Below are 144,179 nucleotides of genomic sequence, written 5' to 3' on the forward strand. Positions count from 1 at the left end.
TTTCATTTTACAGAATAACTATTTCTTGTAATAGAAATACAACCAAACCGTAAGGTTCATATGTTTTAGAATTGTCAAACCGTACCAAATTTATGTGTCTTTTATTGAGTTTTGATGTGTTTTGAAGTGGTAATTGAAGATCAAGCTAAAGACACAAAGTCTGCTCAAGAACAACTTAAGAAAAGTACATTTCAACATGTCTTGACACCAAGCTTGATAAAAGCTCGATAGCAATTGATCGATTCAGCCTAGAAAAGCCTAGTTTTTGTACCCTTGTTAACAAGCTCAATAGAAGCTCGATCAATCAAGACACGCAAAACAACAAAAATTAGCAATACTAAGAAGCCCATTACTTGTCCATTTCAAGCTTGATTTAAGACCTATTTGTTGCACTATTTAAAGGACATTAGAAGTCATCCCTAAAGAGGCTTTTAAGAGATAGAAAAATCTATTTGTGCGGTTAAGATTTGTTCAACCAAGTTCTATCTATTTCACTATACCATAGAGTTTCAAATAGATCTAATTATCAGTTGGTGAACAAGCTTAATCCATAGCACCACCACCAACTTAACTTTTTTGAAGAAAACCTTCAAGAGATTCTTGAAGCCGATCGGAGGTTCCAGTTGTGATTGTAGGTGCATCATCCATGAAGGCATTCATAATTTCATATAGTAAAGAATTCAGAGATTCCGAAGTGGTAGAAGGTTTTTTATGTAAGTCACCTATGAGTTGTAGAGCATAGATAAATGTTTTACCTGTATTGTAAACTTCTCTTAATATAGTAGATTGTTTTTTGGGAAGGTTTCTACCCAGTGGTTTTACTTTGAGACAAATTGTTCCATTGGTTTTTCATAGGTTATCATATTCATAATTTGACTAATTAATCAACTAGGTAATTGGTTAATTCATTGGCATCAATTCTAAACCCAACATAAACAATTCAAAGTTTTTGAAAGGTTATTTTTAAGAAATAGTTATTTCATTACCAGATCCATTAGAGTACAACAAACAAGACTTAAGTTTTTAGCCATCCATATTTCTATCCTTCGTACTAAACACATAAGATGGAAAATTAGTATCTTCTCCATAGTCCATCCTGCCATTTTTCCATTTTGTGAATGACTGCCAATATCATTACAAGTTTTAAACAAGGCTTATTTCATGAATCATTAGCGATGATTTCATTCCAATCTTCATTCCATTCTGCGAGTAATGGCTTCAACTTTTCCTGACATCCTATTCAAGATATTCTCAGTTTCCTTATAATTTCTTTGTCTGCCGCTTCCAAATTAAAATCAAGAAGACCAAAAGTGAGACGTACTCGTACCAAAGTAAAATCAAGAATTTCTCCAAAAAAAGAAAGAAGTAAAATCAAGAAGACTGACTAATTCGCATGCCAAGTGGAGGAGAAATTATATAATTTTTTGGTGGACTATGTTATTTGTCTATTATTTTATTAAAAAAAATTTACTTATTTAAAATTATTGAGCTAGTAACCAGTTTTTATTTAAAAAAATTTCCCTCTCAACAATTTTAAATAAATAAAAATCTTTTAATAATATAGCAAACCACGTTACTTGTTACTTGTCTATAATGACTAACTTATAATTTCTCTAAGTGGAGACACTTTTATGCCCAAAACACACGCTGCACGCAGATTGCAGATTCCTGGAAGAGACGTCAGCCCATGCGTAGTTACTTTTCCTCGAAAACGTTTCGTTCACGAAAAAGAAAATTCTAATCAATGGCCAAAACGAACAAAAATGATTGCAAGAGACAAGAAAGAGTAGTTGGCTAATTGACTTACTCAACTAGTCAAGTGAAAAGTCTCCTAAAACACTAATATAGAATAGAGCCACCGTTAATTTTTTACGTCAGGGAAGCCAAACACAAACATATATAATGGCAACTATTTTCCTTTTTCTTCTTCTCTCAGCGATTTTCACAGCCAAAGCTCGGCCAGGACAATCCAATATTGAGCCAGGCTCTTTTATAACAGCGACTGTAAGAATTTGAGAGAAGAGTATTTTCATTAATTGAATTAGGAAATTCCACTATGATTGTTTATATACAAAACAGAGACTATCTTCCCAACTAACTATCCACATTATACGGATCTAGAAAGCAATAACCAATCCACAAGCTACACGTGTCTATAATTAACTAACTAAGTATAGCTTCCTAAACTACAAGTAGTACAGAATATACAAGCTGCTTAAGCTACTGTCGTTTACGCAGAAGCTATCAACAATGGTGTTTCTTCCAATCCCCCTGTTTCTTGCACCTTCATTCTTGCTGTTTTAGTCTGCTCCATTGCAATCTGTTGGAGCATTTTAATATTATATAATTAAAAATTGATTTATATTACAACATAAATGTAAATATGTAGGAGTTAATATGGAAGATGAGAAGTTAATGAAAATGTTTAATTTCACATTGAAAAGGGAAGAGACTATTTTATTCTTTTTAATTGTAGTGATTAATGGGCTAATATAAATTGACTCAAATATTGGGCTAAATATGTGCGCAAGGAGACTCTAACATAAATGGCCCGAATTAATAAGCATTGCTACTTGGCCTTATAATAGTTAGATAGAGCAACCTCCCAATTAATCTCCTATATGTGCTAGGATTGCTCAGCTCTTTTCCTTCATATTTGCTTAGTTTTAAATTCTGATCCATGGGAGTTTTTGCTGGTCTACATCCTAACATACCTGCATCATCTAAAAGCTCCAAAGCATATTTTCTCTAACACAAATTAATCCCTTCCTTTGACCTTGCAACTTCTAGGCCTAAGAAAAACTTTAAGGGCACGATTGGTAGACTGTAATAGACACTGTAATGTTATAGATATTCCTATGGCATAACTATTCAGTTGTTTGGTTATGTTTTTATTACAATGAATAATTATTCCTTATAAATAGCTATTCTTCAAAATACGAAATAACTATTCTTTATCAAAAGTACTGAATATCTATTCATCCACCTTATGTAACAACTTTTTTAAAAAGTTTCCTAAAAAGCCATTAGTTGCCACATCTTCAAAAGGAAAGAAAATAAAATTTTCTTGTTGTTAATTATTAGCTCTATTTTGAACACCCTAAAATAAGTGTATTTTAGGAAATTTGACTTAAAAATAATTTAATTACACCTTTTTTATATACTCTACTGAATTGTGGATGCATATTCAGAATTCTATTCCTAAATGGTCACCAAACTAATGAATAGTAATATTTATTACATTTCAACTTAATGTATTCCTTATAATACTTATTCATATTCCCATGTAGTAATCATTACAGTGTACCAAACGTGCCCTAAGTCACCAAGATCCTTGAGCTTGAATTGCTTGTCCAACAAAACTTTGAGATCAACTATAGCTTGCATATTATCATTAGCTATAAGCACATCATCCACATACACAAGAAAGGCAATAAAAGTTGTAGAATTATTCCTTGTAAAGATTGAATAATCTGACTTGGACTAATGAAAACCCAACTAAATTAAGGCTTGAGAAAACTTTGAAAACCACTATCGAGAAGCTTGTTTCAAACCATATAAATAATTATTAAGCTTACAAACAACCTCCCCCTTGCTGTGAAAACCAGGTGGCAAAACCATGTAAACTTCTTCCTCAAGATATCCATGAAAGAAAGCATTATTCACATCAAGTTGAGAAAGATGCCAACATTTCACAACAGCCACTACAAGCAAGGTTTTGACAGAAACCATGTTGGCAACTACGGAAAATGTCTCTGTCTAGTCCAAGCCCTTTCTTTGGGGAAAACCCTTGCAACTAGTCTAGCCTCAACCCTTTCAATGGAACCATTAGCCATGTGCTTGACCTTATAAACCCCATTTGCATCCTATGGGCTTCTTATGATCAGATAAAGAGGTAAGGGTTCAGGTATTATTGGTCTCCAAGACAGTAACCTCAACTACCATAACATCTCTACACCTAGGGTCCTAAACAGCTTTGGCATAAGAAGTAGGTTCCATAATAGATGAAATGGAACTACAAAAATGCTTATGAGTGGGAGAAAGGTGAGAATAAGAAAGAAATTTCTGGATGGGATGAGCAATACCTGTCTTGGTAGGAAGTGGATCAGTTAATGCAAATGGACCAATGACTTGATTACAATGATAAGATTGCAAATAGGACGGTTTGTGAGGCACCCTAACAGACCTTCTAAGAACTGGTGGGATAGGTTGAACAGGCTATGCAGCAAGCAGTGCATCAGGCTGTGCAGCAAGTTGTACATCAGACTGTGCAGCAGGCTGTGCAACAAGAAGTGCATCAGGCTGGGTAGCAGATGGTGCAACAGACTGTGCATCAAGACTGGCAAGAAAAGGTAAAGCTAAATCATGTCTAGAAGAAGCAATTTGATCAATATAGGCAACATCCTGAACTGAAACTGACTGAGATCATCATCAGAATCAGAATCAATGTCAGGAGCAAAGTGCTAATCATGGAAGAATGAATCATGATAAACAGGTAAATGAGAATAAGGAAGAGTAAGTGTGGTAGTGAGATCAGGAGTAGGATGAGGAAATACAATGGGAGGAGATGATAAAGGCCCAGGATTATGAGAAATGAAAGGGAAAATGTATTCATGGAAAACAACATCCCTGGAAATGAAGACTTTCTTAGAACTAAGATTGAGAAGTTTATACCCTTTGGTTGCAGGAGGATAGCCTAACAAACACAAGCTTGAGCTCTTGTGCTGAAACTCATCCCATGAAAAAAAAAATGGTGGAAGCATAACACAAGCATCCAAAAACCCTCAAATGATTATAGGAAGACTTGAACTTGAAAAGGAGCTCAAAAGGTGTTTTATTGTGCAAGATTGGACAAGGCAACCTATTGATAATGTGAGCTACAATAAGGACACAATCCCCCCAATAATAAAAAGGAACACTTGATTGAAGTTGCAATGCTCTAGCAATAGACAAAAGATATTGGTGTTTCCTCTCCATTACAGAATTCTATTGGGGAGTGTAAACATAACTCTTTTAATGAATTATACCAAGAGCATTGTAAAAATAAACCATAGCAAATTCTTGTCCATTATCTAATCTAATAGACTTGATATTAGTCTTAAACTGTAATTGAATCATTTATGAAAGGCAACAATAAGATTCCTAACATCTGATTTTGATTTCAACAAATAAACCCAAGTGCTTCTAGTAGCATCATCAACAATAGACAAGAAATATTTAAAACCTTCATGTGTTGGAACAGAATATGGTCCCTAGATATCAACATGCACAAGATCAAAAGTAGAAGAAAAAAAATTATTATTAGATGGAAAATATAATTGTTTCTATTTTGCCAGGACAGATATGACAAACATCAATACAAGACTTGAAATCAACAGAAAGTATATCTTGCAAAGATAACATCTTATTCATCGAGGGATAGCCTAATCGAAAATGCCAAACTTTGGACATAATATGGATTGAATTGACAACAGAAAAGGAATTAACAGACTTATGTTTATTGAGATGATCTATCGAGGAATTAGGACTAATGCATTCTGATCTTTGCAGCAAGTAGAGCCCATTGTGCACATCACCTAATCCAATCGTCCTCCAAGACAAAAGGTCTTGTATGAAACAAAATTGAGAGAGAAATACAAGGCAATATGGCAATTTTTGGGTAAGTTTGCTAATGTACAAAAGATTGAATGAAAAGGAAGGTACACAAAGAACATTATCATGAACTAGAGTAGTGGAAAGCCTAACTGTGCCAATGTGAGTTACTTGAGTACTTTCCCTATTAGGGAGTTCAACAACACATTGAGTTAAGCTACTTATGGTGGTAAGCAAGCTAACTGAGCATATAATATGATTTGTGGCACTAGTGTCTAGGACCTAAGTATTACAACTATAAGCTGTTCTATTTATTACCTTAGCAGCAAAAATTGAGTGCTTTAGGTTGAGAACAAAACCTGATAGTGGAATAGTGGAAGAACACTATTTGCCAATGCAACAGCAGATGGCTCTAAAGCTGTGATATTCCCTCCATGACTTGAATTCCCAATCAAAGCCAAAATTTTATGATACTGTTCAGTAGTAAAAGGAAAAGCTTGCTATGAAGGAAAGGATTGTTGTTGAGCCACTATACCTGAGTCCATGAAACCAAAATCAAGACCTCCAACCTAATTGGCCATTGAATTCTTTCCTTTGTCCTTATAGCCAGGAGGGTAACCATGAAGTTTATAGCATTTCTCAACAACATGGCCTATGATTCCACAATGACTACAAACAGGCCTTTCTTTCCCTTTGTTTTTGTTGCCCTTTTCAGTATGACCAAAACTTGCTCCATGAAAATTCCCACCATTACCAACACTACCAGAGGTTTTTGTTGCTAAAGTAGTGGACTCAACATATGCCCTTGTGGAATGACCAATTGATCTTTAACTTTCACCTTGAATAAACCATGTTGATTGAAGGAAAAGGATCAATTAGCAAGATTTTCCCTTGGATCTGACTATATGATTCATTGAGTCCCATGAGAAACTGCATTACTAAGTATTGTAGTTGATACTGTGTTAGCTTCTCATTGATCGAGCAAGTACAAGAACCACTAGTGCAACAAGGAAAAGCTCTATAATTCTCAATTTCATCCAATAGAACATTCAATTGAGTGGAATGATTTGTAACAAAGAGATCTCCTTAAGAAATCATTGCAAGCTTCTTCTGAAGTTGAAAGGGTCTTGGTCCATTCTTCTAAGAAAAACGATTCTTGAGATTAGTCTAGACTTCCAAGGCCGTGTTCTTGTAAACAACACTTGCAAGAATTTTTGGAGAAACACAGTTCAGAATCCAAGACAACCATATTATTGCACTTGGTCCAAGCTTGAACAAGCACTGGAATTTTTCACCATTGTTGGAGTCAAAGTTAGGCTTCCATTGATAAAACCTAGTTTACTCTTTACTCCCAATGCTCTTTGCATTGACTTTTCCCAAGAATGGTAATTATCATTTACAAGTTGTTAAGCAACAAGAATTGCTCCTGGATTCTCCACATAATGCAGAAAGAAAGGATGAGACTCATTGATAGCTGATTTAGTACTGGTAGCCATTGAAGAAGCTTCAAAAGAAGAAGCTTTTCAAAGTAAAGAAGAAAAGAATCTCAAACTGGAAGAAACTTCTAGAGAGAATCAAAGTACTCTGATACCATGTAAGAATTTGAGAGAAGAGCATTTTCATTAATTTAATTAGGAAATTACACTATGATTGTTTATATACAAAACAGACACTAACCACCCAACTAACTATCCACATTATACAGATCTAGAAAGCAATAATCAATCCACAAGCTACATGTGTCTATAATTAACTAACTAAATATAGCTTCCTAAACTACAAGTAGTATAGAATATACAAGTTGCTTAAGCTACTGTTGTTTATGCAGAAGCTGTGAACAGTGCTATTTCTTCCAATGGCAAGACTTAGGTACAGTACTTAGGTGTTGTTCCTTAGGTTCTCCTTTTAAGATTCTACCATGTGGATTTTTCCTCATGGAATAGAAGTGTATTTTTTTTTGTTAAATAGCCACATGGCTCAATCTTAAGTGGGGAACCTAAGGAACAATGTCTAAAGTATTGTACCTAAGTTTTTTGCTTCTTCCAAGCCCCTATTTCTTGCACCTTCATTCTTGCTACTTCAATCTACTCCACTACAATCTATTCCACTGCTAGACTTGACCTTCTAATAACAACACACACTACCACCACCAACTCTTTATAGCTATCATCTTCTGGTTTATATGGCTTTGGATTCTACAAGCAAGGCAATGGCTATGCTATTGGACTTTTTATTGAAGGGATTCCTCAAAAGATAGTAGTCTAAACAGCCAATAGAGACGATCCCCCAGTTCCCACAAAGGCCATACTAAATTTCACAAGTAATGGACAACTGGTTCTGCAATCTGCACAAGGCGCACAAATGAGCATTGCCAACTCTCCTGGAGGTGAAACTTCAGCATCCATGCTTGATTCTAGCAAATTTGTTTTGTATAATTCTAATAACAATAAAATATGGCAGAATTTTGATCACCCAACTGATACCCTTTTGCCAATCCAGCATCTTTTAGTTGAAAAAGTGTTAAATTCCAGTCTTTTTGACTCAAACCATTCAACTGGTAATTTTTGCTCTTAATGCAACTAGATGGATATCTTGCAATGTACCCAGTTGGAACCCCCTACACAATTGATTATGGTTATTGGAACTACAAAAAACCTGGGCAAGGTAATAATGTGAGACTAAATCTGGATGATAATGGTCATCTCCACTTAGACAATGGTAATGGCACGGCTGGTATAGTGGATCTAAATCTAGGAGATAATCCTACAAAAGGTTTACTCTACCTTTTGAGAGTAGATGCCGATGGAATCCTGAGGCTATACTCACACAATATGGATCAGAATGGTACCTGGTCAATCACATGGTCCTAGCCGGATGTAGGGCCAACCCAAAATGCTAGAGATATTAGAAAATTTACAACATGAGAATCACAAAGATATATCCGCATCACAAAAATTCATTCAAAAATGCATTCAATAGTTTGTTGAAGTCCACCTATATTCATTGTCACATCAAATTATAAAAGTTACATAGTAAAATTTATAGTATTTTTAACATTTTTCTATTTGAATTACTTGTAATTAGTAACACATCTATTTGTAGGACCAGTTGATTTAAATTTGACTTATCTCTATCTCTAACATTACTTAGGGTATGTTTGGGAACAACTTATTTAGCTAAAATTGAAATTTTTTTGTTAAAAGTGTAGAAAAGAAGTTAAAAACTAGCTGAATAGTACAATGAGACTCATAAATAGTACCAAAACATGCAAATGAACCTATAAATAGTACCAAAAAGTGCAATAGAACTCATAAATAGTATCCAAAAGAAGCTAAAATTATAAAATAAGCTGAAAGCATTAATAAGCTCTCAAACGGACACTTAATTCTTTGGGCCTTCTCAATAGTGAAAAAAAAAATGTAAACTAAATTTTTTTTTAATATCTTCCAAAACTTTAAAAAAAAAAAAAAACAAACAAACAAACAAACAAACAAACAAACAAACAAAACAAAACAAAACAAAACAAAACAAAACTTAAAAACAAACCAAAAACAAAAACAAAAACCAAAAACCCAAAAAAAAAAAAAAAAATTGCCTCCCAAATTTGAGGCCTTTCTCTAGTATGGGGCCCTAGACAATGGCCTAATTGGCTTAGGCCGGCCCTGGCCAGATGACAAGTGTGCTCCAAAGGGTTTCTGTGGCCTTAATGCATATTGTATCCGTTTGGATACAACTGAATCTGAAGTCTACGTTTTAAGTCTGCGTTTTACCCTTTTTTTTTTTCCTTCAACTGCACTTGTTGACCAAGTCAACAGTGAACAATGTACCCATGCACTATTTACAGATCCCACAAACTTCACTTTTCAGCAAATTTTTCATTAAAAATAGGTTCCACGGCACTATTCATACATTTAAAAATTATTTTGCTACAGTATTTTCAGTTTTCAATTTTCAGTTTTAGCAAAATAAGTTCTATCCAAACGGACCCATTATGTCAAAACTAATCAAAGTTTTGGTTACAACTGCCTTCCTAGATTTACACTTATTAATTAGAGTGAAATGAGTTCAGGCTACAAAAAGCACTTCACTGCAAAAAGCTGCAAAGCAAGCATGACTTATACCATGGAGGCAGTGAATAATACCATATGGGAAGACAAAAATATTTCCATTCTTTCATTATGCAAAAAGTCTTCCTTTGAGATTTGGGAGATTACTTGAAAATGACCCAAATGTAGCCCTCATCAAGGTAAGCATATTACAGCTAGAAATGTGCCAAAAAAAAAGAAAAAAAGAGGTCCTAATTATCAGTATTTCATTAGTTGCTTTGGCATTCATTGTGTTGGTGATTTTTGGAATTGTAAGAGCAATTGCATCAGATCGTGCATAATCTTGCAAAATATAAAAAGTAGTCCATTTTACACACCAAAAAAATAAAAATAAAAATAAAAAATAAAAATAAAAATAAAAGCCCCACATCAGTGGATGTAAAATTGTGCATAAATGCACAAGTGCTACAGTAACCCTGCATATATGCAGGGTTACTGTAGCTGTTACATTTAATATTTTAGTATTTTTTGATAATGTTGGGTTTGTGAGAGAGAGAGGGGTAATGAGTGAGGAAATAATAAAAAATTTAAAAAAACGAATATTTTATTGAATAAATGTGTAAAATAAATAAACTAATGTGGGTGTTTTGTAAAAATGAATGTGTAAAATAAAAAAAGTAGTTTTTAGACAGAAAGTTTGCATGAGCTGATGCAGTTGCTCTAAGGTATGGATATCGTGTCTAGGCATGTAAAAAGGACTCTAATCATGGAAATATTGTCTTGAGTGAGGATGTTCTCTACGATCATTTACTTAGGCAGAACTTGAGAAAGTAACTGATAATTTTGAGGAAGAGCTTGGCAGAGGAACATTTGGAATAGTTTATAAAGGGGCAATTGAAAATGACAAGAAGCTTGTAGCTATGAAAATACTGGAGAATGTGTTAGCCGAATGGGAAAGAGAGTTTCAAACTAAGATGAAAGTGATTAGGAGAACACATCACAAAAATCTAGTCCATCTACTTGGGTATTGCCATGAGGGACCGAATAGAATGTTGGTATACAAGTACATGAGCAATGGATCATTTGTAGATATACTCTTCACACCAGAAAAACAACCATATTGGGATGAAAGAATGGAAATCCCTCGAAACATAGCAAGGGAAATTATTTATCTCCATGAAGATTATATGCCACAGATAATACATTGTGACATAAAGCCTCATAACATACTTATGGATGAAAGCATGTGTGCAAAAATCTCTGAATTTGGATTGTCAAAATTATTGAAGCCAGACCAAATCAAAACATTTATTGACATTAGAGGCGCAAGGGGATATGTAGCACCAGAGTGGCATGCCCCATCAGCAACACACGCACCCATCATCAGCACCACACGCATACAGCACCACACGCATGCCCCATCAGCAACACACGCACCCCTCATCAGCACCAACACACACACACACTTGTACCACAGGTACACACACAATTGTTTATTTGATCAAGCTCTAAAGGTATATTGCTTAAGAAGGCAAAAAACTCAAAAGGTGTATAATAGAGCTTCTAAGTGTAATAACATGATGTGCAAGTCATTCTCCAAAATATGTCTGAACCTCTTTTTCAAGCCTGTGCTTATACACAACACTTGCAAACGAGCTGTATTAAGAGTCTCAACAACTGATATACAAAACTCTATCAACATCTAACTTGAACAACATCTCAGTTCAAGAATGGATTAGGTCATTGTTACTCAGACATAAACGGATGACTCCTGATGCTATGATTTTTCTACAGATTCTGTTCACTGCCTTATGGTCCATTTGGTACCATAGGAACTTGGTGGTCCATGATGGTTTACAGCCTATCCCCTTGGATGTAGTTCTAATGACTCAAAATCTATATTGCAGGTACCAGAATGCCTTTATTAAAGAAGAATCTCAGCATTTTCAGAGCCACAATTGTTCCATTACTCAAAGCTCAGCTGGAGGGACTTGGCCGATTATCATTAAAATTGCAAGTGCAAGGAGGAGGAAAAAGTTTGGTACAATGGTACTGCTTATGCCTTTGAAGCTAAGAACAGAGGTGGTGAGATAGTGTTCAGGGGCATCAGGAGCTGTGCTGCAATCTCAGTGGCTGATGCACTTCAAGAAGCCTTAGTGGAAGCTTCCATCAAAGCTAGTAGCCTAGGATATCAGCAAATTTTGTTGCTAAGTTGTTGCAAAAAACTGGTCCAAGTCTGCAGTAGGTGGAGAACTCCGGATTGGAAGGAAAGTATTATGATGGCAGACCTTTCACATCTTCAGCAGATGGGATTAGTTTATAAGCTGACTTTTGTACCTAAGCTTGTCCTTTCTAATGTTTGGCAGTTAGCCGTGATGGCTACAAATATGCCAATTCAGCACTGTTGGCCTAGTATGGCTCATATTGTTAGCTAATGTGAGGTTGTTCTTTATGTGGTATCAAAAAATCTTTATCTTTACAGAAATTAGATTCTCCAATACTTTTAGTATACATATACTATTTAGTATTAGATTGAAAGGAGTTTGCCTTGAGTCTTTTGACTAAATATTGCAAAAAATGAAGCTTATTGTTGTTACCTGTTCAAAGTTATTTAGCAAAATGAGGAGAGAGACTAAATGTTGCCGAAATTGTAAGAAAAAGTACAAGAGAGAAGAAAGTTGAGTGATGTGATTGGGAGGGAGAAAAAATGAATTTTGGTAATGATATTACCGAAATTCATTGCACAACCCAAGCTTTGCCCGTGAAGTGCCCCAGTGGGAGTGCCCGAATGATTTACCAATTGTGAACCAAGTTGCCGAAATTATAGGGAATTGAGGAGAGAGAAAATATGAATTGTGGCAACCAAGTTGCCGAAAATGGGAGGAAAAAAAAAAAGTGGTTGCCGAAATTTGGGGAGGAATTAAAAAAAAAAGGTGTTATGTCCACAATATTTTTACAACATTTTCACAACAAATCACGGGTGATTAGTTGTTATTAGTTCAAATTTGAATTTAATGCTGAGATAACTTTTTTAATCCAACAATAACAACCAGTAACAATCTGCCATTTAGAATTTGTTGTAAAAATGTTATAAAAATGGTGTGCACATATCATTTCTCAAAATATATAAAATAAAATAAAAATTAAAAAAAGTGGCAATGGATTTGTGGCAATGGCATTGTCGAAATAGAGAAAAAAAAAATTGTGGGAATGAATTTGTGGCAATGGCATTGCCGAAATAGGAGGAAAAAAAATTGTTGCAACTGGTTTGTGGCAATGCCATTGCCGAAATAGAATGAAAAAGAAAAAAAAATTGTTTGATTTTTGGCAATGGCATTGCCGAAATTTGAAATATCCGATTGCCATTGCCAATCTCTTTTCTGATGGTGTTGTATGTGTGCCTTTATTATTTGCTCTCTAGCATGTTTAATTTTTATTTCTTTTAAAGAAACGAAATTATGGGTCTGAATGATACAGTTTTACTTTGTGTTATTGAAAGGAATTTGTGTATTGCAGCACAATTTCACTGATTGGATGGCTCTAGGAAGTGTTTTCCTTCTTTGTGGATCTGTTGGCGGTTGGTCTAGAACTCTGTTCTTGCTGGCACACGAGCTTCCTCAAGAGGTTTGAACTCTGATTGCCATTTCAGCAATGCCATTGCGAAAAATCAAACAATTTTTTTTCTTTTTCCTTCTATTTCAGTAATGGCATTGCCACAAACCAATTGCAACAATTTTTTTTCCCTCCTATTTCGGCAATGCCATTGCCACAAATTCATTTCCACATTTTTCCCCCTTTATTTCGACAATGCCATTTCCACAAATCAATTGCCACTTTTTATTTTTTATTTTTTTATTTTGAGAAATGATATGTGTTCACCATTTTTACAACAAATTCTAAATGGTAGGTTGTTACTAGTTGTTATTGTTAGATTAAAAAAGTAATTTCACGGTTAAATTCAAATTTGAACTAATAACAACTAATCACCCGTGATTTGTTGTGAAAATGTTGTAAAAATATTGTGGACGTAACACCTTTTTTTTAATTCCTTCCCAGATTTCGGCAACCACTTTTTTTTTTTTTGTCCCATTTTCAACAACTTGGTTGCCACAATTCATATTTCCTCTCTCCTCAATTCCCTATAATTTCGGCAACTTGGTTGCCACAATTGGTAAATCATTCGGACACTCCCACTGGGGCACTTCACAGGCAAAGCTTGGGCAGTGCAATAAATTTTGATAATATCATTACCGAAATTAATTTTTTTCTCCCTCCATGGGCGGCGCCATGTATAGTTCAGGGGGTTCAAATGAACCCCCTGAGCTAGAAAAATTTTTTTTAATGTATATAATATATTTTTTTTATTTGACCTCTAAATAAAAATTTGAACACTCTGACTCTAAATTTTTTTTAAACCCATTTGAAATAAGTAATTATGATCATCTTAACAATATTTTGATCTTTTTAAATACACAAAAAAAAAAAAAAAAAAAAAAAAAATAACAATATTTTGATCTTTTTAAAAAAAAAAAAAAAAAAAAAAAAAAAAAAAGGCCTAACAACAATCCAAATTTATCTAAAATTTGGGAGAAATAGTAAACCCAACAACAAAGTAAATTTTTTTTTCATCTATAATTGTTTTAAAAAGCCCATTTAGATCTTAATAAATTTGAAATAAACTAATGGAAAAGTCATAGTTTACAATGTACAATCATTGTAATATTTACATTGTTTCTAAACAAATGTGTACAATATTGTATAGTTTTTGTAAATATGTGTAGTATAATTATCTATAATATAAATCTTACACTGATAGTACAATGTAAACATATAATCATCATAAACTAATAAATAAAAATATTTTAAGCAGTAATAATTAAAATTCACTTAACAACAACAATTAACATTTTCATTATATTAAGAAAAAATATGTCAAATGAACCTATAATTTATTTTTTTTTTATTACTATTACGTAATATAGAAAAATTTGTAATAAAAAATCCATTTAAACAGTAGGATTCATATTTTACCTAAGATGTATCTTCTTACTGACCCCCCTAGAAAAAAATCCTAGAGTCACCACTGTCTCCCTCCCAATCATATTACTCAACTTTCTTCTCTCTCGTCCTTTTTTTTACAATTTCGGCAACAATGTTGCCGAAATTCAGTCATTCTCCTCATTTTGTTAAATAACTTTGAATAGTGCCTATAATAACAATAAACTCCATTTTTTGCAATATATAACCAAAAGACTCAGAAAGATGAGTATAATTTATTTCTTGTTTTTGTTTCTATGTAGTCCCTAAATATACAAACATACTTAGCCTTCATTTAAAATTTTATTTTAAATCTCGTAATTGAAATTAGTAATATAACTAATAAAATAAGAAAAACAGAAAAGAACTTATATATTTTCCGATTTCAAATTTTAAGCATTTTGTAGTCAAGAAAACATAATTAATAATAAAATTATTTTATATTTTGGAAATTAATTCGAAAGACAGAAAATGGAGGGAGGGGAACCCTGAGGTGCTGTTGACACCTGAAGGAGTTAAAAACACTTCTCTTATAATTGCTTCCACCAAAGGGTATAGGCAAGGTAATCAGACCCAAAAGATGGTTACCCTTCCAAACTCTATCAAAATCTGGCATATGCATCCAATGCCCAGCTCTTAAACAACATGAAATAAACTCCATTCCAAAGGAAAACAAAACTTATCTTTTTTGATAAATCAGTAAGATTTCATTAAAATAAAAATAAAATAAAAAAACAGATCCGCCACAGTTGAAGACAAGGCTCAACAGACAATTCCGACACAATCAACTCAACTAACAAATATGCCAAAGAAGAAAACAATATCCAACTCACGACTCATTTTTCTGCTCTAAGAGCAGAGACTACACTTTTTTTTTTCACAGTATCAACGAACTTCACCAACTACCATGGGGTTATTAGTTATAGATTGCTTTTGGATTGAAGAGGGGGAGAAAGGGTAATCCCCAGATGGAGCAGAGGACTCTTTGTCGTTGTGATCAGAGCTTCTCTGCGTGTTTCGTGGGTGATGATGATGGGTGTAGTAATACCAAACGCACCGCTCAGCCTCTTCTCAAGTACCAACGCGTTTCTCCAACAGAATTGAGTGCGCTCAGGAAAAAAAAAAGCTACTCTTTTTTTCTTCAGTCTTGGCGTTTAATGCGTTGCTACTGTAATCGTGGGTCCCACCATTTGGAAACGCCAAACGCAAACTCGTAGGGGAAACGCGCTGTATCCATTAGTCAAAGTGAAAAGTCTACTAAACACATATATTAATATAATAGAGCAATTGTTAATTTTTTATATCAAGCAAGCCAAACATAAATATATAATGGCAACTATCTTCCTTTTTCTTCTTCTCTCAGCAATTTTCACAGCCGAAGCCCAACCAGGGCAATCCAGTATTAAACCAGGCTCTTTTCTAACAGTAAAACCCACTGCCACCACCAACTCTTCATGGCTATCACCTTCTGGTCTATATGCCTTTGGATTCCACAGGCAAGGCAATGGCTATGCTGTTGGAATTTTTGTTGAAGGGATTCCTCAAAAGACAGTAGTCTGGACAGCCAATAGAGACGATCCCCCAGTTCCCGCTGACGCCACACTAAATTTCACAAGTGATGGACAACTGGTTCTGCAGTCTGCACAACAAGGCACGAAGAGACGCATTACCAACTCTACTGGAGTTGCTGCAACTTCAGCATCCATGCTTGATTCTGGCAACTTTGTTTTGAATAGTTCTGTTAACAATACAATATGGCAGAGTTTTGAGCAGCCTACTGATACCCTTTTGCCAAGCCAGCACCTTTCAGTTAATGAAGTGTTAATTTCCAGTGTTTCAGATTCAAACCATTCAACTGGTAGATTTCTGCTCTTAATGCAACAAGATGGATATCTTGCGATGTACCCAGTTGGAACCCCCTACACACTTGAATATGGTTATTGGAACTATGTTACACCTGGGCCAGAAAATAATGCGAAACTAAATCTCGATGATAATGGTCATCTCTACATAGACAGTATTACTGGCACAGCTGGTATAGTGGATCTAAATCTAGGAGAAAATTCTACAAAAGGTTTACTCTATCTTTTGAGAATTGATGCTGATGGAATCCTGAGGCTATACTCACACAGTATGGATCAAAATGGTACCTGGTCAGTCACATGGTCCCAGCCAGATGACAAGTGTCTCCCGAAGGGTTTATGTGGCCTTAATGCATATTGTGTCAATACTAATCAAAGTTTGGGTTGCAATTGTCTTCCTGGATTTGCGCCTACAAACCAGAGTGAGAAGAGTTCTGGCTGCGAAAGGAATTTCACTGCAGACAGTTGCAAAGGCATGTCATATACCATGGAGTTAGTGAATAATACCAAATGGGAATATAAAAATATTTCTGTTCTGTCATTAACCCAAGAGGCTTGCAAAGCAGCATGTTTGGAGGACTGTAAATGTGACGCTGCGCTTTTCAAAGATGGGGAGTGCAAAATGCAAGCTCTTCCTTTCAGATTTGTGACATTACACCAAGATGACTCATTTCTAGCCCTCTTCAAGGTAGGCATTTCTACACCCACTACAGATAGAAATGTGTCCAAAAAAAGTAAGAAAGAGGTTATAATTATCAGCGTTTCATTAGTTGCTTTTGCAATTGTGTTGGTGATTTCTGGAGTCGTAATGTATAGATATCGCGTCTGGGCATGTAAAAAGGAATCTAATCATGGAAATATTGTGTTGAGTGAGGAGGATTCTCTGCGATCATTTACTTACGCAGAACTTGAGAAAGTGACTGATAATTTCAAGGAAGAGCTTGGTAGAGGATCATTTGGAATAGTTTATAAAGGGGCAGTTGGGGATGGCAAGAAGCTCATAGCTGTGAAAAAACTAGATAAATTGTTAGCCGAACGGGAAAGAGAGTTTCAGACCGAGATGAAAGTGATTGGGAGAACACATCATAAAAATCTAGTCCAACTACTTGGGTATTGCCATGATGGACCAAATAGGCTGCTGGTATACGAGTACATGAGCAATGGGTCGCTTGCAGATATACTCTTCACACCAGAAAAACAACCTTGTTCGGATGATCGAATGGAAATTGCTCGAAACATAGCAAGAGGAATTCTTTATCTTCATGAAGAGTGTATGCCACAGATCATTCATTGTGACATAAAGCCTCAGAACATACTCATGGATGAAAATATGTGTGCAAAAATCTCTGACTTCGGATTGTCAAAGTTGTTGAAGCCAAATGAAAGCAAAACATTTACTGACATAAGAGGCACAAGGGGATATGTTGCACCAGAGTGGCATCGCAAAATGTCCGTGACAGTAAAAGTAGATGTCTATAGCTTTGGAATCATATTGTTAGAGATTATATGTCGTCGAAAGAGTGTTGACTCTAACGTTGCTGAGGAAGAAGCTATTCTTGAAGAATGGGCATACCATTGCTTTGAGTGTGGTGAGCTAGGTAAGCTACTTAATGAAGAAGAGGTTGACAAGAAACAGTTTGAGAGAATAACTAAAGTAGCATTGTGGTGCATTCAATATGAACCATCACTTCGCCCCTCAATGAAGCAGGTTCTACAAATGCTAGAGGGGACAGTGGATATCCCAGACCCTCCAAGTCGCTCAATACCATCTAGTGTCTGGGGTAAGGAGTGATAGTTTGAAAATTGGTTATGTCAAATTAGTCCACTTTTCCATGTGATCTGCTTTCATGGTATACGTATATGTGTCTTCAATAATGCATCTTATATTTTTTTTCTTTATCTTTTGTTGTTTTATCAATAACTCTGTTTTGGGGATAGTCCAATAGAGCAATAAGTTGTTTCCTTTATCATTTAGGTGTTGGTTAATTTTACATTCACTTGTATGGCTTTATAAGGCCTATTTATCATAATAAGAGAGATCAGAATTGTAAAAAAAAAAAAACAAAAAAACAAAAAAAAAAAAAACAAAAAAGCTTTTGCTTGTTGGAATGGTAATTTTTCATTTTACAGAATAACTATTTCTTATAATAGAAATACAACCAAACAGTAAGGTTCATATCTTTTAGAATTGTTAAACTGTGCCAAAATTATGTGTTTTTTTATTGAGTTTTGATGTGTCTTGAAGTGGTAATTGAAGATCAAGTTAAAGACACAAAGTCTACTCAAGAACAGCTTAAGAAAAGTGCATTTCAACATGTCTTGACACCAAGCCTGATAAAAGCTCAATAGTAGTTGATCGATTCAGCCTAGAAAAGCCTAGTTTTTGTACCCTTGTTAACAAGCTCAATAGAAGCTCGAACAATCAAGACACGCAAAACAACAAAAATCAACAATACTAAAAAGTCCATTACTTGTCCATTTCAAGCTTGATTTAAGATCGGTTTGTTGCGCTATTTAAAGGACGTTAGAAGTCATCCCCAAAGAGGCTTTTTAGAGACAGAAAAATCTATTTGTGCGGTTAAGATTTGTTCAACCAAGTTCTATCTATTTCACTATACCATAGAGTTTCAAATAGATCTAATTATCAATTGGTGAACAAGCTTAATCCATAGCACCACCACCAACTTAACTTTTTTGAAGAAAACCTTCAAGAGATTCTTGAAGCCGATCGGAGGTTCCGGTTGTGATTGTAGGTGCATCATCCATGAAGGCATTCATATATTAAAGAATTCAAAAATTCCAAAGTGGTAGAAGGTTTTTTATGTAAGTCATCTATGAGTTGTAGAGTATAGGTAAATGTTTCACATGTATTGTAAACTTCTCTTAATATAGTAGATTGTTTTTTGGGAAGGTTTCTATCCAATGATTTTACTTTGGGACAAGTTGTTCCATTGGTTTTCCCTAAGTTATAATATTCATAATTTGACTAATTAATCAACTTAGGTAATTAGTTAATTTATTGGGATCAATTCTAAACCCAACACAAACAATTCAATGTTTTTGAAAGGTTATTTTTAAAAAATAGCTATTTCATTATCGGATCCATTAGAGTACAACAAACAAGACGGTTTTAGCTTTCCACTTTTCTATCATTCATACTAAACACATAAGATGGAAAATTAGTATTGTCCATAGTCCATCCGGCCATTTTTCCATTTTGTGAATGACTGCCAATATCATTACAAGTTTTAAACAAGGCTTATTTCATGAATCATTAGCGATGATTTCATTCCAATCTTCATTCCATTCTGCGAGCAATGGCTTCAAATTTTCCTGACATCCTATTCAAGATTTTCTCAGTTTCCTTATAATTTTCGTGAACATGGAGGCTCACAAGTCAGTCTCAAGTATGTCTTGTACGCAGGTTCAGGGACGAATTTCTCATAATTTACACTTTTGAATTGGTCATTCTGACATGCACCAAAGTCCAATTTAATTTCTTTGTCTGCCACTACCAAAGTAAAAGTCAAGAAGACCAAAAGTGAGTGGTACTGGTACCCAAGTAAAATCAAGAAGACTGACTAATTCGCAAGCCAAGGGGAGGAGGAATTATACCTTACTCTAATGGGCTATATTATTTATCTATTATACCACTAAAAAAAATTTATTTGTTTAAAATTATTGAGTCAGTAATTAATTTCTACTAACCGCGAATCCGAGCATTGTATGTGATAATTATTTTTATGATAGTTTTTTTTTTTTTAATTTACAATTTAAACTAATCTAATAATAAGTAATGTATTTCTTAATTATATTTTTATTTACTATAGGAACAATCATAAATGTAATATATGAACAATCCAAAACACCAAAAAAACGTAAACTAAAAAAATTAATAAAACTTAACAATGATTAATTGAACCAATATTAGGATAAAATTTTGTTTTTGATAATCTATTATGGTTATTTTCTTTGTAGAAATTATAATTTTAGCCACCCAAAACATATTATCAAATAAAAAATTATTAGCAAAATCTAAGAATTAAATTTCTATACATGCATTGTTATAAAATATTAATAATTAAAATAAAATTGCAAAAGTTAAAATTTGTCACCTATCTGATTATTTTCATTTGGCTAACCTTTTCTTTTCTTTAAATGAATGGCATTATAGAGTACTTTCTAATATAACTATTAAGAGTACTTTGTCCACCACAAAGAATTAGAAAATAAATAAAAATTAGTAAAGTCTCATAGTTTAACATCTAAATTGTGCACTATAAAAAATAATGATATGTAACAAAATAAATACCAAATTATCCAAATCATGCTATGTAATAGAATAATATTATATTTTTATATGTTATATTTAATTCTTTAGAACGCAATAGGATAACATTTAACAATCAAAGAGAATAAAAAATAAAAATAAAAACAACAACAACAATTTAAAAAACAAAACTAAATCACATTAACCCAAAATAGAGTTTTAAAGAATATAAAAAATTATCAACCTAAAGTAGAAATGCAAGGAAAATAAAAAATAAAAAAATCCACCAAAAAATTTAGAGAAAGAGAGGGGGGCGGGAGAACCATTTTTTTGTGAGGGAAAACTATGCATAGTATAGAAGAGATAGTAACAAATTTATAGTAAGATGGTATAAATAAGAAGAGACAAAAATAAAGGAAGATGAAGGGAAAGAGGAAGAATGATATTAATGTAGAGGGTAGTGGGGAGATGAAAAGGTAAGGGAGGGAGAAAGATTGAAAAAGTAATAGGGAGATGAAATGGTAAGAGAGAGAGAAAGGTTGAAGAAGTGTAAATATTAAAAAAATGAATGTTAAAAATAATTATAGCAAAAAAAAAAAAAAAAAAAAAACCCTAAAGCTTGAAAGGCTTCAACGTTTTTTTTTTTTTTTTTTCCATTAAGCTAAAAAGGCTCACACAAAATCCTAAAACTGAACTGAAAAGACTTTGGGTTAGGGTTGATAGTGGAACTAAATAAATAAGAGGTGGGCTGGATTAATTATACAGATTTATTATAAGGTGATAGTAGAAGTAAATAAATAAGTAGTAAGCTAGATTTATTATAAAGTGATAGTGGAAGAAAATAAATAAGTAGTGAGCAACATTTATAGGGCAAAAAATTGTAAAACCCATTTTAAAATTGTAAGAAAAATTATATATTTTTTTAAAAATGATGTGGCAGTTGATGTGGTGCAATGTAAGAACAACAATATTAAACGCTACACTTCAACTTTTAATAATATATAGATATAAATTTTAAAAAAAAATTATCTCACCAATTTTAAATAGGTAAGAATTTTATAATTTTTTTTGTCCAATTTAATTTCTTTGTCTGCTACTATCAAAGTAAAGTCAAGAAGACCAAAAGTGAGTGGTACTGGTACCCAAGTAAAATCACGAAGACTGACTAATTCGCAAGCAAGTGGAGGAGAAATTATACCGCCTTCTAGTAGACTATATCATTTATCCTTTATACCACTAAAAAATTTTTACCTGTTTAAAATTATTGAGTCAGTAATCAGTTTTTATTTAAAAAAATTTCTATCTCAACAATTTTAAATAGGTAAAAAATTTTTAGTAGAATGATAGAACACGTCGCTTATCCACAATAAGTACTATATAATTTCTCCGAGTGCAGACACTTTTATGCCCAAAACACACGCTGCACGCAGATTGCAGATTCCTGGAAGAGACATCAGTCCATGCGTAGTTACTTTTCCTCGAAAACGTTTCGTTCACGAAAAAGAAAATTCTAATCAATGGCCAAAACGAACAAAAATGATTGCGAGAGACAAGAAAGTCTCCTAAAACACTAATATAGAATAGAGCCACTGTTAATTTTTTACGTCAAGCAAGCCAAACACAAACATATATAATGGCAACTATTTTCCTTTTTCTTCTTCTCTCAGCAATTTTCACAGCCAAAGCTCGGCCAGGACAATCCAATATTGAGCCAGGCTCTTTTATAACGGCAACTGTAAGAATTTGAGAGGAGAGTATTTTCATTAATTGAATGAGGAAATTCCACTATGATTGTTTATACACAAAACAGAGACTACCCACCCAACTAACTATCCACATTATATGGATCTAGAAAGCAATAGCCAATCCACAAGCTACACGTGTCTATAATTAACTAAGTATAGCTTCCTAACCTACAAGTAGTACAGAATATACAAGTTGCTTAAGCTACTGTCGTTTATGCAGAAGCTATGAACAATGTTATTTCTTCCAATCCCCTGTTTCTTGCACCTCCACTGCAATCTGTTGGAGCATTTTAATATTATATAATAAAAAACTAATTTATATTACAACATAAATGTAAATATGTGGGAGTTAATATAGAAGATGAGGAGTTAGTGAAAATGTTTAATCTCACATTGAAATAAGAGAGACTATTTTATTCTTTTTAATTGTGGTAATTAATGGACTAATATAAATTGACTCAGATATTGGGCTAGATACGTGCGCAAGGGGACTCTAACGTAAATGGCCTAAATTAGCATTCCATTTTTATTATGGAAAATGAAGAGTCATTAACCAACTTAATGGACCAGCCGTTTGGGCCTTTTCATTCTTCAAAACTCCTTATCTCATCCATTAATTGTGTAACTTCAACCCATCAAATTAATATCCAAGAATTAATCTTGTAACACCCACTACATCAGAATAATGGACCTAATCAATCAGATTATTTGGATAGTAATTTTGTGAAGCCCATTGGGCCTAAAAATAGACTCATTCAAATCCAATACAAGTTACAACATTTTTACACCAAAAAAATCCAGCAAATTGAAGAGAGCGAGTGTCATGCCTCAGTATTCAGTTTTAGAGAGGTAGGGCTTGGATCTTCTTAAAGAGAGCAAGAGCCACACCTTAGTATTTAGTTTCTCTTTGTGTTATTTCCATTATTATTATGTTTGCACCAACAGGATCTATTCCACTACAAGACTTGACCTTAGAGAAAGAGGGGAATGTATGTTCACCATATTCATCTTGCCTAACAAAAACTGGAAATGTTGTGACCCCAATGCTTTTGTTAATAAATCTCCAACTTGGGTTTTGGTCCGAATATGCAACAATCTCACTACCTTTGCTTGAACCTTATCTCTAACAATATGATAGTCTATTTCTATGTGTTTAGTCCTCTTGTGAAACACAAGATTAGCAACAATATGCATTGCTGCTTGACTATCACTGAAAAGCAAAGCTGATTTAGGATAAGGCACTTGTATATCCCAAAGGAAACTCAAAATCCAAACAATGTCACACACTGCTACTGCCATTCCTCTATATTCTGACTCTACTAAAGATCTGAAAACAATTTGTTGTTTCTTAGATTTCTAGGAAATCAAGGATTCTCCAAGAAAAACACAATACCCTGTGGTTGATCTTTAAGTATCAGGGCATGTTGCCCAATCAACATCCGCAAAGGCCTTAATATGTGACTCTAATCAAAACATCAATCCTTGACCAAGAGCTCCTTTGATATACTGTAAAACTCTTGGTAGCTTGAAGATGTGATCATCTAGGCTTAGCCATAAATTGACTCAACCTATGGACAACAAAAGTGATATCTGGCCTTATAATGGTTAGATAGAGCAGCCTCCTAATTAATCTCCTATATGTGCCAAGATTGCTTAGCTCTTTTCCTTCATATTTGCTTAGTTTTAAATTCTAATCCATGGGAGTTTTTGCTGGTCTACATCCTAACATGCCTGCATCATCTAAAAGCTCCAAAGCATATTTTCTCTAACACAAATTAATCCCTTCCTTTGACCTTGCAACTTCTAGGCCTAAGAAAAACTTCAAGTCACCAAGATCCTTGAGCTTGAATTGCTTGTCCAACAAAACTTTGAGATCAGCTATAGCTTGCACATTATCACTAGCTATAAGCACATCATCCACATACACAAGCAAGGCAATAAAAGCTATAGAATTATTCCTTCTGAAGAGTGAATAATTTGACTTAGGCCAACTAAATTAAGGCCTGAGAAAACTTTGAAAACCACTATCGAGAAGCTTGTTTTAGACCATATAAATACTTATTAAGCTTACAAACAACCTCCCCCTTGCTATGAAAACCAGGTGGCAAAACCATGTTTCTTCCTCAAGATCTCTATGAAGGAAAGCATTATTCACATCAAGTTAAGAAAGATGCCAGCCTTTCACAACAGCCACCACAAGCAAGGTTTTGATAGAAACCATCTTGGGAACTAGGGAAAATGTCTCTGTATAGTCCAAAGCCTCTCTTTGGGTGAAACCCTTGGCAACTAGTCTGGCCTTAAATCTTTCAATGGAACCATTAGCCATGTGCTTGACCTTATAAACCCATTTGCATACTATGGGCTTCTTGTGATCAGGTAAAGAGGTAAAGGTCCAAGTATTATTGGCCTCCAAGGCAGCTACCTCACTATCATAGCATCTCTCCACCTAGGGTCCTAAACAGCTTAGGCATAGGAAGTAGGTTCCACAATATATGAAATGGAACTACAAAAATGCTTATGAGTGGGAGAAAGATGAGAATAAGAAAGAAATTTCTGGATGGGATGAGCAATATCTATCTTGGTAAGAAGTGGATCAGCTAATGCAAATGGACCAATGACATGATTACAATGATAAGATTGCAAATAGGAAGGTTTGCGAGGCACCCTAACAGACCCTTTAAGAACTGGTGGGATAGGTTGAACAGGCTGTGCAGCAAGTAGTGCATCAAGCTGTACAGCAAGTTGTGCATCAAACTGTGCAGCAGGAAGTGCATCAAGCTACGTAGCAGATGGTGCAACAGACTATGCATCAAGACTGGCAAGAAAGGTAAAGCTAAATCATGTATGGAAGGAGCAATTTGATCAATATGGGCAACATCCCGAAATGAAACAAACTGAGATCATCATTAGAATCAGAATCAATGTTAGGAGCAAAATGCTGATCATGGAAGAATGAATCATGATAAACAGGTGAATGAGAACAAGGAAGAGTAAGTGTGGTAGTGAGATCAGGAGTACGATGAGGAAATACAATCGGAGGAGATGATAAAGGCCCGAGATTATGAGAAATGAAAGGGAAAATGCGTTCATGGAAAACAACATCCCTGGAAATGAAGACTTTCTTAGAACTAAAATTGAGAAGTTTATACCCTTTGGTTCTAGGAGGATAGCCTAACAACACACAAGCTTGAGCTCTTGGCTGAAACTCATCCTTATGAACAAAAATGGTGGAAGCATAACACAAGCATCCAAAAACCCTCAAATGATTATGGGAAGGCTTGAACTTGAAAAGGAGCTCAAAAGGAGTTTTATTGTGCAAGACTGGGGAAGGCAACCTATTGATAATGTGAGCTACAGTAAGGACATAGTCCCCCCAATAACATAAAGGAACATTTGATTGAAGTTGCAATGCTCTAGCAATAGACAAAAGATGTTGGTGTTTCCTCTCCACTACAGAATTCTATTGGGGAGTGTAAACACAACTATTTTGATGAATTATACCATGAGCATTGTAAAAATCAACCATAGCAAATTCTTGTCCATTATCTAATCTAATAGACTTGATATTGGTCTTAAACTGTAATTGAATCATTTATGAAAGGAAACAATAAGATTCCTAACATCTGATTTTGATTTTAGCAAATAAACCCAAGTGCTACTAGTAGCATCATCAACAATGGACAAGAAATATTTAAAACCTTTATGTGTTGGAACAGAATATGGTCCCCATATATCAATATGCACAAGATCAAAAGGAGAAGAACAGTAATTATTATTAGATGGAAGAGGTAATCGTTTCTATTTTGCCATGACAGATATGACAAACATCAATACAAGACTTGAAATCAACAGAAAGTATATCTTGCAAAGATAACATCTTATTTATTGAGGGATGAACTAACCTAAAATGCCAAACTTTGGACATATTATGGACTGAATTGACAACAGAAAAGGAATTAATAGACTTGTGTTTATTGAGATGATCTATCAAGGAATTGGGACTAATGCAATCTGATCTTTGCAGCAAGTAGAGTCCATTGTGCACTTCACCTAATCCAATCATCCTCCAAGACAAAAGGTCCTGTATGAAACAAAATTAAGAGAGAAATACAAGGCAATATGGCAATTTTTGGGTAAGTTTGCTAATGCATAAAAGATTGAATGAAAAGGAAGGTACACAAAGAACATTATCAAGAACTAGAGTAGTGGAAACCTAACTATGCCAATGTGAGTTACTTGAGCATTTTCCCCATTAGGGAGTTCAACAACACATTGAGTTAAGCTACTTGTGGTGGTAAGCAAGCTAACTGAGCATATAATATGATATGTGGTACCAGTGTCTAGGACCTAAGTATTTCAACTATAAGCTGTTCTATTTACTACCTTAGCAGCAAAAATAGAGTGCTTTAGGTTGAGAACAGAACCTGATAAATGGAGTAATGGAAGAAACACTATTTGCCAATGTAACAACAGATGTCTCTTAAGCTGTGATATTCTCTCCATGACTTGAATTCCTAATCAAAGCCAAAATTTTCTGATACTATTCAGTAGTAAAAGAAAAGGCTTGCTGTGAAGGAAAGGATTGTTGTTGAGCGACTATCCCTAAGTCCATGAAACCAATATCAAGACCTCCAATCTGATTGGCCATTGAATTCCTTCCTTTGCCCTTATAACCAAGAGGGTAACCATGAAGTTTATAGCATTTCTCAACATGGCCTGTGATTCCACAATGACTACAAACATGCCTTTCTTTCCTTTTGTTTTTGTTGCCCTTTTCAATATGACTAGAACCTGCTCCATGAAAATTCCCACCATTACCAACACTACCAAAGGTTTTTGTTGCTAAAGCAGTGGACTCAACATATGCTCCTGTGGAATGACCAATTAATCTCTGTCTTTCATCTTGAATAAGCAGTGAATAAACCATGTTGATTGAAGGAAAAGGATCAATTAGCAAGATTTGTCATCGGATTTGACTATATGATTCATTAAGTCCCATGAGAAATTGCATTACTAAGTCTTGCAATTGATACTGTGTTAGCTTCTCATTGATCAAGCAAGTACAAGAACCACAAGTGCAACAGGGAAGAGCTTTGTAATTCTCAATTTCATCCTATTGAACATTCAATTGAGTGAAATGATTTGTAACAGAGAGATTTCCTTGAGAAATCATTGCAATTCTCAATTTCATCCTATTGAACATTCAATTGAGTGAAATGATTTGTAACAGAGATATTTCCTTGAGAAATCATTGCAAGCTTCTTCTGAAGTTGAAAGAATCTTGGTCCATTCTTCTGAGAAAAATGATTCTTGAGATTAGTCCAGACTTCCAAGGCCGTGTTCTTGTAAAAAACACTTGCAAGAATCTTTGGAGAAACACAGTTCAGAATCCAAGACAACCATATTATTGCACTTGGTCCAAGCTTGAACATGCACTGGAATTTTTTGCCATTGTTGGAGTCAAAGTTAGGCTTCCATCCATAAAACCTAGTTTACTCTTTACTCCTAATGCTCTCTACATCGACTTTGCCGAAGAAGGGTAATTATCATTGACCAGTTGTTGAGCAACAAGAATTGCCCCTGGATTCTCTGCATAATGCAGAAAGAAAGGATGAGAGTCATTGATAGCTGATTTAGTACTAGCAACCATTGAAGAAGCTTCAAAAGAAGAAGCTTTTCGAAGTAAAGAAGAAAAGAATCTTGAAGTGAAAGAAACTTCTAGAAGAATCAGAGTGCTCTGATACAATGTAAGAATTTGAGAGAAGAGCATTTTCATTAATTGAATTAGGAAATTACACTATGATTGTTTATATACAAAACAGAGAATAACCACCCAACTAACTATCCACATTATACGAATCTAGAAAGCAATAATCAATCCACAAGCTACACATGTCTATAATTAACTAAGTATAGCTTCCTAAACTACAAGTAGTTCAAAATATACAAGTTGCTTAAGCTATTGTTGTTTATGCAGAAGCTGTGAACAGTGCTATTTCTTCCAAGGGCAAGTCTTAGGTGCCATTCCTTAGGTTCTCCTTTTAAGATTCTACCATGTGGATTTTTCCTCATGGAATGGAAGTGTATTTTCTTGTTATGTAGCCACATGGCTCAAGCTTAAGTGGGGAATCTAAGGAACAGCACATAAAGTATTGTACCTAATTTTGTCCTTCTTCCAATCCCTTGTTTCTTGCACCTTCATTCTTACTACTTTAGTCTGCTCCATTGCAATCTATTCCACTGCTAGACTTGACTTTCTGATAGCAACACCCACTACCACCACCAACTCTTCATAGCCATCACCTTCTAGTTTATATGGCTTTGGATTCTACAAGCAAGGCAATGGCTATGCTATTGGAATTTGTATTGAAGGGATTCCTCAAAAGACAGTAGTTTGGACAACTAATAGAGACAATCCCCCAGTTCCCAAAGAGGCCATACTAAATTTCACAAGTAATGGACAACTGGTTCTGCAATCTGCACAAGGCACACAAACAAGCATTGCCAACTCTCCTGGAGGTGCAACTTCAGCATCCATGCTTGATTCTAGCAACTTTGTTTTGTATAATTCTAATAACAATAATATGGCAAAGTTTTGATCACCCAACTGATACCCATTTGCCAAACCAGCATCTTTCAATTGAAAAAGTGTTAAATTCCAGTGTTTCAGACTCAAACCATTCAATTAGTAATTTTTGCTCTTAATGCAACTAGATGGATATCTTGCGATGTACCAGTTGGAACCCCCTACACAATTGATTATGGTTATTGGAACTACAAAACACCTGGGCAAGCTAATAATGTGAGACTAAATCTGGATGATCATGGTCATCTCTACTTAGACAGTGGTAATGGCATGACTGGTATAATGGATCTAAATCTAGGAGATAATCCTACAAAAGTTTTACTCTACCTTTTGAGAATAGATGTTGATGGAATCCTAAGGCTATACTCACACAATATGGATCAGAATGGTACTTGGTCAATCACATGGTCCCAGCTGAATGTAGGGCCTGCCCAAACGTTTTCGGAGGCCAAGGCAAAATCTTCAAATGAGGCCTTTATTTTATCACTTAAATAAAATTTAACTAGCATTTTATATAATAATTATTTTTTTTAAATCTATTCTTTTTACTTTTTAAAATGATTTTTTTTTTTTTTTTGGTTGAGAAAATGCTAAAATTATAACAAATTTTACTACAAACTGATGTTGTAATGGATGTGATCAATGACGTGAGGTTTACAAAATGCTAGAGATATTATAAAATTTACAACTTGAGAACTACAAAGATATATCTCCAATCTCAAAAATTCATTAAAAAATGTATTCAATAGTTTGTTGAAGTCCACCTATCATATTCATTGCCACATCAAATTATAAAAGTTATGTAGTAAAATTTATAGTATTTTTAACATTTTCCTATTTGAATTACTTGTGATTAGTAACACGTCTATTTGTAGGACCTATTTATTTAAATTTGACTTATCTCTATCTCTAGCATTACTTAGGGTCCGTTTGGGAACAACTTATTTGCTAAAACTAAAATATTTTTGCTAAAAGTGTAAAAAAAAAAAAAAAAAAAGGTTAATAACTAGCTGAATAGTACAATGAGACTTATAAATAGTACCAAAACATGCGAATGAGCCTATAAATAGTATCAAAAAGTGCAATAAAACTCATAAATAGTACCCAAAAGAAGCTAAAATTCTAAAATAAGCTGAAAACATTAATAAGCTCTCAAACGGACACTTAATTCTTTAGACCTTCTCAATAGTGAAAAAAAAAATGTAAACTAAATTTTTTTTTAATATCTCCCAAAACTTTTTTTTTTTTTAAATAATTTTTGCCTCCCAAATTTGGGGCCTTGCTCTAGTATGAGGACTCAGGCAATGGCCTAATTGGCTTAGGCCTAGGGCTGACTGGCCAGATGACAAGTGTGCCCCGAAGGGTTTATGTGGCCTTAATGCATATTATGTCAAAACTAATCAAAGTTTTGGTTGCAATTGCCTTCCTAGATTTACACTTATTAACCAGAGTGAAATAAGTTTAGGCTACAAAAAGAACTTCACTGCAGAAAGTTGCAAAGCAAGCCTCCATATACCATGGAGGCAGTGAATAATACCATATGGGAAGACAAAAATATTTCCATTCTTTCATTATCAACCCAAGAGGCTTGCAAAGCAGCATGTTTGTAGGATTGTAACTGTGATGCTGCGCAATTCAAACAAGGAGAGTGCAAAACGCAAAGTCTTCCTTTGAGATTTTGGAGATTACTTGAAAGTGACCCAAATGTAGCCCTCATCAAGGTAAGCATACTACAGCTAGAAATGTGTCAAAAAAAGCAAAAAAGAGGTCCTAATTATTAGTGTTTCATTAGTTGCTTTAGCATTCATTGTGTTGGTGATTTTTGGAATTGTAAGGTATGGATATCGTGTCTAGGCATGTAAAAAGGAATCTAATCATGGAAATATTGTCTTGAGTGAGGATGTTCTCTATGATCATTTACTTATCAAGAACTTGAGAAAGTAATTGATAATTTCAAGGAAGAGCTTGGTAGAGGAACATTTGGAATAGTTTATAAAGGGGCAATTGAGAATGACAAGAAGCTTGTAGCTATGAAAATACTGGAGAATGTGTTAGCCGAATGGGAAAGAGAGTTTCAAACTAAGATGAAAGTGATTAAGAGAACACATCACAAAAATCTAGTCCATCTACTTGGGTATTGCCATGATGGACCGAATAGGTTGTTGGTATACAAGTACATGAGCAATGGGTCACTTGCAGATATACTCTTCACACCAGAAAAACAACCATTTTGGGATGAAAGAATGGAAATCCCTCGAAACATAGCAAGAGGAATTCTTTATCTCCATGAATAGTGTATGCCACAAATAATTCATTGTGACATAAAGCCTCATAACATACGGATGAAAGCCTGTGTGCAAAAATCTCTGAATATGGATTGTCAAAATTATTGAAGCCAAACCAAACCAAAACATTTACTGACATTAGAGGCACAAAGGGATATGCAGCACCAGAATGGCATCACAGAATGCCCGTGACAATGAATGTAGATGTCTATAGCTTTGGAATCGGGTTTGTTTGTTTGTTTAGACCCCTTAAAAACAAATTAGTTTAACCTAATCAATTTGCCAAGTAGATACTTAGATTAATTATTTAGATCTCGGTTAAACACATGCAAACATATTACTTGGTGCGGAAAATTAAAGAAGACAATATGATGACCTAAGAAAACTAATGAAAATAACCGTTTCAAGTTAAAAACTTGGGGAGGATTTAACCTAGCTATCCATAAGGTAAACAAATCTACTATGATAGAATGAAACTTTACAATAGATTTAAACCCTAAATCTAAAGCTATCTCTTGTAGAACTTACTAACACGACCACATGCAGCTCCGACTCAATGGACTCTTCTATCTTAGATTTGCTAAACATAAGCTCCCACACTTATGACTTTGAGATCCCACTCAAGGGTTTCAGAGCACCATCAGTAGTTGATCTTGTAGCAGCAACTTTTACAACACTGGATCTTGAGTCTCTTCAAAGAATATTGCAGATAGAAGACTTAAGAGAGCTTTTGGTACAAAAACCCTAGATCTACAATCAGAGGCACAAGATGCACTCTTCTCTCTCTCTCTCTCTCTCTCTCTCTCTCTCTCTCTCTCTCTCTCTAAAAACTACCCCTAAGTTAGCTTATAATGTCCTTTAAATACTGGAAAAAACGGATCGCGATTTGGGCTTCAAACGGATAAGTTATGGGGTTTTTATGTTTGCTGATATGCAACTTTTGACTGATCAAACAACAATCGAGAGAACCAGATTGCATCTCACTTTTTCATCCTGAAATTGAGTTTTTTGTCTTGGACTTGAAAGTACACCATTCTAACTCAATGAGACTTAATTTATGTCATGGTTTGCCAACACTACAAACTCAAATCCTAACAATCTCCCTCTTTGGCAATCCATGAAAAAGCTTTCATACAACATAGTACCCATGTACAATTAAATGCTCAAATACATTACAAATCCCAATCTAAGACTCCTAACCCAATAGTTGCAAGAAGAGGCTGAAGATCTTAATCAGAATATACATGTCTTTCCTAAAACACTTACAAGAGCACATCAACACGTGTGGAAATAAAGACAGATAAAAAAATATGAAACACAATAATAACAAATATGAATTCATAAGCAAACTAACTCTCCCCCTAAGTTAGATACATCAAAATCTTTTATTTTCTCCCCCTTTCCAAAAAAATTCATCTCCCCCAAAATAAAAACAGTTAAAAAACCTTTTCAAATTTCATCTATTTATCCCCCTTTTTGTCACGTATAGACAAAGACAACCCAAACAGAAAGTAGACAATAAAAATACACAACAAAAGACAAGAGAAAATAGAGAATCAAGAAAATACAAAAGAATCCATCTCTATAGAAAATAGAGGTAACTCCCCCTGTGAATAGCACATATTTTAAAAAACAATTTTAGGAAAAATTTAGGAGGTGGAAAAAAACCAAAAACACACAAACAAAACTTTAAAAAAAAATTGAGGATTCACATGAATACAAATATTCTCTCTTTCAATATATACAAACTTAACACTATGTGACTCATAAACAAATGCATGCAAACACTCCAGGCACAATCAGTTAAGACTATACAAAATAGATCTTAATGATATAAAAATTTAGCATGCAAAGTGTTTTCATGTGTTAAGGTATTTTGAAATTAAAACAACCTTAAGAGTAGAGAAAATACTTAAACATTTATTATCCATCATATCTCCAAAAAAATATTCCCAATTTTTAGCACACATCAAGAAAAATAGCATATACTAAAATGTACAAAACTCAAAAATTAATCAATCAATTTTTAAATCAAGTTAAGTACCCAATTTAGCAAAGTCTATGCGTGTTGTATGTGAAAATAATGAGAGATATGATTGCAAAAATGTAAGAAGGGTAAAGAAAACAATGCAATGCATGTGAATCCTATCACAAATGATGCATGAAAAAAAAAAACAAAAAATTGTTCATGGTTATATGAACCAGAAAAATTTCGATCGATCGAGTAGGAATCGAAAACAAATCTAACAATTTTTCGATCAATTAAACATCAATCGAGTCAAGCAAAGAGTCTTGAACACACAAACTCACAATTTCGATCAGTTAAGGGAGATCTTATTTAGTTGAACAATGTAAATTTTAAAACTTTAAAAATCTGAAAATTCTATGCAGAAAAACAACATAAAAAGCAATTTTAAGACTCAATGCAAATACACATGATCTAGAAAAGTTTTAAAAACATTATGCCTCTTAAATGAAAATATCAAAACCAATCAAGAAGTTAAAAACGCATAATTAAAACTTCTTACACATTTTTTTTAAATCTCCCAACCAAAACAAAAATTTGCATGTACACATCAATTTATATGCAATTAAAGATGGACAGATTAGTCAACACACAATCATATGTACAGAGTTTAGTATAGATTTGCGTGTAGTGTTTGCAACTAATAAGTGTACAAAGTACAAAAAAGGTGATATGTAAACAGTAATCAAATAAATTTTCTACATCATCAATCACATTGGTTTGAAAGCGATTATCATCTAAGGAGTTACATCATATAACTCTCACAGAGATCCTAGGAAACACTCTTGTAATCATGTATATGTTTTTTTTATGCATTTTTTATTTCTTTCAATTTTTTGTTTCTTTTGAAAATAACACCTCGTTTAATCTTGTTGTACAAGTGCTACACCTTACCGAGCACAGCTTTTATAATTTGCACACAGGTGTTCATGATTGGCAAGTAACAATGGTGAGATGGTTATTTATACCTTTCTCCTAGGATTTTTTAGTACTTACAATCAAAACATGTGACATTAAAATCAAGATTGTTTGTTTAAATACTATAACAACTCACACAATTAAGCACTACATAGCACAAACTAGCAATGTGCAAAAAATAGTTTATCAATGCTAAACAAGGTACACAATCATGAAATGCAAATTTCATAGGCTAACCCCAATTACACGTTTGGTGGTGTGTAATACCCAAAAAAAAAAAAAAAATTGTGTTTTTCAAAATTTTTATGACCAAAAAAAAAAAAAAAACACATTATGCTAAATGAAAACAATGCATGACAGTGCTTAACTAAGCTATAGAGGATACACAAACAAGAAATATCAATTTCTTAATTAATTCATGAGTACATGTACTATCTAGTATATACTCACACAAAAACAGGAATAGCTTATGCACTCAGTTATGCAACTCATACTTTTCAAGTTTCTCAACAATATCAAGCATGTTCTAAATCAAGAGAGAGATATTATAATTCGTGTAATCCTCAAGAAAAATAAACTAAGACCCAAAATAAAATATTTTTGTCTTTTTGAAAATTTTCAATGTTTTTGGATTTTTATTTTTTTAAAATAATCAAAACAAACAAAAAACAAGACAGCCAAAAACAGAAAGTAAACATGTCCACTAATAATTGAAAGAATTATATCAAGGACAAGTAAACAACACTCACCTTAGCAAGTCTTTTCTCACCCATATAGCACGCATCTTTGGCTTTGTAGGTGAAAAACCATGAGGAGCATAGTGTGGTTGAGGGATTATAGACTTAATCTGAGAGAGACAAAAATCCTACAATTTCCTTTCACAAGCCAACAAGCTTTAATTTTTCAAAAGCATATGAAACAATTTATCATGACTTATGGCAGGAGAAATATCATCACATATCCTAGACTGAAACACAAAATGCTTAAATTTCAATTTATGAAAATTAGGACGAATGTGACCGGAAACACCATTAAAGTGACAACAAAAACAAATTTAGGAACATCAGTATTCCTAACAACAGATCTAGTCTCAGATTTGGTTTTTGCCTCAACAAAGAACAATTTGGTCTAATGTAACCAACAACACCACAAAGGTGACAAGTAGGCACAAAAACATATTTCTTCTGCAATTTAGCAGTAGGTTTAGACTTAGGTTTAGAAATTTCAGTGTCTACATCAAAACTTTTACCTTTGTCTAACCTAGCAACTTAAGCCTTTTCTTTATGATTCCACTTGAAAGGAGGAATATAAATCTTTTCTTTAGGCTTAGTAGAAATAGAAACATAAACAGATCTATTATCAATAGCAAGTTTGGTATTAGAAAAATTTTCAAGTTTAGTTTCAAACTCAGCTAACTTTTGTTCCAAACGTTTTCATCTTTTCATCTCGAAAGGAAAATTGATTTCTCAAAAATTCATTCTTTTTATTAGATTCATCTAATCTTACAATCAATTCCTCTTTTTCAAGATTAGGCAATTTTAACTCTTCTTTGAATTTCTTAGCAATTTTCATAGATTTAAATAATTCCTTATGTAGAGTTTCACAGGCATCAATAAGATTAACAGAAATAATAGTGTCCTTTTTATTCAAAACATCACAGCTAAAAGTAGTAAGACACTTAAAATTGTCTATGACAACGAGGATCAAGGATCTCACTTAGGATGTTAATCTAATCAAGTGAACCCGCTCTGATACCACTCGTTTATTTGTTTAGACCCCTTAAAAACAAATTAGTTTAACCTAATCAATTTTCCAAGTAGATACTTGGATTAATTATTCAAATTTAGGTTAAACACATGCAAACATATTACTTGGTGTGGAAAAGTAAAGAAGACTTATAATATAATGACCCAGGAAAACCAATGAAACCAATTGTTTCAAGGTAAAACCTGGGGAGAATTTAACCAAGCTATTCTCAAGGTGAACAAATCCACTAAGATAGAATGAAAGATTACAATAGATTTGAACCCTAAATCTAAAGCTACCTCTTGTAGAACTTACTAACACAATCACATAACTCCGACTCCACGGACTCTTCTATGTTGGCTTTGCTGAACACAAGCTCCCACGCTTATAACATTGAGAACCCACTCAAAGGCTTCAGATCACCATCAATAGTTGATCTTGTAGCAACAACTTCTACAACACCAGATCTTTAGTTTCTTCAAAGAATATTGCTGATAAAAGACTTGAGAGAGCTTTAGGTACAAAAACCCTAGATCTACAATTAGAGGCACAAGATTCACTCTTTTCTCTCTCTAAAAAACACCCCTAGGATTAGCTTATAATGTCCTTTAAATACGGGAAAAAATGGATCGCGATTTGGGCTTCAAACGGACAAGTTATGGGGTTTTTACGTTTGCTAATTTTTGCTGATATGCGATTTTCAATTGATCGAATAGCAATCAAGGGAACCAAATTGTATCTCATTTTTTCATCCTAAAATTGAGTTTTTTGTCTTGGACTTGAAAGCACACCATTCTAGCTCAGTGAGACTTAATTTTTGTCATGGTTTTCCAACACTACAAACTTAAATCCTAACAGTGTTGTTGGAGGTTATATGTCATCAAAAGAGTGTTGACTATAATCTTCCTGAAAAAGAAGCTATTGTTGAAGAATGGGTGTACCACTTCTTTGAGTGTGGTGAGCTAGGTAAGCTAGTAAAAGAAGAAGAGGTTGACAAGAAATAACTGGAGAGAACAACTAAAGTGACATTGTGGTGCATTCTAGATGAACCATCACTTCGTCCTTCAATGAAGAAGGTTGTACTAATGCTAGAGGGGACGGTGGATATCCCAGACCCTCCAAGTCGCTCAGTACCATCTGGTGTTTGGAGTAAGCAGTGATAGTTTAAAAATTGGTTTGTCAAAGTAGTCAACTTTTTCTTGTGATTTGCTTTCAAGTTATACTAGTCGCAGACACACGCGATGCGTGAGAATAAGTAATTATTTTATAATTGTAATTGTAATATAATGTATAATTTGTTCTCCTTCAAAATTAAACAATTGCTATTCGGTCCAATTAGGTCTACTTCAGTCCACTTTGGTCCCATTCGGTTCAATTTGGTCCACTCTATCAATTTCGGTCCCTTTCAGGTCATTTTGGACACATTGGGACTTAAATTGATTCTTTTGTAGGTTGCCTTTTTAAGTTTAGCTCAAAAATTCTTTTTTTTTCTTAATTTATAGGTTGAAAAATATGAGATTTTATTATATCTAGGCTAAACTCTTTAGTTTTGAATTAAAAAATACAAACAAAATAAAATTTAGAGATTAGAAATATGAGCCCTAAAAATGCAATAAAAATGATAAATATTCAAAAGTATTATTCAACCCACATCGGTTCTATTCGGTCCACATTGGTCCATTCTACCCACTTTGCTTCTCGGTCCACATTGGTCCTATTTGGTCCAATTTGTCCACTTGGTCCTATTTAGTCGACATTGGTCCTATTCAATCCACTATGGCCCTATTCGGTCCTATTTGTTCCTACTCGAACCACATTGGTCCACTCTGTCCCATTCAGTTTACTTTGGTCCTATTCAATCCTCCTTGTTCCCATTCAATCATATTTTGTCCATTTGGTCCACTTTGTTCCATTCAGTCCATTTTTGTTCACTTCAGTCCATTTAGACCGCTTTGATTCATTTTGGTCCACTTCAGTCCATTTTTGTACACTTGCATACAGGAGAAAAGTACCTATTCTAAATCCAAATTTATTTTATATATATATTTATCTCAAACTTGTAATATCTAAAATCTTAAGTATAGCATTTATTGTTGCTACACTTTTGTTGAACCACATTTTTTTTCTTTTTTGAGAAAATGTGTTGAGCCATATTAACATAGCATTTCAATCTACTTCGATCTAGCTAAATTTAAGTGAAAGTCTTTCTAAACATTAAGGCTATGAATATACAAATCTAATATTTATGGCAGTTACTCGTTTATTTTAACATCATTACTTTTAAATGAATTGCATGAGGTTGATTATACATTCAAGAAAAAAAAATAATAAAATAAATAAATTAACAAGTGTGTGTTTGTGTGTGTGTGTGTGTGTGTGTAACTAGACCAAATTGACCTACGGACCAAATTGGATTAAATAGACCTAACTGGACCAAATTGACCAAATTGGACCGAATAGATTGAAGTGGACTGAATGGACTATATGGACCAGATTGAACCAAATGGACCAAACAGGACTAAATTGACCAAAGTAGACCAAATGGACCGAACTGGACCGCATAGACCTAACTGGACCAAATTGGTCAAATTGGACCAAATAGACCTAGGTGGACCGAATGTACCGAATAGACCTAAGTGGACCGAATTGGCCAAATTGGACCGAATAGGCTTAGGTGGATCGTATTGACCAAATTGGACCAAATAGATTGAAGTGGACAAAATGGACCGAATGGACTGAACAGGACCAAATTAACCAAAGTAGACCGAAAGTACCAAACTGGACCAAATAGACCTAACTGGACCGAATTGGCCAGGTGGACCGTATGGACCAAATTGGACAGCATTGACCTAACTGAACCGAATTGGCCAAATTGGACCGAATAGACCTAGGTGGACTGAATGGACCATATTGGACTGAATAAGCCTAAATAGACAAAATGGACCAAATTGAACTGAATAGACCTAAGTGGACTGTATGGACCAAATTGGACCTAATAGACCTAACTGGACCGAATTGGCCAAATTGGATCTAATAGACCTAGGTTGACCGTATCGACCAAATTGGACCGAATAGATCGAAGTGGACTGAATGAACCGGATTGGACTGAACAAGACCGAATTGACTAAAGTAGAACGAATGGACCGAACGGGATTGAATGGACTAAACTGGACTAAATAGACCAAATTGGACTGAATTGACCAAATTAGACTGAATGGACCTAATTGAATTGAAGTGGACTAAAGTAGATCGAATTGGACCAAAATTGACCAAAGTGAACTCACGTAGACCGAATCAGACCAAATTGATGAAGTGGACCGAATGCTAATCTGTTATTAGCATAGCCAAGAATGTGTTTTGATATAAATTCAAATTCTTACTTCCAAAATAATCAAGTATTAAATCAATCAAAAATCAAACCAAAACTATAAGAGAGAAAAATATGCTACTTGTAATGGGAAACTAAAAAATACAACACTAAAATGTATGAACCCAAAATAGAGTTTTAAAAATCACAATGATTCATCAATACAAAGGAGAATTGTAAGAAAGAATTTTAAAAAAAAAATGAAGAGAGAGAGAGAGAGAGAGAGAGAGAGAGAGAATAACCACGTTTCAAGAGAGAATGTGAGAGAATAATAAGAAATTTATAGAAATAATATGAAATGAAAAAAAAAAAATAAAAAATATTGTAATAAATACCAAATTATCCAAGTCATGTTATATTATGTAATAAAATAGCATTATATTCTTATATACTATCTTTATATATAATGCAATAGGATAGTATCTATGAAATCAAAGAGAAGAAAAATGATAACAACTTAAAAAAATAACTTAATCACATCAACCCAAAGTAGGGTTTCAAATAATACAAAAACTTATCAACTTAAAGTAGAGATGTAAGAAAAGTAATAATAGTAATCCACCAAAAATAAAAATTTGAGAGAGAGAAATAATCTTATGTGTGGTAAAACTATGTATAGAATGAAATTGAGAATTATAAATTTATAGTAAGAGGGGAATAAGAAAAGCCAAAAAAGAGGTTGAGGAAAAGTGATATGAGCATCCATAGCACTGGAGCTAAAAATTTAGCTATTGAACACCTACGAAAATCACTTTATTTGTTTCACTTCTTCACACCCAACAGCAATGGATCTATATTTTTATCTATTTGATTAAAATAATACAAAAAAAAAATACAAAAACAAAAACAAAAACAAAAAAAAAAAAAAACTCATTAGAATGATAATAAAAACATCCACAACAAACTTCAATAACTAACCACAACCACCTCTACCATCAACCACAACCATACCCACCACCACCACCACCACCACCTCCACAGTAGGAAAAAAAAATAAAAAATAAAAAAACACCAACCCAAATCCTTAATCTTTTTCCTCAACCCAGACCAAACAAAATCACCAATCACAAACAAAATCAAAAATCACCAAAGCCAAGCCAAGAGCACACAATACACACAATTAGAAATCTTAAAACCCAGATATGCAATCCAAAGAGACCCACACAACAACAACAAACCACAACCCCAGCAACCCACCCACGAACCCAACGGCGAAGTGGAGGTGAGGGAAGAAGAGCACCAACCGTTTCGGCACTGAGACCACCCACAAACTGTTTTGGCATCGAACCCAACAGTTGCCAAGCTTAGTCTCACCATTTCAGCACCGAGATCCTCACTGAAATCATCAACACTGTCGATCTCCAATCTTTCCATGGAGGAGAGAGAGAGAGAGAGAGAGAGAGAGAGAGAAGAGTTGAAGAGGAAAAATGAATGAAATGTGTTCAGGCTACAGTGTTACAGGAGGAAGAAGATGAGAGTCAATATTATTTAAGTGAAAAGATAAATAAAATATTAATATTTTGGTATAGCTTTGAGGCTGTGCATTGTAGCTCAAGAGCTAAAAATTTTAGACATGCCTCCACTACCCCAATTTTTAAGTTTGTGGTGCTAAAAATAGCAATTTAGTTTTTTAGCACCACCACTACTAATGCTCTTAAAGATAGATAGTAGTGGGGAAATAAAAAGATAAAAGGACGGGAAAAAGTTTGTGAAAGTATAAAATTAAGTTGGAAAATTAATTAAAAAAAAGTTTTTAAAAAAAGAGAGAACATTGAAAATGGGTGGATGATGTAGCTCAACAGGAATGCAACAACAATAAATGTTATACTTCCCGTGTATGTGTTTTCAATAATGCATCTTGCTTCTTTTTTTCTTTTTTTCTTTTTTTTTTCTTTATCCTTTGCTTTTTGGGTACTTATTTTCTCTGGTTCTATGTACGTCTACTTTCATTACACAATGTTATGGACTGTTATTCAGACAGCAATTACATGATCCTACACAGGGGGATGAGCTGAATCTGATAATTTATTTGGTTGATTGATTTGTAGGAGTTATTTGGTTAGTTGTTCTCTTTATCTTAGCTGTTTGTTGTTATCTGATATTTGTTAAGTGTTTGTATTTTTGTCAATAACACTGTTTTGCGGATTTTCCAACAGAGCAGCAGTTTGTTTCTTTATCATATAGGTGTTGGTTAATTTTATGTTCACTTGTAAGGCTTTCTGAGGCCTATTATCATAACTAGGCTCATAATTAATTTCCCGTGATGCAATCAACAAAATCTATTTTTGCAAGTCCATGCATCGTTCTTGCTTCAATCATTGCCTTCCTAACAACCAACAACTTAGATCTTTGCCTAACCATCAGTATTGCAGCTAAATGCTAAATGCTAATGCTACCAGTAAAAATTTCTAACCATCAACTTGATCTTTGTAACCTCTTCTTGCTGCTCGGCTTAATTTTGTTCTTTCTCCCGTGTAATTAATATGTTAACAGCTTTAGTTTGGCTATGCTTTTAGTTACCTGGGCCTCTTTTTCTTCCTTTCCTGGGGCCCTCTTCATCTCTACTCTCCATGCTCTTGTTCTTGAGACTGCAGATGGACTAGCCCTGGCCTTCTTCTTAATACATATTTAATCATTAAAAAATAAAAATAAAAAAATAAAAATCAGCTTAACCTTTTATGACCAATATTATGATGTTTTGGTGGAATAGAAGTAGAGATGAAGGCAAAGATTTCATTGGTAATTCTCATATAGTTACACACATAGATTCCCAAAGATGAGAACATCATATACGATATGGAATCATTACAAGATGAGAAGTTCAGAACCATTACATAAGCATCAGTTTCTGCAACATATATATCTAAACCACAATCATCTAGATTCCACTTTTTTTACACAAACACATAGGTATTTTTTGGTCTTTTGCTTGCAAGTTAGCTAAAAAGCTAAGAGCAAGTTATTTGCTAATATTATTTAGGTACTACCCTTGGCAAGGTAGCACGTATCCCAGGAGGATATATAGTACTCTCTTTAATGTTGGCGACCTCCACCTCCACCTCCACCTCCACCTCCACCTCCACCTCCATGACCTCCTTCCTGACCAGGGCCACCTTGACGGCCAGGTCCTTGAGGACCCTGACCTTGCCCATCTTTTTGTCCCTCGCCAAGACCACGTCCGCCAGGCTGTCCTTGACCTTCACCACGTCCGCCGGGGCCTCCATGTTGCCCAGGTCCTTGAGCACCAGGACCTCCATGTTGTCCCTCACCATGTGGTGGTTGCTCCTTATGACCCTGCTGATGAGACATTATGCTAAGCTTTTCTCAGAAATTATCAAACTATTGAATAGAGGATATGATAAGGTAAAGTGTGTGAAGAACTATCTTCTGAGGATATTATGTATTTATAAGATCGGAAGTGGGGTCAATGTCACCATCACACACATGGTTTTGTTTGCACTTAATTTGTTTTTGGTGAAGGATAGCAATATTGTAATCTAAAAAAGTGTACTGTCGCGACCTTCGTGGCTTCACTAACGTTTTGCCACATGACATTAAAACATATTATCTTCTTTTTTTTTTTTTAATAATTTATTTTAGTTGTTAAATCAACTGGAAGAGATAGACTCAAATCTGTTTATCAAAAAAAAAAAAAAAAAAAAAAAGATAAGACTCAAATCTTAGATCTTAATAATAAACCAATTACACCTTCTTCTTTTTTTCTTTTTTGAGAGAATTTTAATTTATGGCATCCACTCTAAATGATGATAGTTCTTTATCATCAAACAAAAACATCAATCAATTTTTAGTAAAGGCAAGAATTGAACCCAAGATCTCTTATTCAACTATCAAAAATTTTACTAATTGAGCTAACTGAAATCCACAATAAACCAATTATACCTATTAAGTTATTACAACATTCCAAGTATTTTTTTTTATTATTCTTTATTCTCAGACTATGATACCAGTTAATTTTAGCATAGGCCAGAATACAACATTCCATATTTAAGCCCATAAAAGGACAAATACAATAATAAAATCCACCACTAAGTAAATCTTACTTTAATCGTGACTAATCCATGAAATAAAAGTTGACTAGTACGTTTGTACATTGTCGGCAAGGGCAAGTGTCTTCTTATTGGTTTCATGGCCTTGTTCATTCATGGATGGTTTGTGCTTTTATTATTACTAGTCATGGACCCATGTGTTGTGTGTGATAATATTTTTAAGATGGTCTAATCAAATTTATTTATTTATTTATTTATTTTGGACTAATTTAATAAGTAGTAATGTAATTAATATATATATATATAATTTATATCCTACCAAAATCAAATAATACAATTTTTTTCAAGAATTCAAAAGGTAAATTAGCAAAAATATTAATTTTTTAATAAAAGTTATTTGTAATATTTTTTGTATAATTAAAAAGTATATAAAATTTGAACATTATTCTTTTAGCTTTAAACAAACTTTCTAAGTAAATCTTACTTTTAATCATGACTAATCCCCAAAATAAAAATTGAATAGTACGTTCGTAAATTGTCGGCAAGTTCCTTCTTCTTGGTTTCATGGCCTTGTTCATTCATTGATGGTTTGTGCTTTTATTATTACTAGTCACGGACCCCGCACGTTGTGCGTGATAATATTTTTAGGATGCTCTAATCAAATTTATTTATTTATTTAATTTGGACTAATTTAATAAATAGTAATGTAATTCATATATATATAATTTATATCATACCAAAATCAAAATAATACAATTTTTTTCAAGAATTCAAAAGGTATATTAGCGTAAATATTAATTTTTGAATAAAATTTATTTATAATATTTTTGTATACTTAAAAAGTATATAAAATTTGAACATTAGTCTTTTAGCTTCAAACAAACTTTCTCAAACCCAATTTTTTCTGCATACAATTAAAAACGCCAAGAAACCTATCTAAAAAATTAATAAAACTCAACAAAACTACAATTCAAAATAAAAAATGAAAGGGAAAAAAATTGTAACTCTTTTTCCTTTTAAAAATAAAAAATTAAAATTAAAATTAAAATGAGAGTACAATTTCAAAGGGGAAAAAAGTAGAGAATTTTTTTTTAAAAAAAAAAAGAAGAAGTACTGTGTTAATGCTATCATAATCTAATCTAAAATCTAATCCAACATGTGAAAAATGAATAGATGAATAAATAATTTTAAACACAAAATGGAATTTGTTTTCTTAAAGATATCAAAGAATACACTAATAAGATAAGAAAGATGAAGAACAATATAAAATATTTATAAACATTTAAAAAAATTACTCAAGCATCTAAGAACATCATATAACAAAAACAACATCATATAACAAAAACATAACAATTTGCTGCTAATTTTTAAACAAAATATTTACAAATAGTAAAAGGAAACTATACAAAGACCATTGTCTTCAATTGCACTAACCGGTCTTCATCAGCTTGTCCAAACTATTTTGTTGTTTTCCAAATAAACTAAAACCTGAAAACAACACAAAATATGACATATTATAATATGATTTTCCCCAATTCAGACCAACATCAAACACCATTCATCAAAAGTATTTAGTGTTGTACATAAAATGATAAAAAAATAAATAAATAAATAACTTGCATCAAGGAACACACATGAATTAGTCAATAATAGGAAAATAATGGTACAAACCGCTAGTAAGAGATCCTCCTATAGGCAGTGTGCGGGTCGCAAATGAGGCCTATGGGCTCAGCCCCACTTGGGCTCACAACTTATTTGTTTGTTGGGCTGAATTTCCTACTATGGGTCGTTCTCCAACTAAAGACTCAATGAGATCACTTTTCTCTTCCTCGGCAACACACTACTTCCTCTTCCTCCCCTCAGATATTCTCTCCATTTCACCTTCCTATTCCTCCTATTCTCTACCCTCTTTTCAACCAACCCTTCTCTCTTATCCTCCCCTCCTATTTATAGTTCTCAGCTCAGACGTAGGTTATCAATGCTCTCATAGTTTGTGCCACAGAGGGTCCAGTAAGATTTTCTCTAAGTGGGAGGTCAGGTATGGGTGGCTTTGGGACTTGGTTCCCACCCCCGTCGGCAGCTCGGCGGAGTCGATGCGCGCTTAGTGCTACGGAGGGTCCAATCAGGGGGATGGTAAGTGAGAATCTAGGCTTGGGTGGCTTTGGGACTTGGTGCCCACTTCAGTTTAGAGCTAGGCAGTGGCGCTTAGAGGGACTTCTCTGAGCAAAACAAAGATGATGCGCCGTTCATTGACCTTTCCGAACATGCTCGATAAAAATATGTCGAGCATAACTTTAATAGTGAAGCTCGGGCCCCCAGACTGCGATAGTGAGGGTTGGGCCTTAGGGCGAATGAGAGTTGGGCCCAATTACTGTGCATTCGGAGCGGAGGCTAGGGGCTGAGTGGGCCCAACAGTTTGGATGCCGCACAGGCAGTTATCAAGTTGTATCTTTTTTAACATCAACGATTAAGCAAGACCTATGAATACCTTTTTATAGAAAATTTAAAAAAATTAGAGTTCTAAAAAACACAAATATTCATTAATTGTCTAAGGTAAAGATGCAGGAAAAAAAATCCAACAATAAATGAAAAAAAAAATTGAGAATGAGAGAGAGAAATAACCTTTTTTGTATGGGAAAAATATGCATAGAATGGAAGAGAGTGACAAATTTATAGTAAGAGGATGGTAATAAGAAGAGTCAAAATAAAGGAAGATAAAGGGACAAAATAATATGTAAAATTAAAACCACACAAGATGAATATAAATAGACTATTTTTATTTTTATTTTTATTTTTCATTGATTTATTATTTAGTTACAGCATCAAAATTAAAGTCGATGAATATGTAAAGTTAAAACCGCCAAAGATGAATTTGTAAAGCCAATATATTTATATTGTAAAAAAAATTAAAGGTAAAAAATAAATATGAAAAAAAACTAATTATGTGACCCATGACGTGGTGATGAGGTAGCTCAACAGGAGCGTAGCAACAATAAATGCTACGCTTCAGTTTATATATATATATATATATATATAAGAGAGGTCATAATTTTTATCAAAAAAATCAAGCTTTTACTTGTTAGGGGTCCCAATTATCCCTCAAAGCATAATCAAAAAGTTTATTTGTCATTTACTTGCTTTTCCATAATTTTCTCTTTTGTCACAATAGCCCCACATAATCAAAGGGGTCATATGAACTTGGTATGATAGCAGGACATGGGAAACAATCACATGGAGAAATAGGGAACTGAGGTAGCTAATCTTCCTTCCTTGATTGCCGGCCAGTAACAGATTATCAAAGAGATGCTAGAAATGCTCATCACAATTAGGGGTATGTATCCAACCCAACAACTAGACAATACCAACCCAATTGGTTTATAAATTAACAAATATAACAAAAATCAACTAGATATATTTCAATATACCAATATTTGACATAAAAATTTTGTATATAATTTAATAAGAAATTTTGAATAATTACTTTTTTATAATAGATGCATAATAAAAATATTATGTTGGGTTACATTATTCCCAAACCATTCAATTCGTTTTTGTCCATTAGTTGGTTCAGTTGAGTTGGAATTTTATATTGAGTCTCGTGTGAGTCGAGTCAAGTTGATAGTTTCTTCAACCCATCTAACCTAACCCAACCCAACCCACTATATATATAAGTATATTTTATTATTTTAATTTTTTAAAATTATTTTTGTATTTTAAGAATTAGTTTTGATGAATTTTAAATAAAATTTATGCACATTACATGAATTGTAATAATTTATTTTTAAAAAAATTAAAATAGTTGATGAAAGTCCAATGTTTACAAGGTATGAGATATATAAGCTTAACCCCCTAACCCAACCAATTCAACCCACCCAATTCAACCCACACCATGTGGGTTGGGTTGGTTTCTACATATGTAATGGGCTGGGTTTAGTTAGGAATTTCCCAACCCAATAAAGTTGGGTTGAGTTAAAGAAACTTCCAACCTAACCCATGCACACACAATGATATAATAACCTAAGAAAAGTGCTAGTCACATTTACCTCAAAATGACTAGTCAAGTTATAAGTAAGGCTCCTCATAATCACTTATATAGCTTAGTTAAGGCTCACCACAGCTTCATCTCTCCCACTTATATTCCTAATGTCCTTGTCAAGTCCCACATTGTGTAGGGTAGCGTGAGAGATCATGACCTTAGCCCACTTGTTTTATTAGGCCAAACTCCTATAGATGGGTGAGACCATGTTTAATGCCTCTAAAAATGGCAATTTGACTAATTATATTCATGTAAAACCCTTAATCTGGGGGATCAAATGTCATCAGTCGAATTGAACATTTTGAGAGGCAATTAATACAGCCTCACCTATTCACGTGGTCTATGTTCACCTCAAGATCACGGTGTCTCACATCCCCTCCCCTTTTCTTCCTTTATCCCCCGATCAACCTTGGGGAGACATCATAATCCTTTACACAACTAGCATGTGATTGATCAAACCTAGATGAGATTTGAGTTATGAACCCACAATTAATCAAACCCAGACCTTACCTTGTCCTTGTTGATTGAGTTGGCCCTGATTCATGTTGAGAAGAAGTAGATTTGGAGATCTGAAGGTGTAGATCTGGGTTGAGAAGTAGATATAAGGTGCCTAGCGACTTAGAGAGAGAGAGATGGAATGCATATGAGATCTAGAGCTAGAGGTATTTAGATTGAAATTTATATATATAAGTTAGGGGCGGCCAGTTTGGTTCCTTGTCGGAATCAAAGAACTAGAAACGTGCTTCGCCGACTACCACTTCTTTCATTGTCCGCAGCCCCATCTAGCAGTTCGATCAACTTGGCAGTGGCCAGTTATGTTGGGGACAGGCGGTTAATGAACAGCCCTAACTAGAAGTATTAAATAGAAAATAGCAACTAAGATATAAACTTGTTTACACTAGATGAGAGAATGAATGATATTATTGAGTAAGCATAGGTTGGAGAGATTCTCATTATCCGTTTGTAAAATGACCTTCTGCCTATTAGTCTATTAAATATTGGCTAGAGGCATCACATATAAACATGGACAATTTGTTACAGTAAAACTTATTTTTCTTCATCAAAGAAATTATTGCCTTTATGCAATTTTTTAAATAAAATAAAATTAATTACTAATGATACTAAACTAAGGAGAGGAAAGTCAGCAAATCTTCAGATATCCAAAATTTCATGGACTTGGTAAGATCCTTCCAAAATATATCGCAGGATATCCAGACCTTCTTGCACCTGGCAAAGAACCCTCAAAACTAATTATGAAGACCAAGCTTGTTTTCTGCAAGAGTATACCAATCTGGAACGAGAATATCATTTCCAGGAACTTTCTGTGGTTGACACCCATGTACCATTACATCCTGCAATCTCCTTACTTTATTCTGCTACAGAAGGCATACATAGATAAGATTCAATCAGTAATATGAAAGAGCTGACCGTGTCCATATCAGCTATAGATGCATGGCACCATGACCATATTCAAACTTCCTAAAACAACAATATGATAGAGTGGGGCAGCAAATCAGGCTCCTTTTGAGAAAATTGCTTCTAGAGAATGACTTGAAATGCTATCAGAAAAAAACAAGCAGCAGATGACTGGAACTCTCACGTGTCAATGTACAATTTAGAATCATATCAAGTACATATATGTAGTTCTCAGATAAACAATGTCATTAGATGTATGCAATTAGTACAACATGAGAATTTAACTTAACAATGTCTTGATACACAAACAAGCACATTATAGAATTCATGTCACAGCAGCAAGGCCATAAAGTGGAATCTAGTATTGAAAATTTCACAAGCAAATTAATGTATAAAAATACCTTCCATAACAAAATGGAAGTATAGATGAGATGCCTCAAAGCAAACCCAAAAGAAAAGGTATAGATTGAAATGAGATTCTAAGAGTAAGTTCTATGCCATTTTGGCCATATAATACTTTTTTAAAAAATTATTTAGTAATATAGCAATATTTGAAAGTTATTTTGGTAAAAGCCTTTTTGAATCTTGTATGTTGGAGAGGCAAGTTTCGGCACTGAACTAGTCTTCTGAAGAGACAAGTTTCATGTTGTAGCGAAACTCATCTCTTGAGAGACGAGTCAAATATTGAGTTCCTTGTTTGCAGTGCAACTTGTCAAGAGACAAGTTTCATGCTAGAATTTTAAAAAAAAAAAAAGGATATATCCCCAAATACTTTTAAAAACAATCCTAATTAACAAAATCATTTTTAAAATAGTATTATTAAGCAAAAATGGTCAAGTTATATGTTTATAAAGGTTATACCAACCTTGACTAATGTATTAAGGATCCATAGCTAACCCCAATATTACGGGATGAAGACATGATTGTCATTGTATTCTATTTGGGATGTCCCAAAATATAATCCTCTTTGAAAAGTAAATAAACATAATGTTGATAATTTTCTCTCTTTCTATTAAGTTTAAATTAATGAGGGTCATTTTGGAAACTTGTATCTTTAAAAATAAAAAATAAATAAAAAGACAATGAATTAAATTCTTTTTTTTTTTAAAGGTGGTAAGCAGGAAGTAATTGATAAGCAAACAAACTTAATAAGTCAATAAGAATGATTGGAAACTTTTTCGCCCTATTGCAAAAATGTATAGTCCACAAATGGATGAATAAATGTATGACATGAATGGAGTAGAGAGAGAGAAGGGACAACGGGTAACGAAGCCAAATTTGATTTAGAAGTTCTGGACAGCTACTAGTTATAGGGATTATTAAAGAACTAGGGTTAGGGTTTTGGTGGGAAAAGGTGATAAAACATTAGGGAATGTATGGGTTTAAAAAGTGTAGGGAAAGGTTAGGATTTGGAGAAGAAACAAAGGGAAAATTTTGAGGATTGGGGGTTGGTCTAGGTTGCAAACAGTAAGCATAAACTGTCTTATGGTGTTTAGAGGGTTTTAGAGAGCTGATTGATGAACTGGTGGTTTAGGGTTTCAAATATTAGAATTTTAGGGTATGAATAGATCTCAAATTCAGATTTATATATTTTATTTTTGATGACGTGGATCCTCACCAAGGTAGGGCCCTTTGGACCCACGCCTAGGGAGTAAACCAAGGATACACAACCTCACCTGCAAGTTCAGATTTAATATTGGCATAAACATACCTAAGCATCACACCAAGGGTTGCTGAATTCTTCGTAAATGTATATATTATTAATCAAACATAAGTCCTTACATTATATATATATATATATATATGTGGCTAACACCTAAGCCTACTAGAACTTGGACTCCTTGAAACCCTAATAAGATGTGGGTTCCTGGACTTTACTACTAAGCCCAAACTAAATTACTAAACTCGCAAATAAAAATCCAATTACTTGATAAAATCCAACATAAGTCCCCATGGACCACTCACACATCCCTTGTCCAGAAAACGAAAATTACAGAATTGCCCCTAACACCCAAAAAATAAATAAATAAAACTAAAGAAATTTGAGCAGAACCTAGTTGATGCTAAAAGACATAATAAATAAAGATCATGATTTGGTAGCAAGCCTATGCCTATCCAAATTTGCAAGTAGTCTTGACATCATCTGATATGTGCCAAAATAATGCTTGGGTATTAGAATTAGCTTTTGGATGCCTTCAATCAGTTTATGTTGTTAATGGTTGCAATCATGGTCCTCAATAATATATATATATATAAAGAGAGAGAGAGAGAGAGAGAGAGAGAGAGAGATTTAAGGAAAAACAACCTTAATTAAGGAGCCAACAAGTACTAAAAAAAGAAACAGCAGTATGTACCTTATCTAACACACAATTCTTTCCAACAGCTGTATCTTGTAGTATATGAGCAGCCAGCTAAAAAGACAACAAATACTTGGGTTAGAATACGATTTTTGTCTCTTAACTATGCTAGGTTTCATTTTTCATCTCTAAACTATTAACTGTTTCAGTTTACTTGTTGAAATTTTGAAAAAGCATGAATATTACTCTTATCCTGCCTTTTTGTTACAGAGTGAAGGCAATTATTGATGTGGCAAACCTTTTCTGTACACATGTTCTTCCAATGCTAGCATGGACATTGGCAATACTGATCTCAAAATGTCAGAACATATGAAGACACGTTACATAAATGGGTCTCAAATTCAAACCATTGGAATAACACATGGATCTAGTTTTGGCATGATCTAAGGGCTGGAAATTCTTGTCTAAAAAATATGTTTCCTGATTTTTTTTAAATTGGCACTAGAAAAGGACACTTCTTTGCTTCTTATTTGAGTGGTGAACGGAGTTGAAATCCTCAATTTTGTTGACCTTTCCAAGATTGGGAGTTGGAAGCTACAGAGAGTTTCTTTAATTTATTGTACTCCAAAATCCACAAGGCCAAGATAAAGACCATACGTCATAGAGTTTAACTAAGAGCTGAAAGTTTAAAGTCCATTCTTACTACGATGTTCTCAAAGGATCTACAGGAGTTCACTTCCCATGGAGAAGTATATAGGTGTTAAGGTACTTCACAAGATCCTTTTCTTTGCTTAGACAACAACATTTGGTAAAATACTGATAGTGGATTATATTTGGAAACGTCACAATTCGATTATTGATTGGTGTTGCTATGCAAGAGTTGCGGAGAGTCTTTAGATCATCTTCTTTACATTGCTCAGTGATGAGAGATTCATGGTCATTTGTGTTTACCCTCTTCAGGGTATTTTGGGTTATGGCAGAGACAGCAATTCAGATGCAGGGATGTTGGCAAAGGAAATTTCATTGTCATAGAATTTGAAGATTTGAAAGGCTACTTCCTATGTTTTGTGGATCATTTGGTGAGACATGAATAGTAGAACTTTTGATGGCGTTTAATGGTCTAATCATGTAATCAAGCAATTGATGTAGTGATCCCTGTATAATTGGATGACCATATCCAAAAATACCCCATCATCTTCCTTTCTTGTTTTTAAGATATACTGAGCTTGGTATTATAATTTCTTAGGAGTAGTTCAAAACAAATTGTGTGTTTGAATTATCTCCTCTTTTGAATAAATTATTTTACTTATTGTTATGAGTAATAGGAGCAAAACAGTAATATCATGTACTTAATATATAAATAATATTTTATGTGTTAGGGTCCTAAAAAACACTTTCACAGTAAACAACATGGTATCAAAGCCACCAACCCGCCGCTGCCGTTAACCTTCCGGCTACCACCCACCGATATTGTTGTCGTCAACAACCATACCCTTACCCACTAGCTCCGACAACCCTAATAAAGACTCCGACGATCTCGATTTAGTGGCTGAAGCAGTTGTCCAGTGCCAGTGACCCTCTCTCCGGTCTTGTGACACCAGATCGACGTCGCCTGATCGCGAGAGAGGCAGAGTTTTACTCGCCCTTCTCCGGCGAGCATCCTAGCCTACTCGCCGGTCCTCGCACCGCCACTCCTGCACCCTAGCGCCACCGCCGTAGTATGGTTTGACTTTTTTTTTCTTCTCTCCTTCAAAACGTTCTCTGATTATCTGTTCAGGCAGCCTTAGGTTGATGTTTAGTGGTGGATTGGGTATTTCCTTTTGGTGTTGGTATGGATTTGTTGCTGCCTTGTTTTTTGGAATAGTTTGGTGTTGATTCTTTGATTAATAAGTTGTTGTTGGCTTGGCTGATTGGTTGAAGTACATTGGTTGTTGGTTGGAGTTTGTTTTAATTTAGTTCAACATATTTCTTTAGTGTTAGTTTGTTCTTCAGATTGCTATCATGGAGTCCAAAGACAGTGCTCAGCCCCCTAATTATTTCTTCTCCCCTGATATGTTATCAATTACCTCCATTCGTCTAAATGGTGGTAATTATGCTCAGTGGGCACAGGCAGTTGAAGTCTTTCTTCTTGATAGAAAGAAGTTTGATTACATGATTAAGGAACCTCCTGTACCTACGACCCTAAATTTTCTGATTGGAGAGCCGAAGATGCACAAATTAGGAGTTGTTTGTGGAATAGCATGGAGTCTAAGATCAGTTATAGTTTGGTTTTCTTGCCAACTGCTAAACTTGTTTGGGAACAAGCCAAGGAACTTTACTCTGGTGTTAACAATTTGAAGCGGATTTATGATCTTCATCAAAATTATTTCTCCTTGAGTTTGGGTGATATGTCTTTGGAAGACTATTATAACAAGTTTAAGGGTGTATGTGAAGAACTCAATATTTATCAACCTATTTCCTCTGATGTTAAAATTATGAAGAAACAACGAGATTCTATGCATGTTGCTCGCTTCCTCTCTGGATTGCCTAAAAGTTTGAATCCAGTAAAATCACAAATTTTAGCTAGTCCAGACCTCCCTTCATTAAGTGAAGTTTTTGGTAGACTTCGACAGGCCACATTATCTAATTTGAGTACTGACCCTTTCTCTTCCTCCAATACTGATGCATTACCTTCTGGTGATAAATCTGCCTTTACCACTTATATGGGGAGTAATAGAAGTGATCGTGGAGGTCGAGGTCGTGGGGGCCGAGGTCGTGGAGGTCGTGACCAAGGGGGCCGTAGTAGTGAACAAGGGGGTCGTGGTAAAGGACGTGGCATTTGTAAGTGTAATTATTGTCATGGTGAAAATCATACAGTAGACTTTTGTTGGGAGTTGTATGGTAAACCCTCGGCTCACCAAGCTAGTTTTCAAGTTCAAGAACCGCCTTCATAGTCACATCCACCAACATCCAAAGTAGTCTCTATTCCTGAGAAAGAGTACAATCGTCTCTTGTCTCTGTATTCCAACTTTGTTGGGTCTGATTCTACTGCTACTTTAGCTCAACAAAGTACTTCCACTGTTTGTCTTGCCACTTAGGACCCTTAGGTCATTGACTCAAGTGCTACTGATCATATGACAGGTACCTCAGGTTTACACTCTGACCTTGAGCAATCTAGTAGTCGTCCCAATGTTACATTGGCAGATGGCTCAACCATTATAGTTTCTGGTTTGGGCACTGCCAATCTCAGTCCTAATCTTTCTCTCTCTTCTGTCTTATATATTCCTAATTTTCCTTTTAACCTTTTGTCAATTAGTAAGCTTACTAAAATTTTGAATTGTGCTGCCATTTTTTTATCCACTCATTGTATCTTTCAGGATCTCAAGACGGGGAAGATTATTGGTGGAGGGCATGAAGCCAGTGGACTTTATTACTTGGATCGATGTGGTTCTTCCCGTTTAGTGGCTTCTCACTTGTCTATCTCGCCTCTTCAGCATCATTGTTGCCTTGGTCATCCATCTCTCAAGAATTTGAAGTCATTAGTTCCGTCGTGTCGTCAAATTGGGTCTTTACATTGTGAAGCATGTCAGTTGGGTAAACACCATAGGGTGCCTTTTGCCTCTAGGCATGAGAGTTGTGTTAGAAGTCTTTTTCAATTAGTTCATTCTGATATTTGGGGTCCAATAAACACTCCCTCATTGTTGGGATTTAGATATTTTGTCATTTTTGTTGATGATTATTTTAGAATCACCTATCTTTATCTTATGAAAGAACGGTCTGAATTGTACTCAATTTTCAAATCATTTTATATGGAAATAAAGACTCAGTTTAATGCTTCAGTTCGTATTTTTCGGTCTGATAATGCTCGTGAATATTTTCATACATCTTTGTCTCAATTTTTTGATGATCATGGTATAATTCACCAATCTTCATGCCCCCATACTCCACAACAAAATGGTGTTGCTGAACGCAAAATGCGTCATTCGTTACAGGTCACTCGTGCCTTAAAGTTTCATATGCATGTTCCCAAATCATATTGGAGTGATGCTGTTCTCACTGCCTGTTACCTAATTAATCGTATGCCTTCCACTGTTCTTGGTGGTCAAATCCCTTATACTGTGCTCTCTCCTGATGCACCTTTGTTTCATCTACCTCCTAAGATATTTGGTTGTGTGTGATATGTTCATATCTTAGGTTCAGGGAGTGACAAACTTGATCCTAGATCCATTAAATGTGTTTTTCTTGGGTATTCTCGTACTCAGAAAGGATACCGATGTTACTCACCTACTCTTCGGCGTCGTTTCATTAGTGCTGATGTCACATTTGATGAATCTCAGTCATATTTCTCTCCTTCGGTTGCTAGTGACAATTCTCCTCCTTGTTTTCCTCTCCTACCACCTGTGTCTCCTATTGAATCTCCTCAAAAACCACTCCAGGTATATTGTCGTCGGCAGAAACCTCCAACAGAGACCTCTACCCCGCCTAGTTATCCGACTCTTGATCCTGCCTCTCTTCCAATTGCTTTGCGCAAAGGTAAGTGTTCTTGTACCTCTCACCCTATCTCTCAGTTTGTCTCTTATGGTCACTTGTCTTCATCTCTTCATGCCTTTACCGCATCCTTGAATTCTACTGTTGTTCCTAAGTATGTCCAAGAGGCTATGTCCATCTCTGGTTGGAAATCTACTATGGAGGCAGAAATGTCTACCCTGTCTGAAAATGCTACTTGGTCTTTAGTTACTCGTCCTCCAGGGAAAAATATTGTTGGTTGTCGTTGGGTGTATACTGTGAAATATTTGCCTGATGGTTCTATTGAGCGTTTGAAGGCTCGCTTGGTTGCCAAAGGGTATACCCAGACATACGGTGTTGACTATGCCGAGACATTCTCACCTATTGCTAAAATTTCTTCTGTCCGGATTTTGATCTCCTTGGCTGCTAATTTGGGTTGGCCATTATTTCAGTTAGATGTTAAAAATGCCTTCTTGAATGGTGATTTGAAGGAAGAGGTGTATATGGAGCAACCACAGAGCAACCACCTGGGTTTGTTGCTCAGGGGGAGTCTGGAAAAGTGTGTAGGTTGCATAAGGCCATCTATGGTCTTAAACAATCTCCCAGAGCTTGGTTTGGTAAATTCAGTGAAGTAGTATTAAAGTTTGGATTGCGACGTTGCCACTCTGATCACTCTGTGTTTTCTTATACCTCTGATAAAGGAAAGATTTTGTTGATAGTATATATTGATGATATTATAATAACCGGAGATGACAAGCAGGGCATTGATGATTTGAAAAGATACCTTCAAAACTCCTTTCAAACTAAGGATCTGGGTAAACTTCATTATTTCTTGGGTATTGAGGTAGCACAATCTAAAGAAGGCATCAGTTTATCACAGAGGAAGTATGCGTTGGATATTTTGGAAGAAACTAGCTTGTTAGGATCTAAACCAGTGGAGACCCCTATGGATCCTAATGTCAAATTGTATGAAGATCAGGGGGAGCTATTATTTAATCCTGAGAGATATAGTCGTTTGGTTGGTAAACTAAATTATCTCACAATTACTCGCCCAGATATATCATTTGCAGTTAGTGTTTTGAGCCAGTTTATGAAAGATCCTCGCCTTCCACATTGGGAGGCAGTTATTCGAATTGTGAGGTATCTTAAAGCACATCCAGGCCGTGGTCTTTTGTATAAAGGTAATGGTCACCTACGGGTAGAAGCCTACACTAATGCTGATTGGGCTGGATCACCGTCAGATAGAAAATCTACTACTAGATATTGCAATTTTCTGGGAGGAAATCTGATTACTTGGAGAAGTAAGAAACAAACTGTTGTTGTCAGGTCTAGTGCAGAGGCTGAGTATAGAGCCATGGCACACACATCATGTGAGCTTATGTGGATTAAGCATTTACTTGAGGAATTAAGATTCATTGTGAAGCTGCCTATGACTATGCATTGTGATAATCAAGCAGCAATTTACATTGCCTCCAATCCTATGTTCCATGAGCGAACCAAGCATATTGAAGTAAATTGTCATATTACTCGGGAGAAAGTAGAAGATGGTGTAATTGCTACTCCATATGTTTCTACAAGAGTCCAGATTGCTGATATGTTTACTAAAGCTTTATGTAAAACTCGTTTGGGTTTGTTATGTAACAAGCTAGGATTGTATGATATATACTCTCCAGCTTGAGGGGGAGTGTTATGAGTAATAGGGGAAAAACAGTAATATCATGTACTTAATATATAAATAATATTTTATGTGTTAGGGTTGACTTATCAAACCCTAAAAAACACTTTCACAGTAAACAACACTTACAAATAAAAATAAAAATAAAACCCCAAATATGGCATCAAGAGTGATCCCAATTTACCCCCTAGTAACCCAGCCAAACCCTCCACCAACCCTCCATAACTAGTACTTTATTCTTACCTAAATTTACATATCCCTTCCTCCCAGTTGGCAGGCCACTTTAGTCATCCTCAAAAGTAGTGTCTGCTATCTCCCTTCACATCAACATTTAGCATGTGCCTCATAAAAGGATCATCACATTTAATGCTACTGAGCAACGTCTCATCCACCCACAAACTGGGAACTACTGTCTAAGAGTCCCATCAGCCAAACTGAGGGGAAGACCTACTGACAAGTCTTGGGGGAAGGGTTTCCAGCCAAAACCAGCCCTTCACACACCTATCTCCATTCTGCTAAGGTAAACAATCTCATATGTTGAGATTGCACCATTTTCATTTTTCCCACCGGTTTACTGACTTAATCATTGAAGCCTCCCTAGCCAACCCCTGATTGGGCTTAAAAAACTCAGGTTTTCTCTTTCTTAGCAATGTACCTATCCAGTTGCAATATCTCCACCAAGTTTCAGTCCTTGCTGAAGTTTTTGCTGTTGTTCTGTTGTTCCTTGAAACTTTACCCGTATACAGTATTCTTCCCTTAAGTCCTGTATATAAATTTTCATAGAACGAGATGATCATCTCATAACCTCAAACTTCTCAGAAATTTCTTCCCAGTAAAATTACTCATGTTTGCTAACATGTGGAAAAATATATTAATCCCTTTGGCCCAATATTGCTTGTCCATCTTTCTATTTGTGGATGTCTCATAATACATGTTCACTGATGCAGGCAAGAAAGAGTTCAAGGAAAAGCAAGATTATATACGAAAATATCCAAGTTTTATGGTGTAGTTTTGATGAGGAATTTCTTGACACCTTTAATAGGTTTAGTTATTATTGAGGCTTAGTATTGAGTTTTTTTAGGTAAGAAAGCTGATGGATCAGTTTTAATTGAGTTTTACTAGAATAGGGGCAATTTGGTAATTTCCAGAATTCTCAAATAGGCTGTCCTTGGCTGTACCAAAAGCCCATGAGTCTTATTTTATGTTTTGACTCCTTTTCCTATTTGATTTAGGAGTTATTAGGTCCTTTTTGTTTATTATTATTAATCTTAGACATTATAGGAAGGTTAATTCTTTGTTATATAACACTCACTGTAGCACACACCTTTGAAATCATGTTTTGAAAACACAATTTCAGTTATAATTGTGAATGGTGAAATAAAGTTTTAAAAACACGATTTCACAATTTTAACTGAAAATAGGATTTCATATGGCATGGTATTGTGTGTCTCGTACACAGTGTATAACTATCACCACTCTTCTAGGAATAGGTTTTTTGGAGTCCTAGTCCTTCTAGGAAAGGATTAACAATAGCCTATATAAAGGCTTTATTTTAGTCAATAATATTCATAGTGAGATTGATTCTAATAAAATTCCAGTAGCTTATTTTAAGCTTTGTGGGAGTGATTGCCTTCTCCTTCCCAAGTGTGATTGCTTAGGAAAGTCTAGGTATGATTGACTAGTGTTTTATTTATCTTATTTCTTGTTATATTCCCTATCTCAACCCCAAATAGCCATCAAGATTCAGGGTGTTGGCCAAGTTGGTGGGCAGTGTGTACTAGTTGTTGTCCAAGGTGTTGGCTAATAGGTTGAGGGCGGTTTTGGATAATCTCATCTCTGAGACTCAAAATTCGTTTGTTGGTGGAAGGCAAATTTTGGATTCAATGCTCATTGCAAATGAGTGTCTAGATGGTAGGTTGAAGAGCCGGTTACCGGGTGTGGTTTGCAAGCTTGATATTGAAAAAGCATATGACCATGTTAACTGGGAGGCCTTGTTTTATCTGTTGGGCTGAAATGGAAGGGGTGGATTAAGGCTTGTGTCACTTCTGTCCGTTTTTCAGTCCTGGTTAATAGATCCCCTAAAGGTTTTTTTAGAAGCTCTCGTGGGTAGAGACGAGGAGACCCATTATCCTTGCTTTTGTTTCTCTTGATAATAGAGGTTTTAAGCAGAATTTTGAAGAAGACATAGGAGAATAACCTTATTCGAGGTTTTCATATGGGAGCAATGAATTCTGTTGGTGTGCAGATTTCTCGTTTGTTGTTTGCGGACGACACTATCTTATTTTGTGATGCCTCTAGAGAGTAGTTGCTGTCCATAAGATTGGCGTTGTCTTGTTTTTGGGCTTTTACGGGTTTGAAGGTTAATGTTGCGAAAAGTGAGATTGTTCCTGTTGGGGAGGTGAATAATCTAATTGCATTGGCTAGTATTCTTCATTGTAGAGTAGGAAGTATGCCTGTGAAATATTTGGGGATGCCATTGGGAACTTCCTTTAAGACGGTTTCGATTTGGAATCCTATTTTGGAGAAGATGGAGAAGAAACTATCAGGATGGATGCGTCTCTATTTATCTAAGGGTGGCAGACTCACATTACTAAGGAGTACTCTCTCAAGTTTTCCAACGTACTTTTTATCTCTCTTCACTATTCCTAAAGCTGTGGCTGCTAGAATGGAAAGTATTCAGAGGAATTTTCTTTGGGGATCCACTTAGGGGAGTTTCAAATATCCTTTGGTGGCTTAGGAAAAGGTGTGCTTACCTGTTGAATTAGGTGGTTTGGGGATAAGAAGTGTGGCGTCATTTAATCAAACTTTATTAGGGAAATGATTGTGACATTATGGGCATGAAGTTACCCATCTTTGGCGGAGAGTTATCTCCACAAAATATGGTGACGGTCAAGGGGGGTGGTGTACGAAAGTGTGCAGGAGGACTCATGAAGGGTGGGAGAGTTTCTCTAAGCATCTGTCTTTTGTAGCAGGTGAAGGCACCCGTATCCGTTTCTAGCATGATAGGTGGATTGGAGATAACACCCTAAAAGATCTCTATCTTGAGCTCTATGTGTGTTCAACTGCCGAAGAGGCCTGTACCTCTGAGATTTTGTGGATTCCGGAATGAGGTACTTCTAGAGTGTGGGATTTAAGGTTTTATAGAGCTTTTGAAGATTGGGAACTAGCTGCATCTTATTCTCTACTTTAGTTTATCCAACCTCGTATTCCTCGAGGTGATAGGAGGGATACCCTTTGTTGGCGGCTCAAAGGTGATGGTAAGTTTGACACCTGATTTTATTACCTAGCAATTCAGGGTACTCCGAATTTTTTGCTCCCTTGGAAGGGTGTTTGGAAACCAAAGATTCCTAAGCAAGTGGCTTTCTTCTTATGGACAACTGCTCACAATCAGATTCTCACATTAGATAATCTCATGCTTAATGGTCGCCCTTTGGTAAATAGGTGTTGTATGTGTTGTTGTGATGGGGAGTCAGTAGACCATCTTCTACTTCATTGTCCTATTACACATACCTTATGGACCTTCATGCTTCAGGCTCTTGGTATTCATTGGGTTATGCCAGCATCGGTGGCGGTATTGTTATCTTGTTGGTATCAGTGGCTTGGGAAGCATAACTCGAATATTTGGAATTTGATTCCAAGGTGCTTAATGTGGATAGTCTGGTTAGAAAGAAATCGTCGCTCCTTTGAGAACAGGGAGAAGACGTTGGATGAGTTAAAGGTTTTATGCCAACGCAATCTTTTTGAGTGGTCTCATTGTTGGGGCTTTATTGATTCTTCATCTCTTTCAGAGTTTATATTTTCCCTTAGATTATCTTTCTGATTTCCCTCTCTTTAGTTTTGTTGTTTGTTTTATCTGTTTCTTGTTGTTCATCATCATGAACAACTTGTACTTTTCATTTTTTTCTCATTAATAATAGTTCTTGTATTACCTATCCAAAAAAAAAAAAAAAAAACACCCTCAAACATCAATCCTTATTCAAGAACCCTTTAGAACTCATCAAGAAATCTATTGCAGTGCTGAATTCTTAAAGATCCTAAATCATTCAGTTTCTAAACTCAATGTCTGTAACTATTTAACTTTTCAAAATTATGCATCTTCATGTATTTCCAAAATAGATAGATTTCTTCTCTAATTTAATTGGGAAAAGCATATTTCATATGCCATTCAGATAATGAATCACCTAGAGACTTTGGCGGGAAAGAACTGCTAGAAATTTTGAGGAATATGAACTGACTATTCCAGACCTGAAATTGCAGTTCCTCATAACCTTGTTTGAATGGATGAAAGCACAAGAATCTTTTCTTTCTTCAACTTATTAAAATTTATGGATCGTTGTAATTTTAGCTAGTTCTGATGTATATCTAGTATACGTCATGTGTACTTGGTGCATTCTATTTCTCTTAATAAACCTTATTATTTATCCAAAAAAACAAGTCTTCCTAAATCAGTTTCTGATCGTATGCCAATGGGTTGTGGCCTGGATTCCACCCTTGGTGATAAAGTAAGGTAATGGGTTTGATCCCGCTTGGGTGCATGAGTTACTATACTTGGCAAAAAAAAAGGGGAAAAAAGTTTTCTTGATTGCACAAACTTGAATCCTCAAAAAGTTTTAGTGTGAGATCATCAAGGTGAAAACTTTCGATGCCAACTATTCTTGATAAAAGCCATAAATCGTAAAAGGTACAAAATTGGATTAAAAAAAGTTGAGTACCTCACCACCATTGGTACCTCCCTCATAGCACGGTTTCAAGTTAACAGCACGTTCAAGGTAGGGTATCCAACATCCACTGAGCATATCTCTTCTGGCCATCTCCACACCACCTTGGTAATACTGTTTACACAACATATGGAGGTAACTTCCCAACTGATTACTAGATGTAACGTGAAAAGAACATGAATAACAAATTTGATAAGCATCCAATTGTACCTCAAGCATTTCTCTCAAATATGGTTCTTCATTAAAATAATCTCGGCGTATGAAGATAAATGGCAACTTGTATGCCATGGCTTCACTGACTGTGCCATATCCAATCTTTCCTGGAGTTATGAAAAAAAAAAAAAAAAAGCACAAGTACCAATAGTAAGTTCAGTACTAACAGCTCTAGACAAAATCTCAATCATTTGACCAAGCAACAGCTCTAAACAAATTAAAAGTTATTATACCAAGCATGCAATCTGAAGCTGCTATTAGGTCAGGCGTATAAACATCTTTTGCAAGCTTTATGAAATTAGGGGGAAGCTCCTGATTGTCTGAAGCCCCACAAACCTAAATCAGAACGCAATAGGAACAATATTATCAAAATGAAATGAAGAAATAACTATGATTGATGTATATGCCCAACAAAACTTACCAGGCACAACCAACCAGCAGGTAAGTACTCCTCCTTCAATTTCCAACCCGCTGGCTGGAAGTGATGGACAACAGCACATAACAGTCAGAATTTGTCTTAATGACTAAAGCATAATAAGCATATCACAATACCTAAGGACAAAAATATTGGTTTTTAAAACAAGCAAGTAATATCAAAAAGAGGGTCTCTTAACAGATAGCATCCTAAGCATCTGGTATAAAAATAAAGTTCAACATAAAGTTTGTAATAGAACATTCAAGCTAGTAAAAGTAGATTACAGGAAAAAAAAACAAAACAAAACAAAACAAGAAAACAAAACAAAACAAAAAAAAAAAAAAAAACAAAAATCAAGCTAGTAAAAGTAGATTACAGGAAAAAAAAACAAAACAAAACAAAACAAGAAAACAAAACAAAACAAAAAAAAAAAAAAAAAACAAAACAAAACAAACAAACAAACAAACAAAACAAAACAAAACAAAACAAAACAAAAAACAAAAAAAAAACAAATAATAATGATCTGTGAATTGATATGGGAAATTGCTTCTCAATATCTCCCTTTTCTTTTTGGTTGGATGAAGTTGCTCAAAGTAACTAGCATTTTTCACAGATTGGCAAATACATGAAGGCACCATCACATCAAGGAAGTGAAATGCAATAGTAATCGATTGAGTAGGAAGGACGAAGTGGGTGTGACAATTGTATGTTTATGTAATATAATAAAAATACACATCCATAATATTACTAATTAATTTTTTACGATTATTTATAGAGGAAAATTTTTTTTAAAATAAAATGATCAAAGAAGGCAAGTGGAATTTGGACAAAGATGTTGATAAGATGTGGAATGATTGTATCAAAAGAGTGGCTAAAGATGTACTTGGCGAATCTAAAAGATGTAGGAAATTGACTAAAAAGGCTTGGTGGTGGAATAAGGAGGTTCAAATAGCAATTAGATTAAAGAGAGAGAGAGCTATAGAAGCTCACCTAGATGTAGAGACAATGCTGTTTATGGAAATTATAAAGTGGTGAACAAGATCTAATCTTATCACGCTTTTCATTCTACGACAATCTGGAAAGTCTAGATTATATGCTCTTTCGATATATGAAGAATCAAATGATAGCTGGCAACGAGGAAGGGTATGAAATTGGCTTTTTGCAAGGGGCCCATTCCAAGAGTGTAATAAATTTTCATGCCATTCACCCTAAAACTAGCCTTAGAGTCTCAACACCACCCCCCCCTCCCCCCCAACCCACTCCTACCCCAAAAGGAAAAGATCCCAACTTATCTTGTTGGCCCCTAAAAGCATAATGAGAAGCCAAGAAGGTAACACTACCCCAAATAGGTTAGGACACCCACCAGCCCATTGAGTCCCTCATATCCAGCCACCAACTCAAGATGCTTGGGAATTTCCAATGAGCTAATGCTTACCAAGCTAGAATAGGGGCACCAATTTGGCCAATTGGCCACTTATAGCACAATGGCAACAATGACTTAATAGAGAAGAATAGAGAACAGCTTGCAACATTCTTTCTCAGGAAACTGTTATCTCTATGTCTAATAAAATTTCATGCAAGTTGCACTTGTTAGTGATGATATGATGACCAACTTTAGAATGTTGTAAGGTATTAGCATTTTGAGAACAATTGTTCTCTCTCCCCATTTGGGCAGTCCTCATATTCAAACAAGCTATTGAATCCAAGAATTAGGATATAATTAATCTTCTATGTTTCATTACTTTATGATATTTGTTTACCAACAAAATAAGTTTTTTTCTTCTAACAATTTGGAGAAGGGATTCATTCTAATACATATATTATTTTTCAAAAGGCTAAAGAAAAACAAATATCAAGAAAAGGAAAACAAGAAAAATCTTATAACCAATTACCAAATAAACACCAGAATTTCTACCCAAAGAATCAATTTTGAAAACTTGGAAGAAAGTAACCTGGAAATTCTCCAAACCATTTAAATTCAAGGAACTTTCACCAATCTTGGTCATTCAAAGATGTTGAGGGATTCAAAAATTTTGGAATGTAAGAAAGAAAAATTGAAAGAAATATACCAATATATCATGACAGCCTAAATTATACCTCACCTGCCCACCAAAATTAAAAATTACTAGCTTCACATCATCCGGAACTCCAAGATCTTTCCTCACCTGCATTGCAAGGAAATGTTTGATAGCAAGCATAATACATTAATTCATAAACATTGAATTTTTGAGAGTTCTAAATCACACCTCTTCTCTAGATTTGTGTAATCTCCTCACGACAAGGGGTACATCAATAACACCACGAAATGCAGGCACTAAAAAATGAAAAGGAATATTCAAATACCAACTAGAATAAATACCCTACAACTTATTCATTGCAAAAAGAGCAAAGGCAGATATGTATAGAGCCACAGACAAATACAAAGACAGAAATACAACCTGAAGATCATAATCCCTATAATCAGATTAGCAAACAAGAGTAAAGAAAAAAAATATTACTTAAATATTAACTTTAAAGAAAAAAACCACAAATGTGCTTCAACAAACATACTTGGGCTGTACCCAGGTAGACGGATTACAAACTCACTATGGGAATAATCTTCAGCAATCTGCATAAATTTTCATAAGAACATTTAGGTTTGGCACAGCAATATCAGTTATTTCATCTGCAATATTAAATTAAGAGAACACAAAAGTGCAAGTATAAGATTGAGGGCATGCATACACACATTGACCTATATATGAGCTAGGTTCAAGTTACACCGCTTAACAACCTTACATGAGATTGATGCTTTGTCAATCCACCATGAGATCACATGTTCTATCCATGCTTATCATGCATGCCATATTTTACACCGATTAGATCTAATGACTATCCAACCTATAAATTCGCATGTTCAATTTATTATTAAAAATAAATAAAAATAAAAATAAAAAAACACTAGGTGATGTAATTATCTTAATATAGATGAGATGGTTCTTAATCTCCAATCGCCTTATATTGACAAGTATTATGGGTTTAGGGAAGACATAATCCTACAATGGGTTTGACAAAATATGGAGCTGATAAAAAAGAGTAGATGGTAAACATTAACCAAAAGTTACATTAGGTATAACTTGAACCTATGTGTGTACATATATACTCAAATAATTAGCCATAGGCGCATTTGGTGAATCAAATTAGCGAGAAAAACACAATATAGAATACACTACAAAAAGTTTCCCACCATGGAAATCAACTAGTTTCAAAGAATGAACATAAAGATAATGATAAATAAAATTCCTATATAATTGCCTCAATGTCAACGTTAATACAAATGCATGAGTCAAATTAAGGATTACATCAGTCCTTTTTACTTAAGTTGACATATTCTGATTACTACCCCTTCAATTTGCAATATGTTTGGTAATGTGCTGTTATTGAATTATTGGAGAAATTAAGTATCAGGTGTAAAAAAAAAATCCAAAGAACTCAGTTTTACCATACTTAATCATATATGAAAATGCATATTAAAAGTATGCCCTCACAAGTGGCAACAATCACAAAATTAGATAAAATATTTTATTGCAACACTCCCCCTCAAGTGACAAAGATATTGTACATGCTCAGCTTGCTTAAAATAGCATGAAAATGGATTACAGATAATACCAACATCTAGCTTCTCCTTGATGAAATGTTTGTCAATCTCAACATGTTTAGTCCTATCATGTTGGGCAGGATTGTGAGCAATATTAATAGTTGCTTTGTTGTCACAATACAATCATATGGGTGACAAAAGTAGATTTAATGTGATGTAATGGTACCAAAATCAGATAAGGAAGCTTATCTAAGTCTACAAAAAAATTCACTCAGAGAATAGAGGTCTTTGCTACCCAAAATTTGTGATTTCACCAAATCAAAGTTGGAAGGCAAGTCAAGAGAAATAGGGCAACATTCATATAGGTCTCTCTGCTTTTGCATTGTGCAAACATCAGAGGAGATGGGCAGGTAAAGTTGAGTTATTCATATATACAATTAAATTTTGCATAATAATCTTCTAAAGGGAAAATATTTAGTCCAAGGGAGAAATAATTTTGATGTAGATCATAAATATGTCTAACATTATTGTAAGCCTGTTCCCACTCAAGTTTCGTAGTTGGCCAAGAAAAACCATACTACAATTTAACTTAGACTCCATATAGTTCCACAAGAACTCCTAATCTATGCATCTTCTACTCCCCAATCATCATATTTAGGATCCATAGAAGGGAATATCATCAATAAGAAAGTGAAAAAAAAAAATTTCTGACCTCAACAGCTTGAGCCATTGAGCACTTCCTGTGTACTAGGGTGTGTGTTCCTACTTTTATTGACATCAATAAACTTATTACTTATCAAAAACAGCTTGAGCCATTGAGCATAATTACTCCCACTAAGGTGAATGGAGGTAATAGAGAGCATATTAGGAGACAACATATAATTAGGATGGATATTATCTATTGACTCTATAGTAACTCTTGTCAAATCAAACATATAAACTAAACTAAAAAGGTGTAGGCTCTCTAATCAACTACTTTTTTTTTTTGATAAGTAACGAAAATTTTATTAAGAAACGAAAAACAGCCAACCCGAGTACATTGGGAATGTACTATGGGGGCATAAATCAATAACCAAGATTACAACGATCAAGTAAAACAGGAAGGGAAGAACAAGAAAAATGACAAAAGACTACACTCCAATCAAGGAGAGTGTGTAAAAAAAAAAAAGACTTAATCTCTAACATAGAGCGTTCACATCCCTCAAAACTTCTAGCATTCCTTTCGTGCCAAATACACCATAACAAGCAATGAGGCACCATTCTCCACAACTCTATATTTCTATGTTGTCCAAACTTACCCTGCCAAGACTCAAACAACTCAATAACCTTCTGAGGTATAACCCAATGAATTCCAAACAAACAAAACACCAACAACCACAACTCACAAGCAATGGGGCAATGAAGAAGAAGATGATCCACTGACTCCCCACAACTCTTACACATATAGCACCAATCAAGAACTAACACACGTCGTTTGCGAAGGTTATCTATTGTTAAAATCTTACCTAAAGAAGCAGACCATGAAAAGAAAGCTACCCTTGGAGGAACCTTCAATTTCCAAATCATCTTCCAAGGGAAGGATAAGATGGTAGGAGGGTAGAAAGAAATATAGAAACCTCTAACCTCAAAACCTCTACTCCTTGCTAGCTTCCAACACACCCAATCTGGACCCAATCCCCATACTGTCGAAGAGTAGACCATATCCATAAACAGATCAAAGGATTCTTGTTCCCAATCCTGAGGAGGACGACGAAATTTAGCATCCCAATGAATCCTCCCACCCGACCAACACATAACCTCCGCTACCGAAGGGTCCTTTGTTCTACTAATACAATACAATTCCGGAAAAGCCTCTTTGAGAGTACAATCTCCACACCACATATGCTTCCAAAACTTCACTCTAGTACCATTCCCCACATCATACAGAAGTAGTTTAGAAAAACTCATCCAACCACTCCTAATATGTCTCCACAAACTAACACCATAAGCACTGGTCACCTTTTTCATGCACCAACCACCCCAATCATTCCCATATTTCACCTCAATAACCCTCCTCCATACAGCATTGGTCTCCATGCCATACCTCCATAACCAATTTCCTAACAAGGCAGAATTAAAACTCCTCAATCGTCTAATACCCAACCCTCCAACGTGCAGCGGCTTACAAACCTGAGCCAGAACAATAAACTAAAAGAGGGCATGCTAAGTGACAAAAATAATAGTAAATAAACTTTGCAATTTTACATTGTCAGACTTTGGGACCCACGTGAACTGTACCACCAGTCCAATACTAGGAACAATGTTTTTTTTTTTTTTTTTTTTGATAGGTCATACAATTTTTTTTTGAAAAAATGAACATCATGTTCATGATGATGAACACTTTGGACATGAAGAAAATACAAAAAGTACAAGAGCTAAAGCTAACAGCTAACAAATTGTAGAAGGCAAGAATTGAAATACATTGTGTAAGACCCCAAATACGAGCCCACTAAAATAAAGTACCAAAAAGAAGTTGTTTTAAAAGATTTAAATATCTCTCATTATCTTCAAAGATACGGTCATTTCGTTCCTGCCAAACTAACCACAATAGACAACTTGGTATCATATTCCAGATAGTTGACTAATGCTTACCAAACCAATTCTCCCAAACAACCAAAAAAAAAAAGAGAATTAACCGTCTTCGGCATTACCCAAAGGACTCCAAACACATGAAAAACTTCACACCACAAAGCATGAGCCAACTTATAGTGAAGTAAGAGATGGTCCACAGATTCCCCATCACACCAACACATGCAACACCAATTAACAAGGGATTGACATCTCTTAACAAGATTATCAATGTTAAGTATCCCATCCTTGACAGCTGTCCAGTGTTATCAGGAAAGCAGAAAAGGAGAAACACTCAACAATTCTACACAGGCAAATTTCAGCTTGGGTAAAACTCTATCACCAGTCTAACACTAGGAACAGTTATTAGCGTAGAACATATCCCAAAGACTGGCCAAGTAATATATTCTCACTTCAAAATTAATATTCCTTCCCTTGACAAACCATGACAATCACATTCCCTAGACACTAGTCATAGATAGTCAAGTGCCAAACTCCCACTCCCTTTGATTGGCTAGGGAACCATATGACCTCCCAATAAACAAGTGCCACTTAAAATCATCAAAGAACCTACCCAAAAGGAAGTCTCTGTGTTTTATTTTATATGTACGAAATGACATAGGCATAGTAAAGATAGACATAAAGTTGGAGAACTCAATTGAGATCTCTTACTTCATTTACAAACTGAATGCTTGGTGCCTTTCGTTTTATTAGTTAGCATGCTAAAATGGGTGTCTAGTTTCTCCTTCAACCAACTTCAGAAAAAATTTGTTGCATTGTTAAAGGAAATATATAATTTAATGAAAAACACAAAGGTGGGAAGCAAGATAACAAACTATCTGCAATCAAAAGATCTTCTGATTCACCTAGAAAAATCCCTTGTCTATAAAATATTGTTCTTAATACCACTTAAATGGAAATTACTTGGGCTTTGAACAACTCAGATGCATATTACTTTTAGATGCAAAAAATATTGAAGGTTACCTGCTGAAGGACTGATCGATAGTGAGATCCAGCCACCATCACATATTCCACATAGATAAAATCCCAACTGCCCAGATTTCAAAAGGAGTAAAAAAAGGTGGAAATTGGGGTTTAAGACATACTGCAAGAATTCTATAGACTTAATAAATCAAAATTAAGAGAGGAGAAGAGCTCCAAATGTAAGAATATATAAACAGAGCCTTGGTCAAACAAGAAACGGTAAAAAAAAAAATTATTACTAATAAAAATCAAGCATCATCATTCCAAAATAATAATAATAATAAATTAAAATAAAAATCATTACTAAAATCAGTCATTTGGTTCTTCCCCTTGCACAACTGCATCTTATTCCAACATTAACCTATAGTCTTTGATAAATAATACCAGGGTTTTGTAAAATGTCCTTCATTTGAGAAAGTATGCATCCAAAGCTACAACTTTCATATCACTTTTCTTGACAAGTCCATTATTGTTTTATGGTTTAAACATGTATGTTCAATCAGTTTCCTCCCAAGAAAGTAGAAACATTATCATATAATTAACACCTTATATCTAATTCTCAAAACAAATGAGAAATCTCTAGGGTCCACAAAAACCTGATTACACAAAATATGTAACATTATTTTGATAAAGCACAATTTTGTACTTAAAAATATTAGGGGAAATTTTTTGAACAAAAAAATCTTGGCCATAATACTGTGAAATACAGATATTATCGCATAAGAACAGTGTTGAAATTGTTATAAAATTTCAATGCAATTACCAAATACACTATTATAACATAATTTTTGGTGAAATATTGCCCATATATATCGCCAATATTTAACTATTACCAACATGCCACAATACATCACCAGCATTTAAATTCTAAAACATTGGGTCAGATTTCAAAGCTGCATTTGAAGATTACAAGCATCTTCTACGTAAGTCTTGAATTTTGTTTTTGTAGCAAAGATCATATAAATAGAAGAATTTACAGCTTCAGATTAGAAGTTTCAGTCTTACGAACAACAGTGCAAGCAAGTTACCTGAAGTTGGTGACGCAAACAGAACGAATTCCAGCATCTGCAGCTGCTCGGCATGCAATAGGAACAACATCTGAAATCTGCTTTCTAAAATGTTAGCATGACTGAAGGCCATTCATAATGATGGAAAGATCAAGAAAATATTTGTATAGACACAACCCAAAAAAAAAAAGAAGAAGATATGATCTCATTTTGATTCCTTATTTCACATTTCAGAAAATCCAACCTAATAAATAAAAATCCAAAAAAGAAACAGTTCAAGTACCACTAAGTCAGCCTTGATAGAGTTCAGCCACTGAACTTCGGTTGCTAAAACTGATGCCCGGGGTACTATTGACATTTGGGAATACTTGATCACATTAAATGAGCCAATAAAAAAAAGTCAACCAACAAAAGAAAAGTTACGGTAACAGAGCCAGCAAATCAAGTGATAAAAAAATTAATATAAAAGGAAACAATACCAATGCCAAGTATGGACATGGGAATGATCACTGATGTTCCATTAACATGAAATCAACAATAATTTTAAGAGAAAATTTTAGCAATTGCTAACTAACTCTGAAATTTACATCATACCTTTTCCAAGGAGGCAATAGGATCAACTGTCAAAGCATCTGCTTGAACTGCTCCACAGTCTAACACAACCTGCTATCACTCAAAATGCCTTATTATTACTATTGCAAGAACACAATTCGGACACAATTTCACACAGCTAACATAACATATATTGCCTACTCATTTAAAGGTTATAATGATTATGGTTAAATCCATTCATATAATTCTTTTAGGGCTACAATTATATTAAATATAATAGTCTAAACTAATAAGAGATAAGAATTTTTCTCTTATTTTTATTAAATAGAGAGTACTCACTTGTTTCTTGTGAAAGTCGCAGCATTAAATAATTTAAAACTATTTTCACTACTGAATAAGAGTATGTTTAAATGTGTTGTGTACATGAAATCGTCATTTTTTCTTTTTGTAGCATCAGGAAGCCGTGGATGACATGTAAAAGATGAATAAACAGATAAATTTTGAAAATATCATCATATCAAGAGGTTCTAGAACAAAACAATCATTCCATACAATATACAAACCACAATAATTTTAATCTATTTCCTTGGGTGCCATCTAGATGCCATCATCTGTTTATGTGAACTACTACATCAAGGGAGAATAGTGGAAGCTAGAACAAAATGAAATTTACATTTTTAACACCTAAGCAATAGCATAGACAAGGGATAAACACATTTGCCCATAAACCTATCCAATTTAACCAACCTTGCGAAATAAGAGTCTTGGTGATTGTATTTCAGAAGTGAACACAAAGTCAGGAGCGCCTGTAACCATATGAACATCATGGCCGGCTCGAATGAGATGACGGACAACCTGCAGATCGCAACATCAGAATCATGAAACTACTCACAAAGCACTTGGTTGAACAAGAAGAAATAAAAAGATAATTTGGGTTAGTAATTTATAAATCCATGCTAAAGCATGGAAGCACCACAAGTCCACTTCAACAAAAACAACAAATTTTAATCCCATAACATTGTGATCAGCCATGAATCCTCAATAGAGTAATTGAAATTGGCCACATGTACCCTTATGTGCCATTCTGTCTTGTCCAAAATCATACTCTCAAGTCTCAATTACTTCATTATCCTTTTCACTACTTCTACTAATGTTATTTTAGATTTTTTTTTTTTTCTAACTCTTTTTGGTCCCTTGATTTAAATTTGATGATATTACCAATTGTCTCAAAAACTTAAACTATTAAGAAATTATGAATTTAGTCATTTAATCTAACACTCCCCCTTCACATATCGACCTAAACTCTACTTATTAAGTGGAACCCAAAAAGTGAGAATTTTTTACATGATGGGGGTAAGGTGGAGATAGGTTTTTGAACCCGGATAAAATAAGTCGTACCCAGTGCACAAATCTCCCACTTAGGAGAGGTCAGGGTTATAGTAAGCAACCTTACCCCAAATTTTTTTTAAAAGGCTATTTTTGGACTCGAACTCACAACCTGTCGCTTTCTTTTGGTAGAAGACACATGCCATCCCACCAGACTCTAATATCGAGATAAATTACCAAACCATCTCAAGCAACTCTCAATCTCTCACTCATCCCTATAACTTTAAAAAAGTTTCTTCATTTTCTTATCCTATGTTTGCTTGCATTTTCCACTTGACTAATACTGGTGCTACAATTTGTGTCACAACCCGCCCATGTGGCAAATTGTAATGGGTGGAAGAGCAACTCCACTTGGACCCACCATCGTCCTTCCACCAATCATAACTTGTCATATGGACGAGTTGTAACACAAGCATAACCAAATTTACAATCAAATCCTATATAGACTAGATTAACATGTAGCCTTATTTACAATCAGTGAAAAAAAGAAAACAATGGGTTTAAAGATTTCAAAGTAAAAGAGTGAAAAAAGTTAAAAAAGAAGAAGTAGTTCACCTCGACGACACGAGTGGCGTGGCCGAAGCCGTGACCACTGACGTAGTAGGCGAAGACGAGATGCCGTTTTGGTGCGATCGCCTCGACCCCGTGAGTAATGCTTATTTGCTGCATTTGCATCCTCAACTCTCAATGAATGTTCCAAGTGTTGTACTTTTTCTTTTTCTTTTTTTCATGTTTATAGTGGAAGGAAGAATGAAAGAAAGGAGCGTTGAAGTGGTGGGCGGTATTGGAGCTTTCAGTTATGTGAGTGTCGAGTCCCAAGTCCCAACCCAACGTTTACGTTTTCCCCACCTGTTTCATTTGTTGAAGTAGAAGTAAAGGTCTCCGTCTCTCACTTTCTTTCTTTTTCTTTTTCTTTTTCTTTTTTCTTTTCTTTTCTTCTTTCCTTTATTTTGAAATTTTTTTAGTAAAAAAACTGTAAAATATTATTTTGATTTCTAAATTTTGTCAAAATTTTATTTTTCTTCCCTAAACTTAAAATTTTTTTTTTTCATCTCTTAAATTTGTAAAGAATTCTTCCAATAGTTTAAAGACGAAATAGGGATGAAAAAAGAATATTTTTTTAATGGTTTAGGGACAAAAATAAACTTCTTCAAATTTAGGAATGAAAAACAAATTTTTAACAAAGTTTAGGAACAAAAATAACATTTTACCCAAAAATCTAAGACCATGTCCTTTTCTCTGCAATTTCACCACAAACATGCTTTCAAAAATTGCTAATGTGATTAGTACTTTATTGAAAAATCAAAAAATGATATCGGTGGGCCACATAAGAGTTTGTTAAAAAGTTTGCCCCTAACATTACTCTTTTGCCACCATGATGTGAGAAAAAAATGTGAAAATGATAAATAATTAATCACAGTCACATAGAATAGTTGTAAAAATATGTATGGTATAAAGTGTGGTCCTAGAATTATATACTCCTTATTATACACTCTCGGTACACACACAAAAAAAAGTGTAATAAGATTTTATGTTAGTTTTATGTTACAATTTTTTTTTTAAGTAAGACATGTAATTTTTCTTTCATATCGAATTTGACAATTTATTGAGCTAATTACACAATATCACTTCACTTGTCTATGGAGGTTCCGAGTTCTATCCACCATACCATTGTTCTACGGGGCATTTAAAAGAGTGGTCTATTGTTTTGGTCCAATAAACAACTAATTTTTATAAAGGATCAATGGTTACTTACACAAGCAAAGAGACTTGGACAAGCCAGTGAATGGTCAGTTTGGATTGAGGTAAAGAGATAGAAAATAAATTAGAGTTGGCCAAAAATTGCACTATTCTCCCTCAATCCAAACTAGCCCAAAAGGCCAATTCTTTTGTCAAAACTTAATTATAAGAAATTGATAATAACTCAATGCTTTCCATTTTTCTTTTGTTATAACTTTTTCTTCCTATTTCGTATAGTTGGTTTCATGATAAAAAAAAACAAAATTTAAAAAAAAAAAACTTTAAAAAAGAATAGTAGAAAATAATTTTGCTAAATTAAAATTTGTTATCTCTGAAAATTGTTTCTAATGGAGGAAATTGATTTTTTTTCCCTCCTAGATGATAAACTCATTTGATCGATTTTGACCAACTTTTCACCTAACTTTGATTAATGATTCTAGCACTCTGCCATTTCCACGAGAGTGAATGAAGCGTTTTAAAAGATTCAAGAATTCCATTAGACAAATCAAAAAAAAAAAAAAATATTCCATTAGAGTTGATTGGTCAATATTCAAATTTCAATTTGGAATAGAGAAGATATGGAAGAAGAGTCAGAAGACTATGCAAATTGAGTTTTGAAAATTTTGGACTAGGAATTCCCTCTTGATGAACCCTTTATTCTAACTCAATTAAGAATAAATGGGAAGTTTGAAGTTTGAGAGAGAGAGAGAGAGAGAAATGATTGAATTTCTAACTTATGAATATGAGAAATGTTACATCTACAACATTTTCACAACAAATAACAGGAGATATCAACTTAATCCTTGAAGTTTAAAAAACTATAAAAAAAAAAAAACTATAAAATACTAGTATTTTTTCCCCACTTTCTTTTTAAAATTCAACAATTTATGTGAAATTTCTTTATAAGTTGAGTAATTCGACATATAATTGACTTTGATCCTTACTTATGCAGTTATACTAGACCAAAGAGTTCAAAGAAAATACAATTTGTTTTGATTTCAACAATTACTTTCGTCAACAAGTAGAGACAAATATAAGATTGAACTATTTTTAAAACTTAGATAAATTGCATTTTTATCCTTAAAATTTGATATAAGTTGAAAATTTTGGTCCTTCAAAATTAAAAAGGTTAGATTTGATCCTGAATTTAAAAAGACATATATATATATATATATATTCATCCTACTATTTTTGGTAAATTTAATTTTGGTTTATTTAAATATTATAGGATTTGTTTGATTTGGTCACTTGAATATGTGATTAGTTTGATTCTCAGTCCCTTAAAGTTAAAAATGTGGTGTCTTCTCAACAATTAGTAATGTAGAATAAAATAAATAATTGTTTCTCCAAAAAAAAAAAATTTTAAAATTCAACAATTTATGTGAAATTTCTTTATAAGTTGAGTAATTCGACATATAATTGACTTTGATCCTTACTTATGCAGTTATACTAGACCAAAGAGTTCAAAGAAAATACAATTTGTTTTGATTTCAACAATTACTTTCGTCAACAAGTAGAGACAAATATAAGATTGAACTATTTTTAAAACTTAGATAAATTGCATTTTTATCCTTAAAATTTGATATAAGTTGAAAATTTTGGTCCTTCAAAATTAAAAAGGTTAGATTTGATCCTGAATTTAAAAAGACATATATATATATATATATATTCATCCTACTATTTTTGGTAAATTTAATTTTGGTTTATTTAAATATTATAGGATTTGTTTGATTTGGTCACTTGAATATGTGATTAGTTTGATTCTCAGTCCCTTAAAGTTAAAAATGTGGTGTCTTCTCAACAATTAGTAATGTAGAATAAAATAAATAATTGTTTCTCCAAAAAAAAAAATAATAATAATTAGAGGAATCTAATTTTTCCATTTTAAAATTTTATTAGTCAAAATAGGATGTTTTAAAATTGAAGAACCAAAATCGAACAAACTCATATTTGAGAAAATACAATTTACCTTCAGACTTCAAAGAAAAACAAACATTTCCATGCTAAGAACCTTGTAATACACAATTAACACGTTTTGGTGTTTCAAACCTAGACATCCAAAGTTTAAATTCCCTTTCTAATCTTTGAGTTATCCAAAAAAAAAAAAATCTATTATAATTCTCACAATTTCATGGCTAAACGCACCGTCTGGCTTTTTTGAAGTGCAGTGGTAATAATAAGAATATAACAATGATATTGACTACAGACCCAACTCTTCTCAGATAATTCCCTCTCTCTCTCTCTCTCTCTCTCTCTCTCTCTAACACACACCAATACTGAGTCACTGACCATTATTACATACCATATAATGCTTTCTTCCTACCCAACCTCATTGGACTTTGTGAGTTCTAACTCTCTCTCTCTCTCTCTCTCTCTCTGTATTTACAGTCAATATTGAGACTTTGTTTATATCAGTCTTTGCTTTTGGTCTTTGGTGCAGAGTTTTCATTTGGGTTTCTTCAGAAGACCAAGACTTTGTCATTCTCAGGTGGGTTCGTTACTTTTACTTTCAACTTTCACTGTAATGACTTGTATTTATTTGGTTGCTGAGAAAATGGAGGAAAAGTAGATTTTTAAAGTGAAACGTGTTTTCTTTTCCTCGTGAAAGTAATGATAATGAAAAGGTCATCCAGATGAAAACTTTGTGTGTTTATTGTTTTATTCATTTTAAAATTTAAATCTTCACTTTCTTTTGTTTTCTGAATTTAATTTTCTGAAACTGATATGTAGTTCTGTTCTTCTCTTTATTGTCTTGTTTGTGTTTGCTTTAATGTCTTTTTTTGTGATAATCAACATGTGAAAAATTTTAACTTCTTAAAGCTAAAGTGGATATGGTTTGAAATCAGGACCTTCTGCAATTATAAATTAAGATAAGTTGATAGGAAAGATTAATGCCAGGAAAAACAAACAAAAAATTCACAATCTTTTTTACAAATATTGAGGTGGCAAGTTGTGATTGGAGTAACATCACTTTCACATGAGCCTACACAAGTTTTGTTAACATCAATCATAATATGCCAACTTAACAGTTATGAAATTCTCTAAACAAAGAAGAAGAAGAAAAAAAAAACTCAATAACTGTGAAAAGAAATTGTAAAAAAATTTGTGTCCCTAGATTCATAGGATAGGAAAGAGAGAGGAAAATGGTGAATTTTAATAATTTAACCATTATTCTAACAACACGAGGATATCATTTAAGTGGTTGTTATTAACACATATGTGTAATGTGAAGGATTTAGGCCTATATTGGATGTTATTTTCATTCTCTTTTGTAATGCTTAGGGACAGATCTTCAATGTGGGTGGGAGCATTCAAGAGGATTGCAACCATATTTTATTTCTACACCACATTTTTATTTTAATGGCTCCAAATTTTTTGAAGGGTCAAGTGTTTATTCAAGATGATGGATTTGTACCTTCAGCACATGTAAAATGAAAAGGGGTCCTTTATTGTTCATGGTACAATCAAAGATGTCCTGAATAACTTTAGACCATAAGTTTTGATTGATATCCCTTTCTTTGAGCATTAAATTTTGGCTATAATGCACTTTACAGTTTACACTTTCTAAGCTTGAGGTTGTTTTTAAATCAGTCCCTCAACTTTCAGAACTTGCAATTCCTTGACTATTACAACTATGTCAATGTGCCTCTTCTGTTATGGTCCGTCAAATTTTTGCCATTAACCTGCCTAAAAACAATGAATTTTCTATTTTCTGTTCAAAGCAATGTTATTTTTGTATGAGTTAATGGCAAGATTCTAATGGATGTTATGATAGAAGGGACATATTGATATTGTTGTAATACTCAAGGGTGTAAATTGCAGATTTTCATAGTTATGAGACCGATTAGAAGCAACCTCAAACTTAGAGAATAGAATTGTTAACTTAAGAGGATGTAAATCAATGAGAATGTCATCACCAAAAAATTTATATTTATCTAATTGAAGGTCCAACTTACTATGATAGTTTTTATTATAAAAAATAATAATTGTGAAAATGGATAAGTTTCAGGCCAAATTTTTGGGATTATGAGGAGACTTTTTTTGTTAAGCATACAAATCTGGTTATATTTTAATTTTTGAAACATTATGGCTTGATCTAGTTTTGGCAAAACCAACATTTAATGTTGAACAACTTAGAAGTTCCTGATTAATAATCAATTATTAAGTGTTACCAAGAAGGGAAAAGGGGGGAAGAAAATTAATAGAAATGATTAGAATAATCTTACAATTCAATTCTTCTTTTTAAAAGGGGAGAAATTTTTTTTTTTTTTTTGGGTAAGTAAAAAGGGAAGAAAACTTAGGAATGATGGTTCTTGCATCTTTGTTAGACTTCGATTCAGAGGATTTTCAATCAGGGTGCTTTTTTTTTAATGACTAAGCCCATCCATGTGTTGCAGTTTGTTTCAGAAGCCACTCATGTCTCCAAGCAATTCTCTACTTAAAATAAAATAAAAATAAAATAAAAAAATCACCAAGCAATGCTGCCCCTTCCCCCCCCCCCCCCCCCTCCCCTCTCTCCTCCAAAACAACCTTAACAAAAGAATATTTTGTAATCTAATAGTTTTTGTAGAAGCTGCTTCCCACTTACAGTTAGGTATCATAATGTCATGCAGGAAGGAAGCTTCTCAAAGTCAGGAAATAAGCAGTACAAGGGCACTTTTATAGCATACAACAACTCAGTCACACAGGATAATCTTCTGATTTCCCACCCTCCAGTAGCCAAGCAAGAAAGCCGACCTCCTTTGGTCAGTGCATTGAAAGCTTCAGCTGAACAAAATGTTGCTAGTTTTCACTTCCCTGGGCATAACAGGGGACGTGCTGCTCCATCTTCATTAACTCAGCTGATTGGTTCAAGACCATTTCATCATGATTTGCCTGAGCTTCCAGAGCTCGACAACCTCTTTTCTCCAGAGGGGCCAATTTTAGATGCACAGAGACTAGCAGCCAAACTATTTGGATCATCAGAGACATGGTTTCTTGTTGGAGGTACCACTTGTGGAGTTCAAGCAGCAATAATGGCTACTTGTTCTCCTGGAGAATTTCTAATTCTTCCTCGTAATTCCCATATATCAGCTATATCTGCCATGGTGTTATCTGGTGCACAACCTAAGTATATCATACCCCAGTATGATTTTGATTGGGACATTGCTGGCGGTGTGACTTCATCACAGGCAAGTTCAGAACAATTATGTTCATGTTTATAGCATTTCTTGTGTGTTACATCTTGACCTGTAAAGGCAGCTTATTGCTGACAAGAAATTGGTATTCTAATGCAAGATTGTTAAAATGGTCCAGACAATTTTAAAGTGCACACAACCTCCTTGTAGAGACCCTCTCTCTCTCTCTCTCTCTCTCTCTCTCTCATTTTAACAGTTTAACTGCCTTTTTGTTACCAAACTATATGCACATATGAATCAAGATGACTCTTTTTACAGGTAGAGCAAGCAATCAAGGAATTGGAGATGGAAGGTCAAAAAGCAGCTGCAGTTTTTGTCACTTCCCCTACTTATCACGGTATATGCAGCAACTTGACCAAGATTTGCCAACTGTGTCATTCTCATGGAATTCCTGTGATTGTGGATGAGGCTCATGGGGCACATCTAGGATTCCATCCGCAGCTTCCTAATTCAGCCCTCAAGCAAGGAGCTGATCTGGCTGTACAGTCCACTCACAAAGTTCTATGCTCTCTTACACAGTCATCAATGCTACACATATCAGGGAATATTGTAGATAGGGAAAGAATCTGTAGGTGTCTCCAAGCTCTTCAAAGCACTAGCCCTAGTTATTTGCTTTTAGCATCATTAGATGCCGCTAGAGCTCAATTAAGTGAAAACCCAGACACTATATTCAACAAAGCAATGGAATTGGCCTTTGAAGCAAAATACTTGATCCAACAAATACCAGGCATTTCAGTGCTTGACTTTGCAAGCTTTTCTAACTTTCAAGTCATTGATCCTTTGCGACTTACTATTGGTTTTTCACAGCTGGGTTTCTCTGGTTATGAAGCAGATGAGATCTTATGTAGAGATCATGGGATCGTCTGTGAACTTGTAGGGACCCGATCAATTACTTTTGCAATTAATCTTGGAACTAGTAGAGACCATATTCAGAGACTTATATTAGGAATAGAGCATCTAGTAGCAACTTCTGCACCAATTCATGGAATTAAAGGGAGGGTGGAGCATAGTGTTCATACACTCTTTGCAGATATCAGCATGAGCATGACTCCTAGAGACGCCTTTTTTGCAAGTAAAAAGAAAGTGAGCATAAGAGAGAGCCTCGGGAAAGTTTGTGGGGAGCTTGTATGTCCATATCCACCAGGGATACCAGTTATGATCCCTGGTGAGGTTATTACAGAGAAAGCTTTGGACCATCTGCTGGATGTTAGAAGCAAGGGTGCTGTTATTACTGGAGCTTCTGATCCTTCTCTCTGTTCCATAGTAGTCTGTGATGTGTAGTTCATTCCTAGAGATATTTGTGTAGTTCATTCCTAGAGATATTAGCATCTTGCTGCTGAGTCCTTTTTTTCAGCTGAAGGTAGTGGCATGGTGCATGAAATGGGAACTGAGTGTAGCATATATGTACATACCCACCACACATAACAGTGAAAATGATTCTTTTCTTCAATGGAATATTGGCCATGATTTTTACAGCATGATCCAAGACACTTGGCAAGAAATCAAACTAGAATATAGAAATGAAGTCTGTTTACAGTGCAACTTTGTTGCATGCGAAGTATTTTTAACTTAGTCTTTCAGTATGTGCAAAATCTGCTCTGGGCGAGGACTACTTGAAATTAATCCATATTCTCTTCATTAATGGCCACTTACCGAATTTCCCCTCAAACTAGAAACTTGCTCAGACCTATTACATGACGATTTAAATCATCTATGTGAGCTTTTAATCACTTGACAGACTAAGTAGACTGACTTAGTAGTCATGTAATTTGCTTAAATGACTGAATGGATCATGTTATTAACGTACATGTAGATGGTCATTTTAATGGGATGGAAGAGATTCTTTTAAATTGATTTAGGTAAAAAAACTGTCCTCCAAAATAGTCTAACATTGAAAATTTCATCAGCCGAAATTTAAGAAGAAGAAAAAAATCTGTGGACAGATTTTGTACCACAACTTTTGTCACTACCTTTGTCACAACTCTAATTAGTAGCAACTCACAATTTGTCACATTAGAATTGTAAAAAAAATTATGATCTTAAATAAACTCGAATGAGAATGTTTCATTCGCATGAACTTTGAATCCATTAGGGGTTCTTAAATACGATAGAAAAATATATGTAAGCCTTAAAATTTTGTTGATCAAAATGATGCCTTTTTTTAACAGCAATTGTCTTTTCATTTATCAGTTTTAAATCGGAACATGGCTTTATGTTTGAATCTTGTTCAGTCAGGTTTGCTATTTGCAGCTCTGTATTTGTTGAGTTGTCAGTGTTGTGTTTACAGTTTGAATATAATCAGTCCATCGAGTACTTGCCTTGTGAGGATTAGTGACTGATTAATGATTATCCTCCGTAAGGCAATAACTTGGCAAAAATTCCTTAAGGTACAATGGTACCACCACTTAATTTTTGACACAGGCTACATTCAGACCATAGAATTCAGACCATATATCCATATCTATCAATGCATGGATCAATATACTCTCCAAGATATATAATCTTTGTGGGTGTGTGGAGAGAGAGAGAGAGAGAGGACAAATAATAAAACACTCAGAACTCACTAGAATCACCAAGATAGGCAGAGTTAAGAAGTCATGCATGTACATAATTGTGAAATCAGTTGACGGATCCAATATAAACTATATATTTTCTTTTATACGGGTTCTTCACAAAGGCCAGACGCCAAGCCTACAACACTAACCCTTATACCCCAAGCTGACCTGTTCTATTTCACATTCTTTCTCAACAAAACTTCCCCTTTTTCCTCTGGAAACATAATCTAGTAATGTGGGGCAACATAAGACAAGATACAAAGTGAGCAGTCACAGGAACAAAACCAAAACGCTATCTTGACCAACCCATGATCATAATTTCACCCATCAACCTTAACCCCTATGATAATTTTAATTTGGCTTACTACTGTACATCTCCTTTGTAGGAGTTCTTGCTCGCTTCTTTGCGGGTCGATGAACAGAATCAAAAACAGGTGCCTCAAGGTAAGGAGAAGGCATTGCTGACCTATTAAGCTGCAAGTTTGGACCGTCATCTGGGCCTGCCCAAGACAGGGGACTCACTGCATAAAACAAAAGGGACATTGTTATTAAATGCAACAAAATATTCCATAACTAAGATAACGGACAATGGTCAAAGGTTTTACACTCTAAGACACCTCATTTTGCCAACTATCCTATTCTAACAGTTTGAGAATCGAGCTCTTTAAAGTTTCATTTTTTATCCCTTGAAGATGGAAGAATAGAGACAGGAAAAGCTGTGGTGATGAACCAAGTCAAGCAAGTAGAGAAACTGATGGTTTTTCCTTTAAATTCAGCCAGCACCACTTTAGATGTTATCAAAAGGGAAAAAAGATACACAATTCATAGCAAAGCACTTTTCAATTGGGATAATCAATATTGTAATTCAAATCAAACAGAAAACCCCAGTTCAATTGGAATATTCTATATGAAATTCAAATCAGACATCAGGTTTGCAGTTTAATCTGATGATTGTACACTGCAGCGAAGTTAACTGATATGCAGGAGACCCCCAAACCATAGGTATCAATTTTCAGGGTGATGGTACAGAATTAATGACAAAAGAGGAATGGTAATGCAAAACTAACTACATAAATAAGGATATATGGACTAAATACAACCAAGAAAAACCCCTTAGAATATGATTTTGAGGATAAATTACATTAATGAGTAAATGGTGATTCATGAAAAAAACAGGCGTATGACATAAAACCATTATTTTGAAGATAAATTAAATTAATGAGTAAATGGTGATTCATGAACAAAACAGGTGTGTGGCATAAAAACCCCTCAAGTCTTATAGAGATACCACTAGATTTGATGGCATTATGCCATAGCTTAAATTAGGTGAAATTTTCTCCCGTCGAGCAAAATTCAGAGGTAATTAAAAAAGTCGCTTTTCAGTTTGTTTTTGAGAAGTAGGTAGTTTGTTCTGCATACCTTCATCAGGTTCAAGGGGTCTAGTGCCATCACATAAGGCAGCTCGACGTGTAGGGCGCTTTCTCACATAATTTTCCTGCAAAGGCCTTGGAATTTGAAATGAGAATTGTGCGAGAGTTACCCCATCAGTCATATGCTCTGGATGTTCTGTAAAGTACCTGCAAAAGCAGAAGCCCCACAAAAGGTTGTTATTCAAATAGGAAATACATTATACTTGTGAACCTTTGAACACCCACAAGTTATTTAATTTTTCAGGTTACGCAATTATTTACAAAAGTGATGCAACAGGGAGTACAGGGCAACACCATACTTTTGGACCTCCACCATTGAGCGTAGTCTCTTGCCTGAAGGTGCTACATAATATCTGCAAATATTGGACAGAAAATTAGCTCAAAGTTGATGATTGGCAAAAGGTCCTACCCTGTGCACAAAACTCCCACTTTTGCGGAGTCCAGGAGAGGAGATTGGTGGGCAACTTTACTTCAAGTTATTTTTTGAGGAGGCTAATTCCTGGACTTGAACCTGTTCCCTGTCGCTTTGGTGGATGGCACTGGCCATTGCACCAAGGCTTGACCTCTAATTTTTTCCTAAAGACTTTGGAAATCAAAAATAGGGGGAAAACATATACTTTGAAAGCAAAACTCGAAGCTATAAAAAGGAAAACTGCTAAATCTCATATATCAAACACAATACAACTGCAACAGGTATCAAGTTAAAAACCTTTGTGGGAAAACTAACTGGTTTTCTTATGTTTGGTTGCGACCTTGAAAATTTTTTTGTTTAGCTCGTACAATAAAACTTTAATATTTCTAGTAATTCCAAATAGTCATGTGAATAAAAACATTCATTCACAGCATGAATATTATGTAGAACAACTAGAAAAATAAACATAGAAGTTAAGTACACTTGGATTCTTTTTACTAAAGAGCTTATTTGCTTATTTATAATAAAAAATTTGGCTGAAGTATAACTGTACTAAAAAAAGTGAGGTTTTAAAAAGTTTAACATAAACAAATAAGCTAATGGAAAAAAGCTAATACAAATGCGTACTAATTTTTTAAAGAGCAAGACTTAAGTATAGTTCCTTAAGTTCCTTTTTTAAGATTCTGCTATGTGAATTTTTTCTCATAAAATGAAAGCGTATTTTTTAGTTAAAAAACCACATGGCTGAATCTTAAGAAGAGAACCTAAGGAATAGCACCTAAAGTACTATACCTAAGTTTTGTCCTTTTTTAAATATACATTTATAAAATAATCAATAAAAAATCAACCATCCAAAATTGTGCAACATGTTAAACTACCTAATGATCATCAAATAACAACGTTCAACATAGAGACACATATGTACCAAACCAAACGGTAGACTATGCTAGTTGAGCTGAGGTGGTTTTCAATGAATATGCCAAATTTAGATACACTTAAACCTTCCAATGCAATTTACAATTACAGAGAAAGAAAATTAATTCATATACAAAAACTTCCAATGCAATTTATTGCTCACAAAATCTATCCCTCCAAGCACACTACCTCAAAAATTACTAAACAAAATCAACAAAAATATAAACTTTAGAGGACTTCCAACTCAAGTTGGAAAACAGTTTGGATGAAGCATAAAGTATAGGAAAAGAAGGGAAATACGAACATGATATGTTATGTTCAATTGCTCCTTAACAAAAATATTCTAAAAAAAAAAATTTTTAAAAGTGTTTTTTGAATAGAAAAGGAAACTTAGAGCAAGAAATTGGAGAGAGTGCACTCCAGATTTAAGAGTGCAAAACATTTTCCGCCCAAAACCCATTGTTTTTTGTAGACCAGGTCACAAGTTTTTTGTCAACCAGAATTTTCTACCACACCAAACACTGGAAAATGTAAAAACCATTTTCTGCCAAAAAAATTAGAGTATTAAGAGACCCAAAGATCCCATAGACACTCAGAAAATGGAAGTATAAAGCTGCTACAAAAAAATGATACACTGTCATGAATCAACCAATGGAAGCAATCAGAAGACTTCTTGTTCAGTAAACATCACATGACTAAACACCAAGTCGTGAAATCAACAAGAGACTATAGTAAAACCAGTCACAGTGAATATGTATTCCAACTCTGAGATCCAGATTCTACATTTACCCCCAAATATGAAGCACATAGCCCTCTACCTGGTAAAAATTTTAAACACTACATATCTAAGAATCATTAACAAACAGAAACGTAGAAGGGTTTGTCTATCCTCCAGCTTCTTTAAAGATAAAAATGCATGATCCAATTTTAATACATTAAAGTTTCTAGGTTGTATCCTACTAATATAATTCCAATCAAAAGATAAGTAAAAAGAGCTGAAAATAGTGCAAACAATTAAATTGCTACATTTAAGAGTTCTCTACAACAAAAGTAATAAAATAGGAACACATACACATCTGCAAACTTGGTGCTTCCTTCGCCTCTGATCCGTAGCAGCCGTTGCCACCCAGGAGGGGGCTGCGCAATATTAGGCTTATCGATTGCCCAAAGCCTGCTTCCATCTTGAGAAATGTCTGCTGGATCATCACATGATATATCAGGTCGCCACTCACGAGCTGTTTCACAAAAAAAAGGCTGTTCCAGGATATGTTCGCGTATTTCTTCATACTTTTCCTTTGTTGGGATGAGCCTCCATTTAAAACAATTTGCACACTGGACAGTGAAAGCCCCTACAGATGGCAAAACTCTGGAAGATGAATTTGGAGACGAATATTTTGAGATCGGCAGAGACCGGCACTGAATAGGGTCAGGAACAGGTTCAATTGCACCTGTACCATTAGCCAGGGGGTTATAAAGCACCAGCTGCTTATTTTGTTCATCTTCACCCTCTGTCTCAAGAGATTCATCATCTGAAGATGATGATGATGACGAAGAGACATCTACCGGTTCCTTGAGAGTGCTATCTTGATGAGCTAGGAAACTTGAACCAGTGAAACCATTTTTTGCCTTCTTAGTTGCCGACCACATCTGACAAGATTTCATAAAACCTGTCACAGAAAGCACCACTTAGCAAAGCATACACAACATTAAAGAAGTTCTATAGTTGTCAAGATATGAAGCAACCAAACCAAACAATATCTTTATAATAAGAATGCAATTTCCAGAAGCTCAAATGACAATGCTCATTAGTTGTAACATTGAAAACAATAAATATAAACCACAAAGGATTTTCATAATAACAGAGTTCCCAAACCACAGGGTGCAAGTGAACAGCAATATATTCCTGGTAAGTATTAAAGAAGTACTTGGAAATAAGTTTGATAAATACATCATAAGCCACATTTCAATAGTGCAAAAGACTAACAGGGACAAATCAAATCTCAACCAATAATCAAATTTCGATAGTGCATGAATCAGCTTTGGATCTGATAATATATTCACAATTTCACATAAAAGAAAACATCTATATTTCATTCTATAACACGGTATTCAGCACTTCTCGAGAAAACTAACAAAAATCAACCCCAAAAATATCCTCTAGTAAATTTGCTTGGACTATCTACTACATGCTACAAAGCAGAAACAAAGACCTGGGACATACATACCATACAATAAAATACCAACAACAGCAATAACAACAAGAAAGCCTTAGTTCAACTATGGATCCTCAACAGATTAGACAAGATCAACCATATATATTCTTTTCCCCCATTCTATTCTATCCGATGTCATAGTCTCTGTTACTATCAACATTACTGACTACAATAAAGCCTTTACATAGACTATCACTCCTCCAAACATGAACCCAGAAATAAAACCAGAAATGCAACAAACAAAAAAAGAACTTACCTCCTCACACCAAATCCAGGGACTCTGATTTCCTCTCTACCACCTGAGAAATACTCTATCAAACTAATACCATTTATAATCCCACATAAAGTTCTGCAAATGCAAGAAAAATAAGATCCAATATTAGCAAACAGCAAAAAAAAAAAAAAAAAAAAAAAAAACCTTTGATCATGTTTGACAGAGTTTACTACTACCAACAGCCTTAAACAAACAAGAAGACAGCATATATTATCAAAAAGAGCGTTTGTATTCTTAGAAAACAAACATCATTGGAATTTGAGCCAAACCAAACAGAGAGTAATAAACAGATCTATATGGTCAATGAATATGGAAGTGTTATGAAACATTATAGTACAAACAAACACGAACCCAAATCTGGATCTGCAAACATGAACCCAGAAACAAAACCAGAAATGAGAAACAAGAACTTGAAGAGAGAGAGAGAGAAGAGTTACAGAGAGATGAGGAAGAAGAAAATCAGGGCCGTCGAAGAAGAGGGTGACGTGGGGTTAGATCGTATGGGTGAGGGTGTTGCGTAAGAGTGTTGTGATGAAATTCTTTGCACCTGCGCTTACCTGTGTTTATCTGCCTCGATGAGAGAGAGAGAGAGAGAGAGAGAGAGAGAGATTGAAGATGATGATGATGAAGATGCATTCATGAATACTAATATATCTCTGCTCTTATTAATAATAATACAATAAAAATGGAAAATTGTTTTTTTTTTAATTTAAAAATAGGTGGAAAAAAAATTAAAAGCTTACTATAAAGCCTACAAACTAATATGGCATTAATTATGTCTTATAATGATAATACATAAAAAAGTAAAATATGTAATAAATGTGATAATAAATATGATTTATATCACTTTAATAGCAAAATAAATGGAGAAAAATACTAGAAGTATTATAAATTTTATTATACCACTACACACTCTTAGTGTGATGGTCAATTCACAAATATAAGGGCACGTTTGGTACACTGTAATGATTATATGGAAATAGGAATAAGTATTACAATAAATACATTAAGTTAGAATATAAAAAATATTATTATTCATTAATTTTGTGAACATTTATAATAGAATCCTGAATATATATCTACAATTTAGTAGAGTATAAAAACAAGGTGTAATTAAATCATTTTTAAGTCAAATTTTCTAAAATACACTTATTTTAGGGTGTTCAAAATAGAGCTAATAATTAACAACAAGGAAAATATATTTTCTTTCTTTTGAAGATGTGGCAACTAATGACTTTTTAGGAAATACTTTTAAAAAGTTATTACATAAGGTGAATGAATAGATATTCAGTACTTTTGATAATGAATAGTTATTCCTCATTTTAAAAAATACTATTCATAAGGAATAACTATTCATTGTAATAAAAATATAATCAAACAACCGAATAGTTATGCCCCATGAATATCTATTACATTACAGTGTCTATTATAGTCTACCAAACTTGTTCTAAGTGCTTGTGAGGTGTGGTAAATAAGGCTCGGAGTTCAAGTCTCTAAGAAGGAATTTTCACATACAAATACATTTAGATTGAATTATAGTATAATTTTTATCTTGCATCAAACAAAAAAAAAATATATTATAAAACTAGTATATAGTAGTATATGTGCTAAAGCAATGCAAGGATTAGTTCAAAATCATATATAAATAATAATTCATGTGGCAATTGATTTTTTTTTGCAAGAAAATATCTCAAGGCAAGTATCTTGTTGATTTTTTTTTTTAATTTGCAATTTTTTAAAAATATATTAAATTTTTAATGAAATAAAATTGAGAAATGTAAATATTTATGTTGATTCTGAAATAAGTTAAATTACTCTTTTACCCTTTATTTTTTTCTTTTAAAAAAATCTCGACTAAAACTTAAGGGTATTTTAGACATCCACTAGAGTTTAGTGCACATCGTATGTGTGGGGGGAGAAAAGCCCAACCCAACTTATTGGGCCCAAGTCCCTGAATCAGGAACACTCTTCATCCGAGGAGATGGGACCTTCAGTCGGATGCCCACGCCAATGGGGGATGCCTGGAGATGAGCACGCATACCATCCGAGGAGATGCTCATATGTCCGAGTAGCCATGCGTCCTCGGATCCGAAGAGGATTGATCAAACACGAGTATGGGAGGTTCAACTGATCTATTTGACTAGTGTCAAGAGGGAGAGGGACCTCGGACACACATAAAGATAACGGCAACAGAGAAATATCAAGGAGGCATACTCCAACCACCACATTTAATGCACTGCACCTAACTTCCTGGCCGCATTTATGTGGATAGGACCCCTGAACAGTGCTTTCTCAGCTACCGCCACTCACATAAGGCTAAAAGTGGGGTGATGGGACATGTACTCAAGTAGGTGCCTGGATGATGAACAAATGGACGGAGGAGATGTAAGAAGGCAATGCTATATAAGGGAAGGGTACCTCTGATAGAAGGGGATCGAAAATAGGAGAGGAAAAGGATATATGAGATAATTGTAGCCCCAGGAATTGTAATCTTATATGATCAATGAAAAACATCTCTTCGGACGGAGTATTCATATTAGTCCGAGAGCACATTACTCCCAATCTTCCCATTCGCATCGCTGTTTGATATTGTTATTTTCATTATTAGCCTAGCTCTTTCACCCACTCTCTACAAAATTTATTGTTTTGGGCTCGGTGGGCCAAGGACCCATACCTTTTTGGACTTGGGCTGCAAAAACTGACCCTACAGTATGAATCAAAATATATTTAAATATCAATTGATGGGTTCTAGTTAATTTAACTGGTAAAATTTTTTGTCATCGCATAACAAATTTCAAGTTTGATCACTACCTATACAAAAAATCAGCTGATGTTTTGCATAATGATAAAGATCAATTATTATAAGCAGACATCATAAATTAAAATTATCTTAAAAAAAAAAAAAAACAAAAAAAAACTATATCTGTTTTTTTTTTTTTCTCTTTTCTTTTTTGATTTTTTGAGAATCAAGTCCACTTGAATATAAGAACAATATTTCTTTTTTTGACAAAAATATAAGAACAATATTTCAAAAGCGCTCAACTAATAAATTTTGTTTTGTTTTGTTTTCAATAGTAATATTCATCAATCAAATCTCTAATTTCAATTATTGAAATATTAAAATAAAGTACAGCAATAAAATACCTGTCGTTCACTCATAATTACTATTTGTTTCAAATCTCATTATGACGTTTAAGATCTTTTGTATCTTTTTATTTTGACAATTTTAATCTTCTTCATTTTTTATTGAGAAATAATATGTCTACAACATTTTTACAATATTTTTACAATAAATTCTAAGTGGCAAGTTGTTACTGGTTGTTATTGTTGGGACAAAAAAAATAATTTTAATATTAGTTTTAAATTTGAACCAATAATAACTAACCACCTATGATTTGTTGTAAAATTATTGTAGACGTAACATTCTTTTTTTTATTTTGGGTTTTTTGAGGAGCAAACCCGTCAAATATATTAACAGTTATTATAATTTTAATTATTTAACGAACACGTTTTTCAAAAAAATAAAAAATTATTTAATGAACACTTTGCTCATTTGCTGATACATTTATCTTTTAGTTATAAGAACTTTCCCGGAAAAACCGTTACATGTCTGTGTGCGCATAAATGCCTATTTTTGTGCAGTAGTCGTCTTAAAGAGACATTTTATAAGAGACAGACCTCAACTGGGACAAGAGACTGGGATAAGAGTTAAAGTGATTGAGAGACGACAAAAGTTCATTTCTCCAATATTTTAAGGAGAAAAGTTAATGGATGTTAGAAAAATTTTAGAAAATTTTTTAGCGTAATTGATTTTTTTTTTTTTACAACAGTTATATTTTTCTTAAAAGTTGTATTAAAACTTTTTTTTAAATTGTCCATTAACAAATACTATAAGAGCATTCGTTAATCGGACCCTTTTTCATAAGAACAAAATTTAACTATAAAATTAGTTGTAATCTAATATTACAACATTACTTAATAAAATAAATACTGTATTATTATATATTTTGAAAATTTAACTATTGAATACTTAAATTGTATGTTCTTTATGTTCTTAATAGATATGTCAAATTTTATATCAATTGAATATTATTTATTACATGATCTATAAACTTATACTTTATGCATAATTTTAAACTACAAAAACTTGTAATTTAAACAATCAATTAATGATATTGTTATTGATTTTAATTTCTTTTAAAAATTTTGAAAGTATTAAATATATAAGAAGAAGATGTAATCTAATGGTAAATTTGTCAAAATTTACTTCTAATAAAAATATATTGAATAAGACTATGACTAATTATTCATAATACTATTATTGTTTTCAGTGGCGGTGCATTCAGATATTTTATTATTTTATTTTATTTTGATTTATGGTGAGTGAGTCAGCTGACACCTCACGTGGTAAAAATATTAAACATTTTGTTGTATTCATGGATATTTATTGTAATTTGCATTTTGTACAGGCCTGATAAATGTGGTACGAAGAGGAACATGTAACTTGAAAGTTGTCTTTCTAAATCTTGTTGTGAATGTGATTTTTGTATTCGATTTTTTTTTTTTAATGTAGTAACATAATTGGTAAAAAGTGGAACTGTCTTACGTACGACAGTTGACGTTTGCTTATCCTGCGGTGAAAATTGGAAAAACTATGGCATGTTTGACGGGACATTTCAAATACCTATTTTTTATATTTAAATAATATTATAGATTTTTTCACTGACACATATTTTAAAAAATTATAAATAATATCATTCAAACTCTTCTACCAAATAGACCCTATATATGTTCTATCTACCATTAAAAAAAGAACAAGGTTTGGAGGAAAACCATAGAAACTCATCATATATATTTTATGTTGAGTGTGAATTTTGAAAATCTAACCATTAGATTATATGTTTTTATTACATCCTTAACGCTTACAAAATTTCAAGAAAATCAAAGAAGAGTTGTGACCGCTGTAAGGAAGAAAATGAAGATGTTTTGCACGCGGTGTGGAGCTGTAAAGAGATGGACGGAGTTTAGGGAGCAAATAATATATGGAGCTTTCGGAACCAACAGTGTTTCTACAATTTCAGCGAGCTCTTGGCCTGGGTATTTGATCACCAAAGGAACCCGGTCCTGTTTGCATTCACCATTTAGTCCATTTGGCACCAAATAAATCAGGTGAGAACCCAGCAATCCCATCGTCCTCTAAACCATCTCTCTCAAGGGGCTCATGACAGGTATGTGGAGTTCAAAGCTCTGAAAACAGTGTCAACTACTAGTAGATCAAAGAGGAGAATCCGATGGAAACCTCCTACTCATAAAATCAATTTCGACGGAGCCATACTTGCTGAAGATAAATGCTCAGGCCTGGGAGTTATCGTTCATGACAGGGAAGGTCTTGTTATAGCTTCCATGGCTACTCAGGTTCCTCAACAACTCCAGCCTATTGAGATTGAAGCTTTGGCTGCCAACAAGGCTCTCGAGTTTGCTAGAGAAATGGGTATTTCAGAGGTTGTATTGGAGGATGACTCTTCACTGGTGATGACAGCTTTGAACTCTAAGAACCCTGGGCTAGCTCCTTTTAGCTTGCTAATACAAGACTCTTTAAATGTATCTACAGGTTTTTCTAAATTGTCCTACTCTCACACTAAGAGAGAGGGCAACACAATTGCGCACAACTTGGCTCAATTAGCAGTTAATTTTTCAAATTGTGTAATATGGATGGAAGATGTTCCATTTGATGTTCTGTCTTTTTACCATGCTGATTTAGCTGGTATTCCTTAATTTAATGCATCACAATATTGTTTCTAAAAAAAAAAAAAATTTATGTTATTAAATAAATGTTATAATTTCAAATTTTTGTAATCTAAAGTTGTATCTAAAAAATAAGTTAATTGATCAAATAGTAAATAGTATCCGATTTGAACGAAATTTGATATGCATATTAAGAACACAAGAAACATGAAATTCAACGGTTGGATTTTCAAAATTTACACCCAAAAAAGAAATATATGAGAAGTTTAAAGAGTTTCTCTCCAAACTAATTTGGAGAGAAAGTTTGTTAAAAAAAAAAAAAAAAAACGAGTACCACCTTAACATATGTAATGTAACATTTTGGTAAAGTGAGCTACTGCTGCACATGCGAGTTGGTCCATCTATTGACTATGTTTCCAATGTTGGACTTGGATGGCTTTTGCTGTTTCATCCCAGAATTGAAAAAACAAAATTAAATTAAAAGTTCAAATGTTTTACCCATAAAAACAGAAACTTATATACACCAAAATGAGAAGCATAAGAATTACTATTATAAAAAAAGGAAGCAAGCCCAACTTAATAGATCCAGCCCAAAAAGAAGGCCAACTATACTTTAAGTTGGGTTATTTTGTTTAAAAAAAAAAATGGTTCTTTTGGTTTGATTTTAATTCTAACTGAGGGAGGGTTAATGAGAGCAAAAAAGTTTAATATATGATACTGGTTTTTCCACATAAATAAAATAAATAAATAAACCTTTTGTATTCATAATATAGTTTTAAATTATTACATTTTGAACTTTGCCAAGTCTTTTATCAACTAAAATAACAGAAATTTACGTATTTATCTAACTATTAAAAATGGACTACTCATGTGAAAAATGCTCCTAATAAATAAATTCCTTAAAATGAACGTGTTATATTTTTATAGATTTTCTTACATTAAAATATCACCTATTCAAGTTAATGGTTTTGTTATTTTTCAAATCCACACAATAAGTTACACTTGCTAAAAGTTACAAATTTTTTTTTTTTTTTTTACACATTTCTTTCACGGTTTATTACTAAGAAATCAAGCGGTTACAAAAACACTATTATTCACATTAAGTCGTTAAGTGCCAAAAAAAAATTATATCGGGTGTTTTTCTTCTTCTCTCTCTTAATGGCCAAATAAAACATAGACTTAGATAAAATGAAATTTTTGAAAATGAAATCAAAATTGATAAATCAAAAAGGTTTAAAATTTGTGCTGTGTATTCAAGAGTTAGGCCATTTTAGATATACACTATTGTAAGTTTATTTAAAAAACTTTCTCCTATCTCCTCGTGTATGTGTTAAAAAAATACTTAGTATTCCAAAAAAAAAAATGATAAATCAAAATGTAGAACCTACAACTTTTTTTTAGAAGATTAAAATCTAAAACTTAAAGGTCAAAAATGAGAACAATCCAAATTCATTATAAATTTAAAAGATAATCCAAATTTCAGAGTAGGCGTCAAGAAATTATTAAATTTACTGGGAGGACTGTTGATCTGATCATTCTAACCAATAAAACGATACCTTCTATGTAGGTATGTGTACTCAGCTTTCTAATAAGTACAAAAATAAAAATAAAAATAGAAATCAAAATCAACAAATGATGTCTCATTTGCTTAGGTGACAGTGTTTAATGGGTTGGGAAGATCACGCCAATACTCCTCCCGTGAACCTAATAATTTCTAGTAAACATTCTCTGTTAGAAAGTTTGAATGGGAAAGAAAATCATTCTTAAGATCTGAAGGGAAAAAAATATTACAGCAAATTCCTGTTCCCAATGAATTGTAACGTTTGAATTGCAATATTTAAATGGTGATTAGAACGGTTAGGAACAAATATTTGACCATTTTTAATGTACATATGGCTTAATGAAAGACAATATAGAATTAATGTTCTCTCGGTTTCTGTTATTATATATAGTAAATAGTAATAGATGTACAAATCTCAAATATATAATGAAGTTAAGTTATCTTTATGATAAAACAAAAGAGAAAATATAAATATTTGGTTATGCAATGCGAGTTTTAATTCAAAATTATATATAAATAATTCATGTGGCATATATTATTGCAAGAAAATATCCCAAGGCAAGTATCTTGGTGTTTTTTTTTTTTTTTTTTTGGTAGCGATTGTTTTAAAATATTAAATTTTGAAAGAATTACAGGTATCTGGGAAGTGTAAATATTTCAGTTTGATGTTGAAATATTTTATATTACTCTTTAATTATTATTTTTTTAATTCTAATTAAAATTAGGGTTATTTTAGACAATCCACTAAAGCATTGTTACTCAACTAATACTGTAATTTTGTATATTTTCAATAGAGACATCAATAGTTAAAATCGCTCATCTTAATTATAGAAATATAAAAAATAAAGTACAACATTAAAAAAAAAATTTAAGTTGTTCACTTGTATTTACTATTTTTTTTTTCTCTCATTCCTACGTTTAAGATCTTTTTGTGTCTTTTTATTTTGACAATTTTAATCCATAATTTTTATTTTTGATTTTTTGAGAAGTTAACCCATCATATTTATGAACAGTTACAGTATCTTAATTTTAATTATTTAATGAACCCGTTTTTCAAAAATAATAATAATAATAATAATGAACACTTCTCTGATATATTTTGTTTTAGGTATAAGAACTTTCCCGGCAACACCGTTACATGTCCGTGTCACTGTGTGTCAATGCCGATTTGGTTTGGTGATCTAATAACTCCAACTGGACCATGTCTGTGTGCGTATAAATGCCTATTTGTGTGCAGTAGTTGCGTTGTTAAATTAGTTTTACCTGCCATACCAAAGCAGGCCCACGATACCATTTTTGAAGAGACAGACCTCAAAATGGACTAGTAGTAATTTTGATTATGGAAAAGTTAACCAATAATATCGGTTTAGGGAATATTTTTATAGAAAAAAAATAGTTTTTTTTTTTTTCCATAAAAATGGTATCAATTTAAAAAAAAAAATAGTTTATTAACAAATATCCTAAAGAACACTCAGTTGACTGGATTCTTTTTATAATATTTTTGTTTTTAGTTGTGGTGGGTTCAAATATTATATTTTATGGACAAAATTTGGTTACAAACTTGGCTCTAGCTAGTGTCTAACTTCCACTAAAAATAATTAATATTCTTACATATTTTAAAAATCTAATTGTGGGATTTAATGTTTTTTATGCTCTTAACGCGTACATCAAATTTCGTATCAATCAGATATTATTACTATTCGATCTATAAACCTATTTTTTTATGCATAATTTTAAATTATAAAAACTTGAAATTGAAACATTTAATTGTTGACATAACTATTAATCTTTGATTTTCTGAAAATTTTGCCAGTAAGTATAGGAAGAAAATTTAATCTGATTGTGAATTTTTATCAAAATTCATATTCAATAAAAAAGCTATTGAATGAAGTTGTAGCCATTGGGTATAACCAAATTTGCAGCCAAATTTTGTCCATATTTTATTTTATTTTATTTTGGTTTATGGTGAGTTGACACCTTAACTTTTGTAAAAATATTGTGACATTTTGTTGTATTTATGGATGAAGCTCTAGTTATTGTAATTTGCACAAGCCTGATAAATGTGATATGAAGAGGAACATGTAACTTGTAAGTTGGTCTTTCTAAATTTTTTGTGAATGTGATTTTTGTTTTATAGTTTTTTTTTGGTGGAGTTGATTTTTATGTAATGTAGTAACATAATTGGTGAATGGAAAGTTGGAAACTGTCCACAGACAGTTGGTCTTTCAAGTGAACAATGTTGGCATTTTTTTTTATGAGGTTTGTTGCTCATCCTGTGGTGAAAATTGGAAAGAACACATGTTCTACCAATAAAAAACAAGTTCCATCTTAAACATGTCATGTAACATTTTGGTAAAAAAGTGAGCCACTGAGCTGCACATGCGAGTTGGTCTATCCATTGAATTGACTACGTTTCCAATGTAGTAATTGAAAAATAAAATTAAAAATAAAAGTTTAAATGTTCTACCGATAAAAACAGAAACTTAAATACACCAAATTGAGAAGCAAACGAATGATAAAAATTAAAAATAAATAAATAAAAAAGTGTAAATACATTTTTGGTCTCTATATTTTGGGCCAATTTTTGGTTTTGGTTTTTTTTTTTTTTTTCCCCAGATGCAATCCCTAAAATCAAAAAATTGTTCTCATTTTAGTCATTACCGTCATTTTATTAATGAAAATAATCTACGTGGCAGATGGAGTGCATTACTGGCACGTTAAATGCTGATGTAGCTATTAAAATAATATTTAAAAAATTAATTTGGCATTTTTCAAATGTCGTGTCAGCATTTAAATTAAAAAAAAAAATCCTTTTAAAAAAAAATTCATTTTCCATTCATTTTCTTTTAAATCTTATCTCTCTCTCACTATCTGATGGTGCGTGCTTGTGTTTGTATCTTTCTTTTTCTTCTTTCTTTTTCATATCCATTCCTTTTCATTTTCATTTTCCTTTCTCCCTCTCTCCCTCTCTTGGCTTTCTTTCATTTTCAGATTTTCCTATCTTTCTCTTATTTAGTTGTTCACCGCTGATATGGGTTGATTTGGATGTGAGAGAGAAAGAGAGAGAGAGAGGCTCAAATCGGTGGTTTAAATTGTTATTGATATGAGTTTTGATGTGTTTGGTTATAAAAAAAAAGTACAAGAAAGACAAAGAAAAGAATGAACATGCACAGTCTTGTTATGGGGAAGAACACAAAGAATGTGAACATATTCTTCCAAAAAAATAATGATTGAAATAATTATTGGACAAAACTTTGGTGCACTACATTATCTATAATATGTTATTATGTTCTCCAATTAAATTCAAAGTTTAAACACCTTACTATTTTCTCAACAAAAAAAAAAAAAAAAATTAAACACTTAACTTGATTGAATTAAAATTTTCTTCTCAAAAAAAAAATATTGAATTTAATTTGAAACAAAATAATATTATTTTGTATTTTTTCGGTCAATTCTAAAATGCATTTGAATTCTATTGGTGAGCTTAATTTACCAACCTCTTGTCCATTAGTGCCATGCAATTCCTCTCTGGAAGGGCAAGCAGTGAACCTTGCAATTGGCAAATGTACAAAATTCCAATTATAATTTTTTTTTTTTTGGCTAAATCAATTATCATTTATTCTATATTAGGATCGTAGGGACAATGAATATTACGCAGCTTTCGTGAGGTCTAGATTTACTATTATTAGTACACGTGGAAGGCTGAGATGAATTTGGTATTTCCTTAGGAAAAGGACCATTTTACCCATGTTTTGAGCAAATGTGATTACACCTTTGATTTTGATCTCATTTTTTAGAATTTCCCATGACCCCTGAAAGCAAAATCTCTTTGCAAAAGCTTTCCCTCTACGTATGACGTGTTGGGAAAATTTTTGTAATATCTATTTTGACTTACATACGATGATTGTGATCGACCACTTATTTTGGAGGAAATTGAAATATATTTGTGTTTGATCTATGACGGACTATCTACTTAAAATTAGAGTTAAAATTTACTAAATTTTAGGTACAAGGTTTTTTTTTTTTTTTTTTTTTGAGAAGAAAGACCATGAAAATTCATTAAAAAGTTTAGCCACAATCGGCTAGAAGTACATGCTGAAAGCATGGAGAAACATCCACCATCCACACAGGAAAATTACTAACATGTCTTACATGTTTAGTTAGGTTATGAGCTACTCCTGACTTGCGGGTCTGAGAAAAGGAAATACTATGGAAAGCATCTAGAGATTGCTTTGCCGAAAAAATCAAATGACCAAAAGAAGAAATGGATTCCTCTTTACTTTGTAAATCTATGATAACCACCTCTAAATCTCCCTCAACAATAATAAAGGTACAAGTTGATTTGGTGTTATAACGTAAGTTTTCTAATTATATTTAACAACATAATTGCATTAATCAATATAAGAGTGTAATTTTTTTCAAGGACAATTAGATTCAACCATATTATTTAGGGTGATGTTAAGGATACTCCCAATTTTACTGTATGTCATAAATTACAAGAAATAATTTAAACACTCATTTATTATCCAATATAAATTTGATTTACATACGATCATTGTGATCGACCACTTATTTTGGAGGAAATTGAAATATATTTGTGTTTGATCTATGAGGGACTATCTACAAAGATCAAATAAGATGGTCCTACATTGGGTTGTACAACTCATACTAAAACTCGTTACCTATTTACAACTTTAGAGGGTATTTCAGTATTTGGCAAACCACATGAACATGGCAGCCAAAATTCCTAAGAATAATGTAAGTGATTTTGGTTGTTTTTAGTTTGGGAATTTTTAGTTTAGCTTTGATTCTTTAGACACGCTCCCTCTTAAATCACAATTTTAAAGTTTTTGTGTTTCCACATTGCATATTTCCACACACACAGACACAAATTAAGTTAAAATTTGCTAAATTCTAGGTACAAGTTGATTTGGTGTTATATTCCCCCCCCCCCCCCATGTAATGTAGTAACATAATTGGTGAATGGAAAGTTGGAAACTGTCCACAGACAGTTGGTCTTTCAAGTGAACAATGTTGGCATTTTTTTTTATGAGGTTTGTTGCTCATCCTGTGGTGAAAATTGGAAAGAACACATGTTCTACCAATAAAAAACAAGTTCCATCTTAAACATGTCATGTAACATTTTGGTAAAAAAGTGAGCCACTGAGCTGTACATGCGAGTTGGTCTATCCATTGAATTGACTACGTTTCCAATGTAGTAATTGAAAAATAAAATTAAAAATAAAAGTTTAAATGTTCTACCGATAAAAACAGAAACTTAAATACACCAAATTGAGAAGCAAACGAATGATAAAAATTAAAAATAAATAAATAAAAAAGTGTAAATACATTTTTGGTCTCTATATTTTGGACCAATTTTTGGTTTTGGTTTCTATTTTTTTTCCCCAGATGCAATCCCTAAAATCAAAAAATTGTTCTCATTTTAGTCATTACCGTCATTTTATTAATGAAAATAATCTACGTGGCAGATGGAGTGCATTGCTGGCATGTTAAATACTAATGTAGCTATTAAAATAATATTTAAAAAATTAATTTGACATTTTTCAAATGTCGTGTCAGCATTTAAATTAAAAAAAAAAATCCTTTTCAAAAAAAATTCATTTTCCATTCATTTTCTTTTAAATCTTATCTCTCTCTCACTATCTGATGGTGCGTGCTTGTGTTTGTATCTTTCTTTTTCTTCTTTCTTTTTCATATCCATTCCTTTTCATTTTCATTTTCCTTTCTCCCTCTCTCCCTCTCTCGGCTTTCTTTCATTTTCAGATTTTCCTATCTTTCTCTCATTTAGTTGTTCACCGCTGATATGGGTTGATTTGGATGTGAGAGAGAAAGAGAGAGAGAGAGAGGCTCAAATCGGTGGTTTAAATTGTTATTGATATGAGTTTTGATGTGTTTGGTTATAAAAAAAAAAGTACAAGAAAGACAAAGAAAAGAATGAACATGCACAGTCTTGTTATGGGGAAGAACACAAAGAATGTGAACATATTCTTCCAAAAAAATAATGATTGAAATAATTATTGAACAAAACTTTGGTACACTGCATTATCTATAATATGTTATTATGTTCTCCAATTAAATTCAAAGTTTAAACACCTTACTATTTTCTCAACAAAAAAAAATAAAATAAAATAAAAAATTAAACACTTAACTTGATTGAATTAAATTTTTCTTCTCAAAAAAAAATATTGAATTTAATTTGAAACAAAATAATATTATTTTGTATATTTTCGGTCAATTCTAAAATGCATTTGAATTCTATTGGTGAGCTTAATTTACCAACCTCTTGTCCATTTGTGCCATGCAATTCCTCTCTGGAAGGGCAAGCAGTGAACCTTGGCATTGGCAAATGTACAAAATTCCAATTATAAATTTTTTTTTTTTTTTGGGTAAATCAATTATCATTTATTCTATATTAGGATCGCAGGGACAATGAATATTACGCAGCTTTCGTGAGGTCTAGATTTACTGTTACTAGTACACGTGGAAGGCTGAGATGAATTTGGTATTTCCTTAGGAAAAGGACCATTTTACCCATGTTTTGAGCAAATGTGATTACACCTTTGATTTTGATCTCATTTTTTAGAATTTCCCCTGACCCCTGAAAGCAAAATCTCTTTGCAAAAGCTTTCCCTCTACGTATGACGTGTTGGGAAAATTTTTGTAATATCTATTTTGACTTACATACGATGATTGTGATCGACCACTTATTTTGGAGGAAATTGAAATATATTTGTGTTTGATCTATGATGGACTATCTACTAAGTTGATTTGGTGTTATAACGTAAGTTTTCTAATTATATTTAACAACATAATTGCATTAATCAATATAAGAGTGTAATTTTTTTCAAGGACAATTAGATTCAACCATATTATTTAGGGTGATGTTAAGGATACTCCCAATTTTACTATATGACATCAATTATAAGAAATAATTTAAACACTCATTTATTATCCAATATAAATTTGATTTACATACGATCATTGTGATCGACTACTTATTTTGGAGGAAATTGAAATATATTTGTGTTTGATCTATGAGCGACTATCTATAAAGATCAAATAAGATGGTCCTACATTGGGTTGTAAAACTCATACTAAAACTCGCTACCTATTTACAACTTTAGAGGGTATTTCAGTATTTGGCAAACCACATGAACATGGCAGCCAAAATTCCTAAGAATAATGTAAGTTGTAGGGTCCATTTTTGTAGCCCAAAAGATATGGGTTTCCAGGCCCAACGAACCCAGAACAATGAATTTGTAGAGAGTGGATTGAAGGTTTAGGTGCTCGCCGGCCTTCACCAGGCATGAACTACTTTCCTTTCATTGAAAGTGTTAGGACATATATGTTTTAACTTGTTTAAGAACATATGTCACTTAGTTATGTAAATTGACTAATCCTTTGACAAAACGCACTTTGCTTGTAATTGGGTAGTTCTAGGTGTCTTTAATACTTCAAGAAACAATGTTTCAAGATCAAGTGTTGAAGTCATCAAGTCTGTCTAAGAGAAAGCAAGTTGAAGTGCAAAATTTATAAAGCTCGACACCTCTCGATAGCTACCTCGACACCTGCCTATCTGTCGAGATCTTCAGCTGATTCTTATCGCAATCTCGATAGCTTCTCGATAGCTGGTCGATCGATCGAGAAAGTTTCTGTCCCCTCGACACCTTCTCGACACCTCCTCGATAGCTACTATCTGTTGAGATTCATTAAACCTCGACACCTCTCGACACCTTTCGATCGATCGAGGTTACGGGAAATCAAAATTTCAGCTTTTTGATTTTTGGGCCAGGCTTATGTATTTGAGTAGGGTTTCTTTTCTCACAACCCTAGACTTATATAAGACTTATTTTAAAGGTCGTTACATGAGATAATACAAGGAGAACATATGCAAAAGGTGATAGATGCCTTATTCTCTCTGAAAGAAGCTACTGCGTCTTTGCGCCTTAGGGTTTTGTAACCAAGTGCTTCTTGATCTTCATTGTTGATGAAGTGAAGAACTTTGCAGCCAACATTCTTCTTCCTTAAGTTGGTGAGTGAGTCACGTATTGGGATTCATGCAAAGGAGTTAGTCACGTACTGGGATCCGTGCAACAACAAAAAAGGTGGCGTTCATATATTGAAGAGTTCAGAGGTTCTGAAGCGGTAGAAGGTTTCTGCTGTGAGTTCATCTACGGGAATTGTAGAGTCTAGGGACAAAGGTTTTGTACTAGATCTGAAACTTCTCTTTACTATAGTGGATTGCTTTTCGGGAAGGTTTCCCCCCAGGTTTTTTACTGTGAAACTGGTTGGTTTCATTGGTTTTCCTGGGTCATCATATCTTGTCTTATTTATTTTTTCCGCTGCATGATTTTGACATGATATTGATGTTTGTTTGTTTTAACAAGTTTTATTAATAATAAGTCTAATTAACAACTTAGGTTTAAAACTTGTTAATTCTATCAACCGGGGTCTAAATTTCCCAACAGAAAGAGACTAAGACCAATTTACAATTGTGGGATACTCCTCGGCCATGGGCCGAGGAGGTTTTTCCTTCCCCTCTCCCAAAAAACTCCCCTTTACACTTTGCTCCCCTTTCTTATATATCCCTCTCTTCCTCCTCCTGTTGATCATCTATTGGCCTCCCTTCTGACCGTCTGTCCCATCAGAGGTCATATCCGTGCTCAAGTGGCTCACCCTGATCGATGTTGCCCTGTCAAGGGGTTACATCCCTATTAATGCGGCCAGAAGGGTTAGGTGAGCGTATTCAATGCCGAGGTGACAGTTTGCCCAAGGCTTGCCCCTTCTTCGTACTTCTGTTGCCAACGCGTGGCACTAGGCCCTCTCCTCCTCGGATATTCCAGGAGTCTTTTGGTAGGGTGGTACTCGTGTTTTTCCGAGGTCTCGAACGCCCGAGGACAGGGTCATCCTCGGCGTAGGCCTATTTTGAAGTGGGCCAAGGCTACCTGATTTTCTGGCCCCACATAAGTGATTTTGGTTGTTTTTAGTTTGGGAATTTTTAGTTTAGCTTTGATTCTTTAGACACGCTCCCTCTTAAATCACAATTTTAAAGTTTTTGTGTTTCCACATTGCATATTTCCACACACACAAACACAAATTAAGTTAAAATTTGCTAAATTCTAGGTACAAGTTTATTTGGTATTATATTCCCCACACACACACACACAATTAGAGTTAAAATTTGCTAAATTTTAGGTACAGGTTGATTTGGTGATATAATGTAAGTTTTCTAATTAAATCTAACAACATAATTGCATTAATCAATATATGAGTGTAATATTTTTCAATGACAATTAGATTCAACCATATTACTTAGGGTGATGTTAATGATACTGCCAATTTTACTACTTACGTCTAGGGGTGGCAAAATTTGACACGACCCATAAACACGACACAAGTCGACACGAAATTAGCAGGTTATAGGTTGAGACTTAACGGATTTGTGTCATATTCGGGTTAATACGTCTGACCCGTTTAATAAACGAGTTGGATTAGTGTTCAACCTATGGAACCCGTTTGACCCGTTTAATTAAATTATATTTTACCAATATACCCTTCAAACCCTAGGTATATAAACTTATTAGTTGTTGTGGTTTATTTTTTTTAACATATTATGATTTATTATTTGTGATATTGAGATATGTTTTAATTTTAAATAATTATTTGTGATACATTTATTCGTTAGTTCTGAATTTTATGTATAATTTTTTTCTCTTCATAATTTAGTACTAAAATTTGTATATTTTTGTTTCGCTTCGATAAAATCTGATAAATGGGTTGATACGACTGACCCGTTTAATAAACATGTTGTGTTAGGGTTGAAGAATCTTGACCTGTTTAATAAACGTGACGAGTTAGTGTTAACCCATATAATTGAATACTCATTAGTGGACACGACATGAATCTGACACGTGAACACAAATTGCCATCCCTACTTACGTCATACAAATTGATATGTCATCAATTACAAGAAATAATTTAAACACTCATTTACTATCTAATATAAATGTGATCAATAGCATTCCTTGTCAAATCAATTTTTAAGTGTTTTTTTTTTAAAAAAGTAAAATTTGAAGTAGATTTAGCATTTTTCAATTACTTATTTGCTAATATAACCATGTGATTAAATTTAACTAAGAAATCTAAGTTACAACACCTAAAAAATTGTATTTAAATTTGCTCTTTTGAAAATTTTGATATAAAATAAAATTAATTCAATTTTAAACTATGTTTTTTTTTTTCAAATTTAAAAAGTTTTGAAAATAACTAGCCCAAATAGTAACAAAAAAGCCAACTCAGCAACTAAGTGTAATTATGTTCTGTTAGAATTTGGAAAAGAGGCAAAAGTTTGTAGTTTAAATGATATTTTTTGGTATTTCTAATGAAAATATTTAAGATTCAAATATTTACCTAAAAAAAAAAGAATAAAAAGGACACCACTCATATTTTTACACTATGTTTAGCAAAACCAAGGGAGAGAGGAAAGGAGAGAGGAAAAAAGAAAAAGGAAAGGGAAAGGAGAATCGTTTTCCCTCATAGTGTTTATTTGTTTACAGGGTGCAAAAGAAGGGACAACTCTCTTCTTTTCCGTATTGGAAGGAAAGAAAAATGGTGGAATTCATATAAATAAGAAAATAATTTAAGAGAGAGAGAAGCAAGCCCAACTTGATAGATCCAGACAAAAAAATAAAAGCCCAACTGGACTTTAAGTTGGGTTTTCTTTTTTCTTTTTTGGGTACCAGAAGCCTTATGCCACGTAGCTTACTGGCAGTGATTGTCATTTTCCCAAGAGGGAATAGTGCATAGTGCAATCCAATTACTTTCCAAACTCATTTATACAACATTTTTCTCTTTTGAATACATGTACTTCGTCAACATTTTTCTCTTTTTTTGTGTTGTAATTCAGCTTGAGGTTGATGCGTGTTTATGTTACTCATCCCATAGTCTTTTGTATGGACAGGGTATGGATGTTTAACAATAATGTTATCCTTTACACCCATAAAATGGGGGGGGGGGGGGGGGGGGGGGGGGGGGGGGAGCTCTATATTAACTTCAATTTAGTAATGCCAAACACAGCCTAGTTATCCTTTACAACCGTAAAATGGGGGGGTCGAGGAGTTCTGTATTAACTTCAATTTAGTGATGCCAAACACAGCCTAGCTTTGAGCAGTAGAGAATTTTCTCAGCCACTGGAGCAGATGGTAAAATAATAAAAAACTCAGACAGACAAACCGATCATTTTCACTTTTCTAATCAGCAAATTGTTTTTGCACTGTTGGGATGGCATTGGTTGTTTTCATCCTATAATGAAGCTGATGTTCTTTCCTCCCAAAAAGGAAATTACATCAGTATCAGGTCTCTCAGGACAGGAGGTGTTTCATTAACACATGGTTATTATTTTGCAATCTAGTAACAAGAAGCATACTTTAAAAAGCTTTATAGTTACTTCATGCCTTGTCAGCCTGTTTAATAAAAAAACTTAGGCTCTTTTAGCTTGATTTTTATTCTAATAATCAAGGGTTAATTAGTACAATGTACAAGAACGTTCAATAACAAAAATTAGTATATGATATTAGTTTTCTAGAGGCAAATAATCAGTTCAGTTTTTTGTATTCTAAAATTATTACAAACATGAGTTTACTGATCAAGTAGTAGATAATATATGATTATCAATGATTGGTATGAAATTTGATATGCATGTTAAGAACTAGGACTCCTAAATACATTTTTCAGGAAAGACTAGATTCCTAATAACAAAGAAAAATAATTAAGAACTACTAAACCAGACCCCTATCTTACATATCAAAAAAAAAAAACCAGACCCCTATCTTAGCAAGACTTACTAAAACTGAACCAGCAACTTTATAACCTAAAGAAAATTTTTAACTCATAGCCTATCAAAGGTGCCACCCCACATCGAAATTAGGCCACAATTATTTTATCTTCTTTTTCCTCAAACTCTTACTGTTTTCTTAGCAGCATATCTAACTATCAATGCTTCATTTACTATCAATCATTCATATTAAGAGTTTACAAACACACACATATATATATATATATATTAAGAGAAAATATTGACTGAATTTATTCAGTGTTTCAGACATCAAACAGAATCATCCATTCTCCTACGTCTAGTTCTTTCAATTTATCAGCTTAGGCTGTGTTTAGTTCCCGTAAAATATTTTCCGAAAATAGCCTATTTTCTGGAAATGCTATTTTCGGGAAAGGAAAATATTTTCAAGTGTTTGGTTGCATTATGAAAATTGTTGTAGAAAATATTTTCATGTGTTTGGTTCTATTCTGAAAATGCTATTTTCCTACACATTTTTCACATTTTCTCAACTATTTTCTCAGCAACCAAACAAATTTTATTACAAAAAATTTCAAAATCACAGCCAAATCCCAACACCACACACCACCAAAACTCCAATTCAACCCACGGCAACAAACTCCGGCAATCAAAAGCCACAAAACAGACAAAACCAAAGAAAAAAATCATTAAATCCGGTCAGATCGTTGCGGTGAGGCAATGGGTATTTAAATTCGGTGCGACTCACGGTTCGTGGGTTCGCGGTGCGTGCGAGTCGCTAGGTCTGGGTCTGGGTCGAAGGCAATCAACGATTGTGGCGATGGGCTGGGTCTGGGTCGCCGGTGATCGATGATCGTGGCGATGGGTCTGGGTCTGGGTCGCCGCCGATGGGCTCTGGGCTTAGATCGGCAGTTCGTGCTCTCTCTCTCTCTCTCTTCTCTCTCTCTCTCTCTCTCTCTCTCTCTCTCGTGCTCTCTTTCTCTCTATTTTCCGAAAAATGAGATTTGAAGTGAAAATAAAAACGGAAATTGTTTTCACCCTTCTCACGGTCAACTGAANATCAGCTTAGGCTGTGTTTAGTTCCCGTAAAATATTTTCCGAAAAATAGCCTATTTTCTGGAAATGCTATTTTCGGGAAAGGAAAATATTTTCAAGTGTTTGGTTGCATTATGAAAATTGTTGTAGAAAATATTTTCATGTGTTTGGTTCTATTCTGAAAATGCTATTTTCCTACACATTTTTCACATTTTCTCAACTATTTTCTCAGCAACCAAACAAATTTTATTACAAAAAATTTCAAAATCACAGCCAAATCCCAACACCACACACCACCAAAACTCCAATTCAACCCACGGCAACAAACTCCGGCAATCAAAAGCCACAAAACAGACAAAACCAAAGAAAAAAAATCATTAAATCCGGTCAGATCGTTGCGGTGAGGCAATGGGTATTTAAATTCGGTGCGACTCACGGTTCGTGGGTTCGCGGTGCGTGCGAGTCGCTAGGTCTGGGTCTGGGTCGAAGGCAATCAACGATTGTGGCGATGGGCTGGGTCTGGGTCGCCGTGATCGATGATCGTGGCGATGGGTCTGGGTCTGGGTCGCCGCCGATGGGCTCTGGGCTTGATCGGCAGTTCGTGTTCTCTCTCTCTCTTTCCTCTCTCTCTCTCTCTCTCTCTCTCGTGCTCTCTTTCTCTCTATTTTCCGAAAAATGAGATTTGAAGTGAAAATAAAAACGGAAATTGTTTTCACCCTTCTCACGGTCAACTGAAAACAATTTCCAGAAAATTGATTTTTCATGCGCAACCAAACACCCGCAATTACAGAAAAGCATTTCTGGTAGTGGTTTTCATCCAAAACAAACGCAGCCTTAGTTAACACAACTCCACCTTTTTGAAATCAGAACTACTTACCCAAACAAAAAGACAAAGGAGACTCCTTTAACTATATAATTAACAATCTAACATCATGTTCACTCTAGAACCAAAGAGAGATTAGATTAAAAGTGATCCTAACTCCATAAGAATTTTTTCCAGAGAGTGATTCTTTAATCATATATATAATAATCATGTAGTCATTGAAAAGAATAAGATAATTAACTGAGATCATACAAATAAACATCAATCATCGAAGAAAACATCATCAATAAGACAATAACAAAACCCCCAATCTTCTATAGAAGTAATCAGATGGCAGAGGAATACAACCACAAAACATTTTTTTTAACTTTCTGTTCTCCTATTTTCTCAGCAACCAATCATATTAGACTATTATATCGAATAAGCACAATCAAGAATTAAAATTTCGATGCAGAAGCTAATGAAACCACATTAGGCCACACAAAAAAACGCAATAAAATAAAGCTTTCAACATTGAAAATTAAACGTACTATTATTTTTCTAATTCCCTAGATTATGACTTTCTGAAAAGACAACCCTAAAATACGCAAAATCCATAACATAACAGATTAAAACCCAAACTCAAAACATGTAGATTTCGACAAATAGGCACCAACCCATGAAAGATAATCCCAAATCCCGATCTGGGTATTGCAGAAAACTAGCCAATAAGATCGATCAGACAGGGATGAGAAGCTGAGAGAGATGGGGTTTGGGCTCGGAGTTCATGCCGATGATGATGACCAAAGGAATGAAACCATAGTGGGTGGCGACCTTGGCCTTCTTCAGGGCCAAGTGCTCCACTCCTTTAACTCTCGCCAATGGATTTTTCCTCTGCAGAGCCCTTCAAGGCCTTGCCGCTCGCTTTGCCCTTGCTCTTCAATGAAACCCTAGACGCCATTGATTTTTTTTTTCTGTGTTGTTTGTTTCTCTCTTGTTGTAGTTGTGGTTGTTTGTGTGGTGGTGGGTATTGTGTTTTGTGTAAACCTAGGACTAAGGCCCTATATATGTTGTGGAGTTTTGTGTAGTTAAAGACTGCCTCACTAACACAGTGTGATAGGACCGTGACACACTAACACTCTTGACAACCGTAGATTTTTCTTGATGAGAAAGTTTATAGCCTTAAAAAATTCAACAAGAATTTTTTAAATTGTGATACCGCAGAGATTGTTAGTGATAGTTAAAAAATAATATTAATATAAGCTTAAATAGGAATCATAAAAAATTTGTCAACTTAATATTATGAAAAAACTTTTTAAAATTTTTTTACAACTACAAAAAGACATAACCTTTATAATTGTAGACTGAGTTATAAGTTGTTCTTTCTTCATGTTCTTTTTGGAAAAAGCTACTTTTAGTCCATATATTCCGAGTTGTTTTTGTTTTATTCCTTGTGTATTTAAAAAAATTTCAACTTGGTTCTTGAGTCTTTCAACAATGTTTCATTTTGATCCTTAACACTATCTAGTTTGGAACTTGCTTATGGAACTTGCTTATGTGACTTGGTAATGCATAATTGAGAAAATTAACTAACAAAATGACATATTTTAAGTTTGTATGGTTATACATCTTCCCGTCCAAACTAAATTGACAAGCCACGACCCTGCACGTGTAACCAATTTTCCCCAAACAGAAACCTAAATTCCCAAATCGAAGATCACAACCCATACAACCAAAGTGAAAACATAATCAACAAATTGTTATCTTCCTCTGTGAAATCCAATCCATCTCTATCAAATTGAAATTAATGCATCTAGCTTGACATCCTTAGTTGTTAGCTCAAGGGGGAAGCATTTGCAAAGTAGGCATGGAGCTGGGATAGTGACTTCAATGGATTGCTGATAACCTTGAAAGAAGGTTTTATGGGTGTGTCAATTATTGGATAAGTGATTAGGGTGTTTTCGTTACTGACTTTATGAATGATTATGGGTCTACTTTTCTGTTTGTAAGTTTTTGTTATTGATATTTGTGCTTTTTTTTCCCTTCTTTCTGTGTGGATAGGCTTTTTGGTTTTGATTAGTTTGCTGACATGAAACCCACCCCCCCCCCCCCTTGTGTAGAAATTTGTTACTTTAGGTGTTGAAATTTGTTGTTAGGATTTTAATGATCAAAGGAAACTCACGTTTCATAGTCTAAATATAGATCAAAGTTAGGGGTGTGAATTAACTTGTCGATTCGTAAAGACTGACTTGATCCAACCTAACTCGCTTAGTTGGGTTGGTTTTTAAGGAGGTGGTGGGTTGGATTGGATTGGATTGTCTTTCTTTCTTTCTTTATTTATTTATTTATTTATTTTTTTTTAATTTTTACAATGGGTTGGGTTGGGTGTGGGTCAACAAATTCACATATTAGCCTAACCCAACCCTACTCACCTATATTTAGTATATATTTTAAAAATATATTATATAATTTTATTATTTACTCTTTTATTTATCAACTTAGTTTGAATAGAACTATATGATGTCCTACTAAATTTGAAGCACTAATAAAATAGTTTGTATTAGTTTGGTGTTATGCTTAGATTTATTAAGTTATAAATTTGCTCTTATTTGTATTTGTGTTGTCCTAACACTCAATTTAAAATTTAAAAAAAAAACAAAAAACAAAAAAAAACTGTCCAACCTGATCTAGGTTGGTTGAGTTGGGCCCCTATGATGGTTTGAGTTAGGTTGTATTTTTTCAACTCGACAATGGTGGGTTAGATTGAAAAAATCTCTCAACCCGTTCTAACCTGACCTATGCACACCCCTAGCTAAATTCAAATACATGTCTACTATATTAGTTTAATCTAGAATAGAAGCAATAGTAGCACGGTACATTATTTGACCATATTGATCTATTTGCCTTTATTACAACGAAAACAATGGGCTAACAGTGTTGTAGCATAATTAGTTGACACTTTTTAGTATTTCCAATTGAGACATTCAAAATTCAAATCTTCACTCCCTCAATTATCAAAAAATAAGGAAAGAAACCATGGTATGTTGTTTGGTGTGTGTGAATATCTAATTTATGAGTTATTTAAACTTTTTTTTTTTATAAATGTTTCATGTATTACATGCATACTTGTTCTTTTTTTTTGGTTTCTTTGTAAAAGTATTGGACTAGTAGAAAATTAGAACTAATGGCTAAAACTATCCACTTAAAAAAAAAATATATATATATCTCATTCAACTTTTTATCTTTAAGCGCCTTTTTATTTTTATTTTTTTTTATAGGGATCTTTTATATTTTGTTTAAACAAAAGAAATATAAAAGAATAGAGGGTAGAAAGAGTGAGTATCATACCATGTTTCACAATTTTGCCATATGCCAAATTGTAAGTGGTAGAAATAAAATGAGGGATCCATGATTCTACCACTTACAAGTCGCCATGTGGCAGAGTTGTGAAAATTAGTGTGGTAGTAGACTTTCTCGGTTAGAAATGATGGGATAGCCTAGCGGGCGTAGCCAAACGGAGGGAACAATAGGCAAAAACCAAGACCAAAAAACCAACCCAAACAAAAGAGTGAATGTTTACTCACTCTAACAGCAAATAGAGAAAGTAGAAACACACACACAGTCACAACTTCACAAGGCAAGGTCAGGGTAGAGAGAGAGAGAGAGAGAGAGAGAAGATGGCAGGAGGAATGGAGGCAAACAAGAACAAGTTCATAGAGGATTGGGGATCAGCCAGAGAGACTCTGGAGCACAACTTCCGTTGGACTCGTCGCAACCTCGCTCTCGTTGGCATCTTCGGCATCGCCGTCCCCTACCTCGTCTACAAAGGCATCGTCCGTGAATTCGTATGTCATTTCTCTCTCTCTCTCTCTCTCTCTCTCTCTCGCTCTACTCTTTTCTCTTCAAAATCGATCAGATCCCATCACACTTTCATCTAAAATAGTAGTTTTGTCGAATTCTAGAACTGGGTTTTCTTTGATACATACTATAGGATTTGAACTTATGATGTTTGTCCAATGATAATTGATTTTGGGTTGCTTTTTGTTGTATTGGGTTTCGAACCCAGGCCCACAGATTTTAGCTGTTGAGCTAAATGAAATTTACTAGAAAAAAATACGGCTGGGTTTTTACCAATTTACAATTGGTATTTCAGCTAAATTGTGAATTTGTTGAAATCTATGACCAGTGTAGTGTGTTATAAACTTATAATTATGATATTTTGTGCGTGAAGGGGACAGCCTTGTGGTCTACAATTGAGATTATGGTTTATGGGTACTTGTAATGTTGTTTCTATGTAAAATCTTGGGCTGGTAAATTGGTAACTATAAAAAAAAAAAGGTTGTACTCGTACCTAGTGCACAAAGCGCCCACTTTTGTGGGGTCGGGAAGAGGTGATTCGTAGTCCGCCTTAACCCCATTGTTGTGTGCAATTGAGATTCTGGTTACTGGATATTTGTAATGTTAATCTTGGGCTGGTAAAGTAGTGACTATCAATAAAAAAAAGGTGGTACCTAGTGTATAAGGCTCCCACTTTTGTGGGGTTGTAGAGAGGTGATTGGTAGTTAGTCCTTAACCCCATTTTTGTTTTGGAAAGGCTGATTCCTGAACTCGAACCCATGACTTGTCCCTTTTGGTAGGAGGAACTTGCCCATACCACTTGTAAGTGGTAACTGTTAATGGGATAGAAAATTATTTTGATTGCTAAGTTACACGTGCACCCCCGTGGTAACCCTTGTAATCCAATGCCATTTGCCAGCAACCCTTGTAATCCAATGGCACTTCCTGACCTCTTCCAAGGGAGAGGTTGAAGGTTCAAGCCCCGATTGTGGGGTGCTTAAATATAGCCAAAAAAAAAAGTCTTCCTCTCAGCAGCTAGAACCAATGACTGTGGGTTGAGGTTATATTAAAATAATTGGGTCTGTTCGTTTGTCTTGTGACATATATTGGAGTTTGCTATAAAGTGTTTCAAACACTTATGGAATGGCACCAAAGTTACTGTCGTTCTTGACATTTTTCTCCTCTGAAATAATAAAGCACATACCTTGGAAAAGTAGAGACCCACCTTACTTCATTGACCTTGCAGTTGCTTTCATTGTCTTCAAGGAGAAGAAAAGCAACTAAAATTCCCTTGGAAGTTGTGAGTATGCAGTTCTTAATAAAAATTTCTGTCTCTTATGAGTGGATTGTTATGGTTGTTGGGTTGTGGGAAACTGGGAATAAGGTTGAGACTGCATTTGGATGTGACTTTTTGTTGAAAGCTTTTTTTTTTTTGATAGGTAATAACAGACTTTATTGATAATAAAAGTGTAATGAATTTACGATAGTAAACTCACTGCACTGAAAAGAATACAAACCAATCAAAAAGAAAGACAAATAGAATTAAGAAATTCAAACAAAGAATGACAATGCGTAAACCCCCAAATATGGGCCCACTCAAACAAAGTTCTAAGTAGCAAAGACTTCACACAGTCTACAAGTCTTTCAGTTTCCTCAAAAGTTTGGGCATTGCGCTCCTTCCAAATTAACCACATAAGACACGTTGGAACCATATTCCACACATTTGAAGTGTGACTTCCCAACCAATTCCACCATGTAGAGAGAAGAGAAACAACATTCTTCGGCATCACCCATTGAACCCCAAACAAATGAAGGACTTCACTCCACAAGGTATGAGCATACTTCCAATGGATCAGTAAGTGATCCACAGTTTCCTCTTCACATCGACAAAGGCAGCACCAATTAACAAGAGGTAAATTCTTCTTAATAAGGTTGTCTATAGTAAGAATCCCACCCCTAGCAGCTGTCCATAAGAAGAAAGCCACCCTTTTAGGTACCTTAACACTCCAAATACTCCTCCAAGGAAAAGACACCAACGGGGCTACTAGCAATGAAAAATAGAAAGAGCGCACATCAAAAACACCATTACGATTCAATTGCCATATCATGATATCATCACCCCCTCTAGGTAGCTTGGATGAAATATGCACAAAAAAATCATAAAAGATCCCTGTCTCCCAATCTTGAAAAGCACGACGGAAATGTAAGTTCCAGCTTCTACCACCCCCATCCGGTGTATAGTCAACCATATCAGAAATCATAGCTGCCTTATCCACAGCAATAGCAAACATAGTAGGATATAAATCCTTCAAGGCAGTATGGCTACTCCAAGGGTCATACCAAAATCTGATATGAAAATCCTCAGCCGCTGCATACAACACATGACCAAAGTAGCTCTTAGCCCCCTTCCTAATGTTCTTCCACATACCACATCCATGCGTCCCTCTAACAACTCTAGTACACCATCCCCCACTGGCCTCCCCATATTTGGAAGCTATAACTTGCCTCCATAAATGTGTGACCTCATTCCCAAAACGCCATAGCCGCTTCCCAAGCAAAGCTTGGTTAAACAGTCCAATCTTCCGGATCCCCAAGCCACCTACCTCCACTGGCCACACAACTTTCTCCCAAGCAACAAGTGAGAATTTAAAAACATCATTAGATCTCCCCCAAAGGAAATTTTTCTGAATCCTCTCTAATCTGTCCGCTACATGTTGTGGAGTTGTGAACAAAGATAAATAATATGTAGGGAGACTTGATAAGGTACTCTTCAATAAAGTAAGTCTACCCCCTTTTGATAAATATAATTGCTTCCAACCTACAAGCCTTTTTTCCATTCGTTCAATGATAGGGTTCTATATTGAGGAATCCTTATAATGTGCCCCCAAAGGCATACCCAAATAAGACATGGGTAAACAGCCTACCTTACAATATAAAATACGAGCTAAGGCATCCAAATTCCCAACCTCACCAACCGGCACAATCTCACTCTTACCAACAATTACTTTCAGTCCTGTGATAGCTTCAAAGAAAATTAGAACCATACGAATATGTAATAATTGTTCCTCAGATGGATTACAAAAGAGAATAGTATCATCAGCAAACAAAAGTTGAGAGATATGCAAACCTCCACTTGTATTGGGACTTGCTTGGAAGCCATTGAGAAAGCCTCCATCTTTTGGCCTTTTCAACAACCTACTCAACACCTCCATTACCAACAACCTACTCAACCATTGAGAAAGCTTAATGGATTAAAGCTGGTTAAAGTATAGTTGTACCTAGAAAAAGTGAGGCTTTAAAAATCTGTACATAGCAAATAAGCTAAAAAGCTAAAATAAAAGTAAGTGTAAAACAGACCCTGAGCTTCCTATATTTTTGAAGCTACTAGCACAAATTCTACATAGATACGTGTTGATCTCTTTATATCTGTGCAAAGTCTTTTCATATGGGACATCTAATCTTTTGGAAAATTGATTTGAATAATCTTGTGTTGTATGAGTAGAGTGTCATGGTTAACAGATATGGAAAATTTTGTAGGCTTTGTTATTCAGTTCTACTGTATAAGGGAGAGGTAAACAAAGTAGTTTATTATCTACCATTTCAGTTCAAAGACTTGGTATATGATGACCTTAATTGACTTAAAACATCTGCATGTTAAATTATTTCCTAGCCATAATCGTATTAGTTTTTGGCCGGATTTATAAGCTTAATAATGTTAGGTACTTTATTCAGTATCCCCATTTATGTTGGATTAAAATTATCTCAAACATACATGATTCTTTAAAGTTAGTGACATGCTACATTAACCACGCTAAGCACCCTATTTTAGTGGGAGAAAAAGATGGCCTCCTCTATTTGATAAAAATTTCAATGTCTTGCTTGAGTAGAATCTGGCTATACCATGCTTAACTGTTTTTCATTCACAAATATCTTTTTTCACCTTTCTGATATATGAATTTTTTGGCCCCAAGGGAAGGGAGAATGGGAGATTTAAACTAGTGACCTCTGCTTCATGAGGCATGATACCCAGTTGAATGTGCTATCCCTGGGATTATTTTTCATTCACAAATATCATGTCTTCTAAGTTGCTCTCTTTCTTTGTGCATTTAACTTGTATCCTCACACACCACTTGTTTCTTATGGGGATGGAAGCACTATTTAGCCTGAGTCCAATTTGGCTTTTGGTTTTAGTTTTTTAAGGTTGACAAGACCTGCTATACTTAGATATGTATAAGCTTTTAATTTAATGCAAAATGCTATGGAATTTTATTTTATGTGAATGCTGTGAGAAGTGCCAACCACAAGTCTGGTACAATGTTAAAATGTCAGGCTGCCAAGCGCAATCTTGACAGTGGCCACTTGTTGAAAAATGCCAAAGAATAGGACCATATCTAAGTCACCCCTTCCATGACCTCACTTGAAGTTTGACTAACACTGGGCTCTGTTTTGTTTTCAATAAAAATTTTTGTTACTTATCCAAAAAAAGTTTGACCAATTCTGGGTAATGACCCTTTAGTGTGAGAATTCCAGAATTGGAGCCTTAGAATATGTGGGGATGGAGACTGGGAGGGATGGTGTACAAGATTTTTTTATTTTGTTTCATAATGATGTGAGGAGTCTTAAACTCTAGAAGTGTAATGTCATTTTGAGTTGTATAATATGCCTCATATGATCTACTTTATACAAGTTTGTGTAAATTCAGTTCTGGGGAAACTGGAAAGATAATTACTTTGCACTTTTCAGGATATTGAATTATCTTTAGATTTATTGTGCTATATAGGCTCTACTATTGAATTATCTTAACTCCCTTGAGGTCCCTTGTACTAATAACATTAAACATTTTTATTTAAAGCCAATTCTACATGCAATGGTACATAAAATTGTGTGTGTAGATTTTGTTTTTCTCTCCTTTAAAAAGCTTGTAACATGTGACCTTGCTACTGTATTTTTTTTTTTTAAAATTAAAATCTATGACTGTATGTACACCCTACTATCAAAGTTGTGCTGTTGAACTTTCTTTGCAGCAGATATGAATTTATTCCAAGACTAATTTGGACTTAAAATTTGATCTTTGTTTCATCACTGAAATGTAATGGTAATGCACATTGCATACACAGCCTTCTTCATTTTCATTTACTTTTTGCCTGTGGTCAATCTTCTCTCCTTACCATTTGAGAAACAACTATGTAGAATAGTTTTGAACATTTTCATTTTTGTTATTTGGTCGGATGCAAGTACATGTCGAAATTGTTATTCCATACTTCCAGTTACTCTTTGAGCTTGCTAACATATTGTTAACTGTGGTCACAGCATATGCAAGATGAGGATGCAGGCAGGCCGTACAGGAAGTTCCTGTGAGACTTCAGAAGTGCTTGATAATAATTGTGGGGAGTAGTAAGAACTAGGTTCTCTATGGAACCACATAATGTTCCTTTTCATAATCGGAGAAACAATTTTCTTTTCTTTTGTTGGTCTGTAGCATATGGTGTTCTGCCAGTGTCCATTGTACTTTGCATTATACTTTGCTGTCAAAAATTCTGAATATTTGATGCTCAAGTTCTGCCTTTTGTGATCAATTCAATATTTTTCTTCTTTTATGGAGCCCATCATGCATATTTATGTGAATTATGATCATGGGTTTAGAAACCAACCCTTGATAGAACTGAAGAAGGAGAAGGTTAAATGTTTCAGTTTTTTTTTTTTTTGGTTCGTCTGTAATTTTCCCTTGGACTGCTCTTTCTCAAAACTTTTAAATCTTGTGGTAATATTTCCAAAATTTCTTAGAATTCCGGCCACGTAACAGAGAAATGTATTCCTTTAGACTCTGCTCAAGTAGAAACACTATTGCCTGCAGGATTTCAATGGGGGTCACGTTGATAGATTGTTTGTTTTTCAAAATTTGCTTTACTAGGAACGGATATGAGTCATATGACAAATCTTGAATTTGTGTGGCATTAAGAAACAAAATTGGCGGACTAATATAATGTTGTAGAGTTTTCGGTCTCTTGAAGGGTGGAGATTAAACACTGCCATATGCAAAATAGCTTGAGCAGCCACAATGTATCATTTATGATTGCAAAGAAATGCTGGTATTCATATTGGTTAATTCAGAACAGGGAGAGTGGCTTCTTCTTCAAATCATCAGATATCTTAGAGCTAGGGCTAGGTTTTGTAACCAGATTAGAAATTCCATCTATAATTCCATCTATAAGTGAGTTCTATTAGTAAATGGGGGATACCATTTTCAAGCTTTAAAAGCAGTTGTTTAGGATATAGTTGTATCATATGGTTCGAAATTTGCTTAATGTTTGATTTGTAGGATTAGGTAACATGAGTTTGTAGCAGATTGCTGCTTGTATATGTGTTTTTGACAAATTGCATCTGTTGTGTTGCTTTTGTAATGAAATTTATTCCATCATCTGAAAAAAGAAACAAAGGAAACTGGAAACATGGGTACCATTTGGTATGGATGTTTTAGAACTGTTGTTTGTTGTTTAAATGCCCAAACACGTGGGCATCACACTAAGTTTATGTGTTTGGTAAGGTGTATTGTTGAGGTGATGTTTGAGTTATGTTGTCCCAAATATGTTACCGTTTGGTTGAAATACATTGGGTCCACTTGAAGTGACTATACCTCAACGTCTCTTCTCCCTCACGCCATCTGTCATTTTTGAGTCTCTATCCTCTCCATCCTTCCCGACGCTCTCTTCTCCTCTCCCTCTTGCACAATGGCAATCCCATGACCATAGAGTAGCTAACCCTTCATTAATCCCACCCACCCATTTGAATCCCTCATTACTCATCCCCAACGGCCACTTGAAAGCTATCACAAATCCAAAATTAAAGTTACCAAACCCTAAATTCACCTAATTCATCCCAAATCCGTACGGCTTAATTTATCTTCTCAACCACCGTATTTACTTAACCAGTCTAGCCACACCTTAATCATTGTTTTGGGCAAGATTTGTTCAAACAAGTATCAGACTTTATCTCAAATCAAATTAAGTTCCCTTGCACAGCTCATCTACCATTACCATGGTATATTATGGAGCGTGCAGACACAATGTCTTCCTCTTCAGCCTTTCTGCCCTATTCATCCTCCTCCAACGCAGTTTCTTCATCTACGGTAAGTGTTTAATATTGCTATTGCTATTCAATTAAATGTTGAATTTTGCTATTGCATTTGTTCTTGGTTGCTGTTGAACAATCGTTCACCCACGGTGTTCATATTTGTTCACAATTATTGTTGATTTTTGCTCTTGATTTTGGACTTGATTTTCCATCATACCCATCTAACTAAAGTTAAGTGTGGTTTGAAAAATGGGCTTTTTGAAGCACTATGGGGTTTAGAAAAATGGGCTTTTCAGAAATCATTTATAAGGGCTTAAGTGTATGTTTGATTTCATATAAATCATTTGATCTCACTGAAATAGTATTTGCCAAATATCACTGAATTCATTCCCTGTTTCATCTGGTCAGGTGATTTCATTGAGTCGTGTCACTTTTGCTTCACTGCCTAGGAAAAGTAATGACCTGACAATGATATGACCAAAACTAAGACGGTAGCATAAATAAGATCAAAAGTACATTTTGGGAATTATCATCAAAGTGAAATATTCTAGTCACAATCCCAGAAAACATGTAACATGGGACTAGTGTGCTGGTCTGATCTTTGGCTTCCTTTTTGAAACACTGAATGCAGCTTAAAAAAAAATGATTCATATCTATGTGAAGTTTGAAATAGGATGATACATGACATGACAAGACTAAAACGATTTGCAACAATAAAATTGAACAAAATAAAAATAAAGGATAGATAACGTGAGAGAGGTTTTTTTTTTTTTTTTTTTTAAATTTAGAAAGATAACGTGAGAGAGTTAGTACAAAACAATCGGAGGGAAATTTCCAAAAGAAATTTTATTATTCAATTAAAACTATAAACAAAACTGAATCTTAGGTTCTTTAGAGTTCCAAACTTAATAGGAATAACAAAAAAAATAAAAAATAAAAAAAATAAAAAATAAAAGAGATGGGTTCAAGTTACACCTGGTGTAACTTGAAAAGAGTTACACCTTTTTTTAGCCTTTGATTCTTGTAAGATCTAATGGTGAGAAAGACACAAATTTTCACATTATTAATATATTAAAATTTAATTACATAACTGCCCCCGAAATTAATGTACATCACTTCATTATTCATTTTTTTACAAAAACTATGCACCTTCTCTCTCCAATTCATCTCTCCCATGGCTCCACCTTACTACGTTGGCCACAAAACCAGCAAAGGAACAAAACATACTTAACCAACTAAGTTTGTGGAGGTTGTTTTTCTCAAAAACAATTTTTTTTTTGGAGGTGGCTTTTAATTCTTAAACGAGTTGGGTTTTTCAAAAAGGGTGGATAAAACCCGAAGGTGGCAGGAAAGGCTTGGTCCTTGGTTAAAAATGATGGTTTTGGTCTAAACCCATTATCACTTTGTAATACATATGCAGCAATCAATTAGAATCGTACAGAACCTTAAAATGTGCGAGGACTGTCACCGTGTGGCAAAATTGGTGTCCAAAGTTTACAACAAAGAAGTAATTGTTAGAGATAAAACTTGATGATTTCACCATTTCAGGCTTGGTTTGTGTTCATATACATAAAGATATTGGTGAGAGCTTAATAAAGGAGACACTGTAAATTATTGATCCAATTTTCTCTGCGTGTACCATCTGCCTCTAAAGGGCAAACAAAATCAATACTTCCTTTTTCAATCTTTAACCATAAAGTCTGAAAAGACAATCAATACTTATAACTAGTATTTGTTAGGGTGGGTCTCCATCTGAAACCCAATGGGTTTTATGGTGGAGAGGATGGAACTGTGGTAGAGGTGACGCCAAAAAAAGAAGGGAATTTGTGAAAATAAAGAATAAAATAATATACATTTATTGTGGAGACAGCTAAGTTATTAATTTCTAGAATATTAATGATAGCAGAAATTACTCTTTTTCTCACCATTAGATCTTATAAAAATCAATGGCTACAAAAAGGTGTAACTCTTTTGAAATTATACCAGGTGTAACTTGAACCCATCTTAAAATAAAATTGTCTTGCAAGAAAATAAATTAGACTCCTACACCAAATAGGAAAAGAAAAAAACAAATTAAATGATTGGACTTATATATTTAGGCCCAAATATTCGTATGTTGGGCCATCTTCTTTTTACGTCTATGCTCATAGATTTGTGTAATTGAAGGCCCTATATCTTGTGTCCGCAGAGCACCATAGGAATTTTATACAGCAAGTCTATACGTTTCATATTCATCAGCAGTCATACTTTCTCGGATGATCTTCACAACTTGCCCACGTCTAAGCCCATAATACTTAGCAACTGGATCACGTACCAATATCTGTGGTAGCTGGTTTTGATACGAAAACAAATACAAGAAAATGTTAGAACTTGGAAGGATTGTATTAGCTGGCCAATGTATATATCATAAATTAAGTTGACATCACAATTGATTAGGAATATTGAGGTTCAGCCATTTGCTGAGAAGATGGACAAACATAATTTTGAATTGGTATGCAATCCAAGGTAAACATGATCCTTGGTTCTTTTCCAATATCTGAGGAAGCCAAAATCCAATACAATGTCAAACATGAAATATTATAAACTAGAAGGATTTTCGTTAGAAAAGCAAGCCATGGCATATATCTTGTTCTTATGTGAAGTAGACATCAGATTTGAGTACGAGATTTGTAGGAATAAACATTTGAAGAGAACATGGGCATACAACAATGGGGTAAAGAACAATGGGCATACACTGTTTAAGAATTTCACATGTAATTCGAACTTTTAGCAGTTGAACTAGACAATGTACGGATGAACAAAAGTTCTCTTTTCAAAGCCAAAGCTAGCAGAGCTGGGAGTTGTTTTTGATTAGTCGGTATAGAGATGCTTCTGTAGCTGATTTAGTGCAAGGCAACAATGGGGTGATGCATTGGGACCTTCAGTTTTCAAGATTGGGAGCTGGAAGCTACGGATAGGTTTATGGATTTAATCTGTTTAATGTCATCGAAAAGAAAGGGAGATGACAAGATGTGCTAGTGGCCCTCAAAGAGCAGAGGTTTTGAGGTAGGAGGCTATTACTGGTTGTTATGTAAGCCTACCTCAATCTCATTTCCACGGAAAATTATTTGGATATGAAAGATCCCTCCTAGAGTTGCCTTCTTCTCTTGGACTGCTGAGCTGGGGAAGATTTTGTCTATAGATAAATTATGGAAGAGAAGTATAATTGTTTATCGATTGGTGTGTTATGTGCAAACGAAATGGGGAAAACATGGGCCATCTGCTTCTACATTTTCCTATAGCTTCCAAGTTGTGGTCTCTGGTTTTTTGTGTGTTTGGTTTACATTGGGTTATGCCACAGCAAGTAAAGGATCTGTTAGCGTCTTGGCAGGGCAGTTTTGGCCTGCATTGTAATGTCGTAATCTGGAAAATGGTGCCACACTGCGTGATGTGGTGCATTTGGAGGGAGAGAAATGCCAGAAGTTTTGAGGGATGTGAACAGTCTAGCATTAAGCTTAAATCCTTTTTCCTTCACTCCTTGATGGATTGGACTAGAGCTTTACAATTTATTCTTGTTTTTCATTGTTAGACTTGCTTGAGCTTTTGTAATTTGAGAGGCCAGTGATTTTTGTGCTGCCAATTGAGATTGTTTATAGAAGGATTTTTTATTTTATTTTATACTTTTAGCTTTAATTTTTTAAAAGAAGACCTCTATTAAAAGTAACTTTAATGTTAAGCATGGGAAGCAGGAAGCTTACCAGTAGCTAATCTATTATTTCATGTGGAGTATTTTAAGTGGCAGAACCAGCTGTGTAGAGAAACAGTTTTGCTGTTCACTTGTGAGTAATTCCTCAGGCAGCAGCATTCTATTGTATTTCTTTATAGCTGAAACTCTCTCTTTCCTTACTGAAGTCTCAGCAAATATATCCTATCATCTCTCTTTCTTATTCATTGCATGACAGGCCTTAAGAGTCAAATAAGGCTGTACTGCATGATCAACCAGTGTTTAACCTGTCTGTCTATGGGATAAATAGACATTAGAACAATATTGGTAGAATTTGGTTACAATTTAATATTATTTTACAAAAATTTGGGTAAGAAAATATTATTGTTGCTAAAAAATTATGTTGACGAGCCTTTCACAAGATGTCTTCCGTCTGTCCTTGTTGTAGCTTGTAACATTTCATTAACATTACACCATTTAATAATTTTACATTAGATCAGATATTTAACCAAACCCACCATTAGATTATGACAGTGGGACAAATTTGGTAACCAGCTTACAAATGATTATGTGGTGGGTAAGGGTATGGAAAATTAGTGGTTTATAGCTTGGAAAAAATAGGAACTAAGAGGCAGAGAGGGGCTGACACGAGGGTCATGTTGAAGGAATTATGGCACAGCAGGACACTTAAGTCTTTCTAAGGTTGCTTTGTGGCTAAAGCTGTGGAAAAAAGGTTTCTAGTTGAGGTTTCAAAAGATCAAAGGAAATCTCCCTTTCCCCAACTATTGAAAAAAAAAGGGGGGGAAATCATTAAGATCAAAGGATAGCAAGAAATAAGACTCTGGGAAAGAGGAAGATTTCTTGGAAAAGAGGGAGATTCCCTAGAGGCCACCCATGCCTTTCATAAACCAAAACCCAATTTCTCATTAATCACACACACACACACACACACAACCAAATTGTAATTGGACTAGCCCAAAGATTTCATATAAATGCCTATTAACATAAGTAGACACATGACATCTACTAATAGAATAAATCCTGTGGGCCTGCATCTAATCCATGGTCTTTGTCCAACAATCACAGAAATTGCAAAAAAATATCATCAGTTTCAAACATGTACAGAAGTAGAAATTAGACTGAAATAAGATCACACAGGACAAGCCAAACAAAACGTTATTAAAGCTCTTGAAGAGCCAAGAGAAATGAAAATGGAAACTATGGTTCCTTGTACTCTTTTCAAAAATCAATGACAAATGCGAGTTTGTAAGGATATGACTCTTCATCAGAAAGCAATATTTAGCTGAGCATGAACATTAGAGCTTATGTGAATGGAATTCAATTACTTTTCCTTTTCGGGGGTGGGGGAACTATGTGGCATTTGGTGCTTGCAAAAGCAGTAGTACAAATAAATCAACATGCCCTGGAATCTAAGAAGAGCAAATTTGAAGTTATTCAAGACTGACCTGTAAATCCTTTAATCCATACTTCTTCAGCATCTCCTTCTTTTCATCGTTGGATAGTACTACATGTTTAGGAACTAAAACATGTTCTGTTATATTGACCACTAATTCTTTTTCCTGCATAAAGAGTTGACAAAAGCATTAGATCACCATCATTCAGCTCCTAACGCAGCAGTTGCTGGTACTACCAAAACATCCCATGGCAATATTAGGAAAAGGAAAAGAAAGTTTTACAGCTACATGTAGAGATGTATCTGATTTACATCACCCACTACGAAAGCCAAATGTTGAGAAAAACTCTCCCACCCTTCACTTATACTTCGCCATAATCCACACCCATGGGCCCTCCTACAAACCTTAGTACTCCACCCCCCCTTCCCTAGTAAAACTTGATTAAAGAACACAATTTTCCTGATCCCCAACCTGCCCATCTCAAAAGCTAAGCAAACCTTATCCCATGCCACCAAAGGGTATTTGAAACACAACTTTGAAGCCCCCCCAAAGTTTCTTTGAATTCTTTCCAATCTATCAACCACAGATTTAGGAATGGTAAATGACAATAGATAGTATGTTGGAAGGCTAGAAAGAGTACTCTTCAACAAAGTGAGTCTACCACCCTTTGATAAATAATTAAAAAAAGAAAAAGAAAAAATAGATGCACAATAATGGGCATCTTTCAAAAACATAAACACTGGCTGTTGAATATCAGTAGAGAATTAGTGTTCACCTCAAAGACCTCCATGCGGATAAGTTTATTGACTTCTTCAACACCGTGTTTGGCTTGTGCTGTCAAACGGTTTTGAGCAACCACAATTGCACTGAAAATATTATCAGCTTTCAGACGCTGGGCCAAATTCTTTACTACTCCAGCACCAACTTGTCCCTCAGGAAAGAAGACATAAATCTGGAACAAGGTCAAGAGCAAAATAAGAAGCAAGCACACAAAAAATTGCAGACTTAAACTAAATATGCAAAATGTGGCACAAACCAGCGGTCCTTATTTGACAGATCAAAAAGAGACCACCATAAGAAAGAACAGAAAGAAACATGTAAAAAGAAAATTGCAAGTAAAACAAAGTGAATGTTGAGCATAATACAATATAGAACACTAGATTTCCTTGTATAAAATCTTTTTCTCAAAGATTTACCCCTTGATAAGTATACAACATTAATGAAGCTTTTGAGCAGGAGCAAAAACATTTTCTTTTTTCTTTTTGCATAAGTTTGTCATCCATGAGTAAGCAAAGGTGATCTATGCTTGATAACAAGGATATATATATATATATATATGAGAGTGTAAACCAACAGCATCCATTAATTTGATGCATTGAACAGTGAGACATAATAAATTTAAACCCAAGCAATGACAGAAGAACAAAAATAAATCAGTGAAAGTTAAATGTAAGTTCAAAGATAATTAATCAAAGATAGCCAATATCATACCTGATCGGAGGAATCTTGTTCCTTGCTTTTATGGATAAAAAGCTCATCCCTTTTAATTCTTTCACCAAAATGCTGAGTAAACTGCTGTCTTGTCATGTTGATCTCAGAATCATCAACACTATAACCACGATCCCTCAGCATTTGAAACACTGTTTTTCGGACTTTATATATCCTTGAAACTTGTTCTGGTGTTGACATCTTTTAACGGGTAAGATTCAAAAGAGAGCTTGTCTGTTAGGTAGTGCCATGAAAAATCTCTCAAGATTCTATTTTAAATTGGGAGAAGATATTGCAATTCTACTTCTTAGTCAAAAGTCAAAATTTCAATAAATTAACTAATAAAAGTTAAATGGATCATGATTAAAGATGCCTTATCTAATTGAACAATGGGTTAATATCCAAAAAGTGTTGGCAAGACAACAACAACAACAACAACAAAGCCTTAGTCCCAAAATTTGGGGTTGGCTATGGATCCTTGACAAATTAGAATGGATCAGTCACATGAACAATAAAGAAAAACAACGATAATATAAGCAGAAGGGAATTCCTAGTAACTAAATCTGTAACTCCAATTCCAGCAAAGATTGTTTAATGTCTTCAACTACACAAAGCTATATATATATATATATATATCTGTTGGATTACCAGCTAAAACATTACAAGGAGTATATTCAAATTATTAGCCCCTGGATTACCCAGTAACTGGTTTTGGCGGGTGGAATCAGTTGCCCATTGGAGTTTGATTAACAGTGAGAATTGTTGTACAGTATACTCTGCAACGTGCAACTAATATGAGTGAAGTTTTCCTATGTCATCAAAAAAAAAAAAATATATATATATATATATATAATTTGCAAAGGCTAAATATATGGATTCGGAAATATGTAAGGCTGAATGTATTATTTTCATTGAGGAGACCATCCGAAACCTTTAACAAGAGGAATCAGTCTGTGTGTATCACTTCTAGTCCTAAAAATTCTATGTCACCTTTAGGAAAGATAATCAGGGAAATAGTATAAACCACTAGTACATATAATATTTATGCATACGGAGAACGCACCAATTTTCATTAGACCAGATTAGCATCTCCTGCCTAACAAATAAGGGTCGGAGGGTGATGCCACGGGTTCAATCCCAAATTTGGTGTTTGAGTAAATTTGACCATCAGTTCATCACACACAAACACAATCCTCAAAAGAACATTCTCATTAATCAAGCTTAATTCTGTCCAGAATTGAGCTTGTTGAATACATAATGACCACAACCAAAGGGTACAATATATCTTAAACTTAAAATGCAAAAATAAATAAATAAATAAATAAAACTACACTATATATATGAGCATTTTTTTTTTAAGCACAATCTAGAGAAAGAACAAAAGGGTTTCTTGACCATGAAAAAGATAATATGAATGGAGAAGTTATCTCATGAGACAGCCACAAGTGGGACTCACATATGAAACAGACCAAATGTATATACATTCATACATACATTGAAATATATATATATAATCCATGTATCTAACTTCAAATATTAGAATAAAATTGAAAGTATATGAAAATATAAAATTACCCAGACGGAATATTAAACATGAATTGCGAGCTTAACTGTCTATGTGGCATCAAAACACACAAACACACGACACAACATAACTACATAAGTGTATCAACAAAATATATAAAAGCATGGGATTAAGGGTACCAGTACTTTGAGTTTGTGTTTATAGTACCTGGGTTTTTTTTGCACAGACCTTGACAACCTCAAAATCGTGTCAGTGAACTGGGATTCTTAATCTTTGCAAAGCCAGAGAGAGAGAGAGAATCTATGTTTATCACGTTAGCTTAGACTCATGCAAAGGGAGCCTAATTGGGGTTTAGGGTTTTTCATCCATTGTTGGGCCTAACGGCCCCAGCCCATCGTATCCCAATGCAACAGTAAGTTTTTGTGTAACGGGCTCTAGCCTCTAGTCTGGATAGATAAACAAGCCCAAAGTACCAAAAAAAAAAAATTTAAAAAAAATAATTTGAATTTTAATTAGCTTAACAGATAAAGTCTTTTATCTCTTGCATATAAAATTTGGAGTTTAAAACTGTCTGCAAAAAAATCATTGGGTTCTACTTCTAATATGGTCTCACAAAAAACTAATTATAATTTGACGTGAAAATAATGATTAACTTGTAAAAGAAGTTGGTATAGGTTTGATTTCTATGGTTCTATTAAAAAAATCTTAAAATAAAAGAAAATAAAGGCAAATAAGCAATGTCTAGAACATTTAGCTATGGGCTGGTTACAATTCGTTAAGGGTTTTTTTTTTTTTTTTTTATTATAAATTTTTATAAAGGTAGTAGTTTAAGATGCGTTTTTAAAAAGCAGCTATAAATTAGCTATATCTCGTTTTATGAAAATGAGGCTAAAAAAAAAGTGACTATAGAGGAGTGACTCCTATTATTCTCTCTCAACTCATAATTGTTACCTGTTGAAATCAACTGTTAACAAAAGTACAAACTCTTATTATTAGCAGCCACTTGCCACTTAAGCCCTTATATGAGCGAACCAAAGGCCTGTAAGTATCCTTCTTTGCCAATGGCCTTATTGATGTCGGTAATCACAAGGGACAGAATCAAAAGAGCAAGGCTGATGAGCTCATCAAGTTTGTATTAATGGTGGTTGAGAGGAAAAGGATTAGCTTCGGATTTTGGTTTGTGGGTGCTCTGGGTTTTTTTTGGTTAATGGGCTACATATTGTTATAATTATGTGAGAAAGTCAATTTTTTTTTTTTTTTTTCGTTCTTGTTTTTTATGTTAATTTATTAAGCTTTCATTTAATTTTGTTTAATGCAAGACTCGATTGAAATCCACTCACTTAAAAGAGAGATTTGGATGGAGATTCACCGATCACGCAATCAGTAGCAGGTTCCATCAATATGCACTTGATAGGATCAAGTCTTTATGATAGATTATCCCTCAACTCGAATTTGATGGATCGACCACCCCTAACCACAATATTAATTACAAATAATAATCATATTACTTATAGATATAAATTGTTGAAAAAAAAAAATCTATAAAACAAGAGGGCAAACACTCTTTTCAAATTTCTCTTTTACAAGAGAGTTAGACTTTCTTTTCCTTTGATTCTCCTTGTAGTAGTTGATTTACCAGCTGACAAAACATGCTGATCATTTCCTCTTAAATCAATAAAGTAAAATAATCATATAAAACAAGAGGTAAGGTAATGTATTCTTTTACTTATATTTTGATATATAGTACTGCATATGAGAAAAAATAACTTTCAAAAATTAATAAAAGTATTAAATTAATTATCAATCATATAACAGATACTTGACATATTTGAATGGTCTCAATAATTGTTAAAAAAAATAAAAAGAACTCGTCAAATTTAAAATTGACTATTGAATGGAATACTCCCATTTCATATGATGCGAGTTGCCGGTGTATTGGGTGTTGCTCTTTCATGCACTACTCATGGTGCAATGTAGAGAATACTTTAGTTGAAGATGATGATAATGCAAATACATTTAGGGTTTGTTTTGGATACTATTTATTGCTGAAAACTATATAGCAAAATAATTTTTAAACGTATGAATAGTACTGTAGATCCAGTTTTAAATTAGGTTTTTGAAAAGAAGAAAAAAGAAAAAAAAATACTTGCTGGTCTATGAAAGTGCAAGGACCCACAAAAAATGCTAAACGTGGCCGCTATCCAAACATACACTCAGTGCTTTATTTCATTGTATTCCATCCATGTCCCAATTACATTCATTTCCTTTTGGTTTCATTGAGATAAGAGATGTTTCTAGTCTATGTTTTTATTTTATATATATATATATATAGAAAGTTTAAAAATCAGCAGCACTGCCTCTACGAAGTTAGAATTGAATCTTTCTGTTGGCTTTCCGAAAAATTCATTCATGAATAAGATGTTCCATCAACGAGCTGGCTAGCGAGTAGAGATGCTTCTATGCAATCCTACCTCTCTCTCAATCTCGAAGTGTTAGGACAGGCTAAACCCACATAAATTTCAATCATTTACCAAACTTGTAGGCCTACGGAAAATGCCTAATAATATATACTTTTTTTGTTTGTCCAATGTTTAAGTGTGCTAGCACTCATACCAAACAACATGGTTTCAAAATTCTTTTGGCTTCCAGTCTAATTGGAAAAAAGGGAAGATAGGAGAGGGAGATAAGATACATAATAGCAAATACAAGGTAGTAAAACCAACTTTCAATTCCACATAAAATAACAAAAATAAAAATACTATGTTTTCTCTCATACATGATACTGTCAATTACAGGCGAATTGGAGAGAAAATGCCAGTTACCATTAGGACAAGGAGAAAAGGGAAAAAAATTGAAGCAGATTCTAGTTGTTCCAATATATTCATCTAACACCAAATCAATGAAATCTAAACTTCAACCAAAAAAAAAAAGGCAACTAAAGACTTCATACGTATTTCTCACACAATCGAAACCCATAGAATTCTACACATTAATATATATATACTTCTCCAACAGAATGGTTTCAGAGAATCAGGGTACAAACCCGATATCTTTGAAAAATTCATGCTCAAGAGCACTCCTGGCTGNTTTTTACAAATAATAATCATATTACTTATAGATATAAATTGTTGAAAAAAAAAAACTATAAAACAAGAGGGCAAACACTCTTTTCAAATTTCTCTTATTACAAGAGAGTTAGACTTTCTTTTCCTTTGATTCTCCTTGTAGTAGTTGATTTACCAGCTGACAAAACATGCTGATCATTTCCTCTTAAATCAATAAAGTAAAATAATCATATAAAACAAGAGGTAAGGTAATGTATTCTTTTACTTATATTTTGATATATAGTACTGCATATGAGAAAAAATAACTTTCAAAATTAATAAAAGTATTAAATTAATTATCAATCATATAACAGATACTTGACATATTTGAATGGTCTCAATAATTGTTAAAAAAAATAAAAAGAACTCGTCAAATTTAAAATTGACTATTGAATGGAATACTCCCATTTCATATGATGCGAGTTGCCGGTGTATTGGGTGTTGCTCTTTCATGCACTACTCATGGTGCAATGTAGAGAATACTTTAGTTGAAGATGATGATAATGCAAATACATTTAGGGTTTGTTTTGGATACTATTTATTGCTGAAAACTATATAGCAAAATAATTTTTAAACGTATGAATAGTACTGTAGATCCAGTTTTAAATTAGGTTTTTGAAAAAAGAAAAAAGAAAAAAAAATACTTGCTGGTCTATGAACAGTGCAAGGACCCACAAAAAATGCTAAACGTGGCCGCTATCCAAACATACACTCAGTGCTTTATTTCATTGTATTCCATCCATGTCCCAATTACATTCATTTCCTTTTGGTTTCATTGAGATAAGAGATGTTTCTAGTCTATGTTTATTTTATATATATATATATATATATAGAAAGTTTAAAAATCAGCAGCACTGCCTCTACGAAGTTAGAATTGAATCTTTCTGTTGGCTTTCCGAAAAATTCATTCATGAATAAGATGTTCCATCAACGAGCTGGCTAGCGAGTAGAGATGCTTCTATGCAATCCTACCTCTCTCTCAATCTCGAAGTGTTAGGACAGGCTAAACCCCACATAAATTTCAATCATTTACCAAACTTGTAGGCCTACGGAAAATGCCTAATAATATATACTTTTTTTGTTTGTCCAATGTTTAAGTGTGCTAGCACTCATACCAAACAACATGGTTTCAAAATTCTTTTGGCTTCCAGTCTAATTGGAAAAAAGGGAAGATAGGAGAGGGAGATAAGATACATAATAGCAAATACAAGGTAGTAAAACCAACTTTCAATTCCACATAAAATAACAAAAATAAAAATACTATGTTTTCTCTCATACATGATACTGTCAATTACAGGCGAATTGGAGAGAAAATGCCAGTTACCATTAGGACAAGGAGAAAAGGGAAAAAAATTGAAGCAGATTCTAGTTGTTCCAATATATTCATCTAACACCAAATCAATGAAATCTAAACTTCAACCAAAAAAAAAAAGGCAACTAAAGACTTCATACGTATTTCTCACACAATCGAAACCCATAGAATTCTACACATTAATATATATATACTTCTCCAACAGAATGGTTACAGAGAATCAGGGTACAAACCCGATATCTTTGAAGTATTCATGCTCAAGAGCACTCCTGGCTGTAATTCTTCTGCTGGGATCGAAGCAGAGCATTTTCTGGAACATGATACAGAAATGCTTAATCAGTAGGAAAACATAGTTGATGGAATGTATAACATTGTATCCATTTGTGTATCATCTGTAATTATATGGTTTAGCCCATGGGAAGCTCCTAGATGTCGGAAGCAGATAAAGCAAGAAAAAGTGTCCTCAAGCAGATGAGGCTTTGTTCATCTGATGAAACCATGAACTAGGAACTTGTTTCCAGATGAACATAGTAGAGCTACTAGTTCTTTTTATTTTTGGGCATTACGCCCTAAACCACCCCCACCCCCCCACCCCAAAAAAGAAAAAAAAAAATCAAAGGGTATCCAGGCAGTTGAAATTTTTTTTTTACCTAACTCATAAATGCTTGAGTAAAATAATAAACTTAAGTGACCAAGAAGCCATCATTGAATCAACAGATTTGGAACTTGTCCCCGACAGGTATATTACTATAATAGATGTGATATCAAATGCAAACTTACAGAAAGAAGATCAACTCCAGCTGAATCGAGACTTGGAACCATAGTAGCCAAATCCTGCGTGGCAAGGATGCTTCTTTCAAAATTTTAACAAGATATATCAATAGGAATTGATAGTTTTTTTTTAATGGTCCTGGTAATGGAAATTTATGGACCACAGTATCACATATGCTTAGTTACCTTGGGGGGCCATTTGGGAAAGGTAGATTTGTAATCAGGCAAAGATGTCACACCAGGCCATGTATTCTCATTTGGAGTACCTAAGACTCTTCATATATATAAAAGGAAAAAATGAAAAAAAGAAGAAGAAAGATATGAAAATATAATAATATACATCCACATCTGGAAGAAACATTATGTACTTCTTTGTTTTCATTTATTTTACTATTTCACAAGAACTTCCACCTTCATTTTCTTTCAACTGTTTTAAATGAATGAATCACACCAATGTGAACACACTTCTATCATTCTTTTCATTGGCCATATATATACAAATAAGGCATAAAAATGACCACAGCACCAGAGCAACCATACAAGCTAACTACTTTTTCTTTTCACATCAGTTTTCTTTAGATTTTTGGTGAATTCGTGTGTCTCTGTGTATATTCTGTTGCCGCAAGAAGGGGGGAGGGTTTGATGGAATTTTCATTAGGCAATTTAGAGCAACAACCAGTTCCCAGTAATATGCACTTCAAAATCAAAAGAGTGACTTTTCAGGGAAAATATGAACTATTTAAGGTTTTCACCACAAACTTATGAGCACCAGCCACCATTTCAGTTCACATATGATATACCTATACATGACTTACAAAGTGTAAGTTTATGGGAGAACAGCAACTGAGAGAGAGAACTTATATTCAATGGGTCAAACTTTACATGTGCACATGCAATAACTGTAACCACACGATTTCATTTTTTTCATCAATTGTTCAAGGTCTGGTCATCTAATTATATATTCAATGTGCATCTAGAATGCAATCCAGCACATGTTTGGTTTGATTTTTCATCAAAACCACATACAGAGCATATACTCATAAAATTTTCGGCAATTAATATTTCTAACATATTTAGCATCCCAAAATTGTTGACTGTTGAGATGTTACTTGAACCAAAATTTAGCAGAATGCCACAATATATACAACCATTATCCATTCCAGCATAAAAAAGGTGGAAAAAGTATGTAATATATGTATAACAAAGATGTCAAAATACACTAGCTTAAAGCAAAACAAAAAAGTAGACAATCTGATCATTTTACTCGCATGTATTTCATAAAAATCTGGAGCCACTTTATCCAGCCACATTGATCTATTTTGGGAAATGGATAATCTATTAACATGCATAATATAATATTTAATCATAGCACATGCAGTCATCCTTCCATATATATGGCTGCAACTAAATTCTCAATGAAAATTGATGATGAAAAATGTTGATGGGAAGCTGTTCACCTGAAAATCTTAAATAGCTCATCAATCTCAGAGTCCCCAGGAAATAATGCTCGTTGGTTAACCATCTCAGCAAATATACATCCAACTGACCACACATCAACAGGGGTAGAGTAGTGGCGGGATCCAAGCAATATTTCTGGAGCTCTGTACCACAGGGTCACCACCTAAAAAAACTTAACAGAATCATCAATCAGGAACAAAAATAAGTGATGGATTGAAATTATTATTCATTACTCAAATTTCTTATTAAATGATAGTAGAAGTATTAGAAACATAAGATACAACAAAATTTTAATTTTTTAAAATATATTTTTGAGTTTTAACCATATAGATATGTCAAAAATTCTGCTGTCCATCAAGGGATGCATTATGGGCTATTTAACAATTCAAGAACAAAATTTTTACATTGATTCAGTCCAAGAAATGCCTTGGGTAATTCTACTAGAATTAGCCATGAACAACCAAGTCCGAAAACTTGTTGGTAGAAAATCCACTGCCATATCACACATTTTAAGCTTTTTATAGGGATTGAGAAAAAAAAAAAAAAAAATCAGTTCTACTAGACTACAAGAGCCACGTGGCCCACATCACTAATTCACTACTAGAAAGAACCTACACATCTTTTCTTTGCTTTTTGTATATTCCATTTTTTAGAGAAAGAAAACATACACAACTCACAGGCTCGTACAACATTGAACCTATATGATGCAGCTCAACCCCTTTTAATTGGGGAGGAGGTGCCACTCAATCCAAAGACCATAAGTTTTACTTTTCCATTGTTACTTAGAGGTGGAAGTAAAATCATCATAGCGTTCAAATTTTGGCAATGAACAGCAAAAGCCTAGAGCAATTGCAACAATTAAAAAAGGTAATACCCTATTATTGGAGAAAAACAAATAAGAACATTAGGAAAATTGAGCCCAATGCATATTTATACCTCATGTGTAAATGTTCTGACTGGAATACCAAATGCTCGGGCCAGTCCAAAGTCGGCCAGCTTTAGCACGTTCGTACGGCGATCTATTAGCAAATTTTGGGGTTTCAAATCTCGGTGAAGAACTCTATGAGAATGACAATAAGCAATGCCACGGAGAATTTGATAAAGGAACATCTGCAGAAATGAAAGATATCCCCAATTGAATATTTTTGCAAGTAGTCCTGTTGCATCATTATTGCCATATTTAAAACCAGACTCAAGATGAACCGGAGAAAAGGTTCAGGAAGAATATATTTAAACCTAGAAAAATTAACCAAAAACAAATATTATAGTAAAAACATGGTCATCATATTAGATTGCGTTAACAAGTCCTTCAAATACACTCAACAGGTAAGAGAGATGGGCTAAAAATGTAATAAATGACACATATATTGGGCTGGCAAATTCATGGTTGGTGCCTGACAGGAATTGACAAAAGCGAAAATTATTTCACCAAATATTTAAAAAAAAAAAAGAAAAGAAAAGAGAAAGAGAAAGAAAAAAGAACAATCAGAAGCACCATCTCTCTAACTTCATCATAGAAGTTGTAAGGCACAACAGGTCCACAACCAAGATATGGCATGCACCTGATGTGAAAATACTTTTATTTGCCAATTAGATAACTGCTAAATGACTATAATTCTTTCACTCAAAAGATCACAAAATCAATAAAAAAAAATTAAAAAAAAAAAAACAGAAAAATAGTCATATTGCGTGGATATACAAACCTCTGATGGCAGAAAGCAGCCCACTTACTTTTATTTGACGTAGATCCCTTGCAAATTCTGGAGATGAATCCATGTACTTCTTAAGATCCAAGTCAAGGTACTCAAAAACCAGATATAAGCGCTTCTCACTGTGCACAACATCCTGTAACCTGTCAAACACAAATCAATCACCATGCTAAACAATCATACACCACACAGAGACTAAAACTAATGCCATTGTTTTAGTTAAGGCTACTCTTTATGAGAACTAACATGCTCAGAGTAGAATGTTAATTGCTATGTTGCACAGACACGGACACGGATACGGAGATACGGCAATTTTTGAAAAATAAGGACACGATACGGCGGTTAAATAATTAATTATATTTTATATTTAGGCATATTTTATATATATATATATATATTTTTTGGTAAACATTTTATATATATTACCTTGTGTGTGTATATATATTTTATATATAAAAAAAAAAAAAAAAAAACTCAAATAAAGTAAGCATATGATTTTCCCTATAAAATAAAGTAAATAGGTTATTCTAATTATTATTAAAATATAATTAATAATAGTCTTTTCGTAAATAAAAAAAACAAATTGGACAAAAGTTTCCTTCCACTAACTTTTCCCATTTCCCAACCCACTCACATATGGCCTCCACTATTTACTTCTCCTCTCACCTAACCATCTTTTCTTCTTTTTCTCATTTCCAACGTTCCCACTTCCCACGTCTCTTCAATCTTCAGTGGCTCAGGTTCTTCAGTCTCTTTTCTCATCTTTTTTCTCTTCTTCTTCTTCTGTATTTTCTCTCTCACACCGGCTCTGCTTCATGCCTTCATCTCGTTCTTTTTTTTCTTTGTTTTTTTCCTTTCTTTTTCATCTCCTCTATAGAAGATCCAGTGGCAGTGATTTTTCTTTTTATTTTTTAAGAGGGAAAGAAGCCCAAAATGCATGATTTCGGCCGAATTTTTTTCTTCAATCTGTGATTTTCTATTTTTTTTTCTTCATTGCTGGCGTGTCGGACGCGTCGGAACCGCGTCAGAGCCGTGTCGGAGCCGAGTCGGCGCCGCGTCGGCGCGTGTCGGAGAAACGAAAAAAAAAGAGAGGACACTCGCCGGACACCGGAATCCGGCGAGTCGTACCCGTTCCGGTGTCCGACACCGACACGACGCAAAAATGGCGTGTCCGTGCAACCTAGGTTAATTGTCTAGCACTTACCTAGAAAAAAAAAAAAAACAAAAGCATATCTATTCATAAGTGATAAGCCATTTAACCCCAAGAATTGCCATTGTGCTGAAGTGACACCTGTGATTGATTGAGGTGGAATTTGAAAGGGAATGGGGGTTTTTGATGTTTGTTCATTCTATGATGCCTTAAGGGGCACCTCTGAAACGACTTTTTCTTAGAAGAGTATTTGGTCTGTCAAGGCCCCTAGGAGGATTTCTTTCTTTGTATGGACGGTAGCATGGGGAAGATCCTCACTGGTGATAATCTTATTAAGAGAGGATACACACTAGTAGGGAGGTGTTGTATAAGTTACACGTGCACATTGTGGGTCTTGAACCCACAAGCTTAACCACACCTCTATAAGGAAGGAGAAAGTGTCATTTGAGCTAGAGCTCACTGGTGATCTTATTTAGATTGTTTTGATCACACAATAAAAAAAAATTAAAAAAAAAAAAAAAACAGAAAAATAGTCATATTGCATGGATATACAAACCTCTGATGGCAGAAAGCAGCCCACTTACTTTTATTTGACGTAGATCCCTTGCAAATTCTGGAGATGAATCCATGTACTTCTTAAGATCCAAGTCAAGGTACTCAAAAACCAGATATAAGCGCTTCTCACTGTGCACAACATCCTGTAACCTGTCAAACACAAATCAATCACCATGCTAAACAATCATACACCACACAGAGACTAAAACTAATGCCATTGTTTTAGTTAAGGCTACTCTTTATGAGAACTAATATGCTCAGAGTAGAATGTTAATTGTCTAGCACTTACCTAGAAAAAAAAAAAAACAAAAGCATATCTATTCATAAGTGATAAGCCATTTAACCCCAAGAATTGCCATTGTGCTGAAGTGACACCTGTGATTGATTGAGGTGGAATTTGAAAGGGAATGGGGGTTTTTCATGTTCGTTCATTCTATGATGCCTTAAGGGGCACCTCTGAAACAACTTTTTCTTAGAAGAGTATTTGGTCTGTCAAGGCCCCTAGGAGGATTTCTTTCTTTGTATGGACGGTAGCATGGGGAAGATCCTCACTGGTGATAATCTTATTAAGAGAGGATACACACTAGTAGGGAGGTGTTGTATAAGTTACACGTGCACATTGTGGGTCTTGAACCCACAAGCTTAACCACACCTCTATAAGGAAGGAGAAAGTGTCATTTGAGCTAGAGCTCACTGGTGATCTTATTTAGATTGTTTTGATCACTATTTTTTCTTATCTTTCCATTTCAACCAAAGCTGAATTATATCAATGATAAGAAATTAGATGATGCTGAAAGAAAACCAGAGGTCAAAAACAGTTCCTGAACCATGACTTTAAAGTTTAAAATACTACATCAAAGTGAAAGGAATAGGAGAATAATAATGAAGCTGGCCCAATACATGAGCTAGAAGGCTAAATGAAAATCTCAAGAGAAGAGCTTGCCTTGACATTACAATCCTATATACACATACTACTTTCCATCCCTTCAGATGCAGATATTTTTATCTTTGTCATTAGTTCCATGATTGGGCAAGAGAAATTATATATGTAGCGGACAACATGGCACAAGTAGAATCTTTGTTCCTGACACACTCATCCTTATTTATATGCATAATCCTGCTTTAATGACATCAGAGAACCCCATAAATCTAATGAATACCTGACAATGTTCCCATGCTGCATTTCTTTCAAGAGGGAGATTTCCCGTATTGCCGTGCTTGGTACTCCCTCATCTTCCTGCTCCAAGCGAATCTTCTTTAAAGCTATAGTCTCATTAGTTGTACGGTCACGAGCCTTATAAACCACACCATAGGTTCCTTCCCCAATCTTCTCAACTTTCTCATACTGTAACATTCACAAACATCATAATATAATAAGAATCACTAATTTAATTATTCACAAACTAACAAAGTAAAAACTGAAATATCTTTCACTTACCTGCTCCATCCAGTCCAGGTAAAAAAAAATCCTCTTTGCTCAAGTTGAAGTTACAATGCCAAAGGAGACTGGTGCAGCCATTGCATGGTTAAAGAAAAAATATCCTTTGAAAGCCTAAGATTAAGGTAAAGCCCAAGAATAAGTGTCCCTGATAGCTGATTAGGTCATTATTATTTTATGCCATGTTTTGTTGGTTTTTTTAGGATCAAGGGTGTTTTGTAATTCAGTATTTGTTGGTTATGGATTAGGTAACTATTATTTAGTTTATGGGAAGTGCATGTGTGTTTTGGCCCAATTTAATCAGTACTTAATTTACTATTCAAAGTAGGACTTCTAGTTTTATTAGGAAAAATTAAGAGATGGAATCTATATAAAAGTATCATTGTACCCAAATAAGAAAAGAGTTTTTGTGACAAAAAGCAATAGAGTTTTATACTAATCAACCAATTATACAATGAGTCTAACATAAGGATCAAGGAAAGAGGGACTAACAGTATAAATCTTATCCCCTTCCCTTGCTATGTTAGCAAGTACATTAACAGCTTTGTTCATCACAGATTTATTGCAATGGAATGAAATTGCACTAAAATTAGCTTAGAGAGCGGATATCATCTACTAAAAGACCTAACTGTGATAGATTAAGAGCCTTCTTGGATATATCCTGCAACAGGGACTGGTTGTCACTCTCAATAGTAACACAAAACCTATTCTGTAGAAAAATTTAAGTGTTTTGAGTACTAAGGCACATTAATTATTTTCTCCCTTTCCCTTCTCTTTGTCACTTTGATATTCACATTACTATTCACGTGTAAATTCTATTTTATTTTCTTCTAGCCTCTTTGCAACCTTAAATCAACTATTTTCCCTTCCCTACCAAAACCAAAAGCCTAAACTCCACACATTGACAGATTTTCCAATATGTCCTAAGACAGATACAATAAAGTTTTCAAAGCAGTAAAGTTATATTATAAAAGCCAGAGAATAAGAGCACACAATTTTTTCCATCAAATGTCAGTCAAGATGAAGCAATGACACCCAATTCCTTCCACCTTTCTACATGCTCTTTCAAGAACTTCCATAATATAATAGGGAATTCAAATTATCAAGCAGCTTGGTCCAGCATTACATGTCTTTTTCTGAGTTTCATTGGCATTCTATCACACATGAAAAATTCTCATTTTTTTGTTTTCCTTTTTTTCCGTTTTTTCCTAAGAGCACAAAGCATAATAGAATACATCTAAACGATCTAATGTTTGCCATATCAACTCCACAAAAGATGATCATATTGAGTGCAAATAGCAGGTGTGAGATAGTCATATCCTCCCCATTTCTACCCTCCATCTTAAAACCTTCATCCTCCCTCCCACAACTACCCTTCCAAACATTTTATCAAGCACTTGCATAATTAAAAGACACAAAAGAAGTAAAAATGAGTCTTTTCTCAAACCCCTAGAAGCCAAATAAAAGCCTAGCGAGTTACTATTAACAAGCATAGAAAACCTGACGGAAGATATACAAGTCCTAATTCTAGGTCCTCCGTCTCTCCCCAAACTTATATCTCTTTAACAGGTAGAGATGGCCATCCCAATTCACATGATTATAACCCTTATCTATGTCAAATTTACAAATCAATCAGGACATCTTACTCCAAACTCTACAATCCATTAATTCATTCACTATCTATACATAATCTTAAATCCTTATGTCCCCTGCAAAATTCACTTTGCAAATCAAATACCAACTAGCCCACTACCCTCCTCAATCTATTTGCCAACACATTCACTAGTATCTTGTAAAAACTTCCCACCAAACTAATTGGTCGAAAATCTCTAAATATTCAATGCACCTAGAAACATCTTTGGTAAAAAGGCTATTGTAGTGTATAGTATTAGTGAATAGCCAGCAACTCAACTATCTTCACCACTAACCAATACTAAGAAACAGATAACAGCATATATAAACTGCTTCATTGCTAACAATCATAATCTATGCATTCAAATGTGCTAATAATAACAGTATAATTAAGCATAAGGCAATTCCAAAATATGATTTATGAACAGAACAAGTTCAATTCTATGCATTAAAATGTGCTACAGAGTTCACATACATTATCAAATTTCCACAATGTGTCAATGCTAAGCAACATACAATAATTATAAACTCATGGAAACATTAATATCACAGAAATAACAAAACCCAACTTGGGAATTTCAGAAATCAAACCCAATTATAGTTAAAAATGAAGCAGAACTCAGAGCAAGATCGGGCTTGGTAAGGCATGAAATCCAAACAAAACTTAAAACCCACAAACAATAACCATTTTTGAAGGGAGATCTAAACCCAAAATGGAGATCAGAGATCACCTTTGAAGCCTACTAATGTGGCTGACGGCTCTCTCTCTCTCTCTCTAAAGTGTGAAGTCAAGTCAGCACAAGAGTGAGAGTATGGAGTGGAATTTTGATATATAAAGGGTCAATGGTTGGCGGGTTTTGTAACGGATATGGGTCACTCACACTTTTTTCTGACTCACTAGTGGGCTGTACACCATGGCTTATATGTCTGCCTACCAATATGGGCTGTACTAATACTGGTGTCAGTTTATATTCTACTAGGTTATTGTAGTAAATCTAAGAGCACACACTTTTCCATAACTATTCTATGTAATAGATTATGTTTTGCTATGCCTGGACTCTGTTGTAGATCTTTCTTCTTCTTAGTTTTATAATATCTCCCGTTTACTTTCATATAGATTTATTACTTTTTTTTCTACTGCCCACGTAGTCTATCATATTAGATTTGTGGTAAAATTGTGATGCCAAAGTTTGTGGTCCTAAATTTTGTGTTGACATTGTAGAATTTCAATGCATATTCATCATGTATTATACACACTTTTTTGGGGGGCTATATTACAAATTACACTCTCAAACTTTGTCCAAAATTCAATTCAATCATGTAATTTTATTTTCGTTCAATTCAACCCTCGAACTTTTAACTTTGTACCATTCAATCGTCCTCACTACTTCCATTAGAAAATTGCTATTAAGTGTCCTAAAATGAGACCAAAAAACAATGTCGTTTTAGGGGTTACTAACAATGCAATTCTAATGAAAATTAATGGAATGACTAAATTAAATAATTGAAATTTAGAGGACAAGACTAAATGAAAGTGAAATTACATGTTTGAATTGAATTTTAGGCAAAGTTAAAGAGTATAATTTGTGATTTACCATTTTTTTTAATCATTATTGGCATGATTTGTGTATAAAAAAAGTGATATTAATGTTAGACTTAGATAAAAGTGTCCACATTGTAAAAAATTAAGAATCTAGTTAACAAGTGTTTTAAGTCATTCGATGAGGTTGAATTTTATAAAACGGTTAATTGGCTTTTTATGGAAACTCGAGTTGCTTTCAGTTAAATACTTAAGGGCATTTGTTTATTAACTTTTTATGGGAACAACTTATTTAGTTGAAACTAAAAACTTTTTTGTTAAAAGTATAGAAAAAAAAAGTTAAAAGTTAGTTGAATAGTACAATGAGACCTATGAATAATACCAAAAAATGCAATGAGATCCATGAATAATACCAAAAGAAACTAAAAACTCAAATAAACTGAAACTTGCATCGATCACATCCCAAACGGGCTCGAAGCCTCCTTGATGAGTGCATGAAGGCACCTATTAACAAAAGCAAAATGAATAAATATTATTCCTTAGTATTACTCTTTAGTCAAACCAATTGAGGTGTAGCTTTTGGTTTTTTGGTATATAGTAATTATTAGTTACACTGGGAGTAAACTTGACACTCCAACCCAGTGAATGCAAGTAAATTAAAACGAGTCTTAACTTTTTTACACTCTCTCTGTCCCATTATTTAATGCATTTTATTTTACATAGAATTATATAAGTTTCCAAAACTACCATCCTTAATTTAAACTTATAATGAAATGATGGGTATGATAGGAAAGTTATTTATTGACTTTTAAAATAGAACTTTATTTTGGGACATCAAATAAAATAGAGGACTTGCAATTTGGGACGGGACAAAATTTAGCTACAAAATTGGTTGTAGCCTAGGGTTACAACCTTACTCAATAAAATAAATATCATTACAAATTTTGAAAATTTAACCCTTAAATTGCATTTTTTTTACTCTCTTAATAGATATGTCAAATTTTGTGTCAATCGAACATTATTTACTACATGATCTATAAACTTATATTTTATGCATAATTTTAAATTACAAAAACTTGCAATTTAAACAATTTATTAATGATATAGCTATTGATCTTTAATTTTCTAAAAATTTTGCAAGCATGAAAGATATAAGAAGAAAATGTAATCCAATGGTGGATTTGTCAAGATTCACCTCCAATAAAAAGATATTGAGTAAGGTTGTAGCCTTAAGTTACAACCAATTTTGTAGCTAAACTTTGTCCTTTGAGACGAATGGTATATTAACCTATGAATTATGTTATATAGTTATACAAGTTTGAGAATATATATTTTTAATAAACTTAGATTTAGAATAGTTACTCTCAAAATAGAATAGTCTTTGGGAGGTTGCCTAATTACCACCCAAAAAAAAAAAAAAAAATAAAAAATCTTTAGGGGGACTTGAAGCTATTTAAAATAGATTTTGTTACAAGCATTCCATATGACGTGTACCTAATAATAACAACGATAACAAATATTTTCTTGTTTGGTCATTCACAAGGAAATTGCTTTTAGAGTTTTCTAATAAATTCTAAAGCTAACATTGGAGACTAAAGAAGAGGGAAATAATAGTTGCAAGAACAAAACAGAAACAAGAAACCCATCAAATCGGCTGCTATGGTGACTAGCTGTGAAGATCTCTTAATATAGATTTTTATGCTTCTATCTATGAAGCAATTTGTCAGACTCAAATTGGTATGCAAATACTGAAAATCTATTATATTTGATCAATTGTTTACTGTACTTCATGCTCGTAAACACACTAGGCTTAATGGTTTGTTGTTAGGATTCTAAATTCTGCATTAGATCAAGCATAAAAGACTCTAAATTCTACATTAGATATATGTATATAACAGAGTTCTAATGTGTGATACAATGCCATTGA

At 34.0% G+C, this 144,179-nt stretch overlaps 8 protein-coding genes and 2 pseudogenes across 16 annotated transcripts; 5 read left to right on the forward strand and 5 right to left on the reverse strand.

Moving 5' to 3' along the window:
- The first annotated feature begins 7,598 nt into the window (after window positions 1-7,598).
- On the forward strand, window positions 7,599-11,165 carry LOC112034518 (G-type lectin S-receptor-like serine/threonine-protein kinase LECRK1; annotated as a pseudogene).
- Window positions 11,166-15,992: 4,827 nt separating this feature from the next.
- LOC112034525 (G-type lectin S-receptor-like serine/threonine-protein kinase LECRK1) lies at window positions 15,993-18,474 on the forward strand. Its single transcript, XM_024067341.2, has one exon. It carries the CDS (start codon window positions 16,005-16,007, stop codon window positions 18,327-18,329), a length of 2,325 nt encoding a protein of 774 aa, XP_023923109.1. The 5' UTR covers window positions 15,993-16,004; the 3' UTR covers window positions 18,330-18,474.
- Window positions 18,475-27,855: 9,381 nt separating this feature from the next.
- LOC112034519 (G-type lectin S-receptor-like serine/threonine-protein kinase LECRK4) lies at window positions 27,856-37,273 on the forward strand (annotated as a pseudogene).
- An 11,153-nt stretch (window positions 37,274-48,426) lies between these two features.
- Window positions 48,427-73,712, reverse strand: LOC112034520 (L-arabinokinase). 5 transcript variants are annotated; one of them, XM_024067333.2, is made up of 15 exons: window positions 73,411-73,711; window positions 72,217-72,324; window positions 71,512-71,580; window positions 71,201-71,284; window positions 70,939-71,015; window positions 69,911-69,977; window positions 65,293-65,350; window positions 64,989-65,056; window positions 64,845-64,907; window positions 62,749-62,802; window positions 62,561-62,663; window positions 62,325-62,434; window positions 62,109-62,228; window positions 51,294-51,350; window positions 48,427-48,896 (listed from the first exon to the last, which is right to left on the reverse strand). In XM_024067333.2, the coding sequence occupies exons 1-15, from the start codon at window positions 73,528-73,530 to the stop codon at window positions 48,771-48,773; spliced, it is 1,284 nt and encodes a 427-aa protein (XP_023923101.2). In that variant the 5' UTR covers window positions 73,531-73,711; the 3' UTR covers window positions 48,427-48,770. The 5 variants fall into 5 exon arrangements, with proteins under 5 accessions (XP_023923101.2, XP_023923100.2, XP_023923102.2 ...); XM_024067332.2 differs by having other exon boundaries at window positions 48,427-48,899; XM_024067334.2 differs by lacking the exon at window positions 71,201-71,284 and having other exon boundaries at window positions 48,427-48,899; window positions 73,411-73,712.
- Window positions 73,713-76,807: 3,095 nt separating this feature from the next.
- LOC112034524 (uncharacterized) lies at window positions 76,808-81,250 on the forward strand. Of its 2 annotated transcripts, XM_065778266.1 has the most exons (4): window positions 76,808-76,936; window positions 77,036-77,083; window positions 79,209-79,770; window positions 80,035-81,250. In XM_065778266.1, the coding sequence occupies exons 1-4, from the start codon at window positions 76,904-76,906 to the stop codon at window positions 81,051-81,053; spliced, it is 1,662 nt and encodes a 553-aa protein (XP_065634338.1). In that variant the 5' UTR covers window positions 76,808-76,903; the 3' UTR covers window positions 81,054-81,250. The 2 variants fall into 2 exon arrangements, with proteins under 2 accessions (XP_065634338.1, XP_065634339.1); XM_065778267.1 differs by lacking the exons at window positions 76,808-76,936; window positions 77,036-77,083 and adding an exon at window positions 77,251-78,053.
- A 1,064-nt stretch (window positions 81,251-82,314) lies between these two features.
- On the reverse strand, window positions 82,315-88,211 carry LOC112034522 (methyl-CpG-binding domain-containing protein 2). 3 transcript variants are annotated; one of them, XM_065778270.1, is made up of 6 exons: window positions 88,009-88,211; window positions 87,554-87,596; window positions 86,157-86,751; window positions 84,057-84,110; window positions 83,747-83,904; window positions 82,315-82,848 (listed from the first exon to the last, which is right to left on the reverse strand). In XM_065778270.1, exons 3-6 carry the CDS (start codon window positions 86,744-86,746, stop codon window positions 82,679-82,681), a joined length of 972 nt encoding a protein of 323 aa, XP_065634342.1. In that variant the 5' UTR covers window positions 86,747-86,751; window positions 87,554-87,596; window positions 88,009-88,211; the 3' UTR covers window positions 82,315-82,678. The 3 variants fall into 3 exon arrangements, with proteins under 3 accessions (XP_065634342.1, XP_023923106.1, XP_065634341.1); XM_024067338.2 differs by having other exon boundaries at window positions 87,554-87,646; window positions 88,009-88,210; XM_065778269.1 differs by having other exon boundaries at window positions 87,554-87,646; window positions 88,129-88,203.
- Window positions 88,212-109,055: 20,844 nt separating this feature from the next.
- On the reverse strand, window positions 109,056-109,572 carry LOC112034526 (mitochondrial import receptor subunit TOM7-1). The gene is given in 3 exon segments (XM_024067342.2): window positions 109,056-109,395; window positions 109,398-109,427; window positions 109,430-109,572. Coding segments are annotated over 3 exon segments (219 nt in total). The 5' UTR covers window positions 109,506-109,572; the 3' UTR covers window positions 109,056-109,282.
- A 2,532-nt stretch (window positions 109,573-112,104) lies between these two features.
- LOC111984542 (uncharacterized) lies at window positions 112,105-117,978 on the forward strand. The gene is made up of 2 exons (XM_024016165.2): window positions 112,105-112,389; window positions 117,692-117,978. Exons 1-2 carry the CDS (start codon window positions 112,222-112,224, stop codon window positions 117,737-117,739), a joined length of 216 nt encoding a protein of 71 aa, XP_023871933.1. The 5' UTR covers window positions 112,105-112,221; the 3' UTR covers window positions 117,740-117,978.
- A 3,529-nt stretch (window positions 117,979-121,507) lies between these two features.
- On the reverse strand, window positions 121,508-127,919 carry LOC111999619 (DNA-directed RNA polymerases II and IV subunit 5A). 2 transcript variants are annotated; one of them, XM_065778271.1, is made up of 5 exons: window positions 127,791-127,919; window positions 126,062-126,292; window positions 125,346-125,522; window positions 124,622-124,735; window positions 121,508-121,781 (listed from the first exon to the last, which is right to left on the reverse strand). In XM_065778271.1, the coding sequence occupies exons 2-5, from the start codon at window positions 126,257-126,259 to the stop codon at window positions 121,656-121,658; spliced, it is 615 nt and encodes a 204-aa protein (XP_065634343.1). In that variant the 5' UTR covers window positions 126,260-126,292; window positions 127,791-127,919; the 3' UTR covers window positions 121,508-121,655. The 2 variants fall into 2 exon arrangements, with proteins under 2 accessions (XP_065634343.1, XP_023887527.1); XM_024031759.2 differs by having other exon boundaries at window positions 126,062-126,259; window positions 127,791-127,918.
- A 4,011-nt stretch (window positions 127,920-131,930) lies between these two features.
- Window positions 131,931-138,996, reverse strand: LOC111999608 (cell division control protein 2 homolog). The gene is made up of 7 exons (XM_065778273.1): window positions 138,803-138,996; window positions 137,672-137,792; window positions 135,165-135,338; window positions 134,228-134,391; window positions 132,957-133,044; window positions 132,780-132,833; window positions 131,931-132,309 (listed from the first exon to the last, which is right to left on the reverse strand). The coding sequence occupies exons 1-7, from the start codon at window positions 138,994-138,996 to the stop codon at window positions 132,220-132,222; spliced, it is 885 nt and encodes a 294-aa protein (XP_065634345.1). The 3' UTR covers window positions 131,931-132,219.
- Window positions 138,997-144,179: the final 5,183 nt, after the last annotated feature.

The sequence above is a fragment of the Quercus suber genome, unplaced genomic scaffold, assembly GCF_002906115.3.
Source record: "Quercus suber isolate HL8 unplaced genomic scaffold, Cork oak 2.0 scaffold_177, whole genome shotgun sequence".
NCBI lineage: Eukaryota > Viridiplantae > Streptophyta > Magnoliopsida > Fagales > Fagaceae > Quercus > Quercus suber.

Coding starts and splice junctions, on each gene's coding strand:
- LOC111984542 (XM_024016165.2), top strand. CDS start 112,222: ATGGCAGGAGGAATGGAGGCAAACAAGAACAAGTTCATAGAGGATTGG. Junction 112,390..117,691: donor AAGGCATCGTCCGTGAATTC/GTATGTCATTTC, acceptor CTGTGGTCACAG/CATATGCAAGATGAGGATGC.
- LOC112034520 (XM_024067332.2), bottom strand. CDS start 73,530: ATGCAAATGCAGCAAATAAGCATTACTCACGGGGTCGAGGCGATCGCA. Junction 72,325..73,410: donor ACGCCACTCGTGTCGTCGAG/GTGAACTACTTC, acceptor TGCGATCTGCAG/GTTGTCCGTCATCTCATTCG. Junction 65,351..69,910: donor ATCGATCAGTCCTTCAGCAG/GTAACCTTCAAT, acceptor AAATTTATGCAG/ATTGCTGAAGATTATTCCCA.
- LOC111999619 (XM_065778271.1), bottom strand. CDS start 126,259: ATGTCAACACCAGAACAAGTTTCAAGGATATATAAAGTCCGAAAAACA. Junction 125,523..126,061: donor AACAAGATTCCTCCGATCAG/GTATGATATTGG, acceptor ACCTTGTTCCAG/ATTTATGTCTTCTTTCCTGA. Junction 121,782..124,621: donor ATGGATTAAAGGATTTACAG/GTCAGTCTTGAA, acceptor TATCAAAACCAG/CTACCACAGATATTGGTACG.
- LOC112034525 (XM_024067341.2), top strand. CDS start 16,005: ATGGCAACTATCTTCCTTTTTCTTCTTCTCTCAGCAATTTTCACAGCC.
- LOC111999608 (XM_065778273.1), bottom strand. CDS start 138,996: ATGTTACAGTATGAGAAAGTTGAGAAGATTGGGGAAGGAACCTATGGT. Junction 135,339..137,671: donor GGGATCTACGTCAAATAAAA/GTAAGTGGGCTG, acceptor TCATTTCTGCAG/ATGTTCCTTTATCAAATTCT. Junction 132,310..132,779: donor CTGGAGTTGATCTTCTTTCT/GTAAGTTTGCAT, acceptor ATCATGTTCCAG/AAAATGCTCTGCTTCGATCC.
- LOC112034524 (XM_065778266.1), top strand. CDS start 76,904: ATGCTTTCTTCCTACCCAACCTCATTGGACTTT. Junction 76,937..77,035: donor ACCCAACCTCATTGGACTTT/GTGAGTTCTAAC, acceptor TCTTTGGTGCAG/AGTTTTCATTTGGGTTTCTT. Junction 77,084..79,208: donor CAAGACTTTGTCATTCTCAG/GTGGGTTCGTTA, acceptor AATGTCATGCAG/GAAGGAAGCTTCTCAAAGTC.
- LOC112034522 (XM_065778270.1), bottom strand. CDS start 86,746: ATGAAATCTTGTCAGATGTGGTCGGCAACTAAGAAGGCAAAAAATGGT. Junction 83,905..84,056: donor TCAATGGTGGAGGTCCAAAA/GTATGGTGTTGC, acceptor CTGCTTTTGCAG/GTACTTTACAGAACATCCAG. Junction 82,849..83,746: donor ACCCCTTGAACCTGATGAAG/GTATGCAGAACA, acceptor TGTTTTATGCAG/TGAGTCCCCTGTCTTGGGCA.